The 142,855-nt window shown below is 52.1% G+C and overlaps 2 protein-coding genes across 2 annotated transcripts; both read right to left on the bottom strand.

Annotated features, from left to right (window-relative positions):
- Positions 1-15,671: 15,671 nt before the first annotated feature.
- Zbp1 (Z-DNA binding protein 1) lies at positions 15,672-23,496 on the bottom strand (the record flags this gene model as incomplete). Its single annotated transcript, XM_032902455.1, has 6 exons — positions 15,672-15,847; positions 16,889-17,102; positions 18,288-18,496; positions 19,814-19,981; positions 21,938-22,129; positions 23,088-23,496. Coding segments are annotated over 6 exons (1,368 nt in total), but the record flags the coding sequence as incomplete, so codon positions are not given.
- A 9,727-nt stretch (positions 23,497-33,223) lies between these two features.
- Pmepa1 (prostate transmembrane protein, androgen induced 1) lies at positions 33,224-80,489 on the bottom strand. The gene is made up of 4 exons (XM_032904708.1): positions 80,230-80,489; positions 40,813-40,970; positions 35,042-35,092; positions 33,224-34,795 (listed from the first exon to the last, which is right to left on the bottom strand). The coding sequence occupies exons 1-4, from the start codon at positions 80,405-80,407 to the stop codon at positions 34,274-34,276; spliced, it is 909 nt and encodes a 302-aa protein (XP_032760599.1). The 5' UTR covers positions 80,408-80,489; the 3' UTR covers positions 33,224-34,273.
- Between the last annotated feature and the right edge of the window lie 62,366 nt (positions 80,490-142,855).

Genomic DNA, 142,855 nt, shown 5'->3' with positions numbered 1-142,855 from the left:
GAAAGGGAGATCAGTCTGGGTTTCTGCTGCACAGTCAGGGAAGAGGCAGGACATTGGCTCAGAGGAGAGGAGAAGATCTTTAGTCATCCTACCTGCTTCCCTGGCGGGACTGGTAGGATTTAAAACATTTAAATTATATTTTAGCTTTTTTGTCCTGGGAGGCAGACATGTGGAGGTCAGAGGACAGTCTGTGGGTTCTGGGGGTCAAGCGCAGGCTGACAAGCTCCTTTACTTGTGACGCCATCTTGTCTACCCCAATCGAGATGGTTAAAATTACATCCAGGTGCTTTTAAAAACAAGCCAGAGTTCTGCTCGGTGGGAAGAACTTTGGAATTAAGACGCAGAAGAAGTATTTTTTTTGCCAGTGCTTCTGCCTGACTGTTGTTGTTGTTGTTGTTGTTGTTGATGATGATGATGATGATGATGATACTGTGGTGGTGGTGATGATGGTGATGATGGTGGTGGTGGTGATGATGGTGGCGGTGATGATGATGGTGATGGTGGTGGTGATGGTGGTGGTGATGGTGATGATGGTGGTGATGATGATGGTGGTGGTGATAGTGATGATGGTGGTGATAGTGATGATGGTGGTGATGATGATGATGTTGTTTGGGAAAAAGCTTTTCTCTTTGTGTGGCTTGACAGCTCTCAGGTGCTACACAGAGTCCTTCTAACCACAGAGTTCTGCCCTACAGGGAGCACAGTGACTACGCTCCACAGTCCCACAGAAGGCAATGCATCTTCTAAACTAACTCAGAATCATTAACTCTAGTAGGCCCTGGGTGAGAATCAGTAGCTATGACCAGTCTGGGACCCACCACACGTAGGACATTTTCTTTGAAACCATCAAGCACAGGAGAAACCTGAGGCTGAAAGTGGATAAAATGGAGTGGGGACTCCTGGCCTGGACTCAGGGAGGTGATTCTATGCTCTATCCTGCCCATGACTTCTACCTCTCCACTCTCCTACCCAGCCCTGTAGCTGACACAGCAGGGGCCTCCTCTCCCCTACACTGCCATTCCCAGGGGACTCCTCCAACCCTTGTTTGGAGGACCCAGCTCCCTGCTTCCAATTCCTTTGTGTCAGGGACAATACCTAGAAACACTTTCTACCCCAGGCCCCAGGTGGTCACACCTACAGGGCCTCAGGTCTGAGAATCACACTTTCCTTCATCTCCTCCATTAAGATTTCTTCATCTTTCTCAGCCTAGTAACAACCTTCTTTTCTATGCCTTCTTCTCACTTCAGCTCCATTCCCTGGAGACTCACTCAGCCCTTTCATTGTCTCCAAGCAATGCATTGCCTGACTGGCAGGAGCCCCTCTTTCTACCACATCTCCAACTCCCTGGGGACCCACTTCTACTTGTGAACACGATCCACTTAGCGTTTCCTGAGGCCCCTCTTGGCCTTTTCTCCTAGTCCACCTCTATTGCTCTCTGTACCCACCAGCCAGCAGAAGCACTCCCTACAGAGCAACCCACAACCATCACAGTTTCCTAAGATCCAGAGAACATGACTGAAACCAAGGAACAGAACACCCACCCAACAGAGACCAGACCAGACATCAACATCTAAAATGACCTCCGTTGTCCCAAGTTCATAAAAACACAATAACAGCCAGGACAGTATGTTTCCTGTAGAGCCCAGCAACCCTACTACAGTAGGCCCTGAGTAATACAGCTGAAGCACAGGACAAACACTTCAAAATAGCTATTAGGAGATGGTTGAGGACATTAAAGAGGGTAAGAATACGTCCCTTAATGAAGTCTGTGAAAGAACAAACTGTGGAATGAAATTTTGAAAACAGTTCAACACACAGAAATAAAAGAGGAATCATTAAAGAAAGCCAAGGTGAAACTGGAAATGAAAACCTTAGGAAGTCAAACAAAAAGCCTCACCAGTCGAGTACAAGACAGGGAAGAAAGGATCTCAGATGTTCAAGACAAGGTAGAATAAATGAATACCTCAGTCAAAGAAAATGTTAAACAGACAGACAAACAAGCAAGCAAGCAAACAAAAATCTCCAAAAACAAAAAAATAAAAAAACAAAAACAAGACAAAACAACGACAACAACAACAACAACAACAAAACCATCCAGGACACTATGAAAAGACTAATCTATGAATAATAGGAATAGAGGAATGAGAAGGAACTCAGGTAAAGGCATAGAAAATTTCAACAAAATCATAGAAGAAAATTTCTTTAACATAAAGAAAAAGGCACCTGTCAAGGTACAGGAAGCACATGGAACACCAAATAGACTCAACCAGAAGAAAAATTCCCCATGGCATGTAATAAAACACTGATCATACTGAACAAAGAATATTGAAAGCTGCAAAGAAAAAAAAGACCAAATGGCATATAAAGGCAGATCCATTAGAATAACACCTAATTTCTGATGGAGACTCTAATCCAGAAGGGTCTGGATAGATATTCTATGAACTCTAAGAGATCACAGATGCCAGCCCAGCCTACAGTTTGAATCATAGCACATGATTTTCAAACCTGTCTTCCACCAAACTTGAAAACCTTTTAAAAGAAATGTATATATATGTATATATATATATACATATATATATATATTTCATAACTTACCAAAGTTAAATCAAGGTCAGATAAATCCCTTAAACAGACCCATAACCCAAGTGAAATAGAAACAGTAATTAAAAGTGTACCAACCAACCAACAAACAAACCAACCACCCTCCCTCTAAAAAAAGCCCAGAGCCAGATGGATTTCAGCACAGAATTCAAGAAAGAATTATTGCCAATACTCTTCAAATTATTTTGCAAAATATAAACAGAAGGGATATTGCCCAGTTTGTTTCACGAGGCATAGTTACCCTGATTCCTAAATCGCACAAAGACCCACCAAAGAAAGAAAATTACAGATTAATTTCCCTTTCAACAATGGATGCAAAAGTTTACAACAAAATACTTGAGTCCAAGAACTCATAAAAAAGATTATCCTCCATGATCAAGTAGGCTTCATCCCAAAGATGCAAGCATGGTTCATGGTTCAATATGCATTAAACAATAAATGTAATCTACCACATAAACACACTGAAAGACAAAAGCTACGTGATCATCTCATTAGATGCAGAACAAACTTTTGACAAAATCCAACACCCTTTTCTGATAATAAGTACCGGAGAGTTTAGAGATACAAGGAGCATACCTCAATATAATAAAGGTGATTTAAAGCAAGCTTATAGCCAGCATCATCTTAAATGGAGAGAAACTCCAAGCAATTCCGCTAAAATCAGAAACAAGTCAAAGTTGTCCACTCTCTCAATATCTAGTCAATATCGTCCTTGATTCTTAGCTATAGCAGTAAGAAAACTGAAGGATATCAGTTAGGAAAGGGAGACGTCTAAGTATCTTCATTTGCAGATGATATGACTTTATACATAAATGACCATGAGAACCCTACTAGGAAACTTCTACATCTGAAAACACTCTCAGCAAAATAGCAGAATGCAAGGTGAACCCACCAAAATGAGCAGCCTTCCTCTATACAAACGACAAATGGACAGAGAAAGAAATCAGGGAAACAACGCCTTTCACAATAGCCTCAAAAAAAGGAAAATCTTAGGATAACTCTAACCAAGGAAGTGAAAGGCTTGTGTAATGAAAACTTCAAGACATTGAAGAAAGAAATTGGAGAAGACATCAGAAGATGGAAAGATCTCCCATGCTCATGGATCAGTAGGATTAACAATGACAAGTGGCCATCCTACCAAAAGCACTCTACAGAATCAATGTAATCCTCATCAAAATCCCAAGTTCTTCTCAGAACTGGAAAGGACAACAGTCAGCTTCCATGTGGAAACACAGAAAATCCAGCATAGCTAAAGCAATCCCCAATAACCAAAGGAGTGATAGAAGTGTTACCACCTCCGACCTCAGATTAGACTACAGAGCTATAGTAATAAAACCTACATGGCGTTGGCATAAAAACACAGACCCGCTGATCAACCAAACTGAACTGAAGACCCAGACAGACAAAGTCCACACACCTATGGACATCTGGCTTTTGACAAAGGAGCGAAAAATGCATACTGGAAAAAGGACAGCTTGTTAAACAAACAGTGTGGGTGAGGTGGATGGCTGCATGTAGCAAAACACAAAGAGATCCGTATTCATTGCCCTGCAGAGAAAACTCAACTCTAAATGGATCAAAGACCTCAACGCAAAACAAGACTCACTGAGCCTGGTGGAAGAGAAAGCGGAGAATCGCCTTGAACGCATTGGCACAGGAGACTTTCTGAACAGAACACTGAAGTATCGGACACTAAGATCAACAATTAATAAATTAATCATGAAACTATAAAGTCTCTGTATTGCAAGGGACACCATCATTTGGACAAAGTGGCGGCTTACAGATTGGGAAAAGATTTGTTAACAACTCCATATATGATAGGGGGTTAATATCTGAACAATATAAAGACCTCGAGAAACTAGATATCAAACAACGACAACAACAAAAACAACAACAACAGAAGCAACAAATCCAATTAAAAATGGAGCATGGATAGAAATAGAATGCTCAGTAGAGGAAACTCAAATGGCTGAGAAACACTTAAAGAAATGCTCAGCACCCTTAGCTGTCAGGGAAACACAAATCAAAACAGGTCAGATTCCATCTTGTACCAGATCAAAACCGCAAGTGACAGCTCGTGCTGGGGAGGATGTGGAGCAGGGGGACCACTCCTCCATGCCTGGTGGGAGTGCAATCTTGTACAACCACTGTGGAAATCATTATGGCACTTCTCAGAAAGATGGGAATTGATCTTCCTCAAGACCCAGCTATACTTCTCTTGGGCATATACCCAAAGAGGCCTCCATTCTACCAAAAAGCCCTCGTTCAGCTATGTTCAGTGTTGCTCTATTTGTAATAACCAGGCGTTGGAAGCAACCTAGATGTCTCTCAACAGAAGACTGGATAAAGAAAATGTGGTTCATTCACACTATGGAGTACTACTTATCTGTTTAAAAAAATGACACCATGAAATTTGCAGCCAAATGGATGGAACTAGAAAAAAAATCACCCTGAATGAGGTATTTACTGGTATGTGGGTATTCATCATTAAATAAATGATAAGCAAATGGCCTCCATAGGGGGTGGCACTATTAGGAGGTATGTTCTCGTTGGAGTAGGTGTGCCCTTGTTGGAGGAAGTGTGTCACCGGGGATTGACTTTGAGGTTTCAGAAGCTCAAGTCAGTCCTAGTGGCTCACTCTCTTTTCCTACTGCCTGACCCAGATGAAGAACTCTTAGCTCCATGCAGCATGAAGCTCCATGAAGAACTCTCCAGCACCATGTCTGCCTGCACTCTGCCGTGCTTCCTGCCATGGTGATAGTGGACTAAACCTCTGAACTGTAAGCCAATTTCCCAGTTAGACATTTTCCTTTATCAGAGTTGTGTGGTCGTAAGTGTCTCTTCACAGCAAGAGAAATCCTAAGACACCAATCTCCAGTTTATAAGCTCAGAGAGGTTACTGTAGAGGAAGGAACTGTGAGAGACGCATGGATCTACCTGGGAGGGAGAAATAGAATAGATTTTATGGGTGGACTGGGGCAGGAAGTGGAGGATCAAGTGGGGATGGGGAGGGGAGATGGGTTGAGGGAGGGGATGTGAGGAGGGACAGCTAGAGTTGAGGGGTATTTGAGGGGTGGTATGGAAACCTAGTGCAGTGGAAACTTTCTAAAGTATGTGAGGGAATCCTAATACAGTCTTCAAATAACGAGGGGGAGAGAGAGTCCCAAATGGCCATCTCTTGTCACTAAACAAAACTTCTAGCACCAGAACTGGGTTACATCCAATAGAGTTGTTGGCCAATAGATTACTCTTCACAAACTGACAAGGCCCCGTGACTAAGACAACACCCACACATTGAACACAGAGGGGTCAAGTTGGTGTCTACATACGTTTTTACCCCCATGCTCTAGCGTCTTTGGTATGGGAAAGTACTCTGCAGGTTACCGAAAGAGAGCCATAAACACCAACCCAGTCCCCAACCCTCTGTTTTACAATCTAACCTGCCCGTGTGTTATGCTAGCGCAATGGTAGTACAAAGCTTGTGGGAGTGACCAATGTCTGATTCGACTTTCTACTCTGCTTGGGTGACCAGGAGTTAGAGCCTAGACAGTTCAAAGAACTGGGGTAAAACCAAATACTAGTGGTATAAAAATAGTAACAATAAAAGGACTCCTAATGATACTCATAGATCCGATGTCTTACTCAGCTATCACCAGAGAAGCTTCCTCCTGCAGAGAAGGGAACAAATACAGTTAGGAAATCTGGAGAGAGTGAGAGACCTTGGGACACACAGAGCTTAATGGGATGTCTCCATCAAACCCCTCCTCGCAGAGCTCAGGGAACCTTGTGAAAGAGGAGGTTGGATGTGTAAGGGCCAGAGGGGACAGAGGGCACCAGGAGAGCAAGGCCCTCTGAGTCAATGGGGCAAGCCTCATGTGAGCTGACAGAGACTGAAGTATAAGCCCAGGGCAGGCAGGGGTCTTCACCAGGGCTTCTGCATTTATACCATGGCTTTCGGGTTAGTATATTCATGGGACTCCTGTGTGTGTAAACGAGTGGGTCTCTGATTTTTGTGCCTTCTCTTGGGGCCAATTTTTCTTCTGTTTGTTTGTTTGTTTTTGTTTTTGTTTTGTTTTGTTTTTTGCCTTGATCAACTTTGCTGCGATGGTTTTGTTTCATCTTATTTTATTTTATTATAAAAAATAAACAAACACATTGTACTGGCTGGTTTTGCGTGTCAACTTGAGACAAGCTGGAGTTATTACAGAGAAAGGAGCCTCCCTTGAGGAAATGCCTCCATGAGATTCAGCTGGAAGGCATTTTCTCAACTAGTGATCAAAGCGGGAGGGCCCAGCCCATTGTGGGTGGTGCCATCCCTAGGCTGGTGGTCCTGGGAGAGCAAGCTGAGCAACAGTGAGCAGCACCCTCCATGGCCTCTGCATCAGCTCCTGCCCTGTGTGAGCTCCAGTCCTGACTTCCTTTGGTGATGAACAGCAATGTGGAAGTGTAAGCTGAATAAACCCTTTCCTCCCCAACTTGTTTCTTGGTCATGATGTTTTGCGCAGGAATAGAAACCTTGGCTAAGACAAACATGTACAAAAACAAAAACAAAAATACCATAAAAAACCCCCACCAAAACAAAGCAACCCACAAAGCTTAAACTATTGGCTTCCATTTTCCTGCTTGAAAAATGGAGAAAGCTTCTGTCCTAGCTTGCTTTCCGTGGCTGTGATAAGGGCCACGACCTAAAACAACCTAAGGAGGGGAGGGCTGGTCCGTCATCCAGAGAAGTTGGGTAAGAACTTAAGACAGGAATCTGGAGGCAGGAAGTGAAGCAGAGGTCACAGATGAACGCCTCTTACTGCCTTGCTCCCTATGGCTTGCTCAGCCTGCTTTCCTATACATCCCGAGGCTGCCCACGTCAGTCACCAGGTAAGAGAATGCCCCACTGGCTTTCCTACAGTCCAGCCTGAGGGAGGCAGTTCCTCACTTGATGCTCCCTCTTCCCAGGTGGCTCTCGTTTATACCAAGCTGACAAACAGAGCAGCACGTCTGTCTCCCCACGTTCCCCGTCACCTCAGCAACCACCTTTCTGATTCCCCACACAGCACCTGCCTTCCCACGTGGCGCCTTCCTTCTGCCCCAGACTCTCCCCAGGACAGGAACAGAGCGGAACAGCCCTCATAAAGCATCTGGATCTCACCTCCAGTCCCGTCTCCAGCCCGTCTGCAGGGGCACGGAGCAGGGAAGCCCGTGGCACCATGTGTCTGCAGAGCCATACTATACCATTTGAATTCCAGAACTTTCTTGCGCATGACCATTTTTGTGTGTCTGAAGTCTTTCCTAAATGACGATTTATTTTAGTTTATGTGTATGGGTTTGCTTGCATGTATGTCTGTGTGTCGTGTGCATGCCGGGTGCCTGCAGAGGTCAGAAGAAGGCATAGGATCCCCTGGAACTGGGGTTATGGGTGGTTCTTAGGAGACCTGTGGGTGCTGTGTAGTAGATTCTAGTTTTCATAGGAGCAACAAGTGCTCTTGATCACCAAGCCACCTCTCCAGCCTAACTCTTCCTCATCTCTGGTTTTGTGGTTCACCCAACCCGGGGCTGAGTTGCCCCGAAGAGCTGAAGAGCAGAGAGACTTGCTAAGTAGAACACTGTTGGAAAATGTCCCTCCAAAGGTTCTGATTGGTCAAGCATGGGTCACATGCTGATCTTTGAACCAATCAGAGGGTAGAGTTTTTCCCTCTAGAAATATGAGCATCCCAATTGGAGAAATAAAATAACTTTTAAAGTATAATTCACAAGTTTCCAACTTTCCACATTGTGTTTAAGAGACCTAGAACCCTAAGTTCCTAGAAACTTCACACACACACACACACACACACACACACACACACACACACACTCACACACCCATCTCTACCCTCACCCATTGGTATCCATGTTGCAAGTAAAACTTTACCATCTGATCTATTTCTCTACCATGACAAAGTACCCTAAAAGCAATTTAGGGGGAAAGAGGATTTGTAGGATGTCATACAGGTGAAGGCAGGTACAAGATAGAACGAGGCCTGTCATTGGATGAGAAGGAAGGATGGGCGGGAGAAAAGTTTTAGAGAGGAGGAGACTGGGGTGAGAGGGAGAGGCAGCTGAGAGAACATGGAGGCTGATGTTAAGATTCCTGTCTGCATATTTACAGGTTGTCATGACTGTTATCAAGGGATGGATGTGTACAGGGCTTTGGATGTGTATGTGGGCAATTATATCTTATCAATTGGGTCAGAGGTTATTGTGTTGTGTGTTCTTTCATGTGGCGATTTAAGTTCAAGAGAGCATGTGGCGGCTGGAGATACTAGGTTGCCATGGAATTGGGATGTATAGTTCTGGCATGGTGACCTGCCTTGGGAACTAGATGGGTAGAGAGATTGCTGCCAGGCTCAGAGAGAAGCCATCGGCAGTGTGATATGGGATGGAACAGAGTGGGTGAGACGCTTTGCTGACTGAGATGAAGATATCTATCAGATATCTTGGGGCATTGAGGTGCTGGACCTAGTGGGGTAAAAGACAGCAATATATATAATATTTTATATTTTATAAATTATATATTATATTAAAATTATATATTATATTATATATATATAATTTTACAGCAACAAGGATTTATTCACCTCACCATTCCAGATTATAATCCATCATTGTGGGAAAGTCAAGGCAGGGACTGGAAGCAATTTGTGATGTCACATCCAAAGCCACAGGCAGAGAGAAGTGAAAGCATGTTGGCCTGCTTGCTTGTGCTCAGTTAGATTTCTCTACTCTCACACAGTTCAACTTGCCGTGCTTAGGGAATGGTGCTGCCCACAGTGGGCTGGGATTTCTATTAACTCAATCAAGACAGTCCCCTACAGACATACTCCCAGGTCAACCTGACCTAGGCAAATCTCACTAAGACTCTCTTCCCTGGTGAATCTAGGCTTTATGGAGATGACAGTTCAAGTATCCAGGGTACTGTCTGACAAACCTTTTGTGAGCCATTGCTTCCAGCCCTTATGTCACACTGAAAATGTTTCCTCTTCTGCACTGTGACAGGCAGGCTTCCATCCTTCCCCTCTGGGCATTCTGTGCCATGCTGACTGCCTGTTTCAGGGTGTTAACCTCCCCAAAGGGTGCTGACACAAGAGCTCAGAAGCCACTGCACCTCCCTCATTCCTCTTTCCAAAATCTTAACTTTGCCTCTGCCCTTCATATTTCGAGTTTTTCTAAAAACTCCTTTTTAGAGAGATACTCTAAGGGGAGTAGGGTTTTCTGCAATTTTTGGGCCACGTACCCCAACTCCCACTGTGCACACAGCCCAGTGCAAAACTTTAGTTAAACATCAGAGTTACACCCCTAGCATGCACAAGTGCCAGTGTGGAAAGCAAACCCTCCCCCAAATGTCCGGTCTGTCATCACAACCCCAGAGTTCTGCAGAAGATACATAAGATGAAGCTCTGGTGTGGGACAAGAAGTGCGAGAGACTGAGGGAGGGCCCTGTCACAGGAAGCTGTTCTCTGAGCTACTGTCTCTGGCACCTGTTGTCTCAATGTAAGGCTGCTGACCCTCCCCTCAGAGCAGCTATCCTGAAGCCTGGGCCAGCAGGGAGGCCTCAGCTGAGCCTGAATCTGCTTTCAAGCCTGCTCAGAGCGCCTCACATCCCCACTGCTTTCAAGTAAAGATGTTTCCCCTTGCTTTAGGAAGAACGACAGTATCAACCAACCAGACACCTCAGAGCTCCCAGGACTAAACCACCAACCAAAGAATACACATGGAGGGACTGACGGCTCCAGTTGCATATGTAGCAGAGGATGGCATTGTCAGGCATCAATGGGAGGAGAGGCCCTTGATCCTGTGAAGGCTCGATGCCCCAGTGTAGGGGAATGCTAGGGCAGGGAGGTGGGAGGGAAATATTGGGTGAGTGGGGGAATATCCCCATAGAAGCAGGGGGAGGGGGCATAGGATAGGGGACTTCCATGGGGGAAACCGGGAAAGGGGATAACATTTGAAATGTAAATAAAGAAAATATCCAATAAAAGAAAAAATAAAACTAAAAAGAAAGAAAGGAAGGAAGGAGGGAAGGAAGGAAGAAACGTTTTCCTTATTCTGTGGGCTTCTAGAAACATCCACAGCTGTACGGAGAATGGGTCCTGGTTTCTGTCAGTCTAAAATTGCTTTCCTCTTTCCTGGGACACACTCCACAAGGAAATCTCACCTCTCACTACCATTAGGGAGTGAATTTGGCGTCACAGGAATCATGATTGGTTCAAGAATCAGCATGTGACCTGTTCTCAACCAATCAGAATTCGCCGTGGGACATTTTCCTGGTATTTTTCTATTTGAAGTCTCTGCTAACAGGTGCGACTCTGCCGTAGGTGGCTGGCAGTCACACGGAAGGCGAGCTGTTGATAAAGAAGGCCTGGGTGCCTGGATACAGCCATTCTTGAAGCCCGGCATCCTATGCCTGCTGGGATACCTAATTGTACCCATTTCCCCAAAGCAACAGGATCCGGGATGAACTCCCTGTTCCCTTCCCTACCTCAGCTTCCCGTGTTAGCTGTTTCCACCCAAAGCACAGGCGAAAGGCCCCTTCAGTGCCCAGGCTGAGTGGATGGCACACCCCCAACCAAAGGCCAAATTCTCTCCTCACCCTGAGGGAGGGGCAGGTGGGCTGAGGATCGCTGACTCAATCACTTCTTGCTTTTAATGGCGCCTCGTTAATTTCCTCTCCTGAGAGATGGCTTCGCCCTTCACCTCCAGCCTCCATTAGCCGCGCAGCACTTTATCAGCGCATTTATGAGAAATTAATTGCAGAGGGGGAACGGCGCCGGGCAGCAAGGCCTCTGCTTGGGCAAGCTCAGGAGCTCAGTTTGTTCCCCATAGCCACTGGGCTGGCTTCACTGTGGACCTCAGGCCGGCTCTGAGATCTGCCTCTGGCTTTCAGCTGGGTGGAGAAGGAAGATGGGACCAGTCACCTGCACTTAGCTTTCGCTGACAATGGAATGCCCCAAGGCAACATGCTTCCCAGACTGTCTGTGACCACAGTGACCAAGAAGACTCTGCCGTGGTACAGGATCCCGGTCCACAGCAAGCCCCACGGCCCAGTGTCCAGGGAACACATTTGCGGGTAAGCTGGCTTATGGCTAAGACTTGTACAAACAACCTCTGGCCTTGACTCCTTCGCCCACCGACTTTCTATCTCCGTTTCCTTTGCTCTTGACTTTCTTTCATCCCCAAGTGCCCCCTCATCTCTGTTGCCTTCCTTAGAGTCCGATCAGGTCTCAGACTTCCTCACCTGACCTCGGAGACCAGAACTTAGAGTCCTCAGCTCCCCAGCGCTGCTCTGAGGCTCAGAGGCTGCGGGCCAATTATCCATTGCAACCATCCCCTCTGAGGTGTGCCATTGACATCCAGCTCTTGGTTGCCATGTTTCCCTCTCTAGCCCCAGGGCCCAATGCAGCCTGCAAAGTCCCCAGAGGCCCCAGGGGATTGAGAGTGAGAAAACCAGGCTTCGGGCCATGGTTTCTCCACCCAAGTGTCTCCTGAGCCTCTTGTCTGCGTAGCAACTCTTTCCTGAATGCTTCAGAGATCTGCCCATACCCCCTTGGCCCATCCCTGCCCTCCACCTTCCCACAGCCTTGGCTTCTCTGACAGTTTCTGTGACAGCTTCTCTCTGGCTCTGGGGGTAGCCTTTTAACACTAGTGGCCAATCAAGGAAGTGTCTTATTGCTCCGGCCCACGACTAGTTAGGGAGTGGCTTTCAGCTGGGTGGAGAAGGAGATCAGAGCTGTCATATGCACTGACAGTCATACTGGGGCCAAGGGCCATCTTCACTAGTACGGGAGGGAGAAGCAGAATGAAGGGAGGCGGGGGTTGGGTCAGCCAGAGCCCCTGGATGCATATATTCCTGAAGCAGGACTTAAGCCTGGAACAATCTACAGCTCGTCCCTTGTGCAGGCACACACATTCCAGCTTTCTGTCATCAACAAGCAAGCCAGTCTGCTCATCTGTAGAGGTGAGTGGCAGGCCTGGCTGGAGGAGAGTAGACAAGGATGGAGAGAGAGCCTGCAGGGTGGGTGGGGCCAGAGAGAGTACGCAGGGTGGGTGGGGCCAGAAAGTGAACGTACTGGGTGGGTGGGACCGGAAAGTGAACGTACTGGGTGGGTGGGACCGGAAGAGAGCGTGCAGGGTGGGTGGGGCCAGAAAGTGAACGTACTGGGTGGGTGGGGCCGGAAGAGAGCGTGCAGGGTGGGTGGGGCCAGAGAGAGTGTGATGGGTAGGTGGTGCCGGAAGAGAGCAGTGTTGATGGAAACAGAATAGTGCACGGAATGGATGAAGGTGGCCAGAGGTTTCAAAGGCCTTTCTGAGCTCAGACGTTTGGGGAACAGAAGGTTCTGGGTGCGTGGGAGAGAAGAGAGGAGCTGCACTGGCTGTCCCAGCTCCAGCGCTAAGGGAACCACTGAGTTTTTTGACGAGTGCAGGACTAGTCTCTGGTTCAGGGGTAGCTGGAATCACCAGACACCACATCCCAGCACTCCCTGCAGGAACAGGCTATCCCACTGGAGTGCTGTATGGATGCCTAAGATCCTTCTTAGGTATGGCTAAGGCTGGGGAGCCTTAGGATGGCTGGGCTGAGGACACCAAGAGTCCCTCTGAGACCCTGTGCTGAGTGAGCTGCACCAACACACACACCAAGACAGACGGACCCGGGGATATAGCTTCTAGGTACAGCAGCCTGTACCTCACAGGAGAGGTAGAGCAAAGGGGGAGAAAGCACGCGGCACTGGGAAGCTGCACATGACATGTACACACTAAGCGTCACTTGGTTCCACTCGGGAATCAGCTGCCTTCCTGGCTAGCTGATTCTTCCTTTTTTTTTTTTTTTTTTTTTTTTTTTTGCCTCCATTTCAAAGCTCCATTACCCTTCCCCCAGCACTCAGAACCCCAAGGTTTTGGAAAACGTTAGCTATCTGGCATACGGTAAATGATTCCTGTCTGTTGACTGGCCAAGGCTGGTTGATTGACACATGGGCCAGCGAATCACTGCTACAGGGCCAAGGATTGAGGCGAGCCTTGCCTGTTTAGGCTGCTGTGATCAAGCACCCTGAGCTGGGTGGGTTATGATGGTAAGAAAGTTGTTCGCGGCGTGTGGATCCTGGAGGACTAAGGTCACCATGGCAGGTTCAGGGTCTAGTGAGGCACTCTCCTTAAAACGATGTCTCATAGCCTCCTAGTGGAAGGCCGAGGAGACTAACGAGGCCCTCAGCTTTGTGTAGGGCATCAACTGGGTGCAGTAGGCTGCCCTGGTCATGGGGCTTGGGAGGCAAGAGCCTTTACTTCTGAGCCGTCTCGCCCGCCCCTGGTTTAATTCTTTAAATCCGTTATCTGAGTGGCTTGATGCTCTTTAGTTTCAGAGGCACATCTTTGTACAAAAGTACAGCACATTCATTCGGCCGTGAACCCCCGCGACTGTGATACCCCCACAGCCATGAACCACTTTGGCCATGATCCCCCTTCCGCCGTGAACCCCATGGCTGTGATCCCTTCTCACCCATGACCCCTCCTCGGCCTTGCCCACCTCAACTGTGACCCCCCCCTTGGCTGTGACCCCAATTGGCTGTGATTCCCCCCTTGGCCATGATCCCCCTCAGCAGTGACACCTCCCCTTTGGACTTTACCCCCCTGGGCTGTGACCCCGCCTCTCTCTCCCTCCATCCTCCTGTTGGTCCCTTCATTCCCTGGCTGGTGTCGCGTGTACTTTCATGCCACATCTGTGTATGATTCTAGGAATCTATCATAAAGTCCAGGAGCCACAAAAGAGAGGAACACATGACCCTTGTCTTTCTAAGATGGCTTTCATTCACTGAACGTGGTGGTCTCTGGTCTCATCCTCTTCCAGCCAATGACAACCTCAGTATTTTTTATGGCTGTGTGCTACTCCACATTCGCCCATCTTTTACTGCGGGACAGCAAGGTTGGTTCCATCTCTTAACTGCTGGGAACAGGACCACCGTCTGCATGGATATGCAGACATCTCTGTGTTGACTTTTCCCTTCCGGTGAGCACCCAGGAGTGGTAGAACTGGCTCATATGGTTGATTGATCGATGTATTGATTGATTCATTGATCTTGAGGCAGGAAAGGTTGGTTTGGCTCATGGTGGCAGAGAGGTCAGCCTATGGTCTCGTGGCTCCATTGCTTTCTGGCCTGTGGTAGGGCAGAAGGGCATGACAGGAAGAAGAGATGACTGAGAGACTTGAAGGGGCATGACCCAGGCTGGAACTGGGGCTGCATTGGTAGAGCCTGTGAGGCATGCATACATGAAGCACTTCATGGGTAGAGCCTTGTGAGGCATACATGAAGCACTGCATGGGTAGAGCCTTGTGAGGCATGCATGCATGAAGCACTGCATGGGTAGAGCTTGTGAGGCATGCATACATGAAGCACTTCATGGGTAGAGCCTTGTGAGGCATACATGAAGCACGTCATGGGTAGAGCCTTGTGAGGCATGCATGCATGAAGCACTGCATGGGTAGAGCCTGTGAGGCATGCATACATGAAACACTGCATGGGTAGAGACTTGTGAGGCATGCATGCATGAAGCCCTACTTTGGTAGAGCCTGTAAGGCATGCATGAAGCCTGCATGGGTAGAGCCTGTGAGGCATGCATGAAGTCCTGCATACACGGAGTTTCCTCCTTAGCATCTCATAAACTGGACTTGGTGGTCCATGCCTATGATCCTAGCACTCAGGAATTGGAGGCCAGGAGATCAGAAATTCAAGGTCACCCTTGGTGACATGGTGGATCAAAGCCGGTCTGGACTGAATGCACTGACTGTCTTCATTGACTCATTTTCTTTGCCCTCCCAATGTCTCCACCCCAGCCCAATAACCTCATGAGACAGCGAGCAAATCCCTCTAGAGACTGTGTGGATGACTTTGCAGCCAGGACAGGACCAAGTTGTCAATACAGTGTGAGAATATCACGTCTGGGACACACACACACACACCCCTAGTCCAGGCCCTGTGTGCAGCCACAAACAGCCCCACAGGCCTCTCCACCTGTGCCTGTGCCCTCGCCACCTCCCTCCTCTCACCTCAGTCCTGCGTCTGACAGCTTTCTGCGGCCTGGACTTCATCCTCTCTAAGCACAGATTCTGTGGTCTGGGGGCTGCCGTCTCCCAGAGCCATAGCCGTCAGCTCAGAGGTGAGCAGGGTGGAGTCGCTGGGTGTGTTGGAGCAGCTTCTGGGTGGCGTGGCTTCAGAACTTGCACCTAGGGGATGGGGAGAAGAGGAGGGGAGAAGAGGAAGCATCCTTCAGATTCTCGAGAAGTATTTATCTGGCAACCACTGTGATGGGTTTCTGCTTGCCCGTGTGTTCCCATAGGACAGTTTGGAGCACAAATATGACAGTTTGTTCCCAAACTGCCAAAATCCCCCGCCCCACACACATAGATTCATTCATTCATTCATTCATTCATTCATTCATTCACGAGTCTGTGTGTGTCTCTCTGCCTGTCTGTGTGTCTCTGAAGTCAGAGGACAATGGGTGGGCTCTCTCCTTCCACCATGTGGGCCGTGGGGAGTGCAACTCAGGTCCTCAGACTTGGCAGCAAGTGCGTGCACCCACGGAGCCATCTTGCTGGCCCAGGAAGACTTAAATACTACACTGCACACATGCCTTCAGGCTCTGAAAGACCAGGCAGGCACCCACTACGGTTTTAGGCTCCTGGGTCCCTCCCATTTCCCAGACTCCCGCCCCGTGCTGCTCCACCTCTCCCCTCAGGGTCTTGGCGCCTGCCATTTTGTCACTCGGAACCCTTCCGCAGGACTTGTTGGCTCCTTATCTCCCACAGAGCTTCCTTGATGGCAAGGCTCACAATTTCCTATCTGGGAGCAACCATGATGGCTCCTTAAAGGGTTCCCTTATCTGGGCCTGGTGACTGTGACCCGCGACACCCCACCCATGGCCCGTTCTCACTGTGTGAGTCATACAGCACTTCACCGGATACCAGGACTTCCAGACATCCTGGTCCCTCCTTGTTAATCTAACCATCCATGGGTAGGACTGTGTAGGATTCTCTTACTCCAGATCCAAAAGGTCTCTGCTTCAGTCCTGCTCAAAATGCTCTGTGGCCCTTTATTACCTCAGCGCCTGCACCTACATCCTCCCGTAGCCTGAGCTACACGCTGGCTTTTGGTCCACTCGCTGAGCTCCAGACCCTGTGTCCTCGCACCAGGCCGTTGCCTTGACCCTTGAGGGCAGATGAAGGAATGAGGTCGGGCCACACACAGCCACCTGTGCCCAGGCTCACCTGTGTCTTCTTTCAGTTCTTGGCTGTCTGCAGACTCCTTGGCTCCACCCTTTGACCTACGGTGGATGGTCATCTTGTTGTTGTTGCCGACGGTCGCGTCCTCTAGCAAGCAGGATTCGATGTGGACTATCTGGGTTGTGCCTCCCTCAGGGTGAGGGCCTGGCTCAGGTGTTTGCATGTTGAATGCAGTTTCTGGGTCCGCAGTGGTGGTTGACTCTTCGAGTAAACCAAAGAGAGAAGCCAGGAGAAGCGAGCAATTTGCAGAGGGACTTGGCGTGTACACCCATCCTCACGGCTCAGTCTCACCAGTAACCTTGCAGATCTGGCCCATAGCCTCTGCTTAGCCACTCTACCTCCATGTCCTGGCATACGTCCCCACTGGACTGGAAACCACCCCCACCCCCACCCTCCACCCTGAGCCCAGCAAAACCACTCTGGACTCAGCATCATCTTCTGAACCTCAGGAGCCTTCCATCTTCTCTGTGGCCAGTTCCCAGGTGACAGATGAAGGGCATGCTGTCCTACTATGGTCCGTAACATTTCATGCTGTCCTACTGTGTTCCGTACCATTTCATGTTCTCCTACTGTGATCCATACTATTTCATGTTCTCCTACTGTGTTCTGTACCATTTCATGCTATCCTACTGTGTTCCATTACCATTTCATGCTGTCCTACTGTGTTCCATACCATTTCATGCTGTCCTACTGTGTTCCATACCATTTCATGCTGTCCTACTGTGGTCCATACCATTTCATGCTGTCCTACTGTGGTTCATACCTTTTCTCTCCCAGCCCCAGCTTCACCTCAGCATCCCTCTGAACCCTGATGTCTCTTCTTCACTTTCACACTCAAAAAGTCAGGAATGTCCTTGCCCGGCTTCCCTCCCTCCCCCTACATGTAGGTTCCCTTCACTCTAAGAAACAGTCACAGAAGGCCACCACAGAGTCCTGTTTGCTGGTCCCACTGCTGTGCCCTGTCTCCCTGACCAATTTCTCTCTGAAGGCACTTCTCCCTGGCTCTGTTTGTCCCCCAAGACCTCATCATCTAAGAATCCACAGTTGCTGGCAGGGTCCTCGAGTCACTGTACCACCAGGACACTGTTATTACCATCGACTACCTGTTTCCTTCTTTGTTTCCCTAGACCACCATCCAGGCCTCTGCTCGCCCCTGTGATCTGGCTTCCTCCCACTCAGCCTCCATATGTAGGCGCTGACTGGGGTTTGCTGCATGTGGGTGCTGGGAGACTGGGGACCCCGAGTGCCAGATCTAAAAGCTCGGTACTATTCAGCGATACCCCTCCAATGGGTCAGGGCAGAAATGAGTTTTCCATCATTGTTCTCTTCTGGAGAAGACTCTGGCTTCCGGTCCTTTCTAGATATGTGGGGCGACAGAGGCCACCATACCTGGGGGGTTGCCATTAAAGCTGGAAGCAGGGTGTTCCACTGGATCCCTCTCGAGGTTCATCTCGTTGCCGTGGCCGAGCTGCACACTTCGGAGCATGGACTTGCTCAGGTGGATGAGTTGAGCTCCGTGGGTACAAGGGGGCGTGTCCTGAGCAGCAGCATCCTCTAGCACGGGTAGAGGGGTGTGGTGAGGAGTCCCGGGACCTGGGCGGGGCAGAGAATCAAGGGTTCTCTAGAAACTCCAGATCGCTCTGTTCTCAGGCTCGGGCACCAGAGGCAGCTGGAGTCAGGCAGTCTGTATTCTCAGCGGGGGCTCAGGGTACTATTAGAGCACCTGCCTGCTGGGTCTCCTCAACCTTTGTCTCCCATGGAAAGGAAGGCCGCCGAGGCGGGACAAGTCCTCCACAGCCTTGAGAAGGGTCCTGGCTGTGTTTATTTCTCAGGTGTTTTAAGTCTCGCTTTTATGATTTTTCAAATTCAAGGAAATGCAGAAACTTTGCGAACACACCTGAGTCTGAGAAATGGCGATGCATTTAACATCCCTAAGTAAAATAGGCAGACAGGAGGGCCATCAGAGCTAGGGGAGTCACGCTGGGGAAACGAGCCTACTGTGAGGCAGATCTCTCCTGATAGCATGGGGGAATCTCGGTTGGGGCTGATACCCTAGTGCGTGGGTGGCAGGGCCAGAGTGTGAGGTGGCCCCACACCCTCTGAGCCATATGCTTATTCTGAGGAAACACTCGCTAGACAGTACCAACATGCGTCAAAACCAAATGCTGAGGCTGGGGGTTGGCTGGGAATGCTAAGAACACTGCCCAGCAAGTGTAGGACCTGGGTTTGGATCCCAGCACCCATGTAAAAGGCCAGGCCAGACTGCAAGCACTTGCACCCCAAGAGCTGGGGGACACTGAGACAGAATCTCTGGGACTTACTGTCTGCAATTCTTGCTCCAGGTTCAGTGAGAGACCCTGGATGAATGGGGTATGACAGAACAGGACACCTGACGTCATCCTCTGGTTCTGAATGGGCTTCAGTAAACACAACACACACACACACACACACACACACACACACACACAAACACACACACTTAGGTAGATAGGTAGACAGACAGACAGACAGACAGACAGAAGAAATAGGTAAATAGGAAGCCACTGAATATAAGATGACCCCAATTTTTTGTGGCATAATTTGAGAGACAGAAATGTGCTCAGAGCAGAGAATTGCAGTAACCCTCTCACCATGTCCTGCTGAGAGAGGGGTGGGGGAGGTGAATTATTTTCTTTCAAAAAAGTTTGATATCCTTGAGAAGGAGCAAAATTACAGGGAGTACAGGTGAGGTGTGGACCACAGGTCTCTCTGAGGAAGGCTGTGTCTAAGGAGTGCTTAGACCTTCCTCTTCCCACCCCACCCCCGACACCCCACCCCCCCAGCTGAGGACTGAACCCAGGGCCTTACACTTGCTAGGCAAGCGCTCTACCACTGAGCTAAATCCCCAACCCCTCAGGACCCTGCTCTTACCTGGGTCACCACAGATTGTCTGTCTTGACATAACATTCCCATGGCCAATCTGGATGGCTTTTGAGTTGGCAATAGAGATGTGGCTGTTGGGTCCTTGTTGGCAGATCATGTTGATCGGATTTTGCTGGTAAATAACCGCAGGGGACTCTTGTCCGACTCGGGAACAAGCTATGGAAAAATATCCCATTGAGTTCTTTGTCTCAGCGACAGAGGAGGTCTCTTATCAACAGCACTGAACTTCCATGGGTGTCTGCTGCCACAGGAGCCCAGACCCCCTCCTGGGGGCCTGAGAAAGAGGGCGTAAGGTAAGATCCAGGAGCTGCCTGGCCACAGCGTCCTTCCTCCTGCTTGATGGACACAGTGGTAGATTGACTGGAGCCTCTCCTGACATCCCTGCGGCAGGCGATTTACCTGTGTGTCCCTGCCTCAGTGACTCACCGGGAGAATGGTGGAGACTCCTGCTCTCTCCCTACCCTGTCCCTGCTGCCAGAGCCCTGCAGGGCCCATAGTCCTGAGACCCAGGCCCCTTTCACTTCAGCAATGGCTAGAAAATGCCCCGTATGGTTGGTTTTTCAATTTGGGTTTTGTGGGGAGTTTGGTAGTTTAGGATGATAGCTTTGAACTTGAAGTTCTTCTCCTTCTGCTTCCTAAATGCTGGGATAATGTCTGCCTTCTTTGAGTGATGAAAACCCCCATGTTGGACAAAGTGTTCTCAAAGAGTCATTACTAATTCAGGCTGACCCCTGTGTCCAGGCTGAGCAATTCCAGTGTGTCTCTCCCTCCAGACTTTCTGCATCTCAGCCCTCAGAAGCCTTCCAGAATCCTCTCAGTTGAACGCCCCCAGGCTCCTCTCTCCTCACCGATGGCTAGAAGAAACCTCTTATGCAGAAATGTAAATTTTATTTGCCAGATATAATTGTCTCGGAGGCTTGCTGCGGAATAAGCTCACCCATTCTAGTTCTTCTTGAACTCTGGCTGGCTGGTTCAACTCAAAACTCCTCTCCAAGCTGACTGATTCAGTCTGGCTTCTCTCACTGAATTCACTGCTTTGCCTCAAACAACTGGCAATTTGTTCTAATCTTCGGGTTCTTTCTCATTCTCTGGCTTCAGCCGCCTCTGCTGACCTCCCCTGAACTGCGTGAACTCAGGAATGAAGTCAGCTCTACTGTACTGAGCTCGCCACACTGACTCCCAACAGAATCAACCCCAACTCACAGACGACATCCTCTCTCCCTGTGCTGCTCTTAAATAACTTTTCTCCCGAGTGCTGGGCATGTTCTATCTCTGGCTCATCCGGTCAAATCTTTCTCTGACTCATCACTTGGTCTGCCCCTCAATTGGGCAGCACTTTCAGACACAGCTGTGTCCTTCTACCAACTAGCCTCACCTACAGTGTTTGGGATTAAAGGTGTGTACTAAGGGTGTGTCTGCATTCCGGCTGAATCACACAGACCTAGAAGGTCTTTGGATGGGATCCCCTGTCAGGACAGCCATGTTTCTGGGTTAAAATCCCTCTTCGAGTTAGGTTCCACTGACTTCATTAAAGATTTGGATGGCTCACTCTTCTGCCAAAGGCTGGAGACCTTACGGGCACTATGAATGAGGCGGGCAGGCTCATACCAGTCAAGACCAGCCACTGGATGACCCTCCTCGCTTAATCCTGGCAGCAACCCTCCCTCCCAGAACACCTCCCTAAAGAGTATCGGTAAAATCGGACCCGAAGGCTGGAGGCCTTGCCCAGTGGTTAGAGCATCATCTGCTCTTCTAGAGGATCCAGGCCTCAGTACCTACATGGTGGCTCACAGCTATATCTGTAACTCAGATTCCAGCCAGGTTGATTCCCTCTTCTAACCTCTGCAGGCAGTGCACGCATGTGATGCGTGTACACGCAGGCAATACACTCGCACAGATAAAATAAGATACACAAATATAAAAGAAAATCTGCAACAACAACAACAACAAAAAATCTGTCCCTAGACCATCCAATCCTTATCCTTGATTTTTTTCTTCAACCTGACCCTCAGTGACCTAATCCTGACCCTTGACCTTCCTGACCTGAAACTTGACCTTCCCAACCTGACCCTTGACCCCCGACCTCCCCAAACCGACTTTGACCTCTCATACCTCGCTCTTGGCCTTCCTGGCTTGAGCGGTAGATGGTCCACATCTGTGTGTCAGACACGGTCAGAAGGTGCTTATTCCTCATGGAATACAGGATTGGGTTCACTTCTTTGGCCGTCGTCATTCCCAGAGCCTTGGCGATATGCAGGGCCCTCTGGGGCCCTTTAGTCTCCAGGAATCTTAATATCCTTTCTTCTGCAAAGCAGGAGGCAGGCGCTTCGTGGGAAGAGGGCCCTGGGCTTGCATCTACCCCCACCTACTGCCTGTGGCCTGGGATACTCGTGAAGCCCAGGGACATGGCAAGGGTCTGTCAGAAGCACATATTGGGTCATCTTGGGGACAGTGGTCCTCTGGAGACCAAGCAGATGAGGCTCTCACCCTAGAGGCTGGAGCAGACTGGAGCAGGGGTGTCAGAGCCCACATCTCACCGTTTAGAACCTCTCTCTCTCTTCTAACAGTGAGTCTGGCCTCTGACACTCCCATGGAGCTTCAGGGTTCTGGGGAGGCCTCTGGCATGCACTGAGATGCAGGCCAGGACTCTCTGGAGCTGCACCCACATCTCATTAGGGTCTTGGGACTGGAAGAAGGATGTGTCAATTGGAGACGGGAGATGCCCTGCTCCATTAAAAACAGAATAGTCTCTCCGGAGAGCTGGGGGACAGCACATTAGGCTGGGTCCCAGGGCTTCCGATCTGCTTGGGTCATGGATGCTGTCTGTTGAAGGTTGAGGCTGCTTCCTTTCCTGTCTCTGTCTGAGGGTTGAATGAAGGCAAGATGGCTCTGGTGTATGTGTGGGGGGCGGGGGGCAGCGTCAGCACTTGGAACTGTGGGTCCTTTCTTCTCCGTGGCTCTCAACGTCACCCGAAGGCTCTGAGTGAATCCTTACTTACCGTCAGCCCTCACTCTCGCTGTGACTATTGCCTGGGTTGTGTCTTTGACCCTGCTGTTGTCTACTGCACGCCTTCTATGGCTAAGCCCTAGGCTCAACATTAGCTCCATTGGCCGGGAGAAATCCAGAGACAGAGAGGGGATGGCCGAGCTCAGATTTGAAGCCAAGCCTGAATCTGGGCTTGCCTATGACAAGATGGCTCTTAAGGGGTGTATGTGGTGGTGGTGGGGGAGGGGCTTCTGCTCTGCCGACATGACAGATTACCAAGGCTAGGCTGGGCAGCGGAGTCCTCGGGGATCTCGGGAGCCCCATCTCCGGAAGCCCCATCTCCACCTAAGGACCACGTCGCTGGCGCCGGCGAGGACACTCGGCCCTCTTTCTTCAGGCGGTAAAGGACTTGGTTGAGGGTTTTCTTGGGCACTTGTAACTTCTTCAACAGCTGGTCGATCTGCACAGGACCACCAGCATCACTCAACACCTGCAGGATCTTCTGCTCCAGGTTGTCTCGGGGAGGAACACAGAGAAGAACTGAGTCAAGCCTAGTCCCCGGGGACTCCCTGTATCCAAGCTTCAGGGGCAGGAGGGATCTCCGGAGAGACCCTAGAGCAGAGAAGGCACCCGTGACCTGGGCCAAGCAGACAGTAAGCGAGGATACCAGTCGGAGGCGAGGGTGTCAGTCAGGTGGATCCTGGCTCCACAGATAGATGTCTGGAGTGGTAAAGTCATATGCAGCCTGCCCTGTGTACTATGTGGAAGTCAAGCAGGTAGGAACCCTCAGCCCTCAGATGATGGAACAAGAGGGAGAGGTGTGAAACCAAGTCTGGCCCTGAAGTCCCTCCGTGGTGTCTTGATGTCTCTCCCAGCCCGGCCAGGGACTCCCTTTCTCTCCAGCCTGGCACCCACACCTATGGTGTAGGTGTTCCCAGGTCAGGAGTCCAGCAGATAAGAGAAATGGGTCTCTCCTCCCATGCCTGATAGAGCAGGAGCCCCGGAAAACCCAGCTCAGTTCTTTTACCCGGGCCCTAAGGCCATCTTCCAGATGACCACCAACTCCAGAAGGCTTGCTCCCAGATCCCTCCACCGGGAGCTTCGATGGGCCTCTGCTAGCCAACCAGCCTCCTCTGTGCCTGACCCCGAGGGTCCCCCAACTCCCACCTCATGCTCCTTTCAACATGTTCGTCTGCTTGTCCGTGTGTCTACCTTTAACTTTCTTTCTTTCCTCTCCTGACAAAGTCTTACCATATAGCTCAGGCTAGCTTGAAATTTACAGCAATCCTCCTGCTTCAGCCCTAGATCCATCCCCCACTGCAGTGCTGGAATTAGAGGACCTAGCATCTCTATTCCTGGCTTGGCCTTGCCTTGCCTTGAGAAACCTTTGCTGGGGAGTGTGGCCTTCCCTCCCCTCCCCTCCCCCACTGACCCCTAAAGACACACAGGAGAGGCAAAGCCTTCCCCAAAGGGTGGACTTGAAGGACTGGTTGCAGGGTCTGAAAGTGGGACGTTAGGAAGCAGAAGACTGGAGTTGGTAAGGCTGGACAGGTTAGTAGTGTTAGGAAACCACAGGAGTCAGGCGAGCCTTAGTTCCTGGTCTTCTTTGCCCAGCTCTGAAACTGCCACCTGGCCTGGCCCCTCCCTGATAGCTTTTGAGCAGCAACTTCTAGTATGTTTTGAGGTCTGAAATAAGAAAGGATGACCCAGAAGGACCTAGACAAGCAGTAAATTAAATCCTGTCCACAGCATCGCAGCCTCACACAGCCCTGCACCCCGTAGCCTCCCATAGTCCAGAAGCCCCTAGATGGAGTACATGATTGCAGCAAGGATTTGACTAGGGCAGGAGAAAAGCTTGACTACAAAATCAAAGTCACATCTTCCTATCAAAGCAAAGTCCTCTCTCGAGATGACAGTTCAGAGCCCGAGGCCTGTCACAGGCCTTGGTGACCTCATCTATGAGGTAAGATGACATGAAGGATCTGGGGCACAGGATCCCTGAAGCAAGCTGACTTCCCTGTGGTGACCTCAGAGTCCTGCTGCCGTCTGGGCTAAGGAAACAGCCAGGAGCCGTAGAAACTTCACCCAGGACCCAAAGGTGGTGAAGGAAGAGTTTAACTTACCTCCTGTGCTCAGGTCCACAGAAGCCTCTGCCATGCTCGAAGCAGCCTTGGGGCACTTTTAGGGGTGGGGGTGGCAGATCCCAGCACTGTGGCCAGGCCTGGGGCTCTGTGTCCACAAGAAAGAATGCTTGTTTGGACTTGCAGACACCAGCTGTTACCACCCCGGAAACTAATACCCATCTGGCTGCACCCCTTCCCCGCCCTCTGGCTTTCTGAAGAAACAGAAAATGAAACTTTGGTGTGATTCTCGAATGAAAGAATGTCAAAATCAGGGTGGATGAGGAAGCTGGAGTTGGACAGACTGTGTGACAGAGAAGAGCGGGGTCTTGGCCTCTGGGGTGGGACTGCCCACGGGAAGAGTGAGACCTGAAGAGGACTCTGAAAGCCCTGTGAGGAGGAAGATGGTGATCTAGGAAAAGGCACCCACTATGCCTCTCCTGCCTGGTCTAGTACTGTCTACCCACATATGTTTTAGAAGAAGAGACTCCTTTCACTTTCATAAATTCTCAGTGGCCCGAGAACAGTTCAGACACCTCTCTGTCCATATTACGGGAGAGGGGAATGGAGGCTCACAGAGATGGTCTTGTGTTCACTGCTCAGCCCATAATAATCCCTGAATCTGGGTCCCAGCTACAGGGTGGGGGGACCTGTCTGGTGTGCAGGTCCCTGGTGCACAGGGCGGGACAGGAACAGTCAATGGAGACCAGAAGGAGGTGATTGTCTGCAAAGCAAGCAGCTGGCAGCAGGTCCCCAGTCAGCTTCACCTTTCGGAGCCTGAAAAGGTCACCAGGCAGGCCACCATCAGGCCAGATCCGCACAGCTTGGGAAAACTTTAACATTTTCAAGTGCTTTTTATGACTTCCAGGGAGGAAAAACAGTGCCTGCAGAACCAGCCAAGGAAAACAGAAACTGCACTGCCTGTGGCCACCCAAAATAAATAAGGTGGCTTTTAAACAAGCTCTCAACCTGGCCTGTTGGAGGACATTGCCCCAGTTCCCTAGAGATGTCATTTGGAGACTGACCAGTAGGTGGTGCCTGCTCACCAACCGCCTGTTGCCCAGGGGGTCTTGCTTGATCCCTGGCCAAGGTGGCTCCAGACTTTACGGGGCTTCAGGACATGCCCGCTCTCCTCCATTCTTTCTTCAGCATCCTTTACTGGTCTTCCCTTCTGTTCCTTACATTAGCAGACCTGGAAGGAGTCAGAGCCTCCTAGGTCAGCGGTTCTCAACTGTCCTAACTCTGCAATCTTTTAATACAGTTCCTCACGCGGTGGTGATTCCCCAGCCATAGGAATTACCTTCGTCAACACTTCCTGACCGGGATTTGGCTACTGTTATGTACCTGTAACGTAATGTAAAGATCCGTGCTTTCCAAGGGTCTTAGGCGACCCCTCTGAAAATGTCCCTCAACCCGCAGAGTACTCTATACATAATATATAAATCTTAAGACTATGAAAAATGTATTTATTGATTGATTTTAGGTATGTGAGGGCTCTATCTGCATATACCCTGCAGGCCAGAAGAGGGCATCAGATCCCATTACAGATGGTTGTGAGCCACCATGTGGTTGCTGGGAATTGAACTCAGGGCCTCTGGAAGAGGATTCAGTGCTCTTAACCACTGAACTATCTCTCCAGCCCCAATAAATAAATCATAATTTTTTTCAAAAAATTTTTTCTTAAAAAAAGAAAAAAGAAAAGAAAAGATTCCAAGCTAATTTTCAACATTGGGCCTACCGTCAGCGCCTGTGGCCATACACTAGACGGTGCAGATGTGCCTTTTTGTTGTTGTTATTGTTGTTGCTCTTGCTTGCAAATGGTTGGCAGGTACCCCAGACTTGGTGCCGTCAGTCACCCAGGTTCTTTTTATCCTGTCGCTCTGCCATTTATATCCTGTTTGTGGGTTTGCCTTGAGTTTTAGAAAGGTTGCTGGAATTCTACTTATCATGAGTGCACTCAGAGGAAGGAGGAGTAAGGAGGTGGGCATGGAGATGGGGATGGGGATGAGGGAAGGGGTGGGTAGCTTCAGCTGTCAGCTAAGTATTGCCCAGAGTTGATCGGTTGTGGACATACCATGAGAGAATATCGTGATTGCTGACTGATTCGAGAGAACACGGACCACTGTGGGCAGCACCATTCCTAGGCTCGTTGTCCTGGGTCCCATATATCAGGAAGCTGGGTGAGCATGGGCGGGTAAACAGCATTCCTCCAAGGTCTCTGATTCAGCTTCTAAGGTCACTTCTCTCCGGGATGGGGCTGTGAAGTATAAGCTGAATAACTCTCTCTCTCTCTCTCTCTCTCTCTCTCTCTCTCTCTCTCTCTCTCTCTCTCTGTGTGTGTGTGTGTGTGTGTGTGTGTGTGTGTGTGGTTTCCCTGAATTACAGCAGCAGAACTAAGTGAACACAGTAGATATCCCCCTTTGAAGAACACATCTCGCAGGCAGCCCATACTTTCCACTAGTATCCTATCAGACAGAGCTTAGTCTTAGGGTTCTGTCCCCCATGGAATGCTGGGGAAGGAGGTCTGTATACCCGACCACTGTGTACCCAGACAAAATTGGGGTTGCATCACTTCAGTTCAGTGATATCTACCACAGTAGAGGGGCTGGAGAGATGGCTCTGCGGTTAAGAGCACTGACTGCTCTTCCAGAGGTCCTGAGTTCAATTCCCAGCAACCACATGGTGGTTCACAACCATCTGTAATGGGATCTGATGCCCTCTTCTGGTGTGTCTGAAGACAGCTACAGTGTACTTATATACAATAAATAACTTTTTTTTAAAAAAAAGGATACTGGCAGAGACCAAGGTGTCCTTACCAATTCAAAGCTCTCCCTCACAGAGAGAGCAAGGACGTGACTCTTTGTGTCTGGGTTTGAGACCATCTCCTGCCCACCCAGCACCTCCTGGCCCTTTCTCTAGCAGATCCTGGGTGGGGTCTGATGAAGCCGTTTCCACAGCCTTGCATCCTGAGAGCCTCTGACAGTGTTCAAGGCTAATGGGGGTAGGGGGTGGGGAAGGAAGGAAGGAAGGAAGGAAGGAGCTTTCTCTTCTAGGGTAGGGAGGGCCTGGAGATGTATGATGGCGTGCCAAGCCGGTCCCTTTTTATCCTGGAGAACACACTCCGTGTTTTTCTGAAAACTATTAGAATTCTCCGCCCAAGGCAGGGGATAATTACAAGTTACCCATCTCCAGTCTTCAGGTTTCGTGATCTCTCTTTAAAAAGAGATATATTTTTACCACACATTGTGTTGGCAAAACCCCATCCCCTTCCCTTCCCTTCCCATAGCCAGGACTGTGATTGAAGACTCGGGGCGAGGAGGGAGGCCGAGAGCTAGCTTTGGTCAGAGGTGGTTGGCGACAGTGAGGGCGTCCGTGGTCCCCACCTAGAGCAAAGAGGAAAGATCGTTTATGGCAGGTGTGTTGGGGGACAAGCTTTTCTGAAGTCCTATGGAGGTGTGGGTCCTGTGAGGCAGAGCGGTCAGTGGGCCTCGACGTCCTCCTTTGTCCACTGAGCACGTTTGGACATCTCCCCTTGTTGGCCCTGGGCCTTGAACAAGGCCCTACTCTTTACAGATCTCAGCTTCCTGTTGACACTGGCTGCATCAGAGGTCCCTTCAGAGAGCTGAGCGTGTGGCACAGGCCTCTTGTCTCTTTGCCTCTGTCCCTAGCTGTCCCTCTGTGTAACGAAGCCATCTTATTTTTCTACCTGGTCACCCACCGAAGAGTTTAGACACCTGGTTTGCCAGTGGTGTTGTGAGACCAGTCCAGGGCAGGAAGCCTAGGTACCCACCCAGGCCCTCCGAGAAACGATTTCTCAGAAAGTCATACACGGGCTAGAGAAGGCTTCCTTTTGAGTTGGGAAAGGTGGCCTATCTTGACCACAGGGGTAGCTATCAGCAGGAAGTGGGCCAGGGGACAGGGAAGGCTACCATTGGTCAGTCAATGTCCAGGAGAGGTTTTCCCCTTCCTCCCCCTCCCCCCCAAACTGTTTCAGAATTATTCTTCTGCCTTTCCCACAATCACACAACTGTCCTGGGGGATCAATTCACGCCTCATGTGAATTTTATAATTGCAACTCTTCCAGTTTTTCTTAATTTATATTTTTGTTTTGTTTTGTTTTGAGCTGTTTCCTAGGATGGCCTCAGATTTGCATCGAATCCCAGCATTCTGGGATTACAGGCGTGCACAGCTGGACTTCACTCTGTGTGTGTGTGTGTGTGTGTGTGTGTGTGTGAATGGAATGTCTGGTGTCTTCCTTTATAATTCTCCACCTTATTTTTGAGTCATGGGCCACCGGGCTCATAGATTTGGCCCCAGCAAGCCTCAGGATCCCCAGGCTCTGTCAACCCCAGCTCAGGAGATCTGGAGCTGCAGATAAGAGAAGCCATACCTAGCTTTTCTGTGGGTGTTAGGGATATGAACGTGAGTCCTTATGTTTGTGTGACAGACGCTTTACCACCGAATCACCTCCCTAGGCCCAGATAGACTTTAAAAAGAAAAGAAATACACTCAAAGTTGACCATGGCCACACTCGGGAATGCTTCGTGGGTGAGAGAGAATCAATGCCTCACTATGGACTCTCCCCAACTACAGCAGAGGCTCATGAAATTTTCATGACAGCTGAATGGCGTGATTAATGAATTTGACAGGACGCTTGGGTTCCCGGATGGTTAATGAAACATCTACCGCGGTGTTTTGTTTTTCTGTTTTTCCTCTTCTCCATAGTTGGAGGCTCAAACACTTCCTTTTCCTTCGCACCGTCAGACCCTCACCTGCCTGTGCTGTGGCCACTCGATCTGAAGTTGGGCCTCTAGGAGGCGCACGGCCAGCACACAGTCAGCCCGCGGCTGGGCTAGCTTCTTCCTTAGTGCTTGTGCCTCTCTCTGTGAATGACCCAGAGGCTCAGGGAGCACCTGGTTCTGAGGAACCTCAGAGCCAGTGTGGTAATAAGAGCAGCTGACGTGTGTGGGGACACAGATGAATTGTGGGAGTGACCCTGGAGAAGAGATGGCCCAGGAACCAGATGTGCACATGTATGCAGGTGGCCCCCCCAGTACTCCTCACAAGTGGTGGGGGAGCAAGCTCTTTAGGCTCCTCCTGAGTTCTCTGAAATGCTGGGGTTCCACCACCAGGAATCTTGTATTGAAGGCGGGCAGCCAAGTGCCCCTGGTCGAGCTGGCAGCAGTCCCCAAAGAACCGAGACATCCCATACCGTTAGGTAACCCCAACCGAAGGCCAAGTGGCAGCCACCCCTGGGCCATCTACCCCGTATTGACTGGAAGTTTTAAAAACCTTGAAGATGACTCTGTGTGAAGTAAATGGTGTCTGTACTGGGTACTGTGTGTGGGTGGTGGGTGATTAAAACCACCTACGTGCCCCACCCCCAGCTTCCGAGAGCCTCATGTTGAAGTCTAGCACCTAGGAGTAGGGCACCCATGTACTGCTAGGACTTTTGGGCACTGAGGACCAAGAGGGCTTGGTACAGGGTACTCCTGGGTGTAACTTACCCTACGGGCCTCACTGGTGTCAACCTGAGGTTGGTCTTCACCTTCAAACAGCTTGCTCTCCTCTCCTCTGGGGTCAGGGGGCAACATCAAACCTCCTGCACACAGCCCGTGTGTTGACTGAAGGCCGTCTGAACGTGTCTGACCTTAGCTCACCTGAGCTTTCCTCAGGAAGTGGGGCAAGTCGTTATTGTTTGGGCAACTCCTTTAACCCCACCCTTCCTTTATTACAGCCACTTGCGGAAGCAAGGGTTCCTTCTGACACCCCCATCCCCCAGCACCAAGTGACCTCAAATAGGGGCCGAACAAACTGTCTAAGGGTCCCCAGCAGCTACTGAAGCATCTGTCGTTACTCCGTCGCAGAGGCTGGGAGTGGGCAGGAAAGAAGAGCTACACAGCCAAAAACAAGGGAAGAAGATCCACTCTCCAAAGAGCTGTAAAATTTATTGTGTATTGCGGCTTTTCAGAACGTCAACATTGGCACTGAGGATAACAGATACACAGAGACCAGCTTCAGTCTCCCGCCGTGGTGCGCTCCAGGCATGGAGAGATCCCACTTGTCAGCCAGGAAGAGAAGGTGTGGGGCGGGGACACAGCTGCAAAGAAGGGCATCCCAGAACCAAGCAGCAGTGCAGTCAGACAGACAGACGGAAGGTGTGCTGGGGGAAGGGTGGCTGGTGACATAGGAGGTGTGGCCCACTAGACTGTGGTGTGGTAGCATTTCTGGCTCTCAAGTCCAGAGCACAGATGAGAGCATTTTTCACATCATTACAATATTCTGTGGTTCTGGAGGCTGAGGGACATGGGAGTCAGCCATGCAGGTCGCCAACAATGACCAAGAACAGAGAAAAATGAACAGAGAAGGCCTGACCCTATCTAATGTGGGTATGGGGTCACGTCTTAACTCTTTGCTAACATAACAGACTTCTATAAAGAAGGTTCTTTTGCAGCAGGCAGTCATGCAGACCCTAGCTCTACAAAGCCGTCTCATAGCCCCAGACTCTGCAAAGCCTTTCTGCTTTTACACAGCCTGGAGCTGACCTCTCTGGAGCAAGCACTGGAGATGGCAGTGTGGGCCAAGGGAGCCAAGAATTGTCACTTTCTCAGAACCTCATGGAGCAGCAGACCACCCTCCCCCTCCCTCCACGCCTACCAGGGGGTCTGTCCCAGTCCCTCTCCAACAGCCACTTTCAAGGACTGTCCTAACTGGCCATGGGAAGAGATAAAGTGTGGCCCAGCATCTGGAGTTTGGCCAGAGTTGAGGGTCCCACAGCCAGCAGCCTGCAGGGGCACTGTTGGTTTGCTCAGGACACGAGATACCATGCCTTTGACAAGCCCCTCCCTTCAAGGTCCTATAGCCCACATCCAAGGGATCTCACTTTTCAGTCCAGGGTTGTTACCCAAGAGGGTAGGTGTGCCCCTAAGCCAAATGAATCCAGCAAACTCCTGCATCAACCCATACGCAGAAGCAAGGACAGCCAGTTCGGCCCCAGAGGACAGTGGGCACATTCAGCCTGGCTTTTGGCTGAAGCCGCATTACACACATGAGGTTTCTTGTCTAGATTCCCCACCTGGATTGCAGCCGCATGCAGTCCTCCATACGAAGGCTGCAGGGACAGCTGGGGGCCTCTGCAAGCAGGACACATGCACGGTGGGGAAGGGAAATGGTGTGCACAGTTAAACTCCAGCAGTAGCCCTTGACGGACTGGCCCCATGAGTGTGACACTGCACGGGAGTGCCCCCACCCTGAGCCCAGAGGGAGATCTCTTCCTCAGTAAGGCAACGATATTATGTGTACAGGGGAAAACACGGGACATCTCGGTGACAACAAACTGATATCCCAACGTGATATTTCCCAAGATTCCTCTTTGAGAGAGGATCCAAGGTCGGGCCAACGACTCCTTGAGAATGTTCTGTCAGGACAGATCTGCAGGGCTCAGGGTCCAGCAGGGCACCAGGGTAACCTATACTTTAAAAACCGTATGTGCATACACAGGCATGGCGGCCTGAACTCCAAAAGATTTTCAAGTAATAAAAAAAGTGCTGTATACAGGTTATCACTTCTTCTCCCGTTAGCTTTCTGCAGAAAATGGGAACACCCCGCAGATGGGGAGAGGTGGCAGGGTCACTCCAAGAATTCCAGCAGATTCACCGAGGGACGGATGCCTCTGCTCCTGCCGAACCCTAGGAGATCTCACTACACACGCACACCTCTTTTCTCTCATTCACAGAAGACACAACGGCAAGCCCTCTAGGGGCCCCAGCATAGCCCACATACTAATTAAATCCTGGTCAATGAGACCCCAACCCTGAAAACGTGATGAGGCAGTCAAACGACCACATCAAAAACAACTCTTTCTGGGTCAGAGGGGATGGGTCCAGGGAGAGAAGTTATGCCAGAGGCTGAGGGATGATGGGCTGGTGTTGGTGGCAGTCTGTTCTACCCTTTTGGGCTTCCTGGGGGGAACAGCTGGCCTTGTCCCTTTCAATCTTGGGTTGACTGTTAATTGGCTTCTTGAACTGAAAAATCAATATTGAGAAGAAATACATGGTCTGAGGTCAAGCAGCCATCGCCCCCGGCCTTTCCTACGTGCCAGTGTGGAACTGCGTCCATCCAAGGACGCTGGGGTCCAACCTGCTTCTGCAGGACGGGAGCCTCTGTACCCACCCCGCCCTGCACCAATTTTGGGGAGTTGCTTTGGCTTTAGGGATACACCTTGCCCCCAACACTGAACCTTTAGAGTTTCTGTGTTTTAAAAGAGGAAGGAAGAGAAAAAAAAAAGTAAGATTCCTTCAGTAACAGTTTATTTTCATATTGGGAAAGGAACTGGGTGCCTCCGTGGGGAGGGGGCGGGGGCCGGCGGTCCTGTCTCAGCTGTAACCCAGAGGGACGACGACATGGGTCCCCTTCGGCAGGGAATGTGTAACTGTTCACAGCCTGTCTGGACAGAAGCATCCATTGGCTTGCAGGAGCGTGGCCCTGGGGAGCCTGGCTTTCCTGCACAGTGGGGGGGGTCCTCTGAGCCCCGGGGTGGGGTGGGGGGGAGTGGGGGGACACCCCCCCCGCCCCGCTGCTCTGTTCAGACTGAAACTCAACATTTCTCCAAGTCTCAACACACTCTCTAGACGTTTCCATCAAACAAGCACTGATATATTATATTAAAAAATAGTGCAAAATATCAACATTTATATAAATAGCTCTAAACCCCTGCTTTGTAGGGTCTTTTTTTCTTTACAAGGTAATACACACTTTCAGAGTTGGCACTCAAAAAATTGCCATTTTTTTTTCTCTTCTAGTTCAGAAAACAACTTTTTTTTTTTTTGAATAGGCCTCTTCTAATACAAAAATACTCCTGCTCTCCCACATACAGTCTCTTATTTTATATATATTTATATATATATATAATATTGCAGATCTTAAACAAAGGTTTTGTGCAAATATGTCTTTAAAGTTAAGTAAAACCTTCATAAACAAAAGGAGTTAAGCATTCACGCACAGAGCTCAACTAAGAACAACGAAGAAAAGACTGGTGGAGCATTTTCTCTTTTGCCTCCAAGACACGGCTCAACAAAGAAACATGGTATCTTTTTCATTTTCTTTCTTTCTTTCATTTTTTTTTTTTTTCTTTCTTTCTTTCTTTTTTTTTTTTTGCAAGCTTTCTGAGCTTCTGCATTCAGACCACACAGAACATGTAAATATTTATACACAGACCGGAGAACTAGCACACGCCTTACAGCCTGTGTGTCCCCTGCCTTCCTCTCTTCTCTCTTAAGAAGTGCGGAGTGTTTTTTTTTTTTTTTTTTGCGGTTTTGCCTAGAGGTGCCCGGGCCCCCACTCCTAGAGGGGGTGACCTTTCTGTTTCTCCTTCTCCTTGTTCTCCAGTGGGGCAATGTGAGGGTGATGGAGCCGGGTCCCCTCTAGCAGGGAGGACTGCCCATTACTTTGCTGGTGCTGGAAGGAGGAGCCGGGGTAGTGACCAATGACCTCACTGTAGGTGGGAGGAGGCCCCTCCATGCGCCCGCCGCTGCTATAGCAGGTAGCGCTGATGCCGGAGTTACTGCTGGGGGGACAGGGGCCCCCCAGCATGCTGCTGTCTATGAGGTCACTGTCGAAGATGGTCCGGTTCGGGGGCGCGCGCACAGACTCTCGGTTCAGCTCCAGCTGTTGCTCCGGGTCCCGTAACTGGAGGGTGCAGGGGCCCTGGTAGGGTGGGGGCTCCTCCCCATCAGACAGCGAGATGGTGGGTGGCAGGGCAATTTCGTGCTGCAGGTAGGGGTAGGTGGGCTGGAAACGGCTCCGCTGGACGAAGGGGGGCACAGCGAGGCGGTCAGTGGGCCGAGGTGGGGCATAGACCTGTGGCTGGAGCGGGTAGAGTAGGGAGAGAGACAGATTTGAGATTTGATGCCCCGGGTTCAGAGTTGTGTGGGCTTGGGAGGGGTTGCCCCAGGTGAATCCCCGGAAGCCCTTAGAAACAGGCCTGGCTGCAGATGGCACTGTCGGGGTGGGGCGTGGGGGGCGGTGAGGGAGCTCCTGGAGTCAGGGAATGCCTGGACAAGGCCAGTCCATTGAGAACAGAGGAAGGGCAAGGCTTGGTCTTCGTCTTACCTCCGGCATTCCGCCTGACACCGTGCTCTCCGAGGGCCAGAGGCATCCTTCCTACAGGAGGGAAAGGGATACAGGGTCAGCAACAGACAGGAGTGACGTCTTGGGCGCATACACTTCTCATCCTCTAATCTAACCCCATCTGTGTGGTCCAAGGCAAGGCCACACCGGCGCTGTTGGCTCCTCCCACAGCTCCTTTCTAAGGCACGAATCTGATCTGTGGGGCGCGCCCTCTCAAAGCCTGCAGGCAGCTTACCTGGGCATTGAGCAGATCTCTACTTGGCTTATAGGAAGCCCAGTGTGGCTTGTCTGACTGCCTGCCTCCTGTCTCTACCAGGACTGCTTGCCCACAACGTGGGTGTTGACTGCGCCCACGGTGCTTAACTCTGACCTCACAGGTTCAGCATCTGAACATGTAGACACATACACTTGGCTAGAGAAGTTAGTGAATTGGATGTTGAATGTCACAATCCAGCGGACCCTCAGGGGTATCAGAAAGTGACAGGCGCTACACACCTCCCCGTACAGAAACCGGTTCTGACATGCCTCAATATGCTAAGCCTATGCCACGGGCCTTTGGACTGGCTACTCCACGGTGGGGCCAGGTCTCTGTTGACATTCAGTGCACAGGTCCCTACAGACTCTATAATTTAGAGCCTCTCACATTTTTATTATTAATAAACAGATATGGAATCACTTGCGGGATAGCAGTCACTCACGAGGCTCGTATCCTCAGCAGTGGGGGGGGTGTCCCAGGAAGGGAGCAAACCCTCCCAGGAAAGAGGGTGTCCTTGCTAGGGCCAGTATCTCTGAGCTGTCCTGAATGGTTCTAGTATAACTCCCGGCCTGCGGAAAAGCCGCAGGCTTTAATTTTGGCTTTATTGAGATGTACCTACAGGAGTAACTCTCAAACATTCAGAGCCTACAATGTGGTCAAGCATCGACATCCTATCACCACAATCCAGGTGAAGAAACATCTTTCCGCCGCTCTAAACTATACTGGGCTGCCATTTCTGCGAGTTCTGAGAAGTTCCTCCCAGAGCTGCAGAGGGCCGCAGTTCACCCAGTGGCCACTAGGCGGTTCTAGGGCTTGCACGCGCAGAAGAGTATCTTTCTCTAACAGTGAATAGCCCTGGCTGCCCTGAAATCATAGAAGCCAGACGCACAGGTGTCTCCTGGTGTCCCACCGAATAGAGCCTCCCTCTCTCAGGTCTCCCCTAATACGCAACCACCCAGTCTACCTTGCTTGAGCACCTCTGTCTGCTGGATGAAGAAGACAGAGCTGCTCTCCAGCCCTGCCTTGCAGACATACCAGGTTTACACACCTAGGAGATGTGGCTTCTGCTGGAGGAGCCACAAGGAGGCTCCAACAGGTCTCATATGCTACACCCACCCCCAGGGTCCTGGCTCTGCTCTGGCTTGCCCGTTCCCACAGGGCCCGCTCCTTCCTACCCACATTCTCTCCTGTATCTGCTTCTTTCAACGCCAGCCCCATCTACCCACTGCCAGCTCAGCAAACCTCAGAGCCCCCAATCTTCCCTCAGTGATGAACTGTGACCTGGAAGTGTAAGCCTAAATAACCCCTTCTTCACCCAAGCTGCCTTAGGTCATGAGGTTTTATCAGAGCCACAGACAAGCAACTTAAAACACCAGCCCTTTTTTTTCCCTACACCCAGCCTCGTCTCTGCTCACAATCCCCTGTCTGCACCGCTCTCTTTCCCTGCAAAGCTGCGGTTGTGCCAGGAGGGACTACCATATCCCCAGTGCCTACGATCTAGCACGTGCTTAAGTTAACAGCAATCGGTTATCACTTAACCGTCTCTTAGCATTCCCTAACCCTGGGGCCGAGGGCAGCCGCCGAGGGGAGGTGAAAGGCAGGGTTCGATCCTGGAGTCGACGGTGCCAGCCCCAGTCAGCAGTGAGGACAGCCCCTCCCCCTCCCTTTCTAGAAGTGTTACTTGCTCTACGATGGCTTTGGGGCTCATCCCTCCACACTGTCTGGGGGAGGGGTGGTGGTGCTGGCTCCTGTTATGCGATCATTTCTCAGTTAGGATACCTGAGTTCACCCAGACTTCTTCACAGTCTCTCCCTCTGCACCTCCCCAAAGCAGGAGTCTGCCGGCCATTTCTACAAAGGGTCCGAATGAAAGTCTCTGTGTGCATGAACTCTCAAAGAATAACTAAAGACATTTATACCGGAGGGGAAAGAAACCAATTCCAAATGGTCTCTGCTTTGTTAAATCCTAATGGCTCACAAACACTAACAGGCGTGGCTGTGTGCCGATAAAACTTTATTTACAAACCTAGGCATATAGCCCTTGGGCTAGGCCAGCTTGTTGAGGCCTGACGATGCCCTCCTGGCTGCAACTCCAGACGGAGAGCTGCTGCCTGCTTGGAAAGTCCCTTTGGTCTGCTTCCAGATGTGGCTCTGACTGTCCCCTCAACTCCACAGTGACAATTGTTCCCTTCCTGTGGACAGGTGGTCACCATCGGATTCTACAAAGCAAACCTCTGGCAGGTGGAGACCTGAGACCCGCCCTGCCCCAGGCTGAGAAAGGTCTGACTGACTCCCTCTGAAGCTGCGTATAAATCCACACCTGGGCTTCTGCCCTGGCTGACCCCTGCATCTGGTTTTACTACAGTTTTGTCTTTGGCCCCAGAACAAGGATTCGTGGCAGGCAGCGCTCCCACGGGGAGCAGGAGACCTAGGCCAAGGGTTGACCAGAGTATATAGCATGGATCTATCTCAGACCCTAGCTGAGCTCCTGAGGTGACCTCATTGAAGAACCACACATCCCGGGGGCGATACAGGGTGTGTGGAGGTAGGAACCAATTGTCTCAATGAACACTTGAAGTTGGTGGACGCTGCGGGTTTGTGGGTCATCCCTGCACCTGACCCTCATGCTCATCACCCTTCGTACTGTTTACCACGTGGAAAAAGCATCTCACGGAGAGATCGAGAGATGGGGCAGTGGGGATGGGGGGTGGGGAGGACTTGGCCTCTGTGAGACAGTAAGGGGAGGGTGAAGCTGAGACCTGGGTTTAACCAGGCAGGCCCACCTGCTCCTCCTGTTCCAGGCCTGGGGAGAGGTGATCTTCCCGTAAGGGGGGTGTGAGGGGATGGATCTGTGGCCCTACTCACACAAGTAGGAGGGGAGCCTCCACCCCAGTTGCCAGAGATATCCAAGGGGCAAGGCGCTGGGTAGGCAGGAGAGCCTAGTGGGACATACGGAGCCCAGGCAGACAACAGCTGTATCTAGGTCTCTCTGGGAGGTCACAAGGCCTGGAGACACCTCAGATGCACTATGTCGGAAAGACAGGGAGTCCCAGGGGAACTGTCACCTGTTCCAGGCCTCCCCTGGGTGCCCTGTTTATCCAGCCAGGTGGCCCTGGGGAGACAGTGAAGGAGACGCTCTCTTTGAGGCCCGGCGTCTGGGGAGGAGGGCCAGGTGCTTGTCTGAACTACAGCAGCTGAGCTAGGGTGTCCATGCAGCCTGGGCTGCTCTCTCTGCCATCTGTACCCAGAGCCTCCCTTTTCGCACCCTGTACTCTTGGCTAACCACACCCCACAATGGGCTGAGGGATCTTCACAGGGCACCTCCGTGAAAGCCTGTTTAGCCTTAGGCAAGCACCCCACCCACCTCTCTGAGTCCTCCTTTCTCCTCTGAGAGGGAGTGAGCCCTGTGCGTGTGTCACTCACTCGTGGCTGGTGCTGTGTGAAGATCACTCGCCAGGCAGCTGGCAGTGTCTATCGCTAGGTAACAGACACAACAAAGGAACCAGGTGAGCCAGGGCATGGCAGGCAGGATTCCTATACAGCAGGTGGCGGCTTTGCCCTGGGGCTGTGCCCTGAGCCTCGGTTAGGAGTCCTGCGTCTCTGTCACAGCTCTTGCCCCGATGAACTGGTGACGCACTGAAACTGCTCTTGACGCAAACAGAGATGCCCAAACCTGCCAGGAACAGCCCTGCTTCTCGGGCGATGGCCAGTCCTGTCTTGGCTTAGCCCTCAGACTCTAGGTGCCTCTGCCAGCCTGGGGCACTCCCCCTCCCCAAACGGGGGCACCGTGCCCAGCATGGCTCAGCTCATACCATCCTCCCTGCACCTGCTGGGCCATCCTGGAGACGGGGCTGCGTATATGCTAGCTTCCTCCTGTCTTAGGTTTCCTATCTGGCACTGTGAGTCTCCCTTCACCCCACGGTTGCTGACTGTGAACGCCTGAGGGCCGGTCAGAGCTTCTCAAAGGAGCCTGACGTCACAGTCAGGAGGGGCAAGTCCCACCCGCAGGAGATGACTACCCAGGCACTGGCTCTGGAGTCCAGAGAGGACGCTATTGGTAGCCCCTGATGCTAAGGCATCAAAACTCATGCTTATAATGTCAGCTAGGAATCCTCTCTGGTACAGTGAGTGTCCCTCAGTAACAGAGGGCAGCTTTAGGATTCCCAGCTTTGCTCGGTATGTGTGAGTGAGTGTGTGTGTGTGAGCGCGCGTGTGTGAACGGGCATAACTCTTGCTTGCATAGAGACCAAGCAGTCCTCTGGGTACATTAAGTTACTCTAGGTGACTGACTGCCCTTGGTAGGATGTAAATGAGCTAGGACTAGTTACACAGTCTCACTCGGGTTAACAAGGGAACCGGCACACATGGGAATGCTTGCCGCTTGGGCTCTGAGGATGACTGAGCCCCAGGACACGGAACCCTGATCCCAAGGCTGGCTATGTTTCGGTCCTCCCTCCCTCCTAAGAGTGTCAGGTGTCCAGTTCTAAGGCTCAGAAATGTTCGCCTGCACTTCTCATGCACAGCTTCCCCCAAAGCTGGGAGCCCCCTGCGTGGGGGCCCCTGCCTGAGTATGACTTTCTGCCACCCACAGTCCTAGGATTGGTCCTGCCGACAGTCTCTTGTGCCAGGGGAGCTTGGGCACAGAGAGAGTGCTCAGCAGAGAGCTGGCGGGTGAGGCGTCACATGGATGAGGCGGCCTTCCAGTCAAAGATGGCTGGTTCACTGTGTCAAGCCTGGATTGCCCAGGAGGCGCCCAGTGCTGGCTCACCACACCTGAGGAACCAGATGAGGCCCAGGCTGTGGGAGAGGCTTCGGTGTCTGGTTGCTTCCCTGGCCTCCCAGGACACTTGGACTACACGGGCCCAAGTGGTGTGTTGGCGAGAGGTTGGGACCGCCACCTCCTTCCATGTAGGTCACAGCCCTAAGACCGGGGGCATCTTTCCCACACTTCTGTCCTGGTGGGCACCCAGTCAAGCAGCAGCTGCCTTCTCTTCACTCTGTCTCATCTGGCTTCTCTACGGCCTCCGGAGACCTGACCTGCCACCCTAAAGCTGTGCCTACTCTGCCCACAGCTATGGAGACCACGCCAGGTCCCACCCAGCCCCGCCTCACACAGTGGGGCTCCTCTTGGGAGCCCGCAGAATCATACCTGACACTTCCTGATCCCTCTGGGAAGGCACTGGGAACCATTTCTGGGGAGCAGCGCCGGGCGCACAGGCTCAGGCACATCCCCTCACTTCTCCCTCAGAGGGGCAAACCCATAGCTTCCCTCCAAACCTTCGCGCGCTCCTGGGCCTCCTGCTCCTCCGAGCACACGGAGCCTTATCCGCCTCCAGTTCCTGCTCCTCTGACTAGAGGAAGCGGCAGGCTTCTGGGCCCTTCCTCATCCCCATTCCCATGAGCGCCCCGATGGGGGGTGGTGACGTGAGCGGTCTGTCAGAGTGTTCTGCGCACACGTCTGCGCAGCAGCTGGAATCCTAGGCCGCGGACCCGCTTACCGAGGACAGTCCTCCGTCGTCTCTCCTCCGGGCCTGGCTGTGTCGGCTGATGAAGGAGCGGGCTGACAGCTTGTAGTGGCTCAGCAGGCACGTGATCATCACCACCATCACCATCATCACGACCACGATGACCACGATCTGCACGAACTCCAGCTCCGCTGTGGGGCAGAGGGGCGCATGCGTGAGACTTTCGGGTCAGCAGCCAAAGGCTCCCATCTACATAAGGCTGAGGACTCGGGCACAGGGGAGAACACAGCTCAGAGACTCTGTCCGGAACACCGCACGGTCCCAACCATGGACGTTCATGAAGATTCGGTCTGACCCTCAGAGATGCTGGGCCTGGCCTGGCTCTCAGAAAGGGACTTGTTTTTGAATCCCTATGACTAGGGTCCTTTTACTTCTGGGGCCTGGAGAGGGACAGTGGGAAGAAGAGGGGCTCCTGTGGGGCTGGAGTGGGACGTGGACACACCGCAGAGGCAACACATGAGTACGCATATGTAAGACCACAGCCCAGTTCAGGGCTCTCCAATGCCCTGATACTCGCACATCCCAGCAAGCAATATGTCAACCTTCCCACCTGCGAAACAACAGCCCACTGCTCCCACATACCCCAACCCTCCCACACACACCAGCCATACCCAACCCTCCCCCCTACACCAGCCACTCCCAACCCTCCCCCCACACCAGCCATTTCCAACCCTCCCCCCTTCACCAGCCATTCCCAACCCTCCCACACACACCAGCCATATCCAACCCTCCCCTGCCACCAATATCCCACCCTGCCTGTATATTCCCCAAAAGACTATCTCAATACTCCTACATAGTCCAGTTCCCCACCAGCACCCCAACCCTTCCACACACCCCAAAAACAGCCCAGTATTTCAGCTCTCAACCCTTCTTCATCTGCCAAATAGCCATGTTCCTATGTCAACACTCTCACACACTAATGCCGAAAACCTCCTGAACACCCTGAAGCAACAGTCCAACACCCCAAAATAATAGTCCTGTACCCCAATATTCTTCTTTACATCAACTTTCCAACGCTCTTACGGGCTCTAAAACAACAGCGTAAGGTCTATAATCCTGTACGCCCCAACATGGCCACAACGGGCTCAACACTCTTAAATCTCAGATGCTCCACAGTCTCGACACTCCTCAAAACAGCTCACCACCCCTACACACCTCAGCACCCCCACATGCAGCCCCCCAAAATACCTCAATACTCTGACACCCAAAAAGATAGCAAAAACTGGGCCAAACTTGCTACACACACACACCTCAGACACCCCAGAAAACACAAGGTCTCTCTCTCTCTCTCTCTCTCTCTCTCTCTCTCTCTCTCTCTCTCTCTCTCTCTCACACACACACACACACACACACCATTAGCCACACAGATAACATTTAAGAACACATACCACACAAGCACACAAATGGGCTCCTTCTAGTGAAGGCCTTAGACGCGTTCCTGGTGCTGCCCTGGTTGGGATTCTCGTTTATTTCAGAGGCCCCATCCCTGGGCCCCTTCCACACCCCTCCCCGTTTTCCGACTTAGTTTATTTCCCCTCTAGAAGGAGGAAAAGCCCTCCGGTGCTGGGAAGGGGAAAGGCTATTTTGATACTGCTTAAGCGGGTGCTTTTGCTGACTCCGGTGGGCCGAGGCTTAGCAGCTGGCTGCAGCTGGTGCCAGTAGAGCCCCCCAGCAACAGGCAGGGTGCCAGGAGTCTTGCAGGGCACTGGATTCAGCAGAGGGACAGCAGGCAACCTGAAGGCCCTGCCTGAGGCGGAGGCACAGGGATGAGCCTCCCCAGTCATGGAGGGAAGACCTTGAGGGAGAATTCTCTGCTGTACAAGAGGGAAGGGACCCAGAGGCCACCAAGTTCAGTTGCAAGGTGGCTGACTCAGCTCTGTGTTTACCAGAGAGAGGAACCGAGGAGAGGTTGGAAGCCAACACAGGCCCAAACCTCAAACCCAAGCAGGATTAGCTCTCTCCTGCCACCACTATGGTTTCCTTGTTGCTCTGGGCAGGGTAACACATCCAAGATGGGCACTTTACTGTGTGTGGATGGGTAGCAGCTCATAGAGTTTTCCCAGCCATCTCTGTCTCGGGCTACTCCTCAGCTCCAGCCAGTCTCTGGAACCCCACAGGTCTATCCCACCACTGGACCACTGCATGTGCTATGACTGACTACACTTAGGCAGGGCCCACTATGTTACTGGACACCTTAGCACCCAGGACGCTTCTCCCACAACAGAGTGACCCCTGCGAGTCCGGTAAAGCTTAGATTGACCCTTCTCCTGACGTAAGTGTTTTCTCAAGCCCCTCAAGATGAAACACAGAACCACAAGGAAGTATCACAAAGTCCAAGTGCCCAAGCCCGGGTTTACACTTGGAGCTTCTGAGTCAGGCTCACCTCCTTCACCCTGGAGGAGTCAAGTGGGGGTGTTGAACTGCGAGGACTCTGTTGAGATTCACACACGACTCAAAGAGGGGCCCCTTCTTTTAGACACTCAGGCACCCTTCTGCACAGAGCCTGCATGGGGCCATGGTGAAGTCCAAGACTGGGTCGCTGCAGCTAGGCTCCTGTCTCCCCAGGAGAGGCTGGTCCAAGGCTGGATGGTTTGACCTGAATGTGCTGGGCACTCAGGTCTGGCTGTCGGGACCCAGGATAAAGCCGTGCATTCAAGGGACACAGGGACTGCTTTGTACAACGCCCCCACTTCTCCAAAGGGCCAGCAACTCCTCCACCCCAACTCTGTGAGCTCCTCACCCTGGCCTGAGACACCCCTCTGGCTTTCTCTGGGGCTTTGGCCCACGTCAGGCCTGAAAGCAATGGGGAGATGCAGGCGGCCTTTGTTCCTGTCCTCTGGTGGCCCGAGGGACTGGATGGGCTGCCACACTCCTCCTAGGGTGGTCTGGGGCCATGGGAAGACTGGGGAGACAGGAGCTGAGGCAGCAGGGCTGGCAGAAGGCGACAGGACTTGGGGACAATGGGCCCTGCAGGGTGTGGGGTTGACAAGTCTGGGTTCCTGTGTCCAGAGAGTAGAATTGCTCCTCCAAAGTGAGGGAGGACTCCTCACACACAAATTTAGCCACTGGGTTCCACGGCTTATCAATTTTTGTGAGACACAGACCCAGACAATTCCTGTACCTCTGAGGCAGACACACAGACACACCCGGAGTGAGGACAGCTTCCTCAGGATTTCACACAGGCCAGGTACAGCCGGGCAGACAAGCGAAGCCACGCCAAGGTGCCCACGCCATGTTGCCTGCAGCAGAGCTGAGAAGGCACACTCTGGATTAGGGAGAAAATACAGGCTAAAAGCGAAGTGAAAACCAGCCTCACTCATAGCTCCTGTCTGCCGGCCCAGTACTTGGGAGGGTGAGGCAGGAGGGCTGAGGCTAGACCAAGAGCAGCATGATCTACACAGTGAGTTCCAGGCCAGTCAGCTCCATAGAGTGAGACCTGTAAGAAAAGGAAGCCGATGACAACCTAATGCAGTTACCAAACGATTAGCCAGGAGTGGTGAGAAGGGAGCCATGCTGTGGCAATGTGGGACACCTCCACGGCTGGGTCCTGAGAGATGGTGGCCTTGTCTACGTGAGAACCTGTCTCAAAAGCAAAATGAGGCGGGCATAGTGGCACACACCTTAAATCCAGGCAAAGGCCAGAACCTGGCTCTGTGACAAGAAGGCCACAGACACTTTCAGTTCCAGCCATTAAGGAGAAGGTGACCTCCTTCCGCCTGTGTCTTTGGCACCTGCTCTGGAGAAGGAAAAGAGTTGGATGTGCTGCTCTGCCCCAGACTTCCAGTTCAGAGTGCAGCACAGTGAGTGGGGTCAGGAGAGCTGGGCAGATCCACCCGGCTCCGGCTGGCCTTGGTGGGGGTTTTCCTAGACCAGATGATCTCCCCTAAGTCTGCCCCTGGGGCTGCCTCCAGGGAAGGCAGCAGCCTCCTTCCGTTAACTAGCAGCCTGCACCAGGCCCTGTCTGGCCCCTGGGCCGCACACGGAGGAATTAGGAATTGGCGGTGTCTGAAATTTATGAAAATCTAATCTCGTTAGGCTTGCCTGGTGGAGACCCGGCAGGCGGCCTCATTGTCATTCCGAGGAGCCCCAGTCGAGGGGGTTCCGGCCACTCCATCAACAACCCTCCCCCACTGCCTCTTGGATTTGAATATGAACTGGCTCCCCCATGCCCTTGAAGTAGAATTAGACTAGACGTCAAAGGAATAACTTTGTCACTTCGCCGGTGCCGTTTCAAACATCCCTGAAGGCGCGTTTGTTTCTTAACCTAAGAACTTTCATCTTGTTTTATTGCTCCTCCCCCACCCCCCGGAAGGATCGGCGAGCAGGTTCTGGTTTTCAGGACAGACTACCAGGCTTTCGGAAAGCTGCCAGGTTCTGCCAGGTACCTAGCTCTGGCCAGGTGACCTTGGATGGCCACTCCCTTGTACCTCCAGTCACTGCTACCTTGAGAGCAAATAAGGGACGTGTCTCCTGAGGGTTAGGAAGGGCCTTTCTGTCCTGGATAGCCTTGTTTGTTTGTTTTTTCCTTCTAAGACAGTATCATTACGTAGCTTAGGCTGTCCTGGAACTCACTAACTATATAGACCAGGCAGGCCTCCAGACTCAGAAGTCCACCAGCCTCTGCTTCCCAAGTGCTGGGGCTAAAGGCCAGATACCTCAACACCAAGCTGGTTTTGCTTTGTGACAGGTTTTTACGCAGCCAAGGCTGGTCTAGAACTTGATATATAGCCAAGGACTGTTCTGAATGTCCGATAGCTTGCCTCTACCTCCCACGGAGATTACAGACACCAAGCTAGGCATATACCCCAAGGTCCTGGGTTCTAACCCGAGCCTGTCACTATGCAGGGGTAAATAGACCCTCAATGAATGATATGCACGCTGCTCTTTGATATCCACCTCTCCTCTCCATTACTCCCAACACGAACTCTTGGGCTCTCGCCTCCGATGCCTATTTCTGTCCCCATCAGACAGATTCTGGTTCTAGGAATGTTCTTTTGACAGTCACATACATGCTTGTTCCCATCTGGAACTTTCTGGTCTTTGCCTCAACATCAGCACCTCAGAGAGGATTCCAGAGACAAGGTGTCCTCTCTGGGCCTCCACATTCTGTGGAACAATGAGGGTGAGGAGGTTCCGAGACCATTCCTTCGCCATCATGTTTCACATGGGTGGTCGGGACCTATCTGGCCTCCCCATATCTCAGTACTGTTCCATCTATCTGTCTATCCACCCACCCACTCACCCACCAATCCATCCATCCATCCATCTACCCACCCATCCATCCACTCATTCACCCACCTACCCATCCATCCATCCATCCATCCATCCATTCATTCACCCACCCACCCATCCATCCACCCTTCCATCCATCCACCCTTACCCACCTACTTACACATTCATCCATGTTTACATCTACTATCCGACCATCCATCTATCCAGTTTCTCATCCATCCTCCATTTTCCTTTCCCTCGCTAGAATAATGACTGACACTTGGGGCCCTCAGAAGCTCTATTCTCAGATCATGACACCTACACATCCTCGCACCTCCTGGGGTCCTGGATGGAGCAAACCAGACCCAGTTCTCTCCTCAAGCTCCTGGAATGACTGGGGAAGCTCTGGGCTAACCTTTCCCTGGGCAGGAATCTTAACACAGGGTCTCTTCAGCCAGGACCTGTCCAGAGGGAGTGGACAGCCCAGGCTCCACAGGGGCCTGCCCACTGAAGGAGGGAGAGCCAGGCACGTAGGAGTCACAGAATGGAGGCCTGGTTTTGCATGCTTCTCTCCTGGCTTCAGACCTTGAGTTGGCATGCAAAGGGCGGTCAGGTAGAGGTGGGCTGGCTTCTCCCTCAGCAGCAGAGGGTACAGTCCAGGTCCCCACTGAGGAACACAGACCCGGATCCCCACCTCCGTGCTAAGCTGCCGGGGCTGTGTTGTAGGAGGTGACCACACAGGAGGCCAGCATTGAGCCTACCTCATGTACATGCTGAGCAGGCAGGACTGTGAAATGAGGAGGCCCTGGGAAGGTGACAGGCCTGTCTAATCACTTGAGAGCTTCGTGATTAAACGCTGCTTCAATAAGGGAGGGCAAAGCTGCACCTTTTATCTTTCTCGCTATTACCAAATGGAAAGAGCTAATGGGCTTTTTTTCTATTGTCACCGGCATCGAACGTCTTTAAACACCCGCTGTCAGCACAGTGTCAATCCTGTTCGTGAGTTATTGGCAGGGCAGAGAATTCACGGTGAGAGAGCGCGATTCCACCCACGTGACTGGGGCTGTACCCAAAAGATGTCTAAAATAAGTCAGACGGACCTGGTTTATTGAGCAGAGGCGGTGGGGTGGCCCAGGAGGGGAGCCTGTCTGAGGGTGGCAGTGTGGATGGATGGCCACTGCTGCGGAAGGGTGCTCTGGCAGGGACTGCTAAAATCGAGCATCCTGGTAAACTTTCAACCCTGCAAGTCTCCTCCAGAGCGGGAGGTGACAGAATTAACATTAGCACCCACTGCTGATAGTATCCATGGGTTTGAGGGGGGCCACACTGCATGGGGTATTTCTAGATGTCACCTAATGTCACCCAACACACTCGGCATACATTATTACAGGATCCCATGCAGTAGTCAAAAGATGATCCCTGTCTGAGGATCTCTCAGCCTCAGGGGTGAGAGGTGTCTGGGCTCATGGTCCCTACTGTGGGGGGGGGGAGCTGCTCTGCACAGTTAGGGGTGCTCAGTGACACTCCTGGATTTGTCTCACCACCTCCCTGGTGACATCTACATGTGGTTCTAGATGTGTGCAGACGTGCCCTGGGCGTGAAGTCAACTCCAGCTGGGAGCTGATGGTTCACAGGTCTGTCAAGGGAAGGAGGCAGTCAGTCGTGGTCGGACAAGGAAAAAGGGTCACACGACAGACACCCATTTTACAGTGGGAAGAAAATGTAATTAAGAACGTTGGCTTCTGAAATAACGGGACTGTATTTTTATTTTTGTGTTACTCTGTTGTTTGCATTAGTGTATGCATGTGTATACACAGACAAGTGTGTGTTGGTACGTGCATGCATGCGTGCATGAATGTTCACACCTACAGGAGTGCGGGGGAAGCTTGGAATCTAGAGGTGCTGGGTCCCCCTGGAGCTAGAGTTACTGAGAGAGTGACCTGACACAGGCGCTGGGAATCGATCTTGGGGCCTCTCAAAGACCAGAACACTATGTTAACCACTAAACCATTTTCAAGCGTCACACATCGTGCTAAAGGTGGGCTCTGGCAACTGAATTCAGGCTCTCCTACTTTACTTTGCCCGCTGAACCATCCCTTAAAGCCCACCGTTGGCCCTTTTACGAGAAAGCATTTGTAATTTATTTTACCTTTTGGAGACAGGGTCTTGATATATGAGATCAGGCTGGCCTCAAACTTACAGAGATCCGCCTGCCTCCCCAGGGCTGGGATTCGAGGCCCGTGCCACCATGCCGACTATGCTCACCATTGTAACTTAAGAAATCCTAAGGACATGCTCTAAAGGTCCCTTGTACCAGTCTGTTTATGGATGTGAGCTTCTGAGTGTTGGCTAACAACGTGGCTCATGATGCCCTCCCCACTCTGTCTCGGGAGACCCCTGCCTGTGTCCTCTGGAAACCAGCATGTATCTTCCTCAGTTGCTGATCTTCAAGGGCCTGGCATTTCCCGGCAGGAGTCGGGGGCTTCGGCGCCCAGGAGAAGGGAAGTGAACCAGAGCTCTGTTTCCAAGGCTTTGGGATGAGAGGCTCAGCTCTAAAGCTGGAGCACAATGCAGTGGGCATTGAGCCCCTTCTTAATGGCTCCTCATTCAGTCCTAGGGGCCTCACGGAGACCTGCCGCGTGCTGAGGAGCCAAGGGTCAGCAGGGAGGAGGAGTCTCGTGCTCGCCGGGGGGGTTCGGAGGGGGTCAGGGGGGAAGGTGGCCCTGCCTTTCAGGACCAAGGAGGGAGGGGTGGCTGTTCTTAGTCTTGCCTGGGACAGAGTGTTGTGGTTAGAGAGGATGGTGAGGGGCTGTACCCCAACTCCAAATCTCTCCCAGTGGCCACGTGCAAGTGCACGCCTGATATTGCAGGGCGAGGGCTCCTTCGCCGTACCTCGGTTTCCACTTGGGAAAAGCAGAGATCTCCGTGCACCTTCTCCACGGGGCTGCAGTGCTGACAGAGTCAGCCACTGTGGAAAGCGCAATCTGACAGCGCCATCGTTACAAATGCTGCTGCTCTTGCAGGGACCCAAGTTCAGCTCCCGGTTCCTGCTTTAGACGGCTCACAATTAACTATAATTCCAGCTACAGGGGAACCTGACACCCTCTTTTGACCTCCTAGGGTACTTACATACACACACACACACACACACACACACACACACACACACACACACAGAGAGAGAGAGAGAGAGAGAGAGAGAGAGAGAGAGAGAGAGAGAGAGAGAGAGAGAAACCTTTTCAGTGCAAGGAATGGAGCCCTACATGTTGCTGTGGTGATGACGTCAGCTGCTCTCAATGAGGGCCACTGGGAAGGCAGGCCTGACACACCTGCCCGGCATCCCCCCCACCCCCCATTTTCACCTGTGGCCTCCTGATGGCTTCCCACCAGTCCTGCAGCCTAGGCTACCCTCTTCCTGCTGACCTTTCTGTAGCTGCTACCTCCGTGTTTTGCTCTCCTGGCACTCCTGGCGTCTTTAAACTCCTCCGTGAAGGGCTTACTTTTTCGAACACCACCCGTTCCATCTGCCAGGACTTCTAAGGAAACGGTTCAGTCGGGAGTGACAGCCACTTGGCCGGTCTGGTGGCCTCTGGTAGTGGTGCCAGTCTGTCAGCATGTAATCTGGTCCGGCAGGCACCCTCAATTGGCATGAACCTGGCAAGCCAGAAACAGGCTACCTAACAGGACTTCTCACCACTGTGGTACAAAAGCAGACCACTGAGAAGAGACTCTCAGAGTCCCCCGACCTGGGCAGTCTCTCCTCAGTGTTGGGGGCTGTGATGGGGCTCAAACAGCGAGCATAGCAGGAGTCTATCCACACATGGTCAGTTAAGCAGCAAGGACCTGCCACTTCAGAGCACTGCAGGTGCTCACAGGCTACGCCTGGCTCCTACCTCCAAGCTGTGTGGCCGAGGGACTGCCTCAGCTTCAAGAGCTTGCTTTTCGAGGTATAAACACTTTGCACCCTTGACCCCTTCTGAAGAGAAAACTTTACTAAATTTTATTTATTTAGTGGGTGTAGCACGGTGCACAGGGATTGAATTCGGTTCGAGTCGGGCTGGGTAGACAGTGCCTTTCACCTGCTGAGCCAACTCCCCAAACTTGGCGACTCCCTTTATGCATGAGAAAATGTTGCTTAAGGAACTCCAGGCATACAGGTACATAAAACAGTACACAGATATATGTATTGATAGCATGTCACAAAGAAAATTTATTTGAAAGTAATTCTTTGGCATAAGTGTAGTTTTACTGTTTATCAAGTCTGAAGGCAATCTGCATACTAATCAGATGGGCGTGCCTATTTATTTCATGTAAGGAATTAAACCCTGGATGAATATCTGGTCCCGGAGGAGGAACAACCTCCGTGTTTTCTAGGGTAGGCTGATACTTTGATGTTGTAATAGCCAACAGGACGAGGCATATTTGCATAAGTACTTACTACAAAATGGTAGGCTGCCCATTTATGAAATTATTGAAATTTCTCTTTTAATCCCAAGCCAGAATTATTTAGAGGTTTTTTTCTTTTTCCTTTTTAGAACAAGCTGGGGGCTGGAGAGTGGGTTCACGGCTGAGAGAGGGCATTGCTGATCTCAGAGGACTTGGGTTCAGTCCCCAGCATCGGTATCAGGTGACTCAAGACTGTCTACAAGTCCAGACGCGCTCTTCTGGTCTCTATACACAGTGCATGCAAACAGAACAATGTATTCCCACAGACCAAACGCTCACACACAAAAGAAAGGTAAGCATTTTACAGTGTAACGCAGTCTGACCCAAAGACACACTAATTTGATATGTGCTGAGGAATGAAGAGTAAGAAAATACTACAAGTCCATAATCAAACTTCCCTGCTCCAATCAGAGCAGGAGACAGCGTGTTCCGTAAAACACTGCAACCCATGACACACAGTAGTCTCAGATCTGAGCCGAGGCGTTTTTTTTTCAGGCCGCAACCGTCCACTGGTTGACGCATGCGTGACATCGCGCCCAGTGCGTAAGTGCGCATGCTCTGTGTTCTGAGTCAAGGCAGCAGTGAGGCTGAGGAAGGCGGTGCACCGCATCCCGAGATCCATAACAACTCGACTGTTCCCAGTTAAGTTTCTGGTTTTGGTGCATTCAGAAACCTGTTCCTGTTGCCAGATTTTTCGCAACCCCCAAATCCAGTTATGCCGCACCATATGGGGTGACGACCCACAGTTTACAAAGCTGGGGCTTCCCCACCTCCGGACCCCACGACCAAATGGTGCTACCCTCCTTCAGTAGGCGTGAGAACCCCACACACAAAACCCCCCCGCAAAACGGACTGCATGCTGCCTGGCTCACAAGAAACCTACAAGATACCGCTTATTGCTGGAAAAGGAGACTATATATCACGCAACCCAGTGTGCACTGGTGCCCACCCCCCACCCTGCAGCGAGCGACTGTATTTGGAGATGGAGCTCCTCGTGTTCCTAAGGGTGGGGGCCTTGATTCAATAGGCTTATCGTCTTCACAGGGATACCTCTCCTCACCTGTGCACACCACAGAACGGTGAGGATGTGACCACAGGACAAGCCGGAAAGCAGTTCCCGTCTAGACACGACAAGCCAGTGCCCCAGTTTTAAGCGGCTCTATTCCCAATACCTCGGGAAGATACTTGTCTGTTGCCTGAGTCACAAGTCCCTGGGAGATTGTTCTAGTGGCCCGAGGTGACTAGTGCAGACAAAAAAGCTGGCATTGGCTGAGCAGGGGGTGTAGGAGCCTCTGCACTGGAAAACAGAGTGACACAAGCCAGTGGCACCTCTTGGGAACAGGAGACGGCAACGACCTGCTTCAATCTGCATGCAGGGATGCAGAGAACTCTCTCACTTGGATGACTTATGCCTGTTGACAGGTCCGTCCTCAGGACCCTGGCTGTGCCACTCTCACCTGAGTACCACTGACGTATCTAGACCCTAGAGCACCGTGACTCCCAGTTTCAGCCCCGCCCCCCAGCATCTCAGCTGGCCTCACTTCGGTTAGACTCATGTGGATATACAATCAGTGATCTAGAATCTTCCTACAGCTATTGACAACACCTAGTCTAACAGACAGGAGCAAGGGTCACTGTCACTTCAGGATTGTCCCCGTGTCGAGACTTAGAGGGGCATTCTAATTTGTCCTGGGTCACACAGTTTAATGGATAGGGATGAATGTTCCTTCCGCAGGGGCCACAGGGGCCTAAGGACGCAGCCCTACACTCTATCGGTGGGTGAGGCAAGGCATACTGGCGACTGCAGGCAGCGGGCACCATGGTCACTCCCAGGACAGCCTCTCCCCCGTCTTTCCCATCCTTGGTCTCTAAATGCAGCAGCAGCAAGAGGGCAGCAGCCCCTGTCTTACTGCACGAAAAGGCCAGGTCCTGGTGACACATGTCCTCAGGATGACCTGCTGACCCAGGCTGCACCTCTCCCATCCCCTTATGGGACTCAGAACCTGAGGAAGAACCTGGGCACAGGATAGCCCTTTCTGGCTGACACTTTGCTAAGGAGGGTCCCCTGGGAAAAGTGTTGGCTATATATTGCTAGCCATCTAGGGGGCCTGGTGCCACCTACAGGAAGAGGTGTGGCTAGGCTGGTGGCCTCAGAGACTCAAGAGCCAGAGCCAGAGCCAGAGAGAACATGGGAGGGTTTCCAGAGCCTGTAGGTCCCTCCCTCCCAGAGGCTGCTCAGGTCTGTCCAGTTAGGTCCATCTGGAGTGTAAACCCATGGGTCTCTCCCCCGTCTCCAACTGTCTATGTCTCTTCCTGTTCCTTTAACTCACCTTGCAGAGCCAACCCCAGGAAGAAAGTGCAGCCTCCCAGCTACCGGCAACCCAGCCTCCTACAGTGGTCTCTTTTGGCCCCAGGGGTTGCTTCCTTTCCAGGGAACTCCCTAAGTAAAAAGTCTCCATCCCAGGTAGGGCAAGACTGATTAGGGTCTCCCAGGAAAGTGGGGAAGCTACAGAGAAGCTTTTGTTCGGAGTTCTGAGATGGTGTGTGTGTGTGTGTGTGTGTGTGTGTGTGTGTGTGTGTGTGTGTGTGTGTGTGGTGAGCAGTGCCGGCAGGTGGCCCGGCTCTAGGTTGGAAAGCACAGGTACCTCCCACTCCAGGGATTGGGGCAGCCATTCTGCCCCTATCCTAGGAGGCTCACACAGAGCCATTGTATTGACCTCCTGTGGTTGCTAGGATTCCTGCTGTGTCACAGCCAACCATCCTAACACCAGCTGATAAACAGTAGGTGCACAATAAGCGGAGGCCAGCATTAGACAACAAAGCCAGCAGCTTGACTGACCCAGAGGGGACATGTGTGCTGGTGATGTCCACCACGTGTTTATTAAGACCTGCAGTGGCGGGGCACAGGACGGGAGAATTCAGTTTATAGGACCATGGCTGGCATGGAGAGCAAGGAAGGAAACAGTGACAGAAAGCAAGAACTGGAACCTTTCGTCTTAGGATAGACCCACTGGGGCTCAGCCATGGCTACATACAGAGGCTGAGGTGATCCTTCACGAACTGGGGATCCAGCAGTGCTGTGGTCCAGTCACAAGGAGACTGCACCCTATGCCCCAGTCGAAGGGAGAGGAGGTGGAGATCTCAAGAGCAAAATATTTATCTACTCCCCTTTGTCACTTCCTTTCTCTGTTGTGCCTCCTCCCCCTCCCTCACTGTTCTGACCCCAGCACTGCAAGGATTTTTAATAACCAAGGGATTGGTGATTCCTCGTCATACATCAGACTCTAGAAGACCTCCCTCCCCCTCCTCGTCACTACACTTCACAGACCCTTGACGGTTCACATCTTCCAGCTCTGCTGGTCTGGCTGTTACCCCCACCCCAGGACCTTTGAAGGTGGTTCTGTCTGCTAAGAGCACCCTTGTGGGCTCTCTCATCCCAGCTACACCTCTCTGAGTCAGTGGGAGGTCTGTTTTGCTTAGGAAGGACTTCACAATGTCTGTTCTGGAGTTTCTCTGTACCTGACCTTCCTGCTTCCTGGTAGAAATGGCAGCTGACTCTCTCAGCTTGCTGGAGGACCGCCAAATAGCCAAAGAGTAGGCACTGCTGTGGGAGCTCACCAGGAGATTCTCCAGCCTGGTTACTGGTGTTTGCTTATCACCTGCTGGGAGTTACATGGGAGGGGCCCTGTCTGTCTCAGTACACAGTGCCTGTGGCTCTGAGGTCCCACAGAGCACCTCTTGACATTTGAAGGGTTCCATCTCCAAGACCCAGAAGGGCACGGATGGGTGAGGGTGCAGTAGGGGAGTTCATGAGAAGCTAAGGGTCTTGCGAAGGCTGAAACTCACTCTCTTGGGCACTGATCCCCCAAAACAGTGACTTCCATTCACCCCAAAACTTGGGCCCAGTATTCACAGAAGCTTCATCGACAGCCAAAACCCGGGCACAGGCTAAGTACCCTTCAACAGGGAGGGGTCCGCTGAGCACCCTACATTACACTCTGGAATATTACTCAGCAATTAAAAGGGATCAGCTGCAGCTGTGCCTGGCAACCTGGATCCATCCTCAGGGAATTACTCGGAGTGAAGAAAAGAAGCAATCTCGGAGAGCTACACACCGCATGATCCCATTTATATAACATCCTTGAAATGACAGAATTATAGGGACAGAGAGCAGATTAGACGTTGTCAGGAGAGGAGGCGGCGTATGTGGCTATAAAGGGAAGGACGCAGAGTCTCTGGGATGGGACCGTTGTGGGGCTCAATTGTGGCGGTTACGCAAACCTACACGAGATTAAAGGGCACAGGACGGGCGGGCACTCGCACGCTGCGAAGGACAGCTGCTCAGCGGAGAGCTGGAATGGTGGCCCTCTGGCCTTAGTGTTATAGCCACAGAGGATGCTGGGAGGTGGGTGCTATGGCCCCCAAACTGCCATCTCAAATGAAGATTTTAGGGTTTTCCCCACTAAGTGAATGGTCCAGGAAGGCACCATCCCTTTATGTCACTAGGACCGCCCTGCAGAGGGTAACCCCGGCAACTATCCCTGGGGCACAACCCAGCCAACCCCCAGGATGGCAATGTGCTACAGGAGAACAAATGGCCAACGGAGGCCCCTTCTTTCCACCCCAGCCTCTCCTCTCAGTCCCAGCCTCTCCCTCTCCCATTACCTCCCCCATCTCCAGCCTCTTCCTCCTCTGAACCCCAGCTGCCTCCTTTCTTCTTCCCATCCTCCCCCTCTCTTTCCATCCCCGCCTCCCCCAGCTCCCTCCCAGCCCCTGCCATCTGGCTGCTGCCGGCAACCACACAACCACACGGAACCAGCCCTTGGCTGCCACCCTTCAACTTGGAAGTCTGGCTCCAGGGTTTGAAGATTTAATTCTAAACACAACATTTAAAATTCAGAAACGAAGAGAGGGAATTCCAAGCCACCTGAGGGTGGTGGCTCCTGTTGTCTCCACTGTGAGCTAAGAACCTTCATCCTCATTCCTAAAGGTGAACAAGAGCCTGAGGGCGGAGAAGAGGGTGGGATTCTCTAAGCCAAGGTATCCTGGATGCAACCAAGCCCTTAGCATGTCAAAGCTCAGCACCAAAGTATCAGCCATGTAAAGTACTTCATGATGTGCCAATGTCCGAGCCCCGTAAGCTGCAACAGTTACACTTGTAGCAACACGTGCAATGTGGCTCTATAAACTATCAGTGTAACTCCTGCACCAGCAAATCTCCGGAAGTGTAACCCCTGCACCAGCAAATCTCTGGAAGTGAAAGTGACTGGGACAGCCCTTGCAGCCCCCCCAGGGACAGGTCCCCCACCAGCTTCCAAGGTATCTCTCAGCGCAGGCTCCAAGAGTGAGCACTGGGGAGAAAGGCGCCTGCACCAGGGGTGATCAGCTCTCTGAGCTGGTGAAAGGTGAGGGCACATGGGTTAGAGAACAAACTCAAGACTGGAAGTGCAAATGTCCTGAGGTAGGAGCACTGGCCTCATTCACAGGAAAGTGAGCAGTTCTCCTGCACACGGGACAAGGAGACAGCAACTTAGGGGCCGGGCAGGTGGCATTTAGTGCTTCCTGGAAGGGAGTGGTGATCCAGTGTACAGTCAAGGTACAGGCAGGACCGACAGTGGCGCTGGGAATGATTTCAGGTAGGACTCTGCAAGGTGGTGAGCTTGAATCTAGCTTACAGATAGATCAACATGGCCAGAAGTCCCACGTCCAAAGCCAAACTCACTCTGCTCAAGTGACTGCTGTGGCCTGGATGGGCACCAGGTTCCCCTTCCTAAAGCAGACTTTAGGCAGCTCCGAAGTCCTTCAGTGACCCCAGGTGGAAACACATCTCCTCTATGCCTGGAGGTCAGAGGAATCAAGAGAGGCCAGAGAAAGGAAGTCAAGAGCTTAGTGAGCAGCGCCGGTGCCTGGATAAGATACGGTCTCACTGGTTCTCACACCAGAACCTTGCTCATACCAGGGAACCCAGGAGGGGTTCCACACATCAGTACAAGACACTGCATCCACCAGAGAGCTGTAGGCAGCTCCTCTTTATGACCTGTGCTAGACAGGCAGGGACCAGATGGGCAGGCATTAAACACCTGCACACGGGGACTGCCTCAGACGAACGCAGAGCTCTTGTGCTTTTAAGACACTCCCTGAGCGTTTTATAAGGGAAGGTCCTCTCTAGGCCGACACTGGCTGAGTCTTAGACACAAAGCAAGAATATCAAGAGACTTCCTTTTGGCTTCTTGATCTTGGGAAGCTCACTCTAGCTGCTACCCCCACGCTGTGAAACGGACCTCACGTGGCTGATCACATGACCTCCAACGTTAGGGCCTTTGAGCCTTTGCCTTCCTTCTGCCTCCAGGTCTGAGCTGCTTAGGGACAAGGCTCCTTGACCGCTGGCCCATCTCCAGCCCTTCGGCAGCATACAGCAGCTCATTTATTTGACAAGCAAACGTACAACGGCCCAGTCTCCCAACGCCACCCTCTTTCCTTTCCCTGGCACTCAGACACGCATGGCCAGGTATGTTCAAGCTGAGGCAGGGGCTCCTGCATTACAAAGTGATTCTTGGCATGGAGTCCGAATGGTCAGAGGCAGGAGGCCAGCTCAGTCATCAGACGACCTTGGGACCTCAGTCAGGCTACCCAGGCCGTTCTCACAGGAAGTTCCTTTCCCAACTTCATCACAATGTCTCTGTGGACTGGGGCCAATCAGACCTGCACCCTTCTGGATGTTGGGGGGGGGGAATGGTGTTTGCTGTGTTGTTTGCCCCAAGATGAGCTTCCAGTTGACACCACGCAACCCAGAAAACTAAAGGATTGATTGATAGCTGTGTCCCATGTTCATTTTCTGAAGCAGCCTCCACCACACCCCTCCCCACATCCAGAGTCCAGGTCCCCACATCGGCAGAAAGCAACCCATCTTGGAGGAAGGCAAGTTCAATGGAGCTATAAATACTTCCAAAGCTGCCAGGGAGTTGGGCTTTCTGCATGAGCAGGCCCCGCTGGAAAGGGAGGCGGCTCGCCAGATTTGTTCCGAATTATGAAAATAGATGTTGTCTCCCCGCCACATCTGTTTTGCCTGACACATGGGCAGCGATTCGCCTCCTAAATACGGCAGTGCCCAGAGCCAGCTCGGCTCCTCAACTACAGAGAAGAAAACAGGGAAGGAAGAGGGGGGAAGCCCAGTCATCCCAGACTTTGCTCAACTCCTCTCTTGGGAGTCTGTGCTGTGAGTGGCCTTCAGCTCTCCTTGAGCAACGTGAGACTGAAGTTAAGGCGGGAAGGGGCCCCTTGCCACTTAAAAAGGGGTCACTAGACATGATTGTTATTAAAAAGTACATCACCACCACCATCCTGATGGGTCTCTCCCAGCTCCAGCCGAGGGGTTGGGGCGGGGGCGGAGGGGGGGGAGATTTGCCAGGACAGGCAACGTTGGCTCGGTGACGGGTCCCTGTCATCCGCTCCACTAATGACTGCAGGACAGACCTAATTATGGCCCAGTTGTGGCTGTCAGTGGCGGACCCAGCACTTGAGAGTGGCTCAGATCTTAAGGCACGTGCCCATGGGGGTTTTGGGCGGCAGGCACAGAAGTTAGGGCACACCTGCCTCCTAGACACGCAGGTGCTGTCCGTCCGCCCTGCGTTGCACCTTAAAAGTCTCTTACCCTCGAACACCAACCACCTTTCAGAGTTTTCGATTTAAGGAAAAGCTCTCAGAGACATCTCAGCTTAATTACAGCAAACCCATCCTCTGCTGCCCAGGAGTCTGCTGACCTTTCGGCTAGGGGAGTGAGGGAGGAGAGAGGATGAGCAGGGAGAGGGGAAGGGCCTCGGCCTGGGAGCACACTGGTGTGGCAAGAAGGCTGGAGCCGTGCACCCCAAGTCACAGTCACAGCTGGAGACTCCGGCTGCAAGGAGGGTGGAGTTTATGTCTCACTACGGTGAGTGAGAGTCTGGCTGGAGCTGGCCGGGACAGGGTAGGCGTCTATTCTCAGCCACCACTCTGGAAGAGGCCTGCAGGGTCTGCTACAACCCCAGCTCTGGGACTAGACAGAAGGCTGGGCCTCAGCTCCGCTGGTTTTCCAAGTCCAGGGACTGTGGCTGCCTCGGAGGGAGGGGAAGGGCTGGCAGCCTTCCTCGTCACAGAGTTGGGGAGAGGTCAGTAGAGGAGACAGACTCTGGCTGTCTTGGCATCGAGGGACTTGACTGGTGCCTCAGTTCCTGTGGGAATGGGTGGCTGGGGGACCCAGGCCTCTCCACCAAAGCACTCACCTCCTTTTTAATCCCTGGCAACAATGACCCAGTAGCTACAGCAACAAGGCTAATTAATGACTTTATTTGGCAAAACAAAGCCCCAGACCCAAGTTAGTGGTCCCAATATTTACTTCCTTAAGGAGCCATTTTTTGGTATCTGTGCAAGGAAGAAAAGGGAGGGAGGAAGGGAAGGAGGGAGGGAGAACAGAAGGCAAAAAAAAAAATTGGCAAAACGAGTTACAGAAGGGAGTGTGTGCCCTGCTCACACTCGGAAAGGAGAACGCTGAGAATGACCTAGCGTGCACCCCCACTCGCCCCTGGTATAAAATTAGCACAGTCAAGTAAATGTGTTATAAACACAAGGACCCTGCCAGGAGGCAAAGTGCTTTAATTTAAGGGGGTAAGGAGAGAACATTCCGGGGAGGGGCAGGCGGTCCACCGGGAAGCGTGGCGTCTGCAACCTTCCCACTTAGCACAGGCGGAGGGAAAAGCCGTTTCCCCCGAGAACACGCATCTGCGGGACGTCTAGACAGTCATAAAGAGGACACTTACACAAGAAAGACGCTGTACAGCTCGGTCCCTTGGCCTTTGCCAGGGCCGTTGCACTCGTTGCTAACTGCCCAAGCAGGCGGAAAAAAAGAAACAAGAAAGGCTGGTGTGGGCTGGTGGAGGCAGGGCCCACGGTGCTTTATGAGCCAGTGTTTTGAAATCCTACTTGAAATAAGCCGGTAAGTGAACCCAACCAGGTCTCTCTCCCCTCACACAGACCAAATATTCCGCTGGCGTGCAGTCTAGACACACAACAAAAGACTTTTTACAGCTTGCAGAGACGCGCTGACAAAGTAGCCATTTACAGACCCCGGTTGCTTTCTCTGGCTACAATTTGTCAGATGGACTTAAAAGAAAATGCTAAGTTATGGGTCTGGTTTGGGTCTGCTGGTGGGCAGGGAGGGGGAGGGTGCTGGAGAGAGATAGAGGGGGAAAAAAATCACCTTACTGGGCTGTTTCTGGAGTCCTGGCAAGGCTCTGACTAATCCATCTGTGTTAATGTTGGAGGTGGTGGTGTTCACCTAGAAATGGCTACTAGGCAAGGGGTTCCATTAGAACGCACAGTAGGGCGCATATCTGACTTGGGGGAGGGGAGTGAGAAGGAACTTTGCACCTTCCACTTTGTAGATGGGGTCCTTGTTCTACCGTCTACAGAATCACTAGAACAAGGGTGGTCCTCAGTTCCCAAGAAAGTGGTGGCTTCTGTGTGCCCCCAGGGCAAACTCAGGGGGACCCTATGTTCCTGCACTCTCATACTAGGTTCAAAAGGAGCTGAAACCACACCCTGGAGGAACTGGGCTCCAACACTGTGTACCACCACCTGCTGTGTTATCAACCTGGTATCCACCAGGGACAGGGTCCCCAAATGGGGTCCTCTAATCTCTTCCCCTTGGGGTTATGGTACCTGAGTAAGGCTAGTGCTGGAAGGTGACTGAAGGAGGTCATTCCCTCCCCTGCCGCCTCTTCTACCTCCATTGCCACGTGCCAGCCACATGATAGTCTACAGGAAGTGGCCTAGGGGCCTTGTCTGTCTCCCCTTTTCTCCTCCCTCACTCCTGGATATTGGCATGCAGACATGGGGGCAGATACACAGATCAAAGCCCCATTCTGCCACTTGTAGGCTGCTGTCCAAGCCAGTCACCCCCAAGCCTCAGTTTCCCCAACTGTAAGGCTCAGTTTTAACCATTGCTAGACCACAGTCACAACTATTGCCTTCATATGGGCAGTCCCACAGGAAGCAACCCGTTGACCTCCTTCTGTAACTAAGTGCACAGCCCTCTGTACCTGGCCGGGATCATATGTAACGTAGGTGACATGAAGTACTGGGGGAGGAGTACATGGCGACCAGGGCAACTCAGTGTGATGGTGGCCAAGGTGCTGGGCACAGTGAGTGCTTCTAGAACTTCCCAGCCTCAGGTACAGGATTCCTCAGGAGAAGTTGATTACACTAAGCCACCGGTGAGGGAGGCCATGCTAGTCCTAGGGACCCTCAGGGAATCCGTAATCGCTTCTGGAGAGCCATGGCCTGGGTGTTCTAGAACTGAGCCTCGAGTGCTTTTCTAGGTTCTGTTAAGGTTTCCACACTCTCGTTTTTAATGGCTTTTCCTCTGCACGTTCCTTCTGCAATGACAGCCACAGCTCTTCTGTCTGGGAAAGAACTCGCGGTTATCTAGACAGATCCTCGGGTCCCCAGTGCATCCGCCAGGGAAGGGCACAGACCGGGCTCTGCCTGGGACACCATGTTCTTTTTGTTCAGGGACTGGGCGGGAGCAACTTCCTTCTTATCCAGGCTGGACTTGCCCCAGGCCCTCCAGAGATGGAGAAACCAGCTACCGCAGCCTGTCGATTAGCAATTGGTCCCTAAAGCCAGAGGAAAAGGGACGTTATCTAGGGTGCCCCAGGCAGGATAAGAAAGAACTCACATTTTGCACCTAGGGGTCCCCAATACATACACCCCGAGTCCCCCCCCCAAACCTCCTCCTTGTCTAGCTACCAGAGTAGACAAAACTAATCGATTACCACACCTTTCTCAAACAGCCCAGCCCTGGCTTCAGAAGCTTCCCCTCCCAATGCCCTGGAAAGCTCTTGGCCAATCAGGCAAATAAAACCTGTCTGACAGGGTTGTCCTCCAACACAGGGTCTCTGGCCCTGGGGGGGGGGCGGGTTATGAGTAATTATTCAGGGGAGATAGGCTTACGAATCACTTTGGAGGCAAGTGAAGTAGTGGGTTCCAGGAGCCACGCACAAGCCCAGCAAGAAGGGCTTTGTCTGCGCTCTCCCTCCACTTTGCACTCGGTCCGGAGACTAACCTCTTACCTCATACCTACCCAGGCCCTGGGTCTCATCCATGAACACTAGGCATGTCACCCTGGGTGGCCAGGTCTGTCTGCCTCTACCTTCACCATAACCTCAGACTTTCCTTTTAACCAGCCCAGCCTTCTATCACCAATCTCGGAGCTGGCTGGATGACTAACCCCCCTCTGCCTTTTGCTATCCCAACAGCAGCTGTTGAAGACTGTGCCAACTGGCCTGCTACCCACCTCTGCTCTGAACTCCATAAAATTCCCCAGTAACTAAGGCACCCCAAGGCCTCCTGAGACGCTGCAGGGCCGGGTCTTGGGAGTTCCAGAAGGCCAGGCAAATCCCACCTTATCAAGATAATTGGCTCCTGGGACACTGGCTTAGTTGGTGACAAGCTCCTGTGACTCTCCAGCCCTTGGGGACTTCTGAGCACAGAGAACTTCAAAAGGACAGGTGACCCGAGAAGACAGGTGACTGGGGACATCACACAGCAGGTAGCCACAGATCAGCTGAGCACCATCAGCCTCTAGCGGCCCTCCTGTCCAGGTGGCCCCTTCACTTTGGGAGCTGCTGTAAGGGCGGCTGGCCATGGGGCTGTGGCCTCAGAACCTGTTTGAGTTCAGTCGTGCCCCAGGGTCTACCACGGAGGGCCGGCTGCTAACACCCTTCACACGCTGCTCCTACTTTTGACAAAGAAGTCCGCAGGCATTGACCAAATGCTGTCCGCGTTCCTAGCCAGGTGACTGAAACTCAAAGCAATGAGGCCGCCGCCCACCGCTGAAGGACTAGAGCTGGGCGGGGTGGGGTGGGGTGCTACCTCTCCCTGAGCAGCTGCGGCTCTCACGTGGTACATGCTAGGCCCCCTTGTCACCAATGGGCACAGTGGCTCAGCACAGCTGAGGTTCCTGTCTCACTGGGGACTTTTCCTACTTGCTCTTCTCTTGCCAAGACCTCAGACATCCTGGCCTCCCGACTGGGCAGAGCAGGCACAGAGTGCCTGGAGTTCCTCTGGCACAGCCCTGGCCCGACACTGCCTCGGGGCCTTTGTCTTCACTGGCAGCCAGCCCCAGACTTATTGGCACAGGCTGTGGGGTTTTATTTAGCCAGTGTCAGCTAAGCAGGCCTGGGCACACAAACCCAGTGGATGTCAGCTGGACTGGGCTACTACATGGGGCGTCTCTGTGGGGGTGGGGGGCAGCCTAGGTTTCAGTGGTGGTCTGGTCCCGTGCTGGGTTACCTCCCTGGCTCGCTACCCACCTCCTTCCTGTGTCGGCCTACTTGGGCTCTCCCCAAAATTCTGACCCTTCAGAACCCAGGGGATTACTCCCCTGAGTGACATGTCTAGACTGGCAGTCTCGATGTGTGACTAAGCTTTGTGTGGTGGGGACGGGGCCTGATCTCCCCAAGGAGAAATGTTGGTTAGGGAACTTGACATTATAGAAGGTGATCGGACCACTTCTGGGATATACCACACATGGTCGGTCTGTCCCTTCTTGGGGACAGCCCTAACTCAGCCCAGGGATTCAGACCTGGGTCTCTGAACTTGGAAGCCTGGGATCTGCCTGCCACTGGTCAGTCCTTAGGACAGTACCCACGCTCTCACAAATGACCACTCTTATTCCAGTCAGATAAGTGCAGCCAGGCCAGGGTGACCAACCAGGCCAGGGGACTTCCTGAACTTGAACAGAAGACTTGAGTTAGGGTAGGGACCATATGCTGTGAAACCTCTCTGGCTTCTACTGACCCTCCCTGGTCACTTAAACCCCACAAGCAGCTCCTTCATCCCCAGTGGCTATTCAAGGCGTAGGCCATTTCCCCATGGTCACCCATGTGACTGGTCACTCACTTCCCTGGCAGCTCATATGGAAGCTCATTTCCCTGTGGCTAACCACTCCACAGTGGCTCAGGTGGCTGTCTGCTCCCAATGACACCCAGGTGACAGACAGCCTGTCTCCCCGTGGCCACCTAGTCCTCTCACGGTTATCCACTCCCCATTACAACTCCAGGACAGTGCACACCCTACGGTGGGTCCTTCCTTCATTCTCACAGCCACTCCCAGGGCCCCCAATCTCCACAGCCTGCCCTCCTCCAGCCCTTAGGCAGCCACATCTGAGAATATTTCGTGCAGAACGGGGCCCCGGCGACAGGGGCACTTTGCCTTTTGTCCTTATCGTTGTTCAGATTCTTGGGGTTTGGAGTTAAATAAGGAGCTCTCTGTTGCCTGTTCAGTTGTAAGAATCAGCCTATTGTTGCTGCGGACGGAGAGGTACACTAGCCAGCTCTGTCTGGAGCCTGTCCTTTGAACGGTCACTTGGACGCACTCTGCCCATGCCCACAGCTTTTGGTTCTTTTTCCCAATCCCGCGTAAGTGACTTTACGACACACACATCAGGAGAGAGAGGGAGAGGTTGGAGGCAGGTCAGTGTGGGAAGCACACACTTAGATCCAGGGCACCCAAATTCTATTCCCTGTGTGACCCAACTCTGTGAGTGCAATCACCAACAGAACCTTCAGATCTGTCCTATCTGCATGGACACCAGGGCCCCCCTCCCCCGAGCACCAGGTATGATATGCACGCCTGGGGAGTCTTTGGCTCCGAGGAGACTCAGAGGAGTGGGGAGGATCTGGCTTTGAGGCTCCTTAGCTGGTGAGACATCAACAGACTCTGTGGAGTGAAGCCCTGCGGCTCCTCCTAGAAACCTATGACCTAAGAGCTGTTAGAGGTGAAGACATCAGAGTCCTTCCCGCCCATCTCACGGCCACATCTGAGCTAAGAACCACTGTGCTCCCCCAACAGTGGCACATCCCCAACGTCTAGACTCCAGCTTACGACACTCTCGGGCAGTGGGGCGTCTACAGAGAGGCACGCCTAGAACCCTGGCTTTCCCTGGAGGACTCTGAAGCTGAGGCACAAACTCACTGGTCTCTTTGTTGGCTTGACTGTCACACTGTGTGCACTTATTATAGAAACCTGAGGTCTGGCACACAGTAGGTGTTCAAATAAGTGTAAAACATAATTCAAGCATGAAGTGGTACAGGAAAAGAGGGGAGGCCATAAATAAAGTCACAGGACCCCCTCCTCAGCAAGGGAGTAAAGTCTCCATCTCTTCAGGCCTTTCTCTGCAGGTCCAGAGAGCCTTTTACACAGCAGGGGCTAAGGTGGGCTCCCACGGCAAGGCCAGGGCCAAGCTCTGATGGGCTAGCTGCCTGCAGCCTCCTAGACGTCCTTCCCGTGCTGATATAAGCTCCTCCCACTGCGGACTCAAGCTCCTCCCACTGCGGACTCAAGCTCCTCCCCCTGCTGACACAAGCGCCTCCCCCTGGAGCAGGGTGGGATCGAAGCTTTTACTCCAAGGTGGTCTTTACCCTTTGTGCGAGACTGAACAGGTGTCTCCTCGCTACTCACACTTCAACCCCCCAGGGTGGAGAAAAAGACCTGCCCACCACGTGCAGACAGGGCCAGCCACATCACCTCCCGCTTTGCATTTGGTCCTCTTGGAGCTTAATGCCATGGAGGCACAGAGACACATGGAGGCAGCCCACCGCTTGGGTGCCAGCATTACCTCCCCACCACACAGTAAAGAAGTAAAGATGGAAAGTTCTAGAAGGGAGTTGGTCTGGAGCCTGAGTCCCTCCATCCAGCCCTGTTGAAGTTCTCTTGTCCAGAAAGAAGTCGAAAACCCTGCGTCCTCTCCAAGGTTTCCTGAGCCACCATCTCTATCCAGACCAATACTGGCTGCTAAGGTCAATTCAACCTGGGACTGTCTATTGACTATGCACATAGCTACTTCTGCAAAGATGAGAGGGGGCTGGGGCTAACGTCGGGGACGTGAGCACCCCACAAGGGTCACTGTCCACAGTGGTAGGAGGGAACCCCCCGCAATGCGGAGAACTATGAGAAATCTCTGGAATCATCTCTCCTGAATACTTGGTGATCTGCTGTGTCTCGGGAAACCGAGGGGCCGAACGCTGCTGCCACTGGACTTCAAAGCTTCTAGTGTTCATCACAGTCTCCCAAGATCGCCTCACCAGACAAAAGTCAAAGCACAAAGCAGGGCCGAAATCCCCAGACAAGCCCTGAGCCACACACCCAGGATGCCCAGACAGGGCTTGGGAGTAGGCCAGAGGCTCTTAGCATCTACTCCGGCCCAGGGCCAGGATCTGCCTACCCAGAGTCGGCTCCACGCCGGCCGGATCCAGGCTTGCTGGCATTCCAGTCAGCCAGACCCAGTGCTCCTGTGGGCTGCAATAAAAATTCCTAGACAGGTAGTCAGGTCGGAGGCCAGAGCAGGATGAGCAGGAAGGTGGGAAGGGCCGGAACTCCCTTCTGGACCCACAGGGGCTGGGGTGTCTGTTGCCTGCCTGGGTGCTCAGCTGGTTCTGGACTGGAGTTCAGAGGCCGGGCTGGGGAAGAGTCTACACAGCTTGAGTCAAGGCTGCTTGAAGCTGTCATGTTGCCCTCTCAGAGAAGGGAGGTGGAGATGAGGTTGGAGGAGCCAGGTTCAAAGTAAGGTCAGGAGTCCAGGGCCATACAGACCTCTGTCCACTTCTTCCTAACGGGCCTCCCGCTCCAGGAGGCCAGCCAGCAAATCACACTTGTGGGCCACAAAGCCATTCAGACCCTAGCACAATGAACAAGAAGATTTTTTTCCCCTACTCCAGAGAGGAATGTTTGGGACCTTACACAACCCGATTCTGGGGGCTGTTATGGCGAGCCTACATGTTAGGGTGAGGTTTGAGTTCTGCTGTGGCACCCTGAGATTAAAGTGACCCCAGCACCTATAGGAGGAGCCTTCGCTGCCCCTCTGTGGGAAGCCATGCACCATCCGCGTCTGCATGGGTCTCTAGGTCCTTGTCTTAGGTAGGGCCTTGGCCATTTCCCTCCTCCATTGCACTCAGACACAAATCACAACCATCCCCTGGAATCTGACCTGGTGAGCGTGACTCTAACGGCTGGGTGACATTAGAAGGCGGAATAGCAATGTTTCCTTTTTAAGGGGTGATCTTACAGGGAGCCCTCATTGTTCAAGTGCAATGTTTTAAGACAGGATTTATCTATGTAGCTCCGGCTGGCCTTGAATCACAGAGGTCTGCCTGCCTCTGCTTCCCACATGCTGGGCTTAATGTGGGGCTTGGCATCCAGGACATGGCTTCCAGAAGTTACTCACGGCCTTCCCCGCTTTTGCCATTTCCAACTACGCTATGAAAGGGATTAAAATTGCTTAACATTTCCCAACTGGAAAAAAAACCAATTCAAGTGTACTTGGTTGTTTTTTTACTGTTGTTGTTTTTGTTTTGAGACCGGGTCTCATATAGCCCAAGCCAGCCTCAAACTCCCCCTGTAGTAGAGGATGACCTTGAACTCCTGATCATTAGGGTATGAGGTGCACACCACTGCACCACACCCAGATTATGCAGGGCTGGGGACGAAAGCCAGGGCTTCACAAACTGTGCCAGGCAAGCACTTACCCCTGAGCCGTCTCCCTGAGCCTCAGTCTCCCCATCTATAAAATGGGCTCAGGGGGCACTGCCAGAGTAGAATGTAACATCATGCCTTATATACAGCGGGCACTGAGCACATCAAGGAAGCAAGTGGCATGCTGTCTACACAGCCCGATGGATGGGGGCCGGGAGGTGGAAGGGGGGAGACAAAGGACTAACATGTCACATGTCCATTTCACAGATGATGGGTTGAAGTCTGAGAGGCACGCGTCTGAAGCCACGTGGACTCTGAGGCCACTGCTACTGTCATTTCCTCCTCAGAGAACAGTGAAGTAGAGAGGAGGAAACCTCAGTCTGTCAGCCCCAGGCACTCCTGAGTTCTTTGGACTATCCACTTGGACAGCCATGCAGCAGCCCAACCCCCACAAGACAGGCAGCTCCATCCTGCGGTCTAGGCTGTCTGGGAGCACAGCAGCCTCTGAGTTCACCACCTCTGAGTAACCGCTTCCTCAAGACATGACTCACATCTGTCTGGGGTCACCCACACCCTCATTCCCCGCGGAGGCACGCAGGCCCAGGTGAGGCGGGTACAGGCAGAGGCACTCCGGCCTGCCCACAGCGGCTTTTGGAACCATGGAGTCCCAGAACTGCCAAACCTACCATGACTACAGGCCCTGTCCTGTGAATCCTCTGGGCTGAGACCGAGCCTGAGGCCTTGGCCTGAGACACCACGGGCTCAGAAGCAGGTTGCAAAATGTCTCTCACCTGGAATTCTAAGCAGTCCATTCCCTTGCGGCCCAGCCTGGCCCAGCCCTTCTTCTGAAGTGGCTGCTCCTTGGGTCGCCCACATTCCAATACAGGGGTCTCAAAGTCACGAGGCCGTGTCTAAGAGCTGACAAGCCAAGGGCAGTGCGTAGGACCACGGAACCCACAGGAACCCACAGCACAACAGCCTCTGGGGACACGTGTGTGTGTTGTGGGGGGCCGTGGGGGGCTGACAGACACAAAATCCGGAGAACTGGGTGACTTGGGGTGAATGTCACAGCAGAGGCTCAGGCTGCAATCCTTGTTGCTGTCCCCCTACCCCCTCCCCACTGTGAAGGAGTTTAGTGTGCAGAGAGCCTTTCAAGTCCTCGACAAAGAAAGAAACTAAGCAAAAGGGAGAGGATATTGGGGGGAGGGGGTTAAAGCCTGGATTCAGGTCCTGTTCCTGCCATTGCTCCAGAGCTTTTAGGACCTGCCTGCCAGCACCCTGCCTGCTGCTCCTTGGTTCCCTCTTGGCTTTGTCCTAGCACCCGTGGGTCACAGTGACCCCTTTTCCTTTGGTTGCAACCCAATACTGGACGGTTCCTGTTCTCTCCTGCTCCGAGCCATGGGGATCACTGCCCGCTGGCCCGGTGGGTGACCCTTCCAAGAAGGGATGGGTGTGGCAGAGGGGCAGGCTTCTCAGCCAGCCAAAAGGGACACGCATAGACCCAAAAGTCTGAGAGGGCAAAGGGAAAGAGTGAGGCCTCCAATCAGGCACACCCCTGACACCATGACAGGTGGCTCTGACGCTTGGCTCTGCCTGGGCAAGCAAAACCCATGCTTCGGGAACCCTCAGCCCAGGTTCAAATCTGCCTTGCAACTGTGTGCTGAGTGGATCTTTGGCAAGTGACTTGGCCCCGCCTCCTCGTGTGCACAGAGGTTGCCAGGAGGATTAACGAGGTGGGGCGTGCCAAACGCTGTGAGCGGCTGCCACTGCAAGGGTTTAAAAAGCCACCACTCGCTGTGGGGGAGTTGCCTAGAACAACCTCCCAGCAGACAGAGCCCGTGTGACATGTCAGGTTTGTTCCTTGAATCCTGACAACGTCTCCCAGGGTCCCCCCTTTCTTGCTCTCATTTCTGAAGCATCTCTGACTCTAGAGAAAAACAAGGGGCAAGATAAAAACAGAAACTTCTATCAGTTGACCTGGGGTTCAGGGTGCTGGTTTTATAGAAAGACAAAGTGTTATCAGGGGAATGTTTCACCTCATGCTTTAGTCCATGTCACCTTGGAACGGGTCTCTACAACATACTGGGGGTCAGGAAGACCCCAGAGCTGAGGGTGGCACAGTTCAGGGACTCAGCAAAGGACAGCCTGTGTCTTGTTAAGCAGCCCAGGAGACCCTACATTGACAAGGAGAAGCCAGTCAGAGGGCCTGGTGACTTCTAGTGGGAGTAATCCCCCTCCCCGCCAGGACTCTGCACCACCCTGGAGCACCACGTCTCAGTGCTCCAACCCACTCCGAGCACACCAGGAACACCACTTGAGTAAGGATCTGAGCCCAGCAAGAGGGTGCTGCAATTGATTAGCAATGTCTGCCACGAGCAGCAAGTGGAGTACTTGATCGAATGGCAGGCATCAGACAGCCCCAATCTATACTTTTGAAAGTCACAAGGTAGGTCAATAAAGTTTACCAGCAAGTCTTCAAGTGAACTTTCTTGTGCTCCAGCAGGCCAGTGACTGGACAGACACTGCTTAACATGCTCCATGCCCGGCCAAGGAGCTGGAGACCTGATAGTACTCAAGCCAGGAGTATATACTGCAGAGTGGGCAACCCGGCAGGAAGCCATGCTGGCGAGGGATCATAAGAGGAGGTCAGCCAGGAGGAAAATCACACAGGAAGAGAAAAACTCAGGTTATTATCAGCCCTCAGATCTGAACTTACATGTGGGGCCTCGATTCAAGGCCATCGGAGGAAGCCAGCTCTGTAATTACACCTCCGGGCCACGTGGCAAGCAGCTCTAATTGCCTCCAAGATGGCACCAAAGCGACCATTTTAATCTAGAGGCCCAAAGCAACTAGTAAAATTAGGTAACAATAACACAGCATGCAACAGTCATAGGCCAGACAGCAGTGCAAAGACCCCAGCACAGGGACGCCTAGTCCTTATCGCCAGAGAGACGGGGCAGGCCCAGTAGACTTCTTTCATAGAAGCCACACAGAGCTCCAGACCCACACTCTGGCATAGTCTGTGGGTCTCCATCATCCTAGCTAAGGCAACTGCCACATCCAAGTCCGGGTTGTGGTACACCCCTCTTCTCCTACTTCCACCCCATAGATTAGAGAAATAGCTCCTTCCGATGGCCGTGACCCCGGGGCCCGCTGAGCTCACCCCTCCCATCCCCCATCCTCCCCCGCCCCCCTGAATCACTGGTGGCTCACCACGGCTGCGTTCCCGAGTGACTGAACGATAAGGAGGCGGCACAGACACCAATAAATGAATCACGCCTTCCGCAAGACCAAACCTTTGGCTTTTGCAGAAACCACTTACAAAGTAGAAAGGAAAAGAACAAAGAAATCACTCCGGCTGTTTGCGCAAAGTTGATTCATGGGTTCGCAGAATTATTACCCGGCTAAATTGTTTGTGGAGAGGCAATTAGAGCCATGACCAGACGAAGCTCACCAGCCGGGGAACTGGGGACTTGAAAAATGGGAGAGGGGCTGGGGGTGGGGGGATGTGCACGTTCCTGGAGGAAGGAGGGTTCCAGGTCTGAGGAGCCTCTTCCTCTGTCACTGACTGCCTTAAAGTCTGTGGGTGAGCAGGTACCGGGCGAGCAGAGGAAGTCAGAACTTCCATACAGAGTCCAGACACAGAGGCAGAACTCAGCCCTTTGGTTGGAAGACACAGCGACCAAACCCACAGGAGATGGTTTAGAGCAAAGTCTTGTATCTGAAGTGGACCCCGTTCATTGGAAAGGGGGGCTCTCCAACAAGTCACCCCATGGGCTGGGGCTGGAATCTCATCAGGAGGCTTCTGCCGTCTGTTTATTCACAGTCTCCGGTAAGGGGGAGCCGCATTCAGGAGAATTCGTTGTATCCTCCACCTGTGTGCTCCCAGGCAGAGTCCCACTTGGCATCGGTGCCTACACCCCCACACCGTTCCCTGCACGCTGTCTCCCCTGGAGAGCTTCGCGGATAACTTCTCCAGTCACTGCAGCACAGGAGCTCGGAGGCTCTCAGAACAGCGGGACCTACAGCAAGGCGGGTTGAGCTTATCAAAGATCCTCCAGTTTGAGACTGTCGGGAGCCAGATCCCTTAGGGACCACTCTGTTCCGTGGGACACTGTTCGGTGGGACACTGTTTGGTGGGACACTCACTGTTCGGTGGGACACTGTTTGGTGGGACACTCACTGTTCGGTGGGACACTCACTGTTCGGTGGGACACTGTTTGGTGGGACACTCACTGTTCGGTGGGACACTGGTGGGACACACACTGTTCGGTGGGACACTGTTTGCTTGGTGGGACACCGCTTATATGGTGGTGCTCTGAGGGACCTGAAACCAGTGGTGCCCAGTGCCTCTCTTGGAATCTAGTCTTGGTGGGTACTAGGTGACCAGGTAGCCACGACCACTGCGACTGGAAGATCTCTCAGGGGAAGGACAGACGGTTTTACCTTTATTTTCTTAAAAATGGATTTGGCTTCTGACTGCCCTTCTTCTGCCTAGGACAGCCTGGAAGCTGGCTTCACCTGCCCAATGCTTATGGCAACCAGGGCAGATGGAAGGCTAGAGCCCAGTGGGAAACACCACCTCTTGGGGGAACCCACACCCACGTTTAAACAGAGGACACACGCACGTGTTTGTATATAGACATTCTTTTTTCATGATTATTTACAGACATGGAGCTAAGTCATTACGAGGGCCAGTCGCGTGGCTCAGCAGGTAAAGGTGATATTTGCCACCAAGCCTGGACGTCTTGAGTTCCATCCCCTCCGGCCACAGCGGATAAGGGTAACAGACTTCCTCAGGTTGTCCTCGGATTCCCACACAGGCACCCTGACGGTCGCACTCATGCATACCAAAGATAACACTGCTTTAAGATGTGTACAGAGTCGAACCTGGACACACACACACACACACACACACACACACACCCCATCTCTGGTTCCCATCACTTCGCCTGCACGCTCTCAGAGCCAGATCCCTCAGGGACCGACAGAGCTCTTGCGGCCATGGCTAATGAAACGCTGTTGGTAGCAGCAAAGGTGACAGATGCCACAGGCACACAGACCCTAGACGGTCCCTCTGAGAACACTGTCCCCTGGCAGCCATGGGAAACCTGGTGACCAGCACAAACCCACTCTCCCACCGGCTGTCTGTTACCCACATCTGTCATAGCACCGATTGATCGATTGATCGTGGGTCCTGTGGGCTCAGCAGGGTCACACATCCTACTGTCGCCCCGAAGATGTGTGTTAGGGACAGGCAAAATATATGGCAGTTTCTCCAAACCCCAGCCACGTGACTCTCCGGATTTGGGCTGTGCCAGTCCATCCCGGAGGGAGCCCGGTGCTATCAAAGAGGAAGAAGGGAGGTAGACATTGGACAGAAGAACTAGAAGATTCTCTCGTTCTTGTCTCTGTGAGAAACAAGTTCCTATGAGAAAGCTGAACCCTGGGCTTGGGGATTTAGCTCAGTGGTAAAGCGCTTGCCTAGCAAGCGCAAGGCCCTGGGTTCGGTCCTCAGCTCGGGGGGTGGGGGAGTATGGGGGAGCAAGCTGAACCCGACAGGGCTACCATCTCAGCTACTCAAAGACTAAGGCACGAAGACTACAAGTTCCAATCAGGTCTAGGCTACAAGGCCACCCTAGACAGATCAGTGAGACCCTGTTGGGCTCGAGGATGTAGCTCAGTGGTAGTGTCCATGATCACCGCTTAACTCCTTGAGTAACTCACAGAGTATCAAACTTTCTTCAAACTCACAGGGCTCTGCCTGCCTTTGCCTCCAGAGTGCTGAGGCTGAGGTGTGAGCTGCCAGGCCGACTGACTCCTCCCATATTACCTCAGGAGGTCAGCGGCTTGCTCTCCCAGTCCTTTCCTCAGGGTCTCCATGCAGGAGACAGTACTGTATTTTTGCTGTTCTGACACCTTTAGTAGAGACAACGGCGGGTTAACCCCAGGTTGGGAGTCATCTGGGCTGCGGAAGGAAGGCACGGGCGCAGATTTCAGCTCCTACACCTTGACTCAGCTTTGAAATCTCTTGAGGCAGGTGGGTAGGAGGACAGGGGCACAGCTTCCTGCCCCAAAGACTGGGAGCTTCAGAGCATTAGAAATAACTTGTACCAGGAGAGCTTAATCAGCTGCCTTCACAACCCCACAAGGTGGGTGTCTCGTCTCCCTCCTCCTTTGTGGAGGGGTAAGCGGAGATGCAGGAAGGATCACTGCTGGCCTCAAAACAGAAGGTCTTCAAAGCCACGTCCTGACCTGCCTGGAGTATTCAAACAAGCAAGAATGAATGCCTCAGCTCCTAGACACTCTGCGGGTCAACACGGACTCTCTCATCAGTAGGATTCGGTGACAGACTTCTGGGTGAGAGCAGTGGTGTGGACCCCAGCCCCTGCCACTCTGAACTCCCTCCCACCCTGCCTGCTTCCCTGGTTAGCCAGTGCCTAGGAGGTGCCCCACTAGGCCCGGGGAGGACATTACAAGGAACAGACGCAGACTCCAGACTCAGCCTCTTTGACACTGGTGACTAAAGGCAAAAAAACCCAGATAACCAAGTGACTGCACAAACACCTGACTTCCAGGGCAGGTGTGAAGGTTCAAAGACACAGGACCGGAAGCCCAGTTGGGGCCCTTCCAATCTCAGCCCCAGGAATGGGCTCTCGCTGGGCTCTTCAGAGGAACATTCAGCGGTTCTTGGAGCGCTCCCAGCTGTCACATCACCTGAATGACAGACACGAGAGCGAGGCAGGAGCGTGGGACAAATGCTATCAAGTGCTAGAAGGCGTCCTGCGTCCTGTGATGTCCCCAATAATGTCTGGATTTGGTCCCTCTGGGGACATCTGTCAGTCCTGTGTCAAATCCAGCCGTAACACGTGCTGTGCTGGTGTCCCAGAGAGACGACTCCACACACAGCCTAAGGGGCAAACACATTTCCAGGGAATGTCCGGGCCTGGCTAAGTGGAATGGCCTGGCCCTGGCAGCTTACTGTTAGCAGCTCATGGGCTAAGCACACTTACCAACAAATCCTCCATAGGAGTTTGCTATCTGAGGGCTAGCGAGGCCCTGAAATGGTAAATCCTGCAAAGAACACTGGGTACGATGTGGGAGGGAGGCACCTAAGTGTGAGTGAGCATGGGATCCTGGCTGTGTGACTTCAGACAAGCGACTTCCCCTCTCAGATCCCATTTTCCTATCTGCACATTGGCAGTAACAGTTGCTTCTCTCACTGGGTTGTTTTTAAGACCGAGGGGGGGAGGGAACGCATCAGTAGTACCTGGTGCACAAAAACCTCTTCCGGATCCAACCGGCAAAAGGAAAAGAAGGAACCATCTACCAGTCTCTCAGGAACAGGGCAGGGAAGCCATTTCTGCAGCTCCTAGAAAGCTGACGCCCCAAACTTTTGCAGGTTCCATCGTGCTGGAAACCATGCTATGAGCAAAAAAGTCACCCTCCTGGGCATCATCCCCAGCCTGGTGACAGCAGCTTCTGCCAGTGACCGACAAGGCCCTGGTGAGACCACCCCACCCCCACCCACGGTGTCAAGGTTTGGCTTTGTAGTGTCACAGGATGAGAGCATGAGGCTTCAAGATGGGTCACAGCCCACTCTGGGAAGTAGGCCGGGCAGAACCAGAACAGAGGCGCTAGCCTTCCGGTCCAGAGCACCAGTGGGGCACCGAAGACTGGGCCTTTGTACTGGAAGCTAAGTAGGAAATCTCTTATCTGCCCCTGGGATGCCAGTCCCAGAACTGCACCCAGTGGGGTATCTGGACATCACTGGGAGGTGTTTACTTCCTGACTCAACTTAGTGCCTCCTGCCTGTGCCCCAGCATCTGTACCCCAAAGCTTCTGGGATTAAAAGACCCTGCTGGCAAGCCCTAAGACACTGGGCCTCCTGTGCCGGGATTTCCATCTGCGGTGGATCGGCAAAGAGAAGGATTATGACACCAATGTTCAATTACCCGCACTCAAGGTCAGCATCCCAGGTGGGCCTGTGGTTCAGTGGTGGGGGTCCCTGCCTCGATTGTGAGGTAGTGGGTTCCACCCTCAGCCCAGAAAAATCCAACCTATTAACCAGTCTATGAGTTTTCACACCACTTCACCACCCAGGTGATTGAAAGGTCTGGCCCACACGGACATGCACATGTGCGCCTCACGGTGGGCTTGAGTGGACGCAGGTAGGCTTCCTATGGATTATTTATGCACTTATTTTGTACTGCCGGAGACGGAACCCACGCTCTCCCATAGCAGCCCAGAGGGACATGCCTCCCAGCTCCCTGACTCCCCAAGGGCAATACAGGGTGACCGTGATGGCTGTCAACAGTGCTACCCTGCTCTCTGATAGCCCGTCCCCCCGGGGGGCAGCATGGTACCTCCTTCAGGGTTCCCTAGGACTCACAGAGAGCAGACTCACAGCTCCACGCGTGTGGAGGCCGCACCTGTGTAATGCTAGGACCTCGGACAGCCAGCTGGGGTCTGGCTCTGACAAACTCCTGCCCTCAGCTTGGGCACCTTCAAAGAAGGGGGTGCTGGGGGTGGGGTGGGGTGGGAGAGGGGATCAGACTCTCAAATTCTACTGTAAGACTCCTAGGCCTGCCTGTGGACGGATGGTGACACCCCAGAAAAGAGACGGCCACACCACACAGCGCTCTGCTTTGACTTTCCCACCAGCAGCTGCCTCCAGGACACTTCCTTCCTTTTAAACAACTGGTTGCCTGGCCACCCACCTAAGCCAAGGCTCTGGGTTTGCCAACCTCAGCCCCTCCCTCCCCTGAAGCCCCTGATTTTGGGGCTTGTCACCGCAGTTGACACCACCTTGCTCTCCTCTTTACAAAGACAGAAGGAAAAATAAAAAACCTCCAGCTTCCAGGAGGCTGGGACCCACCCTCCGCAATCTCCCCATCAGAGGGAAGGCAGCAAGGGACGAGATCTCATGCCCTCCCACGAGTGTGAGATCATCCCCAAGTGTTCAAACAAACAGTTATTTTGCACCTTGACAAACATTAAAATGGCCAGTCTGGCCCAAGACCACAGACAGTCACAACACGCGGCTCTCTTGCTGCCTAATGACCTAAAAACCCAGACAGCAGGAAACCTGTGGGTTAAAAGCCCCAGTGCAGAAGAAAGCTATCTAACATACACCATTCACTCCGGACCTAGAAAACACCCATCTGGGGCTGGAGAGACGGCTCAGTGGTTAAGAGCACTGACTGCTCTTCCAGAGGTCCTGAGTTCAATTCCCAGCAACCACATGGTGGCTCACAAACATCTGTAATGAGATCTGATGTCCTCTTCTGGTGTGTCTGAAGGCAGCTACAATGTATTTACATATAATAAATAAATAAACCTTAAAAAAAAAAAGAAACAAAGAAACACCCATCTGCCCTGAAGCCAGAGTCTTCACCCAGGCTGAGACCATCTCTAGAAGGTGCGTCTTTCCTCCCCCTGTGGTACAGAGTGGGCGCTCGGTAAAAGCGGAGCACGGCTGATTCTGAAGGTCTCTCTCTAGCAGGCGTCTCCGCTGAAGCAATCAGTGCTTCCCAGTAGGGCACTTGCAGAAGACCTGAGACAGTCTGTGTGTCACAACTAGGAGAAAGGTAATGACCTCTGGTGGGTAGAGGCCACCTGCATGGCCAGCCTTCTCCCTCCCAACAAGAGAGCTCTCTGACCCAGTCTGGAGACCAAGCCACCCTGGATTCAAGCAGTATTAAACACAAACCGTGTGTGTCAGACGAACCAAGGGAGGGAAAACTGGATGTCCTGCGAGTGGCTAAGGGTCCAGAACTGTGTGTGGGTGGGGGTGGGTGCATGTGGGTACATAAGCGTATGCCTGTGGAGGCCCAAAGGACAACCTTGACTGTCAGTCCCGGGTGCTGTCTACCTGACTTTAAAATGTTTTTTTTTATTTATTTAGAGCGTGAGTGTGTCTGTGTGCACGTGTGTGTGTGTGTGTGTGTGTGTGTGTGTGTGTGTGTGTGTGTACATATAACTTCGGGGAGTTGGTTCTCCTTCCATCTTGTGGGTCCTGAGGCTTGAACTCAGATCGTCAGTCTTGGCACCAATCGCCTTTACCTGCTGAGCCATTTTGCAGACCCCTACTTTATTTGTTTTTGAGACAGCCTGTCTCAGTGGCCTGGGCTATCAGGCTAGAATGGCTGACCAGCAAATCCTCAGTCCCCACCTCCGAAGCGCTGGGATTCAAAGTGCGTAGACATGCAGGTGGGTTCTGGAAACACTGAGCCCTGGCATGGTTTGAGGTGGGGCTGGAGAAGGAGTCGGTGGCTCTAGGACCCTGGCAGACAGTGGTGTTAACAAACCGAGTTGCTTCTGTAACTCCTACCACCAAGGGCCACCCTCTAGGGCCCTGGTTAAACAAAAACCAACTGGCCCCAAACAGTCCCTTTTGAAAGTACCCTCAGCATGCATCTGCCTGCTGTGTAAGCCACAGGTAAAACAGGAGGAGAGAGAGGGAGCCAGGATTCAACTCTGAGATATAATAGATTGGGAAAGAGGGGTGGGGGGGAAATACCAAGAAAAATGTGTTCGTGAGGCAAGTGGTGGGTTCCTCAGAACAGCTGTGTGAGCCATGGGCCGTGGACTCAGGTTGATTCCCATGGAACTCTCTTAGGTGTTAAGTTTAAGCAGGGCCAGCTCTGACACCCAAGTTCCAAATCAAGGAACAGCACATGTGGTCCAAGAGAAACAACTCCGCTAAGCTTCCGACCTCCTTTTCCCTCGTGTCTACCTGAAGCACAAGAGCTCCAAGCTCGCTCAGCTCCTCCAGGATCTGAAACATGGGACATCTGAGGAGTACACAGGGGTGGTGGTGGAGCAGTGGGCCACAGGGAAACCGCCAGCACTGGGGCAGATGCTGGAGTAGAGATGGAATCAGAAAGACCGTACTTAGCCAAGGAGGCTTTAAAGTCCCTTCTAGAAGAGTGTCTTGAAGAGAAGCCCCAGGGAGAGTGCCCTGGCAGATACTAACTTGCCTTCCATTAGGTAAAACAGCCTCGGGTCTTTCTTCCCACCCCTTTCCTACATTTTGAAACAAAGAAATTCCAGGAAACACCAACCTAAGGCGTCCTCCACCCAGACTTTCAGGGAACACTGGCAATAAACTGTTACATTATTAAAGCAGAGAGCCCCTCCCTGTTTCACTCTCTCTTTTAGTAAGTAGACTGTGCATGTGTGTGTGTGTGTGTGTGTGTGTGTGTGTGTGTGTGTGTGTACACGTGAGCACACAAGTATTTCCAGGCAGTAACCCTAAGCAAGCCTCTTATTCCAATGTTGATGGGAAAGAACACCCGATTCCAAGAGCTTCAAGCCATTTTGGTCTCAACCAAGACATCATTAGGGCCAATTACCAGTCTGTTCTCTCCTTCACCCTGCGGTTCCAGGGACGGGAACTCAGGTTGTCGGGCTCAGCAGCGTCTGGCTGTCACTAGAGTTGATTCAATGAAGGGGCAAAATTAAGAATGAAGTCTTTTGTTGTTTTTCAAAGTCGAGAAAGCAGAGGAAAGACAAGACCAGAATGTGCCACTGTGCCTAGTCTTCATCATCTGAAGTGGTTCTCTCACTTCCATGGGATGTTCCCTAAAGCATTTTAGGAGGGAGACAAGAGGAACTCACAGAGCTGGGTCAGCCTCTTCCTAGACACCCGGAGACAACTAACATCCTGATAGATCCCACGAACCCCTCTAGATCGCAAAGGGGAAGCCATAGGCTTTGGTGCCAAAGAAAGAGCACAAACACCGGCTCCTGGGAGGTTCTCTTGACATCTCCTGGCTTGGGGCAGCAAGGCAGCTAGGGAGAAGTGTGAATGACTCAGTGAGACCAAGGCTTTCAATTCTAGACTGGGAGACAGTGAGTCAAAGCCGGCATGAGGACCCCACCACCGAAACCTACTTCCCCTGCTCAGGTGGGGCCGGTCATGGGTTATTTTTAACCCCTTATGCTCTACTGTACATACCAGGGTTTTGGGGTGGGGGTGCAAACTGTGGCAGCTGCCTGCGGAAACCAGCCTATGAGTCACCTAGCGAATGCCCAGTTCTGTGGCAGTTGCCCCTGGGCTCCGCTAGAGGAACGCTGTCTGGGTTCGGGGGAGGCCGTGTGCCCTTTTGCCTGAAGTGCTTTAGGGTAGGATGAAGAAACTAAACAGAAAGGCAAAAGGTGCCCCCTCCTCCCAAAAAAGTGGGTTAGGGGGAGGGTGCAGATTGGAGGCAGATGGCAGGGAATGAGGTTTCAATTCTCCACCCAGCCCAACAGCCACCTGGGTGGGCCACAGAAGGAAGTAGATGCTCCCTGAGCTCAACTTCTGGAGGTGCAGGACGCTGGCCACAGCCTGAGCTTCAAGCTGGGCACTCACCACCCTGGGTCCACCACCTCCAAGGAGGTCGCAACACAAACAGTTCCAAAACTTTGACTCATTTGTAACCACCGTCCCAGCCAGAGTGAGCCAAGCAGTCCAGACAGAGGCTATTTATAGGAGTCCGGGACAGACATTCACAATGACACACACTGGGGATCCGCGGTGGGCTAGTCGCGCCAGCGTTGAGCCCTGGATTCAGACACCTGAACACAACGGTCCTTAAATCTGGCTGGATTCAGTCCACAGCCTCAACCCCCGCCACGCGCACACACTAAATCAGACACACTGCGATGCAGGGACACTCGGACATACACTCGACCGGCACAGACCGCGACTCTGAACCAGACACCTAGAGACGCGCCGAGACTCAGACAGACGGACCAGCGCACTCTGTATACGCACGGAAACCTGGGACGCATCGCCATGGCCACTCCAGACACACGCCAGGAGCCCCAGACACCTCCCGGGCCAGACAGTGTCTCCTCCGCCTGCTCCCCCGCCCAAAGTTGATAAAGAGCCTAATTGCTCCATCGCCCCGGTCCCTAGGGAAAACGGAATGGAAACTTCCCCGACCCGGCCCGCCTGGCCCTCCCGAGAGGCGCGATGTCCCCGCCGAGCCCCGGGTCCGAGTCGGGCCGGGCAGGGGGCGCGCGCGGCGGGGACCGTGCCAGGCTCGCAGCGCCGCGGGACAAAGCCGGGCCGGCCGCCAGCTGCCGCGAGCCTCCGGGAGGGCGCGCCCCGGGCGCGGCGAGCGCAGCCGGGGAGCCTGGGCGAGGGCAGGCGCGCGGCCCCGAGTCCCCACGCGATCACCATGTCCCGGGCCGGGGATCCCACGGGCTGTCCTGAGGGGAACAGGGCTCACTCACTGATCTCCATGCTGGGGAACAAAGAGCGCTGGCAGTTGCACGCGCAGGAGACATTGGGCTGCCCTGGCGGCGGCGGCGGCGGTGCCGTTGACCCCATCAAGCGGTCACGGGCGGCGCGGGGCGCGAGGCGCGGGGCGCGGGGCGGCTCCGGCCGGCGCGCGGGGCTCGGGCCCCGCATACAGCGAGCAGCGCGGCGCGGGCTCGGGGCGCCGCCGAGGTCCCCAGGGCGAGCTGGGTCCCCCGGCCGCCGAGCAGGGAGCCCCGGGGCGGCGGGCCGTGGCCGCGGGCGGCGTGCGGGGGCACGGGCGGCGGCCGGGGCGCGGGGGCCGCCGGGCTCAGCCTGCGCGCCGGCCGATCCGCAGCTGAGCGCCGCCGCCTGCTCCTCATTCAAGTCCAAGGAGATCGGGTTGCGCCGCGCGCCCGCGGTCGGAGGCAGGCAGACGGTCTGACGTCAGCGCTAGACGGGGCTGCCGGTTCCCACCGCGCGGGGGCCGCGGAGGGGGCGCGCGCTGCGCCAATCCCCGCCGACGGCCCCCGCACCCTCCTCGGCCCGGGGGGCGGGCCCGTCGCGCGCGGGGCGGGCTCTTAAAGGGCCCGAGCCTCGCGTCCGCGTAGAACGGTCGCCGGGGCTGCGTAAACTCCGCGCCCTCGGGAGTCCGCAGACCAAGTCCGAGGGGCCCTGGTGCCTGAGGCGGCCACAACCCAGGGCAATAATCAAGCCGAAAAGTTAAAGTGTTCTCCTCTCCAACTCCCGCCCCTGGGGCCCTCCGCCTAGGCTTTTGGGGGCTCCCGAAGACTGTGAGGCTTTAGGGTCGCCTTGGAAGAGTTCCATGCATGGAAATCAGAGCATGGAGAGCCGGGAGTAAAGACCTACCCATGGCAGTATTTCTCAGAAGACTGAGAATAGTCTGAGACAGACAGACAGACAGACAGACAGACAGACACACACACACACACACACACACACACACACACACACACACACACACACACACCGCTCCCCCGTGCGCGCCTCTTACTGTGCCTTTTGAATGGACGGGATTTCAGTAGTCATGCCCCGAGAAGCGCCCCCTGCTCCTTGCCTTGTAAATTAGTACCCAGGACTGGGAGTGTGTGTGTGTGTGTGTGTGCGTGTGTGTGTGTGTGTGTGTGTGTGTGTGTGTGTGTGTGTGTGTTGTCACTATTATGGGACATCTAAGCAGTTACTTACCCTCACCCCCTAACTGCCGCCCCAAAGGCCACCGACTGGGCTGTGTGGCTCAGAGTGTAAAAGGGGGTCATGGGAGTGTGCTTTTTGTTCATTAAGTTTTAATTAATTACTGGAGAGCTATGGGAACCCGTGCTCTGGCTTCAAAGATATTAAACTGTTACATAAGAGGCCTCACATCCCTAATGCAAAGCCAGCCTCAAATGTCAAGTGTGTCTCTTTGACCCATTCGTAAACTTCTAGTCCTGTGGTGTGCCTACTGTGTGCTAGAAACACACCAGATAGTAATGTCTTTCATAGCAAGTTGGGGAGACAAAATATTATTTGGCTTCATTTCACAGTCAGGGAAAGCGTTCCCTAAGCACGGGCTGAGGGCTCAGGAAGGTGGAACCTAAGTTCTGCCCAGCCTCGGGGAGTACCTATCCCTGCCCACACATGATCCTGCTTTAAGTCTCTTCAGGCCTATCCCTTGTCTTTAGAGAGGGGGGAAGCTTTTACGAGTTATTGTTACTTTGTTTTTAATAGACTGGAAGGAGAAAGTGAAGCTGAGAGAATAGTTTGCAGAGGAGCCCAGGAAGTAGGTCCCTCTGCCCAACCTTCCGGGACTTCCCTGGAGGAGTCATTCTGGAGCCCAGGGTCCTCCCAGAGGGAGATTCCGAGATGCTCTGGTCCATTCGTTTGAAATAGCAGCTCAATCTTGCTTTTTGTCTCTGATATTTATTTTTGGTATAAGTATGAATGCTTTGCCTTGATCTATGTCTGTGCACTGTGGGCAGAAAGCCGTTGATGGACCGGAGTTACAGATGGTTGTGAGCCACCCTGAGGGTTCTAGAAACTGAACACAGGTCCTCGGGAAGAAAGTAAAGTACCCTTAAAGGCTGAGCCATTGCACATGGTATAAGCTCAGTCTTAAAGCCACGACAGGACACGGCCATGTCTTCACCATGAGAGGCTGCCCCTATTCCAGCACCAGCATTTTCCCCAGCAAGTCTTTGGCCTGGGAAGGTCTGGCTGAGATTTGACGCCTGTAAAACCAAAGGAGAAACTCTAACTAATCTTGCTGGGAAGGGTGCTAAGGAGGTGGACTGCACGTGGGTGGTCAGCCCAGGCCTACTCACCTCAGATGCTGGAACTGAGTAACCTCCATGTTGCACAAAGAATCAAACTGAAAGAAACTCCCAAGGCAATTTTTTTCCCCAAAATGGTTGGGTCTTGAGCCAAACTAGGGCAGGGAATTCATCTGTTCTTATTCTAACCCAGGTGCTAACTGTGTCTTTTCCCCATGGGCCAGGGCCCAACCTCCCAGTCTTTCAAGACTGGCTAGTTTTAAAAGAATCTGGGCAAAGGAAAGGAAGTGGGTTCAGCTGCACCCGGGCTGGGCTGTACGGTTCTGGGAAGGGGGTTGGAGGGATGCTTTGCGAAAACAAAAGGTGGGGGAGATTTACAAAAATACTTTACAAGTTGGAGGGATTTAAAGATTTGAATTCCTTTGCATAAAAGTTTCTACAAGGTGCGTGTGGTTTTGGTTGGGAGGTGGCGGGTTGTGGAATATTGGCCCCTAGCAGGCTACCTTTTATAGAAAAATATTAAAAGAGCATTTTTTTTTCCATGGGGCCAATGGAGATCGCTATGGCTACGCCCTCCTTCCAGCAATTCATTCCATCAAGCTCTGTGAGAGCCGGGGACCTTGGCAAAGGAATCCAATGGTGTAGATCTTGTCTTGCAGAGGTCTTGCAGGAGATCTGGCTTGTCCACCCATGGGAAATATCTCGACCACTGGTTTTCTTGGAAATAATAAGGCAGCTTTTAATTTAGTTTGTGTGTGTGTGTGTGTGTGTGTACACATGTATGTACGCATGTATGTACGTGTGTTTCAGACTCGGGACAAGAGGCTGAGGTGCCTGTTTAACATTGCAAAATTCTCCTATCATCCCTCAGTCCCTACTGGGTATGGCGGGCATACCCCTGCCTTCTACCCTGAACTCTCCAACCCCTCCCCCAGAGGCTCTTCCGTATACAATGCACATACATTTTAGTTACCTGCTCTACCCTCCTTTTGTATCTTGGGCCTCTTGGCTGCTCCTTTTGGTTGCCCCTCCCCTCTCCCCAATAGTTCAAGGTCATGACCATTCTGGATTCTCCCTGATATGTCTGCCTCTGGCTATTTTTCTCCCACAGATCTATAATAAACGGTCTCCTACCTAGGAACATCTTGTTCTTTCTTTTCCTTTTTGTTTGCTTATTTTTCATTCAGGTCACATGCGCGTGAGGGTAGGTCAGAAGAAGACTTGCAAGAGTTGATTCTCCTTCTGTATGGGTCCCAGCATTAAACTGAGGTCCTCAGGCCTGATTGACAGCCAGTTCCTTAGGGCGGAGCCATCCCACAGGCCTTTGATGTATAATGCTAAGTATGAGTGGGGTTCCCGGGGAGGCCAGCAGGGGGCGTCAGATCTTCCGCAGTTGGAGTTGTCGGTGGTTCTAAGATGTTTCACGTGGGTGCTGGAAACCAAGCTCAGGTCCCCTGGAAGAGCAGTTCCTGCCCCTAACTACAGAACCATCTCTCCAGCCCATGAGGTAGCTTTTACACAGCGGAGGAGGTTAAACAGTAGCAATAAATTCAGTGAGTTGGAAAACAATCGACCTTCCCTTCGCCCTGATCTCCCATTGACCTGTCTGGGGTGACAACTACGACCACCGTTTACTGGGTGCTACAGTGTGACCTTACTGTGTTGACCCATCACAGTAAAAAAATGAGATGGGATTCCTTCTTGGAGTCTGGGCCTACCTGCAAGGCATACGGTTTAGTGCACGAGGCTGTGTGGTCTCAGTCGAATGTCTTCGCCTCAGTGTGGTTCGTCTGCAAAATGGGACCGCTGAGGGCAAGGTCATAACAGGGCCTCAAGGAGTTCAGAGCAGTTGAGCGTGTGTATGTGGGGGGAAGGAAGGGGAATCTTGCTCATTGGATTCTTGGGAGGGAGGGAGGAGTCTGTTATCATTAACGTCCATTTTGCAGCCCAACAGACTGATGGCTTGTCCGTGGACAGGCCCTTCTTGGCTAAGGCAGGTAGGAGAGGGAAGAGCTCTGGAAGGAACATGGGCTGCGCCATTAGCACTCACGGTGGCTTTCGGGTGACGGGGCTGCCGAGAGAATCGAGGACACATTATTAAATCTGAATTTCAGGTATCCCTTGTGCAGTACCAGTATCTCACTCCCGGTATTTGGGGCACACCTATACTAACTATGTCTTAGTTAAAGTTTAAAATTACCTGTGTGGCTGGTATTTGCCCGCCCTGGTACCTCTGCATGTGCTGAGAACTTGGCTGTGAGGTCAGAGCCACTGCCGGGATGGGCGCATTCTGTCCAGAGGGAGTGGGGCAGTGTCAAGATGGTGTTAAGTGAGGGTGGGAGAGGCCCTCTGCCAGGGGTGGTGTGCTCCTCGCCACCAGGGGACACAAATCGGAGAAAGCGCTGCCTCCCTCCTTCTCTTTGTCAGGTACCTGGTGTTGACACCTCTCTGTGCAGTACCCGAACCACATTCATAGCCTTTCTTTTCCCTTTTTCCTTTTTTTAAAAAAATGGGTCTGTGTTGCCCTGGATGGCCTGGAACGTGCAATCCTTCTGCCTCAGCCTCCCAAGTAACTATGCCATCAGGCCTGGCTAGTTCATTTGTTCGACAACAAAGTGCCCTCCCAGGCTATGCTGGGCTCCGTGTGGCCCACTGGGATCACAGATGTGGCAGCTGGGCTGGAGCCCAAGGGGTACAGACGTGGAGAGGTCCCCTTGCTCCAGAGGCCAGGTGGGAGCCAGGCGTACATATTCTCGGAGGTGAGGCAGGCCAGACCGTGCATGTATGAACACATACGTATCTGCTGATAACTCAGAGACAGATGCAAATGGGAGCTCAGACGGCAGAAGGGCTGTGGCCAGGAAGTCGGGGCAGACAGCCTTTCTGGGAAGGCAAGCCAGGTGCAAGTGACACAGAGGCAGGGAATGCCAGGGTTAAAGAGCTGTGGGTGGTATTGGAGCTAAGGGCACTCTTGGTCTCAGGAAGTCTGGACTTGGGGATCTATTTCCCAATCCAGCTACGGTCACGGGATTATGAAATGGTTTTGTGTCCCCAGGCAACTGCCGGGACAGGCCTTTCAGGGACTCCAGACAGCATGGCCCTGTGCCCTACCCCTGAGCTGGATCTGCTCCAGAGGAACATGCAGAGAGAAAAGGGCTTGTCCCAGCCGGCCATGAGGGGCTTTGCTTTCTTCTCAGCCAGCGTGAAACCAGCTTCAGGGGAGGCTCCTTCTCCGAGCTCTGAGCTCTACACACTCACAGGACCCCAGGTTCACCCCAAAGGTCTGGGATCAGCTCCCTGCTCCTCCCGCCATGTTGTCTCAAACTCTTGTGGTCGTTAATAATTTTTGAGCAAGGGCCCTCAGAAATCCTGCGGCCAGCCTTGTGCAGATGCCAGGCCCACACTGGCTGCCAGATGAGGGTGAGCAGTAGTCAGCATGGGTTTTGGCTGGGGCCGATGGAGGCTGGCAACGTCTTCACGGTGCCCACTGGCTGCCAGAGGCTGGGCTCTCTGTAAAGTCATGCATCGGTCAACAAAGGACTTGCTGTGAGAGGACTCACTGGGGCCAGTCCTCCCCCCTCACCTCTGGCCACCACCCCCTTCATGGGGACCAAGCTGCCTTTGGAGAAGCAGTCCCAGGCAGCCCTAGGTGGTTGGGTGACTCACCATCCCAGCTCTTCTGGCTTATAACCTTTGAAAGTCCTTCCAACTGAGGCATTTCCCCCAGGTCATTCCCAGCATGCCTTGAGCCCTGCTTAGTCTCTCTGGACTTAATCCAGGGCTGTTTTACTTAAGGTTTATCGGGGCTTGCCTGCCTCCCTCCTCACATTTTTCCTCGTAATCCCATGAATATGCCTGGGGTCCCACCGGGAGCTAGTTCTTACGGCACTGTGCCCCACAAAACCTGGACTCTACACTATTCTTGTTCTGCTTTGACAGTGGAGGGATACTGGGGTTTGAGGTATGTATGAGCGGGTTTGTGAAGAGACGTAAAGGCAGGACACATGGGTCTGAAACCACAGTGGGACAGGGTGGACTCAGTAATGGTGGCCTCTTCTGCATCCCCGCCCCGACCCGACCCTTCAACCTCGGTGGTGCTGGACATCTCAGGCCAGCCACTCCCTTGGACCCCAAGATCTCCATTCAGTTTTCTTCATGGTTCCCCTTTTACACAAGCTTATCTAGGAGCCGTAGTGGCTGGGTCTACAGAAAGGCCAGAGCATCCGGGGAGGGGAGAGACAGACACTTCTGGATGCCCTGTGAGTGACCTGGCCCAGTGACCTCACCTAGCCCAACCTGGGTGAATTTCACAAGGAGGGTGAAGAAGAGTAGCCCTGCAGAAGCAGCCTATGCGTGCTTGTGAGGTCCTGACTGCTGGCCATCCCAGGAAGACAGGCTCATTTAGCTTCCTCCCTCTGGATCCCCTTGGCTTTGACTGAGCTCTGTGGACCAGTAGAGGCTCTGTGGTTCTCTGAGGAGGAGTCTGAGGACAGCCGGTCACATAAGCATGTGGACCACACTGGAGACAACTTCAGTCCTTGCTAATGATTCTTTTTTCCCCTGTTTACTCATCTCCATGTTCTAGTTACTGTGTACCCAGTACCTAGAAGCCTGTTCGAGTACTTGCCTGGTTATTAGAAAGAGCCATAGAGTGTCTATGTGCATGTGTGTGTACGTGTACATGTGTGATGAGCTTGTGCATACATGTTGCTCTCATGTGTGTACGTGTGCATGTATAGTAAGCTTGTGAATACATGTTGCTCTCATGTGCAGGTATGTGCATGTGTGGTGAGCTTGTAGACACATGTTACTCTCATGTGCAGGTATGTGCATGTGTAGTGAGCTTGTAGACACGTGTTGCTTTCATGAGTATACATGCGCATGTGTGGTGAGCTTGTGGACACATGTTGCTCTCATGTGCATGTGTGTGTACCTGTGCATGTGTGGAAAGTTTGTGCATTCATGTTGCTCTCATGTGTGTACATGTGCATGTGTAGTAAGCTTGTGAATACATGTTGCTCTCATGTGCAGGTATGTGCATGTGTGGTGAGCTTGTGAATACATGTTGCTCTCAGGTGTGTACCTATGCATGTGTGGTGAGTTTGTGCATACATGTCGCTTTCATGCGTGTATGTGTGCATGTGTGGTGAGCTTGTAGACACATGTTGCTCTCATGTGCATGTGTGTGCACATGTGGTGAGCTTGTGAATACATGTCGCTCTAGGTGTGCATCTGCAGATTCATGCAGTGTGTTCCCTGTGTGTCTAGAGTGTGGAGTTTTCTTGCTTGTGTATTACACACTAGTTGCAAATACGGGGACTTAGCTGTAGGACGAATGTCACCATGGCTGAAGGTCCCAACAGTAAGCCAAAGAGGCTGGGCCCAACAGCCATGATGGCCATGCCCAAGACAGTGCCATCTGTCTGTCCTCGTCCTTCCCAGCTTCCCCACTCTAGAGGAGAGCTGATTCCATGAGAAGATGGGCTTTGGAGCGGCAGCAGGAGACAGAAAGGAGAGAGGAGGAGAAGGAAACCTTTCAGACAGTCCTGTCATCTCGTGAGTAAACCTTGGCCCAGAAAGGACACCGTAGCTTTGTCAAGGTGTATCTGAAAACCAGAGCTGAGCCCAGGCTCCCTCTCTAGACCCAAACCCTCAGGCTCCCTGTTGGTTTTCAGTAGCCTAGTGTCTGCACCGTTATACCTCAGGTTGAGCCTCAGACCACCTAACAAAAAGTCCAGATGTTCAACCCGCGTCTAAAACTCTCCCCAAAGGAACTACCTTCAAGTTGACTTCATGGGGCAGAAGTACTTGCAAAAACTACAGTGTCTGTTGCCAAGAATAATACATGTTACTGGTTAATACCGTAAAGCGGTTCTCACCTATGTGAATGGCCTCCCTCTCTTCCTTGTCCCCCTTACCTCTCTCCCTCCCCCTCGCTGCCTCCCACCCTTATTTTGTTTGAGGCAGGGTCTCCAGATTGATTTCAAAGTTTTAATCCTGCCTCAGTCTCACCTATGCATGCAGGGCGCCAGGGCCTCGCTGGGGCCGGGCATCCGTGGATGGGTGTTGAAGAAAGTTGGCAGAAAGTGCTCAAGTATGCAAAGGCATCCAGCTACAAGCCGTGAGGTGAGGCTCTGCGTCAGGCTTAGGGGTCGGGGCACAGTACAGTGACTGGAGCTATCTCTCAGTCTCTGCCTCTGCAGAGCTCGCCCTTTGAGAGGTTCACACTTTCATGGGCTCCTTTCCCAGACGTAGATTCTGACTTTCCAGAATTGTGAGGTTACATAAGGATCTGTTACTACGACTAACAGTGTGGCCTTATTTGGAGATCTCGGGCCTCAGTTTCCTCTTTCAACATGAGCTCTGAAACGTGTCACTTACTGACAGGGCCACCGTTAGGACCCAGTGGGGACTGACATAGGATGGCCAGGCCTGCCTAGGAGACGCTTTGGAGGAAAGTCTCTCCAAGGCTCATAGCCCCTTCCCTACAAGACACACTTCCCTCTCCCTTTCAAAGCATCTTTCCTGTATGTGTTATGAGCTTTGTTCTGTGTCTTTAGCCCCAGCTGGCTGTCCCTGCCTGTCCTTAGTGTCTGTCCCAGGAATAGCAGCTTAGATGTTCCCAGTGCCTCCCGAATTCCAGAGGAATCTGGCACCACAGAACCCCAACAACTCCTTCCTCCCCAGAGCATGCTGCCAGGTCAACACGCCAGCCACGGCAGCTGCAGCAGGAGCTTCCTGTGAAGGGACACTGCCCTCAGTCATCGCAGGGTTTGGGAAAGAATATCGGGCTCTCCTGTCACAAAGAAATAGAAGCAGGAAGCTTCTGCTCTGTCCTCTGCTGCCCACGCTGCTCCTCGAAGGGCCTAGCACAAGGCAGGGCTCAGTGAAGCAACGGAAGGAAGCTCTGTGGACAGGCCTGCCCCAACACGCCGGCAATCCGAGTTCTCCGCAGAAGGAGGCAGGAGAATTTTCACAGGTCTGACGTAAGCTAGGGTAGAAAGTTCTAGGCCAATGGGGGACACCACATGAATTCCTGTTTTGAACCACTCCTCTCCTCCAGAAAAGCGACGTAGACAAGGCCCTGACAAAAGCTTTCTATCTACCTCAAAAGACAAGAATGTTGGTTCTATTCACATGTAGAAGAAAAACGTCAAGATAAAGGGTGTGGGGCTGGCAGTAGTTGAATAGCTGAGTAAGGAAAACCAGAGATAAAGTCCTGGCTGGGTGTGGTGACGCACACCTGTCACCCAGTGCTCCATGGCTGGAGGGAGCAGGGGGCTCAACAGTTCAGGGTCAGCCTTCACTACACGGCAAGTTCCAGGCCAGCCTGGTCTATCCAAGACCCTGTCTTAAGCAAAACAAAACAAATTTTGAAAGAAAAAAAATTTGACTAATGAGCATTAAGCCTCTCAAATGTTGCCTGTGTTCTGCTTTCTACAACAATTTAAAAGGTTAATTTAAAAGGTGGTAAAGGGTAGGCCCCCTCTCTAACCCAGGCCCTCTAGAGGCAGAGGCAGGAGGAGCTCTGTGAGTTAGGCCCAGCCTAGTCCGAAAAACAAGCTCCAGGCCAGCCTGGGCTACACAGTAACGTCCTGTCAAATAAATACGTGGGAGAGTGTTGGCCGACCATGTACAAAGGCCCCGTTCCAGCCTGAGCTACATAGCAAGTTCCAGGCGGGCCAAGGGTGGAAAGAGGGTCATCACCACCACCATCATCATCGCCCACCGCCACCACCACTGCCGCCGCCGCCACCACCACCACCAACTGTCTTTATAAATATTAGTAAGTAAACAAACGTGGGAGAGAGTTTGCAGCTCAAAGCCCTGGATTCAACCCTCAGTAATGCATACAATCGGCACATGGTATATAACTGTAATTCTAATCCTGGGAGGGCAGAAGGAGGTGACGGAGAATTCCAGGACACCACCAACAAAAACTTAACTATGCTAAAGCAAGACTCTTCTTCCCGTGGCTCCTTTAACAAACGTGAAGACACTTTTAAAAAACTAGGGTGCTAGACACTGATGACATCACAGGCAGCCCGGACCAATCCCAAGTTCGGATTCTGAGAGATGCCAGTTCGATTGGACATAATTGCCGGTAGTCTGGACCAATGGAGGAAGAGAGCCAGGAGTGATGGCGGAGGCAGCCCAAGGCAGTTCGGGGCTTTGTTACTTCTTGTGGATGCCACCTCCCCCAGCAAGACTTAGGATCCCAGCCAGGCGACTCAGCCTGGCTGAGCCTGTTTCTATCAGCAAGGACCCAGGAACGGCTTTTGACCCTCACCGAGCCCCTTCTTCTGTGTAGTTCCAGGAGCCTTGAACTTGTGACCCTCCTGAGTGCCAGTATGACGAGCTTGTGCCGCGACATTGCTTTACATTTTTAGGGCATCAGGAAAAGTCCTAATGAGGCAGCCTGAGCTACTACGACACACGAGAAAGCAGCTGCTTGGAACTGCCAGGTTCTGCTGGGCCGTGATGGTCAGGGGAATGCGAGCGGACTGGCTGCCGCTGGGCAGCTTCCCTCAGATTCAGACCTTCCACAGACTGTGCCGGGCTACGCTATGCTGGACACATGACCGACACACAGTCTGTCCTCACCAGGGGAGTGTTAGTTGGCAGTCACCAGCTGGTGGCTGGGGACAATCTGCACACGTACTTTGCATGTTGCCTGCATGACTTAAAAAAAAATTTTTCCCCCATGCTGGGTATGGTGGTTGCACAACTTTAATCCTAGAATTTAGGAGGCAGGGGCAGGTGGATCTCTGTGAGTTTGAGGCCAGCCTGGTCTACATACTGAATTTCCAGGCTAACCAGGGCTACTTTTTCCAATAAGCTGCCACTGCCCGACTTTTCCTATTATGTCTACCCATCTCCACGCCTCCATCTTGAGTGCCTCTGTGCCTTAGTGTGTGTCTGTCCCTTCTTGTACCTAGGGGAAAAAAAGCCTGCAGGAGGTACAGACACCTCTGCAGGGGCACGCTGGGACTGCGTTCAGTTTGTCGCCTTGTCCTGTCTGGACCTGCAATCCCAGAATGTCTGCTGGTCCTGCGGTCACATGGGCGGCAGCTTGAACATGTAGGAGCCATAACGGGCTACAGAAACCCTGCGTCTGTGCATTGGGGTGACACTCTGCTGAACCTTGATTTCTCCTCTGCTAAGTAAGCGTTTTCGGTTTTTTCTGGAGGCAGCCGGTTTTGAACAGGGAAGCAGACGCTCAAAACCAATGTTTTCCTAACATGGAGTGAGCTCGGCCTGCTTCATAGCTTCTGCAAACTTTGAACTCCCAGAGGCACGAATGGGTCATTCTTCCAAAGAGCAGTCTAAAAACCGAGGGCTTGGCTCAGCATTACAGGTGTGGAGCTCTCTGTCAACTAAAAACAATCTGGGCTCTCTCTAGACACCACGGGAAGAGCACTCACCTGGCATACACAAGGCCCTGGGTTCCTCCTCAGAACAATATCAACCGGACATGGTGGGCTCACACCGCTTATCCCAGGAGAATCAGGAGTATGAGGCCGTTCCCCAATACACAGTGAGTGTGATGTCAGTCTGGAGGACAGGAGACCCTGTCTAGAAAGGAAGGAAGCACAAGGAAGGACTTCAAGCTGGTGACAGCAATGACCAGAGTCCTGCTGAGGGCAGAGCCCTGTGTGGCAGAGTCCGCACTGCCCCACGCTTGGGCAAAATCTTTAAGAAAAATAGATTGCATGGGGCTAGGGTGAGGGCTGTCTCTCTGGGCTCAGAGAGACCCCCCAGAGCACCATGTTTGATTCCTGTGACTGTAGTTTGGCAGGAACCCTGGTTCGCAGGAGCACCCCCTAGTGCCATCTATGTCTGTAGTTGTTCCCCACAAACACAGTGACTTTAGAGTGTGTGGTGCAGTGCCACCTGAATCCAGGACATGTCCTCTTGAGATTTCTAGAAAGTTCTGGTGACTCCTGATGTTGAGAATCTGGAATCCATAGTGGTTGGGATTCCGAGTTCTTCCCTGTGGGTGAATTCACGGACAGTTCCCTGAAGGCATAATTTTTTTTTTCCCAACCTACTTTTAATAAGGGTTTAACCGCTCCTCTAGCCCATCCCTGAGCAGAGGTCGTGGAAGAGAAAAGTTACTAGGATGTGGGGGAAGTGGACCTGTTCAGTGATAGTTCTTTGGGGATGAGCTCGATCTTCTTGGGCAGCAGTTCAGTTCCGTAGCAAACGCCAAATATGAACCAGCAGCTGCAGTCCAGTCCTCTAGGCAGACAGACATCAGGCAAGAACCAGCAGCTGTAGTTCAATCCCGAAGAAACCACCAGACCCGTCAACTGACCTGAAGTGACGCCAAGGAAGCATCAAGCTGCCTCAGGGGCCTCACGAGCAGTCCTTAGGCAAGCGTCTCTCAGTGGCAGCATCACCACAAGTTGAGCTCAACAACGCTATGTAAGGAGAACCGGCCTGTGTCTTTAGTGAAGAATAGGGAGGTGGAGCAAACCAAACCAAGGCTCAGTGCTCGTCTCCCACTGTCTGTGGGCTCATGTTTAGACTCCTCCATCAAGTGTCCTCTCACGCGTCTGCTATCTCCAAACATCCTCTCACCTGGGTGTGCTTCAGGAAAACGTTCTTTCATGTGCCTGTCCCCAGCAAGACCTCATTAGACACTGACTTTCCAGAGACTTGAAGTTCCCACTTCAGTTCCCTGTGTGTTCTCTTGGGTTCACCCGCCATCAGTGAGGGTCCTGTTGCTGCACTGGTATGTGTGGCCTCTTCACTGTCAGGCCTCTGCTGGGCTTCAGTGAATACTTTTGGTTTTACAATATCCAGGCTCCGGGTCCCCGGTTTGGGAGAGGAACAGCCATGAACTAATAGTGAAGCTTATGTCCTCAGATCAGAAGGGACTTCTCAGTGTGCGTGGACACACACTAACACCCATATACACAAACACACAGACACTCATATACACACACAAACACAGATATGACCTTCATCCTTCTGAGAACAGAACAGGAAACAAAGCTAAAACTGCCCGCTCCTGACTCAGTAGAAACCCTGCCTCTCTTTCTCCTTACCCTAAACATGACCAAGCAGCTAGCATTCCATACCTCTTGACCATAAATGAGGAGGTCACATTTCCCCTGCTGAGCAACAAATCAGGGGTTACTGACATCTGGGAGGCAGACGGGCCTCCTTTCAACAAAACACCTCCAGGTGACCCAGAGAGAGCCCTTAAGGTTAAAATGATGTCCCCTTCCCATGCCTGGGGCTCAAGGTGCCAGCACCCAGTCATTACCTGGACAACCTGATCTCTTCTTCTTCTTTTTTCTTTTTTCTTTTTTTTCGGAGCTGGGGACCGAACCCAGGGCCTTGCGCTTGCTAGGCAAGTGCTCTACCACTGAGCTAAATCCCCAACCCCAACCTGATCTCTTCTTGTCTTCCCTCTTAAGTAATGAGAATTCTGCATGGCCTTGAGTGTGGCCTGCTTCCTCTCCAAGACCTGCACTTCCGTTCTGAAGTAAGTGCCTGGAACGTTCTCATTCAAGTAGCCTTTCTAGAGTCACCAGCTTGGAACCCCTTCGTCTTCCTTTTTCCATGGGGGTACAAGAAGAGGGTTGTTGTTCCCCCTTGTTCAGGGTTTTCCTTCACCCGACTTGCCCCTTATGGAGACAAGAACCTGTCTGGTTCACTTGTAACCCCAACTTCCAGCCCAGGGCAGAGAAAGCCCAGTGGAGGTTTTGTGGGGGTCGCTCCAATGAGAGCAGCCAGCCGCCCCAGAGGGCATTTCCATGTGCGGTCATCTCCCAGAGAGGAGACCTTCACACCCCACATTTACAACACCATTTGCCTCAGCTCCTTTTGGTGAGGTCCCAGGTTCAAAAAGTGACCAGGGCAGCCTGTGTGGGGAGATGAGAGACAGCTGTCTGACCCAGGTCGGCAGGGCTTGCAAGTGTCTCTGTGGTAGGAAACACCCTCTGTCTTTAGAGGACGCAAGTCTGGGCTGGTAGCACGGGCCTGTGGTTGCAGCTGCAATGGCAGTGAGGCAGGAGAATCAAAAGTTCAAGGCCCATGTGGGCCATTTAATGAGATCCTGTCTCAAATAAAATTTAAAGAAAAATAAATAAATAAAAGGTAGGCCGGGGGGCAGTGTAGGGGAGGTGGGTAGCTGGGTGTCTGAGCACTTACCTGGGATACTCATTGCCCTGTTCCTCCCTCGGTCCCACAAAAGTTATAAAAGGAAGGCACCACTGTCACCGGGCAGCCAACAGCAAGGCTTTCGTGGTCCATTGTGGACAGTGTTTCCCCAGCATTGCAGGGACAGGCAGACAGACCTCCCTTCGCGGCATGAGGCATGCTGAGCTCTTTCTAGGAAGTTCTATGTGTAGCAGCAACATTGTGTCATTACACACATGCATTACACACATTACACAGCCATGCAACCTCTCTCCATGTTCATGGCCAAGGACATCTAAGGCTCCTGACACCATTCAGTTCACAAGCTTGGGAAGGAAACAGTGGCTCCCACGTAGACTGACACCCGGGTGCACCACGCGTCTGCCTGTGTCAGCAGCAATACAAAGGCATCAGAGACCCAGCCTCTGTACCTACTGTGTACCGTGTGCTGTCCTAATACCTTCCCCTGCACGTCCATCTAGACCTCCCCAGGTCCCTGTGGCTCTGACGACTGTCCCTGGGGGAGTGAACTCAGGATTTGAACTCAAGCAGCTGGTTGAAAACACGGAGGGAGCTGGGGAGACATTCCAGTGGCGGAGTCACGGAATAAGCACCGGGAAAAGGGATACATACACGAATATGTACACACAGTGGATGTGGACGCCCTGATCCGTTAGTAGAGAATGTAGCTTTGGAACCAGGGCACAGCAGCATGCAGTGATGGTGGCTGTGGTGTTTCAATTGGGCACGGGTCCCTGTAGACTGCAGAGTTTCAATGCTTGGCCGTAGGGAGTGGCACTATTGGGAGGTGTGGCCTTGTTGGGGGAAGTGAGTCACTGTAGGGGCGGGCTTCAAGATCTCCTAATATGCTCAAACTCGGCCCTGTGTGACTCAGTCTCCTCCGGCTGCCTGAGGTTCAAGATGTAGAACTCTCAGCTCCTTCTCCGGTCCCACGAGCTGCCCTGTCAGCCCCCCCACCCCGTCCTTCCTGGTCGCAGCAGCAGCACCCCACCCCCACCCCTGCTACTCAAAGTCACCCAAGGCAGTATGCCAACAGAAAGGCAATGCCTGCAACAGAAACTCAGGTAGAGAATGAGGCGCAGACGTGGGAAGGGTGGCCAATTGTCCCAGAACGTTCTTCCCTGCACTCTTAGCTGACGGGTCTTACCAAGACAAGGACGCATTAGATTTGTCCCTGAGCTCTGTTTTCTGTCTTTAGATTTAGAGAAGTTATCTTCAGTGTGTGTGATAATTGCTTCTCTTTAAAAAGATATTCATGTGTGTGCGCAGGGGTGTGCCTGAGTGTGTGTGTGTGTGTGTGTGTTGTGAACCACCTGCCATGGGTTCATGGGTGCTGGGAACCTTTTTTTTTTTTTTTTTTCTTTTCAAGATGGAGTCTTATTATTACGGAGCATTGGCTGTCCCGGAACACACAGAGATCCACCTGCCTCTGCCTCCCAAGTGCTGGGATCAAAGATGTGGTCCCCACAGCCAGCTTGCGGTAGCCCGCAAAGCGATTGATTGTTAGTTACAAATATGTAACAAAAGCAACTCACCGAGGAAGGCTGTGCTTGGCTGGTGGTTAGAGGGGGCGCTCAGTTCTGGTTGCAGGAGCTTGGGGCACCCACAGTCAGGGGAGAGAATGTGGGGCTCAGCTCACATTTTCTTTTTTTCTATTGTCCCGGACCCAGCCAATGAGGTTCTGGTGTCTCCGTTTAGGACGGATTCTCCCATCTCAGCTAACCCATCTGGAAATTCTCTCACAGACATGTCCTGATTTTTGTCTCTGGTGTGCTGGCTAGTTTTTATGTCAACTTGACACAAACTAGAGTCGTTTGAGAAGGGGCAATCTCACTGGAGAAAACACCCCCATGAGACTGGCCAGTGGAGAGCCTGTGTCTGTGGGGAGCCTGTGTCATGTTTGTGTGGAGCCCGTGTCTATGGGGAGCCCATGTCTGTGGGGAGACCATGTCATCCCCACCCCAACATTAGCTTCTAGGTGGTGGAGAGGAACATTGTGATAAAGACACTTCAGCACACAGAACTTAAAACGGTTTTATTCTCTGGCCCTTTAAAGAAAGCTTGCCGGTTCTCAGGCTCGACCCATAGGTCACATGTGGTTACTCACAGGAGTCACCACACATGGTGTCCAGGGGCTGGTAGCAGAAAGTCTTACTTGGTTGATTAAGGGTGCAGCCTGCCCCTGGGATGTCAAGGGCTTCCAGAAGACTCTAGTGGGCATCTGGGGAGTTAGACACTGCTTCGGAAGCTGCTGGAAGCTACGGCTCTTTGCCGTGGGTGCTGTAAGAGTGCATGTAGGGCACTGGTGTCACATTGAACCCTGACTGATGCCTGGGCTGTGGGGTTGCTGGAGGAACAGACACAGGTGTAGTGGGAAGGTGGGCAGGTGCACAGGTGATCAAGCACACAGGTGGGCAGGTGCACAGGTGGGCAGGCTCACAGGTGGGCAGGCTCACAGGTGGGCAGGCTCACAGGTGGGCAGGCTCACAGATGGGCAGGTACACAGGTGGGCAGGCTCACAGGTGGGCAGGCTCACAGGTGAGCAGGTGCACAGATGGGCAGGTTCACAGGTGGACAGACACACACAGGTGGGCAGGCTCACAGGTGGGCAGGCACACAGGCGGGCAGCCACACAGGTGGATAGACATACACAGGTGGGCAGCCACACAGGTGGGCAGCCACACAGGTGGGCAGGCACAGTTGTCTCAGGCCTCACATCTCCTCAGCACACACACAGCCAGCATGAACACTTTGCCTCCATGTGGGCTGCAGCTGCTATGTGCTGACCACCCAGGCCTGCAGCTACTCTGCACTGATCATGGGCCTGCTTGCTGACCATGGTTAAAGTGGCTCCTGTGTCCAGTCCTGGAGGCTTGCTCTGTGCTCACCTCCAGGGTCCTTTCTGGGTGACTTTCCCCTTTTGCTAAGCACAGAAGGCCACCTTCTGAGACCCAAGGTGGCTAAGTAACCTGCTCCCTGCCACCGGCCACCTCAGACAGGGATCCTCAACCTGGATTTTGACAGCCCCAGGCTGGACCATGCATTCATGACCCCAGGGCTCCTTGCATCTGCACTTGGTGCCCAGAGAAGAGACTGGTCTGCTTTGCAGATGACAAATGCTTCAGCAGTGGCCACAGCAACGTCCTGTGGCTTCTTTCACACAAATCTTTTATTTTTGGCCCAAGACAGCTAACGTGTGGCCAATATCTCCAAGGAAACCTGGACGCTCAGAGCAAGCTGTACCCAATCTCCATGCTAAAACCATCCATCCCACAGCTAATTCTGGCCTTGCTGGTATTTATTTCATTGTTTTTAGACCCCGAGTGTCATTTCACACACTTTTGTGACAAATGTTACCGCCAGACACACATGTGCAGACCTGAAATCGTGTGCCTGTTTCTGCATATGTGGTGTGAGCTATGCGTGATTTATATGCATGTGAGTGTTATATGCATGCGCTTTTGGATACAGACATATAAGTTATGTCCCTGACTATATGCGGTGCATATGTTGTGCTTATCTCTGTGTGCTTATATGTGGTTATGTAATGTGCTGTGTGTTTTCATGTTGTATACTGTGTGTCTGTATATAGTAGCATGATTTTTGTAGGTATATGCTTTTGTATTTTATGTGTTGCATGTGTATACGTTGTTGACATTGTATATGTATGGTATGTATGTGAGTTTTGCATACACTGAGTAGTATGTCATATGTGTGGTATACAGGCATTTATTGTATGTATATGTTGTGTATCGTTGGCACTGTGCATGTATGTGTGTGCTATCTTGTGTGGTTTTGGATTGTTTTTTGTTCCATGTGTGCTACCTGTTGTGTGGAATAGATTGTGTGGGCTATGTTTGTGTGCATTTTTTGTATATGTGTGTTACATGTGTTACATGTCTGTTACATTTATGTGCTGTGTATGTTGTGCCTCTGAATGTGTCTCCCTGTTTCCATGTTTTATATGTGATATGTTTTGCACTGGGTATGTTGTGCCTGTATTTGTGTGTTTCTGCATTGGGCGTGTATGAGCTTTTAGACTTGTATTATGTTTATGTGTTGTGTATGTGTGCTTGTCATGACATATGAGTGCAGGACAAAGGGCAACCTATGGGAGTCATTTCTCTCTCCATCATGAAGGGTCTGGGAATCCAACTCTGGGTGTCAGGCTTGGAGGCACGTGCCTCGACCGTCTGAGCTATCTGTGTGTGAGCTCTTCGTATGTCGTGTGTATTGCTGTGGTCTGCGTGTGTTACAGTATGCCTGCATGGGATCTCTATGTTGTCCAGGTGTCTGTTCCATCACAGCCTGGGTGTTGTATATTATCTCATGGTGTTTGCATGTGCGGTATATCAGTGTGGTGTATGTATATGGCATATGTCTGTCATGTGTATTCTGCATGACATCACTGAACATTTCATATACTTTACCCCTCTGGGAGCTCCTATTGTGACTAACAAGTGAGACACCACAGCTCCCAGTTGCCTGACCGTTGGTCTCCATCTCTTCCTCTGGTTTTTCCTCCTTGCCTCATCTCCTTTCCCTTCTTCAACTCTTTTCTCTTTCTTTCTTTCTTCCCTTTCTTTTTTTCTCCCTTTTTTATTTATTTTATTTTTCTGAGACACTGTATTATGTGTCTCAGGCTGGCCTGGAACTTGCTGTGTAAGCAAAGATGACCTTGAATTCCTGATCCTCCTGCCTCTACCTCCCAAGACTAGGAATATTCACGTTCACTGCTGCAGTCTGTGAGATGACAGTGAACCTTGTGCTCTTGATACTGGGGACAAGCCTCCTCTCGGGTGAGCACTCTCCTGAGTGTCAAAGCCTGGTGTCTCCTATCCCTTCTCAGTTTGACAACCAAAGTGTCTTCCTACTGCACCCCTTGTCGTCTGGGATTAGAGCTGTGCGATAAAACACAAGAGCCCTCGTTACATCTGCATTTCAGGTGCTTTTTAGTGTTGATTAGAACAGCGCCAGTATATCCCACTCCCGTCTTACAAAGGCAAGGAGTTATTTGTCTGGAGTTCAGGTTTAACTGAGTACCCTGTATTTTTATTTGTTGGTATAAACTGGGCGCAAAGGGCTGCATGTGGCTGCTGGATAGGTTGGAGCCTGAATTCTTAACCGCAACATCATGACAGTGACTAAGTCACCCCCTCTTTCCCTACCCCTAGGTCCACAGATCTGGGGTCTCCTCGACACCTCCTTCTTTTCCCCTTGCTCCCACTCTGCTGCCTGTCTATATACCCTGGGTTCCACCTCTGTCTTAAGCAGCATTCCCGGGGCCCTGTTCACCTCTATGCTGTAGTTTGGTAAGTTCTGGTCTAGGTACACCACATGGACTCAACATCGCAAAATGTCTCCACACACAGATGTAACCTCCGGAAGGTTCCTCACGTCCTGACAGCCCTGCTCTCCCCTTACCTGACTCTCCCAGCAAGCACTGGTTTGCTCTTGTGACACTGTAGCTATAACTGACTTTATTCCCTAGAGTTCAGCAAAGTGGGTTTGTTCAGTACACACGGCTTGGGGTTTCTCTCTTCTCCATGATTGTTCTAAGCTTTGCTCGTGCTGGCGTGCACATAGTTGCTTTTATTTCAAAATAGCCTCCGGTTGCGAGGTTATACCACAGCCAGCTGCCATGCAGTTATCTGAGTCTAACATTCCTACGGGACAGTGTGCAGCACCCACGCAAGCAGGTGAGTGGGTTCCCTTCACGTGAACACCTGAGATAACTAATGCCCAGAGAAAGGGACACCAGGAGAGACTGGAAGATGGCTCAACAGGTAACAGTGCTTTGGGTGCAAGCACAAGGACCTGGATAAGGATCTGCAGCACCCACATTAGGAACTGGGACCATCCACGGGAGCCTGTAACACCGGTCGGTGTTGGGTGGAAGGTGGAAACACAGTCCCTGGTGCTCACTGGCCACCAGCCTAGCGCCAGCTTCCGTGGGAGACCCCGTCTCAAGGGGGAACGTGGGGAGCGGGGAAAGAGGATACTTGATGTCCTCCGCCTCTGCATGCACATGCATTGGTGTGCGTCCCCCATGTGTACACACATGTACACACGCATACACACGCACACAATTACAAAAAAAGAATTGGACCAGCAAGACGGGACAAGTGGGTAAAGGTATTGGCTGCTAAGTTTGCAGAGCTGAGTTAGGTCTCATGATGGAAATCCTCTGACTTGACTGTCATACAATGTGGTATATATACACGTAAGAACACGAACGCACGCACCCACGCACACACGTACCCACGCTCGTACCATGCACCCACGCACGCACGCACGCACGTACGCGCGCACACATGCACCCACGCACACCCGTACCCACGCTCGTACGCATGCACCCACGCACGCACGAACGCACTCGCGCACACATGCACCCACGCACACACGTACCCACGCTCGTACGCACGCACCCACGCACTCACGTACGAACGCACGCAGGCACGCAATACAGATATTTTAAAAGACAGAACCAACGGGCACAGCACCCTGCCATACCTCTGTCCCTTCTAGTCCCCACCTCCTGTTCCAAAGCACCTGTCATTTCACCTGCATACATCACACGGTTTTAGAATTGCTCTGAAGTCCAGACGTGAACCAACCTCATCAGCTTGGTCACCCAAGGCCACTCAACCCAGGGAGGAGCAGAGCCCAGCTGCCACCCTCGGATGTCAGAGTCCAGCCTCCCCACTCACTCACGTCCTCACCAAATGTCAGCTGGGTGAGCCGTGACAGACTGAGGAAGATGTGGCTCTGAGAAGTCATGGTCCTTGGGCTGCGAGATGTGAACACACAGACTGTGGTGACGCAGAACGAACACCTGTAAGGAGAACCAGCTTCTTACCACAGACGGGTGTCAGGAACAAGGGTAGCCCAGTATCCACGGAAACACCCCACAGCTCAGGAATGAAACCCAGGGCGCATGGGGTCTGGTCTGCCTGTATCACTTGTGGGCTGAGGGACTCTGAAAACACCCTGTCCATTTTATGGTCCAGAGTCAGGGCCAGTATGCACTGGCCTGAGTTGACTCACACACCCACTCCTGATGCAGTCACTCGCTGTGGGGAGGGAGTGTTCTGATTGGCCAAGCATAAGTCACACACCCCACCTCAAGGACTGAGCGTACTGGCGGTGGCTGGAGTCCCTGAGAAAAACGGGCACAGCAGACATGGTGCCAGTGCCTTTGTTGGTAGATGGATGACTCCCCTAAACTGCTCTGCACCCCAAATCCGCATTTGCACCTCAAACCCACCATCCCAGCTCTGCCTGGCAGAGTCTGTTTGGAAGTTCCACAGCGTCTCCCAACCAGCACTGTTCTTGTCCTCTCCGCGTAGGGAATCGCCGTGTCGTGTGGCCTCACGGTGCCCTGGCTGACCTGGAAACTCGCAGAGATCTGCGAGCCTCTGGAGTGTTGGGATTGAAGGCACGCACCACCACACTCTGCATATTTTCTGGTTCTTAAGCCTTGTAGAATCGCGGGTTGGGCCATAGGTGAAGCAGAGACCTATCATTCCCCTTGGTACCACCCCACCCAGCAAGTGTCCAGGCATAGCCTGTGGGTTTGAGTCCTCAGTGTTTGTGTGGCTTTGGGGTCTTGCTGAAAGGCTCTTGCCCATAGGGATCTATGGTCACTGGATCACTGGCCAGTCAACGGCGATGTTCCGTGTCTTCTTTAAGTGGACATCGTCCAGTAGTACCCATTCTACTAAACCTTGGGATCCAGCAAGTTCTAAGAACCACACGAATGGGACTGTCTGGTATATTGCTGCCCTTCCCCTGAATAAGAAGGCATCCGTTTAACCATCAGTGTCTGCTCATCTCCCAGGCTGGACATGTGCAGTTCCCATGATGCCCCGAGAGAAGCGGAAGGATGCGCCAGCCTCCTTCTCCTTCCCTTTCTTTTTCTGTCCTTCCTGCCTTCTGTTCTGTTCTTTCCTTCTCTCCCTCCCTGTCCTCTGCGGGGTCCTACGCCTGCGATGTGTAACTGTATCTTACTCACCCAGACCTGGAGCTGCAGGCCTCCAGCAGCTATGTGGCTGTGTGTGGCTGGCTTATTCCCAGAGGACAGAAGAGGGTTGGGTGGGAAGTGGCTTCAGCCCTCTGCTGGGAAACGAAGATCCAACGTGCAGGGAATCATCCACACAAAGGTACAGATATGGCACACTTTCCCAAAGTGGCCTACACAATTATCTTTAGGGTCCCTGGAAGTACTCACGAGACCGTGTGGGTAGAGATATCCTATATTCAGCTTTCTAATCTCTTGGGCATCTTTATCAAGAGGACTAGTGGTGGGGTTATTAAATACCAGACACCAAGTTACATTTGACTTTCAGTTAGGCAATGAGTAATGCATTTGCATAACTATGTGCCAAATATCATATAGGAAATGTTTACATTGAGAACAGCTCTTTGTTCACTAAAACCAATAACTAACCGGACATCACCTATTCTGATTGGCTGGCTCTAGTAGCCCTACCCAAATTAGATAAATCTTTAAGTATAATTTTGTATAAGCTATCTCCTGCTGTATAACAAATTACCATGAATGCTGCAACTTATAGAACATGCTCTCCTGGTCTTAGAGCTCTTGAAGTGCGGGGTCAGGGTCAGGGGCCAAGATGATGAAGGTCCTTCTGCCTACCAGGTAGAGCAAGATGGTACCGGGACTGTGGGATTCCCTGATACCGAACTGTAGGATAGAAAAGAATCAGTCTCCAGCTTCCCTGGGTTCTTGGTAAGATGTTGTCTCTGTGGCTGTTGGTTCATCCAAGGCCACCGAGGGAAGGGTTGTGCTGGGAACGTGTGCAGCAGACGACCTCACAGACCGGCAGTGTAGACTCATCTCTAACATTGCCGTATTCGGCTGCTGAGTAGCAAGCCCAGGTCACTTGACCACGGTGGAGAGGAGTCTGACCAGCAGGAGACAGGGCCTTGGTGTCTGTCCTGCCCAGAGCTGTGCCCCGTCTCCTCAGCTTTGTCACTTGGGACAGAAGCATTGTTCTCCTTTTCCTCTCAGCAGAGCCTGAAGCAGTTGCACACCCCGTACAGCTGCTGAGAGAGCTTGGGCTTCTAGCTGTGCTCCCTCTCTAACTCAGACCCTGTCTGTCCCGCCTCCTCCTCCACCCTTTCTCTGCCACCATGTTACCGTCAGGAACTTCTGAGTCACAGGGTCTTGCCAGTGGAATGCTAGGCTTCAGGGGCCACTCTGCTTTAGACCCTTCAACATCTGTGTTTATTGTCAACCTGACTGTGTTTGGAGCTACCTAGGAGACACAGCTCTGGGGGCGTCTGCAAGGAAGTTTCCAGAGATGCTTCACTGATGAGGGTGGACTTTCACCCTGGATGTGGGTAGCACTGTACAGGGTTGTGGGGTTCTGGGCTGAATACAAAGTGAGATTTCAAAGTGAGTGGAACACCAGCATTTCCTGCACTCTACCTCCCAGTCTGTCCAGATAGAGGAGCACCAAGCTTCATCTTTCTGAGGCTGTGAATCCTGCCACACCTTTCTCACCATGGAGGACTGTGTGCTCAAACCCATTAACCAAAACAAAACCCTTCCCTTAAGCGGGTTTCTGTCAGATACTCGGACACTCTGATGAGAAAAGTAACCAATACAGAAACTTGCTACCAGGAGTGGGGCTGTTTCAGCAATTAACCTGATCAACTGGTTTACGGGTCTTTGGGACTGGCTTATAGGAGGAATGTGGAAAAGTTTGGAGATTCAGACAGAGATGCCATTAAATATCATCATGGCTGTTCTGGTGGGAGCCTGGAAGATGGGAATGCCAAGAGAAATGTGGGCAGAGGAGAGGGTACTTGGGAGGTTTTGGGCCAGGGCAGACAACATGAACGCAGAATCCGGGATGAGGGCCACTCACTTCTGTCTGGTGAAGAGCACAGCTGCCTTCCAATACATCCTGAAGATCTGGTTGAAGCTAAGGTCAGAAGTAGTGAGCTAGATTGTATGACAGAGGGAACATAAGGACAGCATTGCATTCGGGCTGCGGCATGGCTGCAGGTCACTGTTTATCAAGACTTACATTGACAATTTGAAGCAGAGAGATTCGAAGAATGTGCAGTTTGGTAAGGAGGTAGGCATGAATGATATTAAAATCTTCGCAGGGCAGACCGACGGGGTGCGGATGAGGTAGTGACAATTGTTTAAAAAAGAAATAAAGGGGCTGGAGAGATGGCTCAGTGGTTAAGAGCACTGACTGCTCTTCCTAAGGTCCTGAGTTCAAATCCCAGCAACCACATGGTGGCTTGCAACCATCTGTAATGGGATCTGATGCCCTCTTCCGGTGTTTCTGAAGACAGCTACAGTGTACTTATATACAATAAATAAATAAATCTTAAAAAAAAAGAAATAAAGCAGATACCATGTACTCTGCATGAAGATAGACATTGTACTATTCTCCCCATAGAAGGTCTCCACTTGAACAGAGAGAGCCAGAAATGAGAATAATACCATAGAGACTCTCTGCTCCAGAATGGCATGTAGGGAGGTGTTTCCCTTGTTCTGGTGGCAAAGATATTCGGAGAGTATCATAGTCACAGTTGTGATCCAAGGGGACAAAGCTATATCTCAGACAGAAAGCAGAGTCTTGCACCTCTCACAGGCATTGGTTTCACAGGCACACAAAAATCCAAGGGTCATGGAAACCTGCACCAAGGTTCTGGAAAGTGTCTGGGAGCAGGACACATATGGAGTCCCCACAGGGGGTCCTAAGAGGTCACTGTGCGAGATGGTAAAGGTGAAGTTCAGGTGACAGTGGAGACCCTACGATGTCAGAGATGCCAGGATCACGTGCTATCCATGGAGAAAAAGCTGCAAGCATGGAGGAGAGGTGGTGGGCGAGGGAGAGTAGGTGTGCTGCAGGTGACTGCACCGAGGTAGGGAGAGTCCTGGGCAAGCTTGCTGGTGCCCAGACGCTGCCTCTGCAGTCCTCAGGACACTGGCACAGAGCGGCAGGGTTTGGTGCTTGCTCTGCTGGGTTTTGTTTTGTTCTGCTCTCTCCTTGCTCTGCCCCCATTCCTCTCTCGCGCGATGGAAATGCTCATTCTATTTCGCCGTGTACTAGAAGGAGGTAACCTACTTTTCCGTTTTACAAGGGCTCACAGTTAAGAGGATGCCTCGGGTCTTTTAAGACACTTTGAACTTTGGTGTAGTGTGCGTGTAGCTGCAGCCCATCTGCCACCAAAGCCAGAAGAAGCCCTGAGCTCGCACCGTTTAGCTACACCACCCTGAGTACCCAGACCACAGAAGCCATGTGAACAATGACTGCTGGTTGAACTGGCTGTTTGGGGAGGTAATACCTGCGTCCTAGAGTTCATCCTTGAAGAGAATGGCTTTAACGGAAGACAGTGGCTGTCCTGCCCCGGCAGTCTAAGAATGGCCTGCTGGACTTGCAGAGAATGTGCGCTTCTGTGGATGGGCAAGAACCACCAGCCTGAGCCTCCTCCTCGGGCCTTGCTTGGCACATTCGGCCCCACAGTCAGGCCTACGCCTCCCACCCGCCCATCTGCTCCCTCTCTGCCCACTCTTCGCCCCCAGTCACCCTCTTTAGATGGGGGAGCATCTCACAGCTCCTCCACTGCCCCCACAACTCTGGCCATCAGTTGCTTAAGCGCAGAACAGCAGAGGTCAGGGGCCTTGCCCGCACCCCGTGGCTCTAGGGAGCCATGATTTGTCCTAAGTACGGAAAGTGAATTGCACATTTCTGAAAATGAAAATATCTAAGTTGGTGGGTTTTTTTTAAAATCCCCACCCGCCCCCAAATATAAAAGCAGTACATGCGCGTGGCAAAAAATAGACAAAACAGAAAATTATAAGGAGAAAGAGAGTGGAAAGAATCCAGAATCTCACTGCCCAGCGATGCTACTTTTAACATTCTGCTGTATTTTTTTTTTTAAACCCAGGCTCATTTCTCTGCAGCTTTGCACACACGGGTATCTCTCTCTGTGTGTTTAAATATATATTGAAGCGAAAATAGAACCATACTACGAATGCTGGTTAGCGGATTGCTTTTTCCCCCACTTAACTATCACAGCTTTCCACGCCAGCGAACACAGGTAGATAGTCATCTTTCAGGGCTGGGGCATGCGCATTTGGCAGCAGGGGTTCTTGGGGTACTTGGCTGTCTGAGTCAGGGCCCAACTCCCTCTAGGTGGGATTGCTGCTTCGAAGGACATGCTCAGATCACGTGAACCGGGAAGCTAAGGATTCTAATTGAGGTTCTAGCGCCCAGGTCATGGAGTGGGTCTGCTCGGGTCTTAACAACCATCTTGTCTAAGGCAGGTTTCTCCTGTGGTCTCCGAGCTTCAGTTCTAGTTTGTCCAGTGCTTGGGTTGGGTTGGGGGAACGGAACAGAGCTCAGATTCTCAAAACCTATGTAAATACAGGGTGAGTGTGGTGTAATTCCAGTCTTGGAAGGTGAAGATAGGGGATCCTCCGAGCAGGCTGGCCAGTAAGATTAGCCACGTCAGCAAGCTTTGGGGAGAGACTGTGCGTCAGTGAATAAGGCTGAAGATCGATTAAGTAAAGCTCCTAACATCAAACTCGGGCTTCCACATATGCTCGCGCCATGCCACGCCCCACACCTCCACATGCACGTACCTAGTCCCGTGCAAACATGAACACACACACACACACACACACACACACACACACACACACACACACACCATCCCACGTACACACATGAAAATGGAAAAATAAACTAAATGGGTGGGTTGATTGAGTTGCACCGAAGAGTCCACAGATGGGAATGATTTTAGGATTCCGCAGGCTGAAGCCGGTCAACCTCTCGAAGAATCGGAGGTCGCAACAGGCTTTCCTGCTCGGAAGGTGTTTCGGAGACTTTGGTACCTGCCAAGAGATGGATCGTCACAGTAGCGTAATGGGGGCCAACGTGTCAGCACTCATCAGAGAGTTATTTGGGACTTGGTACGGCTACTTGATTCTTATTCATACGCTTCTTGCATGAGCCTAGGCCTCAAGGCCTGTGTTCAGATGAGGGGCAGGTAACCCACCTCTGGCGTTGAGGGAACTGTGAGCTACGCCTAGCATCGAGGCTGTTCAGTTCGGTCTCCACCACAGTGGGAGAAAAGACCCGTGGAGCCAGAGTGATGTAGGGTCAAATCCTGACTCCTCTTCTTCAAAGGCTGTGGTGAAGGAGTCAAGTGAGCGTTCAGGGACATGGAACAAACAATATATAAGCAAAGAGGAAGCGATGCGGCCATGGATCATGGTCTTGTCGGGATAGTCTGGCGGAGCAGAGGGGAGGGGCCTCGCTTTTTGTTGGTCGGTCTGGGAGGATCTCCCTGAGGCCAAGGCTCTCAGCTGAGACCAAAGCCTCCTACAGAAAGTGTCTCTTAGGGAGTTGACTAAAAGGAGGCATACACTCTGTCACGGACAAAGGCCAGGCAGGGGGTGAGGCCTTGGTGAAGCAGCCACAGATGGAGGAAATACACCATCTTGGCATCCTCATGTCACCTCAGGAGGAGCTGAGGCACAGTGCTCTGTCCATGGGCCTGGGTAGCACAGAGCAGGGCTTCCAGTGGAGGCCTTCGTGGTTGTCTGCGTCCTTCACGGGGATGTGAGCCACACTTCTCAGCTTTCTGGATATGTAAAAGGAGACAGAATCCTGATTTATATGTGAAATGTCCTGATATTTCAATTTTGGCAACCAGTTTAAAGGAAGTTAAAATAAATCAAGTGTGGAGAGCCAGTTCTGTGGGCCAGATGCAGCCCTGGTCTATGATTTTGGGGAGTTCAGTGGGGCCTCTCTGTTCCTCCACCCCTGTGGGAATACAGCCAGATGGTTGTAGTTAATTAAGGCAGGGTACTGGAGACAACTTGGATCCCTCCTTATTCTACCGTGAAGCATGGGCTCTGAGTTGGTTACTTTGCTATTGCTGTGACAAAAGACACTAACAAGAACATCCCAAGGAAATGCAGGTTTAATCCGGCTCACAGTTCCAGGGTACAGCCTATCATGGTGGGGAAGTTGAGGCAGTTGGAGCCTGAAGCGACAACACATCCAGAGTCAGGAAGCAGAGAGCAATGGACATATGCTGATACCCAATTCCCTTTCTTTAATTAACAGTCCAGGATCCCAGCTAGGGAATGGCACCGCCCACAGTGGGCAGGTCTTCCCAGTTCAATTAAACACAATAATCTCCAGCAGGTGCAGATGTCTCCCAAGGGATTCTAGGCTCTGTGAAGCTGACAGTTAACACTAACTCTATAGCTTGTTTCCTTACTACATACCACATCTCGAGGGGACCTTGAGAAGACCACATTTCTGGAATGGCCTCTGCTCTTGTCCAAGCAGATGGGATTTCTTCCTGTCCCCCTCATCTTCTGTGCTGGGACATCTACCTTCACACCACCATCCACAACCCACGGCGACATCGCTGCCCTACCATTACCCAGCATGCAAGTGGGAGGACCACATCTACCTGGCACAAGTCCAGACACCAGGACCAGTGTTCTGGAAACCCATTTGAAAACTCAGGCTCGGAAAACAACTTGAAGGTCCACCACCAGGTTGTAGGGATGCTAAATGCCAGTATGAGGTAATGGTGGACACTAGAATCTGTCTACAAGAGGAGGAGGAATAGAACTGCCCCTGTTTGCTGAGACTCTCAGTTCTGTATTCTAATGAGTTTTCTCAACATACTGATATTTCACAGTGCAAAATCTCGGGCTGGCTGCTAGCGCAACTCTAATGGCGGTAAGGTGATTAGGCGCGACAGACAACAGCGTGCTCATGGAAGGTGTTAAGAACCTCTAAGTGCCTTAACATTCCCACCCATTGCAGACTCTTCCTAGTTAGGCTGCTTTGCCCAAGAAAAGAAAGCAGAATCGATTAGAAGGTGGATGGAGTGTTCTAGAACATACAAAGAGCAGTTTGGGCCGATTGCAAGGCCAGGAAAAGTGCGCATGCTCCCTGCAGAGTCCCCTTCTCAGAGATAGAACACTAGGTAGAGGCTGAGGTGGGGAGGGGAGGAGCTGTGAGGAAGGGGAGGGGCTGTGGGAAGTGGGCGGAGTCTGAACTCCAGCCCTGCAGACTCCTCTGGGGATGCTGATGACTAACGATCTCTCTGCACAGGCCTAGAAACGGTGCAAAGTTTCACTGTGGTACCCCCTGGAGCTGCCTCCTGTCCTTATCCACGCTCTGTGCCCTCAGTGTCCTTGTTTATAAAATGGCCCGAGACACATTTGCATTCAAAAATTTCCAGTGGCCGTGTTTAAAAAAGTAACGCAGGTGGAACTGATTAAAAATAATTTTTTTTAAAATTATGCTTTAATAGATAAAAGCAAAACAACAGACAAAGGCAGTGCTAGGCACAAGGAACTTACTTTTGACTTGTTGGTCAGAGTAGCCCAAAAAATATCCCCCCACCCCCGCAATCGTATAGGCTACCTTTGTTGCCCCTGGCGGCCTCCCTGTGGTAGAAGGTAAGCCCCTGTTGCGGAAGACACGATGCATTTCAGATCCAGCACTCAGATGAAGATGGATGTGGCGTTGGTATCTTACTAAAAACTCATCGGACGGGCGGGAATCACGCACGGTACTGGAGCCTAAGGCAGCTGCCTGTGGGTTAGTTAGGGCGTGGATCTTAGAGAGCCTGCCACCGACATGCTACTAAACCAGCATACTTCCCTAACCACATTCTAAAGCTTACACATATGCGTAACTCTCAGCCCTGATCAAAGAAACTCCTCTTTGCAACAGAGACCATTCCAGAGGGCCATGTCTGGTCGAAAGGCGTAGCTCAGTTGATTGTTATAAGACTGGCCCCAATGGATCCGACTGCAGCACAGCGCCCGTACTTAAGGCTCAGGGAAAGAGATATTGGAAGAGTCAGAGGACCGGGAAGTCTGCTGTAGACTGCGTCTCACAGAAGAGAATCTCTACAAGCAGTAAATTTAAAAAAATAAAATAAAGTTATGCTTCAGAACTGGGTGAGGTAGCACACATCTACAATTCTACAATCCCAGCACTAGGGAAGCAGAGGCAGGAAGTTAGCAATTTCGAGGCCAGCCTGAGTTATTTACTGGGACGTTGTCTCTATTAAAACAAAGCAATACAAACAAAACGAAATTAAAAAAAAAAAAAACCCCAAGGGTTATATTTAACTTAGTCTATATTTCAACACGCAGTCAATATCTTACAGGGCCTGGGAGACGGTTCAGCGGCTAAGCGTTCGAACATGCGGCACTTATGTAAGAAGCTGGGTGTGGCTGAGGGTGCCCATGACTCCAGCGCTGCTGGAAGACCAGCCGATCCAGTCAATTCGCTCAGTGAGGTTCTCCGAGTGAGGTCATCCTCCTGGGGGCTAGGCTCTGGGTGGACAAGGAAGCCTGAGTTCCCCCCACAGAAAAACCAGCAGGCTGGTCTGTGAAGGATGTGGGCTCGAGGCCTGCTTGTCCTCATGTGTTTGGAATGTGAGGTGGGAAGCACGTGGGCCGGACCGCTCTTTGATGAAATCACCAAAAGAAGACAGAAGGGCGCGCGCTTCCCTTCCCACCCTGCTCTTGAAGCCCCACAGGGATCGCAGCAGACAGACCAGGGTCACACGGCATGCTGTGTGGGACCAGTTAGGGTCCCGACCTGATTCCTCTGCCCACCTAGGTCATACCCCAACCCGTCAGCTGCATTTTACGCACACTGTCACAGCCACTGTCCTCTGACGTATTCCTCACAAATCTTTGCTTTACGACAATTTTAAAACATTTTTGTGTAGCACTAGAAGACGTTTTAGGAGTGCTGGGCTTGGAGCCAGTTATAGAGTGCTTGCCTAGGAGACACACGCGAGGGCCTGGGTTCCACCCGCAAAACCCCCAGAGTCATTACAAAACATGGCCGAAAGCGACACACGCGAGGACTGTAATGATGCAGATATGTCGTGTGGAAGGGAGATCTCTGCTTATTTCACGGATATATTAACTCTTCAAGGTTTCCTTTCTGTGGTTGACATCACTTCCTCTGCACCTTGCCCATCTCCCCCAACCCGCTCGTGATCATTCCAAAGCAAATCCCGGACGTAGCATGGCTCTATACACAGGTATTTCTGTGATGTCGGTGATGCAAAATTCGAACTCTGCATCACTAAGTGAAGCTGCCCACGGGAAAATGAGACACAGAGAACGGCGTGGGGCGGTGCTGGCCAGGCTCGGACTCAGGACTCCCGGAGGATTCTGGGAGTGATAAGAAAGCTGATACCCAGAGCTGCTCTCTGGGCAGTAGGGGAGAGCGAGAGGAGGAACTTTTTGTCTGTGGGGTGTGCAGTGGTTTGGTGTGTCCCACGGGGCTCACGCCAGCCTGCCAATGTGTGGGCAAAGGCGCTGAGGAGTGGGGCTTTGTATAGAATGGATAACAGAGGCTTTTTTGATTGAGATCTGGGCCGTGTGTGCGTTCAACACAGCTATCTCACGACAGAAACACTGAGGCTCCTGTAACCGTCTGGCCCACGAGGTTCGGCGTCTCAGCCATTCCAGCCTGGTTGAGGAGTCAGGAGGATTCTTGAAGAGCTGCTTGACTTCAGTCTGAATCCTGAAGAAACTGAATTTAGTATTGGCTGCGGCGACAGGATCGATGGACTTGCTAGCAAAGAGTTGTGGGCCAAAACGCGAAGTTTCAGTCTTCCGTGTCCTCTTCTGTGGGCTGCCACCGGAAGGTGTGATCCAGACTGGGATTTGTCTTCCTGCTTCAAATAATCTGATTTTTAAAATCCCCCCACCACAGGGATGCTTAACACCTTGGGGTGGGGGACGACACCACATTCCAGATGTGGTCAAGTCGACAACCAAGATTACCCATCACAGGCTTAGAGGCCAGCCTATTGGTGGTCCAGAAGCGGCTGTACCTCAGCCCGAGTAGGAACTTGAGCCTAGGCTTCAGTTTCTTCACAGTAGAGTAAGAACACAGGGCACACTTTGAGACTGAGACAAAATATTCACAGGAAAGTACCACGCACGGTGCTTGGCAGGGTGAACTTGCGGAAAAACATAGCCTCAAGATTAGTATTGCTTTCGAAGTGCTGCATGCATGTGTACACATATGTGTGCACGTTTGAAGAGGGCTTCTTGTAACCCAGACTGGCCTCAAACTTGATGTGTAGCAGAGGATTACCTTAAAATTCTGATCCTCCTCCCTCAACCTCCAGAGTGCTGGGGTTACAGGCATGTGTCACCTCTCCCAAATCTCCACGAGACTGATATTTGACCCAATTTTGGTTCTGGAGACAGGGTCTCATACAGTCTAAAAGCTGGCCTCAAAGCTGGCCATAAGTAACCCAGGCTGGCCTCGAACTTAGCTATGTAGCTGAGCCTCTAACCTTGGGCCTCTAATCTCTTGCCTCCGCCTCCCGCCTGCTGGGGTTACAGGCTTGCCTACTGCGCCTGCGCAGTGTGGTGTTGCGGGGGGGAAAAAACAAAAAAACAAACAAACAAACAAAAAAAAAACAAAAAAACAAAAAAAAAAAATAGGGCTTCCTGAGACTGGACAAGCACTTCATATCCCCAGTCCTGTAATGTTATCAGCAGCGAAGAGTACTTTCAATTACTCCTAGCGTCCCTGAACCGTGCTCGCTCTTTCTTTTCCCTCTGCACATCCTAGTGGGGTGGGATCTCCTGGTGTCCGAGCTCCAACCCATTTTTAGAAGCCTTTAGGCTTCTGAGTTCTGGGAACTTTGAGCTACATCTGGGGCTGTCAGGCACCCCTGAGCCCCGCCCACAACCCCATGACTCACCTCTGTTGTCTGGGGAAACCAATCAGCCCAGGAGACAGTCCCGACTCCGCCGGGATCCCCAGCTGCTGCCCCTGGCATGAACAGTGCCACCCGCCACCCCATCCCTGCCAGACACTTGGGCAGGCTGCCAGACCTGACTGCCAGTCCCTCCCGGATGGCAGCAGACAGCCCCCCGCCCCCGTGTGTGTGTGTGTGTGTGTGTGTGTGTGCTTGCGTGTATGTGTGTGTGTGTGTGTGTGTGTGTGTGTGTGTGTGTGTGTGTGTGTACTTTTGCATGCAGCTTATTCTCCCTTCTCGGGGCTGGGTTGTTTTGCTCTGGGCTTCAAATTCATTTTTAGATTCCAGCCTCCTCCCTCCCCTCCATCTCCTGATTCTATTCTTAGAAAGGGAATGGGGCTCTGCAGTGAAGTAGACAGAAGTTTGCCCACGTGCTCCGGCCGCCTGAGATAGACTTAATTAAAAAAGAGACGTTGAGCGGCAGGTTCATTGGCCGGAAACGCAGCTGGCTGCGGAGGCTGCCGCTGCCCGGGGTGCCCACTACGAGAGCCAGCTCAGCGGGTGGACGCAGGCTCTGGTCGCCCCACCCCTCAAGGCCCACGCGGGATGCTCCTGGACTCGGCAGCCCGCCTGATGGGTTATTGGTTAAATATGAATTCTCTAAGCATGTTGGCTGCTGAAAGATTTTTTTTAATTAGATAAATAAATTTTAAAGGTTCTGGGAGCAGGGCTTCCTCCAGAAACCAGAGTCAGTGAAATAAACCTTGTGTCTGCTCAAAGGAAGCTGACCTTCCTCAAGGCCAGTCTAGGAGCTCTCGGGAGGAGAGGCAGGGAGAGGAGAGAAGGAAGGAGGGGCAGGGAGCAAGAGGAAGGAGAAGGGGGGGGTTGAGAGCCTGGGGGTCCCAGAGTGAGTGGTTATCTGGAAAGAAAGGCAGCTAGTAAGAGGACCAGGACCTGACAGAGGAACCAGACCAGTAGGTTAAAAATCCTAGCTCCATTCATTCCAGCTGTGTGACCTTAGGCAAGGGGCATGACATCTCTGAGCTCCTTTCTTTCTTATGTATAAAGTAATACCTTCCATCTTTTAGTTCACACAAAGTGCACAAGACAGGAAATATTAATTAATGTAAATTCATTGTGATAATAAAAGTCACGGATGCCCACTACGGAGAAAAGAGGAAACCGAGAGGCAAGGACTTAGTGTGTGGAAGGATGGGCCTGGCAGAGAGAGGCCAGCCAGCTGCATTGTGGGCTTTTGGTGGCCATAGAGCTTCTGCCTGGACACTTGGGCACTCCGGGGTCACCATGCCAAAAGAAACAGGAGCTGGAGTTGTATCTGGGCAGGCATTTGGGCACCCAGACCCAGCTGGGTCCTGTCCATGTGACCCGGCCCAGGAGCCAGGTATGCGATTGAATAACTTTCTGGAAGATTCTTGCCCGGTGTCGGGTTTCTGACCCGTAGAACTGTTACGGAATGAAATCGCTGTTGGATATTAGTACCCAGCAATAAATAGTGGAGGAAACAGGTGTGATGGTCAGCGCTACGTTGCTGTGACGAAACACTTGAGATAAATACTTTAAAAGCAGGAAAGGTTTGTGCGGTTTGTAGTTTCAGAGAACCCAGTCTTGGGTGCTCGGTTTCATTGGTTTGTCTCTGGGATGTCATGGCGCACCTCAGAAGTGGGAGTGTGAGCAGCCAAAGTCCTGAAAGCTAGGCCCCCTGGTGACGTCACTTCCTGTTAGGTCCCGCCTAACGAAAGGGCCCAGCGTGCCGGTCCCAGCGGCCCCACAGGCTGGGGGCCATGCTATAGAGATGAGCCTAGGCAGGTCTGTATCCTCACAGAGCTGATAACCTCCTTTTCATTCTCAGGATAGCCGTTCAGTCTTAGAGTGCAACTAGCATAGTAAAGGAAGAATTTCAAGTTCACGGTTCAATAGCATTCAGCCGCTCCACTTGGTTACATCCATGGTTACATTCCGAGAAACCATCACATTCCAGGACATTACATTTCCAGGACTCTCCAGCTGCTTCCAAAACCGCTGGTCTGCTTTAGACGCTTGCCTGTGTGGAACAGTGAACCAACGTCTTCATGCTCACCAGTCTTTACCGTTCATTTTCAAAAGAACTCTAGGCTGGGTCTTCTGGCGCACGCCTGTAAGCCCAGCACTCAGGAGCCAGGGGTGAGAGGATCCTGAGGTCTTGCTGGGTAGCTAACCCACCCTTCCTGGCAAGCTCCAGGCCAGTGAGAGACAAGGTGACCTTTATTCTACTCTATAAGCTTAGCTCTCGCCCCTCAGCAAGGACACTTCTCTTTGCAACATACAGACACCATTCCGGAAGCCGACAGCCAATCAAAATGCAGAGCTGTGGAGCGCAGTCCCAACTGATACATCTACAATAGAACTCCCTCATGGAAGCGTCGAGGAGAACTGCAGTAAAGAGGGTGGGAAGATCGTAAGAGCCCGAGTAACAGGGAGTTTGTTAGCACCAGCATGAGAGCCTGTCTCCTGGGAGTGCTGGATGCTAAACCCTTGAGGTTTCACCAACACGGCTGTCTTAGCATGACCTGAATAAGGACAGCACCACTAGACATGTTCATGTGAGTTGGGGAAAGCCCAGGGGCCCTCAGCTACTCAGAAAGGACAACTAAGACGACTAAGGAATGATTCGAGGGAGAGAAACAGGCTTCCCCTACGGAGGGGCACACCAACGGGCTCCCAAATACCAAATAGTCAGCTCTGAAAACATGCATACAAGTAACAGTATATGGACTGAGCAGGTTGTATGTATGCATTTAGAAAACACACACACACGTACACACACACTCACACTATCACCCACACATGCACACATACACACTCAAATGCGTACACACACACTAAGACATACTATGATACACATGCATACATATATACACAATACTAATATACATACATACACATTCCTACACATATACACAAACACACATATAGACACATGTTCACACACATACTCAAATGTACACACGTACACATTAACATACATACATACACACGCTCAAACATACAATGCACACTCATACATACACACATGCACACACACACACGTAGCAACAATTAGAGATAAAAACGCTTTGAATTTGAGAGAGAGCAAGGACGAAGGGGGAGGACCTGTAGGAGGAATTGGAGGGAGAAAAGGGACAGGAGAAGTGAAATAATTAATTCTGTTATAACCTCAAAAATTATTTTTTAAAAGGCCATCCAAGGTGAACAACGCCTGAGGTTTTCCTCTGCCCCAACACACACACACACACACACACACACACACACACACACACACACACACACACACACACACACTTCTGGCTTGCCTGAGGGTTCTGTTTAGAGTTTCTCTTCTGACCTCATGACCGAGGGTCTTCTCTCAGGCTTACTGTCTGTCTATACTGACCCTGGTGGTGTGTGTGTGTGTGTGTGTGTGTGTGCCCCCAAAGGCTCCTGCCTTTGAACACTTGGTCTCTAGCTAGTGGCTGGTGGAAGGTTGAGGAACCTCTGGGTCCGCAGCCTAGCTAGAGCGGCTCACCACAGGCAGGCCTTAAAGGCAATGCTGCTTGCTGGTTCACATTCCAGTTCTCTGGTGTTCAGATGCATCACCGTGACTGCCCCACAGGGTCCCAGACCCTCAGGTGGAGCATCTCCAGCGTCTTCCCCACCACACAAACATTGTCCCACCTGAGCTGCATTTTGTAGGTGTTTCGAAAGGGTGACAGAAAAGTTACTGAGACCAGATACAACCACGACAGAAAGAGAACTTCAAGTAGAAACAGCTTGAGGGAAAGGGACTTACTTTGTTTATTTTGTCTCAGGGTTCAGGAGTGTCAAGTGTCCTCCTGTAACCTGCTCTGGACTGGGGCTAAATGTCTTGATTGGAGGGTGCTATAAAGCCAGCCTGTTCACCTCAGAGAGAGAGAGAGAGAGAGAGAGAGAGAGAGAGAGAGAGAGAGAGAGACAGAGAGAGAGAGAGAGAGAGAGAGAGACAGAGAGAGACAGAGAGAGAGGCAGAGAGACAGAGACACACAGACAGAGGCACACAGACAGAGACAGGGTCACAGAGAGACACAGAGACAGAGACCAAGAGACAGAGACAGCAGAGACAGAGACATAGAGAGATACAGAGACAGAGAAACAGAAACAGAGAGACAGAGAGAGATACAAAGAAACACAAAGAGAAAGCACTCACCAGGGAGAGGCTGTTGATACCAACAAAGATCCAGCCCCAGGCCTCCTTCCCTGTAATAAGGTTTCAGCATTGCCCAACAATGCTGTCAGATTACAGATCCACCAGCAAATCTAGCCATGGATAAACTAGAACCCTTCTAGTCTAATCGTATCCTCAAGTCCTGACAGCTGGCCACCAATTAGCATTTGGGGGCATCCCAGATAGAGACCCTAGTAGAACCTGGGGTTCCTGCAGGGTCTGATATGGTTCACCCAGCCCTCCATCTTCTGGAAGGCTCTTCACTGGTGTCTGGCTCCTGGGCTGGGCTAACCTGCAGACTCTCCTGAGGAGGCCTGCACAGAAGCGTCCAGCAATCCCAGTCTCCTCACGGTACAGCTACCTCCGAATTATGTGGCTCAGCTGAGGGTAGAACAGAGGTTGATCAGGCCTTCCCTCGGTGACGAGCACAGAACAGGACTAAGCTGGAGGCAGTATGTGGCCGTCTCGGCTGTGGAGGGAGAAGAGGGGTTTGGGGGAAGGCAGCTGTCAGTGACTGACACGACTCACCTTTACCAGAGGCTCCTTGGGAGTAGAGGAGCCTCAGGTGTGTGGGCAGCGGTGTCTTCTCTCTGGCATGCTCTGATCTAGATCTTGCTGAACTAGAGCAAAACCAACAACTGAGTTGGTGTGGTCGTGTGTGTGTGTGGTCGTGTGTGTGTGTGTGTGTGTGTTGTGTGTGTGTGTGTGTGTGGTGTGTTCACACGTGCATGTGTGTGTGTGCACACGCATGCATGCGTGTGTTCATGCATACCTGGGTAACCATCTTGCAGACTTGGTGTGTACCCTTCCAGGCAGTGCAATGCCCACCCAGGAGAAGCACAGTTCCACTGACATCGTGGCCAGGGAGGCTTCTGCTCCAGCGTCTCCTGCTGTCAGTACATCTAGGTTCTTAGCCCCTACAGCTTAGAGTGGTGATGTGAGATCCCTTCCTCTTTCTCTCCCTTCCTCCCTCTCTCCTTTTCTCCCTCTCTTTCCCTCTCTGCCTCCTGCCCTCTCATCTTTCTTCTTGCCTCATCTTTCTCTTCTTCCTCCTCTCTTTCTCTTATTGACTCACAGCCCTGGCTCTCCGCTGGGGTGATTCTGGCCCTGAGACAGCTTCTCTTCTGTGACTATGGCGGTGCTCTGGCTACAGCTTCAGAGCAGGGCGCTGGCCATCCTCCACGACCAGGATGCCCTTCCAAGACGCCCATCTACACCAGCAGAGCTGCGTGAGGAGCTGCTTTGGTGATGGTGGTGGTGGTGGTGGTGGTGGTGGTGGTGGTGGTGGTGGTGGTTTTGTTTTGTTTGCTGCTGTTCTTTGCCACCTGCAGTTTGCCATCCTCGTCATAGCCTATGGTGTCTCCAAAAGTCCCGTGTCTTGGGGCAGGAGTCATAGAAGGCACATTCTGCTTAGCCATTTCCCCAGCACTAGCGCAAATCTCACCTCCACATCGTCCTTGGTGCTTGGCATCCTCACGGTACACAACAAAACCTTGTAAACCGGAGAAGTCTAGACCTAGTACAATACACGAGGATTCAGAGCGAGTTCAAGGCCAGCCTGGGTGACTTAGTAAGACTCAGACTCGGAATAAAAACTTCGAATAAAAGGAGGCTGGTAGTTCTGTGGTGGAGGAAGTGGGGTCACCCAGGAGGTCCGTGTGCTTGCAGCCAAGCCCAATGACCCGAGTTCAATCCCCGTAGAAGGGAGGAACCAGGACACTGTCCTCTGACTTCTTTGTGTGTGCTACTCACCGGCACACCCGCTCCCCTACAGAATGAGTGGGAGAAAGAAAGAAAAAGGGGCAGGCAGGAAAGAAGGAAGAGGGACACCTGGCTCTTTGAATCTCTGTTCCTCAGTAGCACCTAGAGTTCCCTCCAGGTCCAGGTGCTTCCTCAGCTCCAATATCGCAAGGAGAATCAAGGTGACGGCTGAGAATGGTGCCCAGGTCTTGGTTCCAGGTGTGGGTGGTGTCCCATCTTTTCTTGGAGGGAGGGAAGGAGAGGCAGGTCTGCTTGGCGGGCACTTGTAGCTGAGGTTGACAGTGTGTAGGGGATGGAAACACAACGGCAAGCAGGACAGACTGGGTCCTGCTCTTAAAGAGTGAGCGGACATGAGAAACAGGGGCCCATGTCTGTTATTTCGGCACACCGGTAGCAGGCACAGGGGAATCAGACGTTCAAGATCAGCCTCAGCTACAGCTGTAGAGAGTTCAAGGCCAACTTGGGGATATTCAGACTCCATCACAGCAGCAAGCAGATAGGAGATACAGGGTGTGGGTGCTGGTGTGCCCCTGTGACCCCCAACACTTGGGATGTTGTAGTTGATCCAATTTAAGCTTATCCCCATTAGCTTACAAATAAATAAGACTCAGACTATGGTTATTGTATTTGGCTTTGACAATTACTGGGAGTCACCCCTAATCTATTTTTCTAACTGCTAGCCTGGCTACTTCCCCAGTGGTGTACCCCAAATGCTGGCTGTGTCTTCTGACCACGTGCTCATGGTCCATCTCCCCTCATGGCGGCTTCCTCCTCTCTCTGTGTCCTTTTTTCTCTCCCCCTCCTCTGCAACCCCAACTAGGTAACTCAACCCTCCCCACCCCAAACCTCAAATCCCTCCAGTAATTGGCTGTAACCATTCCCATTTGACCAATAGTTTTCAATTTAAGGAGGTGGAGGCCAGTGGATCAAGAACCCTAGATTACTCTAGGCTGCATGAGATCTTGTCTCAAAAAACCAAAAAAAAGTAGAACTGTGATCTGTGAGCTGGACTTGAGCTCCTGATCACTTCACACCTGAGGGTAGAAGTGGGGGTGTGTGTGCATGTGTGTATATGTGTGTGTGTATGTGTATGTCTGTGTGTATACATGTGTGTATACATGTGTGTATACATGTGTATATGTCTGTGTGTATACATGTGTATATGTCTGTGTGTATGTCTGTGTGTATACATGTGTATATGTCTGTGTGTATACTTGTGTGTATGTATGTATACATGTGTGTATGTAGGTCTGTATATGTCTGTGAATACATGTGCCTATGTATATGTGTTTGTGTATGTATGTTTGTATGTATGTATATGTTTGTATGTTTGTATGTATGTATATGTATATGTGTGTATGTGTATGCTTGTGTTTATGTATATGTGTGTATGTTTGTGTGTGTATATGTACATGTGTGTATGTTTATGTATGCGTGTTTTTATATGTGTGCCTGTGTTTGTGTATATGTATGTATATGTGGGCATGTTTGAGTGTGTATATGTGTGTGTGTATGTTTGTGTATATATGTGTGTGTGTTTGTGTGTATGTATGTTTGAGTGTGTATATATATGTGTGCGCATGTTTGTGTGTATGTATATATGTTGTGTGTTTACATGTGTGCATGCTTGTGTATATGCATATGTGTGTATATGTGTGAATGTTTGTGTGTGTGTATATGCGTGTGTGCATGTATATGTGTGCATATTTGTGTGTGGGTAAGTGTGTTAGAACAGGAGAGTGATGTTCCTGGGAGGTGAGGGATGATGGTGAGACCTGCTGGGGTGGTCATGAAGGGACTAGAGGAGATCCATGGAGCCGGTGCACAGCTCTGCAGTGGAAGAAGGATGGTACGTTCTAGAAGGTAAGGAAAAGTCATGGGGGCCGGAACACAGTTGGGAGGGATAGCTGAGAAGATTGAAGTAGAAGGTGGCTGGTGGGATCTGAAGCCAAATCCAGGCTTCCTGTGGGGTCTGACTTTCGGGTAAGCACCAGACACTGCTTTGAAGTCACATGTCAGTTTTGCCTGGGATGCGCTGAGCTCATGGGTAACTGAAAGATGACTGCTTGTTTATTGAGATTCCAATTTCCCCAGGCGGCTGGATTGGAGCTGGTAAAATGTGTGAGACCTCACTCACCTGGCTAAAGATGCAGTGGAGACAGCCCGGCAGGCCCTGAGGTTGTGTAGCTGTTCCCAGGAGGCAGCCAGCTCCGGGCAGTCAAGGTGCTGAGGCTGGGTTAGGGTGGGTCAGGAGCACCTGCTGTCCCCCCCTCAGGGCCACAGATGTCAGTGACTAGGCCCTTTGATTTGGGTGCCTTGGACATGCCTCTCCCTACCCTCATGTGAGAGCTGCCGGGCCAGACAGGCTTCTGACCCTGGGTTTGTTCTTGTGGTTCAAAAGCGAGTCATCTCTGGGCCGAGAGTTTCTGGATGGGAATGGTGGCTCCTTCTCAGGCTCCAGGGTTTAAGGTCAGCTGTCTGCAGAAAGGCTCTGGGACCAGAGGGCTCTGTGTGAGAATCCTGCCTGGCTCCTTCGGGGAAACCATTTTACCTTTAGGGCACAATTTCCTTGCCAGTAAAATGGGACTGCAGCCAGCACATCTGGAGGGGGCTGTATGTTGGGGTTGAGGGGGAGTGCAGTGTGCCTGAGAACTAATGGAGACTTTACAATGCCCTGGGAGGTAGCAGGGGTTAATCAGTGTCACCTGCTCCTTCCCTCCTTCCCCGTCTCCAGAAGACTCAAAAGGCAGGGAGAACAGGATGAACCCACACACACCCTGCAGGATCTCAGAGTGGTTTGTGTATGGGCTCTGTGTGGGGAGAGCCTGGGTCCCAGTCCCAGTTCTACTAGGACAGAGCCTAAGAGCAGACATTAGTGTGTGGTACCAATTGGGTATGGCAGTGAGCCACGAAACTTGATGTCTAGACTGTGAAATCCGAGCTCCAAGTGATTTCCACACAGCTGGACGTCAGAGGTCACTAGAGTTGCTCCCAACCATTCAGAAATGTGGACTCCAGTCTAGGCACATGGGCTGGACAAAGACGGATGGCAGGCATGTGTCAGGCGGGTGGCAGGTAGTTCAGCTTGAAGCTGTGGTTCATTCCCACTCGCTTTCGGTGAAGACGCTTCCTTGCTGCTTGCTGCCATGCTGGCCCATTCTTGCAAACACTCCTGCCCCATCTTGCCTGGCCTTGAGGGCTCCACCCAGGCCCTGGGAGCTTGGACTGCCTTCCACTGATTCCCAGAGAGGACTGAACATTTGCCCAGTTGCCTTTGCTGGGTCTGTATCCACGTAAGACGGGAGATGAGGATCCAGGCCTTGACTACTGGAGTGCTTGCTCTTCATGTCTTCACTGTAGTAGATGTCACACAAGTGGGACCCTGACTCTGAACCCTGTCCTCAGGCATCCAGCTGATCTTACCAGGAACATACAGGATAGCTTAGGGCCTTTGGGAGATGAATTGAAATGTGGCGGAGTAGGGCGTATACGTGTGCGTGTATGTGCATGTGCGTGTATGTACGTGTGTATGTGTGAGAGTGTGTGTGTGTGAGAGAGAGTGTGTGTGTGTGAGAGAGATTGTGTGTGTGAGAGTGTGTATGTGCATGTGTGTGTAGTGTGTGTGTGCATGTGCGTGTATATGTGTAGTGTGTGTGTGCGTGTGTGTGTAGTATGTAGTGTGTGTGTGTGTGAGAGTGTGTGTGAGTATGTGTGTGAGTGTGTGTGTGTGAGGGTGTGTGTGTGTGAGAGCGTGTGTGTGTGTGTATGGGTGTGAGTGTGTGTATGTGAGCGGGGGTGGGGGGGGGTGAGTAGGTGATAGTGTGGTGTGTGGGAGGGAGGGGGTAGAGTATGTGTGTGAGAGAGTGTGTGTGTGTGTGTGTGTGTGTGTGTGTGTGTGTGTGTGTGTGTGTGTGTGTGTGTGTGTGTGTGTGTACAGGTTAAATGATCAGGGGTGCAGGAGACTCCTTGTTCTCTTTGGTTCTAGCTTTTGTGGAGAAGAGGGACAACTTCCAGGTGCCTGGGGACACTGTCAGGCCGCACCGTTGTCCTTCCTGGTCTATGGCCCCATCTTGGGTTATTCCCCACCATAGACAACCTTCTGACACATGTCCTCTTTTCTTCTCTCATGTATGCTCAGCATGCTCCCACCCCAGGGCCTTTACACTTCCTGCTTGGTCTTCCTGGAAGACCGGCTCCTCTCTTCTCAGAGAGGGCCCCTGGGCCTGGCTGGGCACGGGAGAATGGATGGGTTATGAGGTAGTGCACTTGGAATTTCCCCCAGAGGCCGCCATACTCCCCACATGTCCACACACATTCATGTTTCCCGAGAACATGCGAGGGCCTTCCTGGCTTCCCATCCCTCCTTATCAGTACATTTATCATTTCTCCTTTGGATAAAGGCCATTGTGGTGGTTTGAATATGCTTGGCCCAAGGAGTGGCACTATTAGGAGGTGTGGCCTTGCTGCCGTAGGTGTGCCACTGTGGGTGTGGCATTTTATAAAAAAGAAGAAGAAGCCAGGGATATGTTTGGTGGAGACATGGTATGATGTGGGGGAAGAGGGGTGCCTCTGTGGGTCCACGCTGAGGCATCCCTTCCCCTTGAGGTACCAGCCATGCGGTATAGAATCGTCTCTTTAGGGCATGGGAAGGAAGTTGGGGGTTGGGAGAGAGAGAGAGAGAGAGAGAGAGAGAGAGAGAGAGAGGAGAGGAGAGGAGAGGAGAGGGATAGAGGCTGGCTGTGAGTATGTGGGGAGAGAGACGGGGGAGACGGTAAGGGGCAGAGAGGGAAGAAGGGAAAAGAGGAAGAGAAGAAAAAGAGAGAGAGAGAGGAGGGGGGCAAGCAGCCCCTTTTAAATTGAGTTAGGACCACCTGGCTGTTGCCCCAAGAAACTGTGGGGCAGAGCCTAGACTGAATGCCAACAGTGGGAGTTGGCAATGATACTCTCCTCCTTACCACATGGGAGCCAGTCTTCTACTGGCTTCAGATGAAGATGTGGAACTCTGAGCTCCTCCAGCACCATGCCTGCCTGGATGCTGCCCTGCTCCTGCCTTGATGATAATGGACTGAACCTCTGAACCTGTAAGCCGGCCCCAATTAAATGTTGTCCTTATAAGAGCTGCCTTGGTCATGGTGTCTGTTCACAGCTGTAAAACCCTAGCTAAGACAGCCACCGTGACAGGTAGGAGGCTGGCTATCATGTTGGCTCTAACCTGTATTTCCCTGGGAACTGGAGGTGCTGTGAGCATTCTACCCTGGTTGTTGGCCATGCTTGCCTCTCCTTGGACCCAGAAGTGGACCCATGCCTGTCACCTTCCAGGCTGAGGCCGAGAGGAAAGGACAGTTTCTCCAGTCAATGATATTGGGAATAATGAATGTCTACGTGCAGAAGAGTGAAAGTTACCAACTCAGAATGGCTCAGAGACCCAACATAAAGAAACTACTAGAAGAAAACACACACCCTAGGCCGAGTAGCCCAGGATGACTCCAACTTGCAGTCCTCCTGCGTCAGCCTCCCAAATGCGGTGATTACAGGTCTGCACCACCATGATGATCCTGTACCTATCTTTGTTTTCTCCCTCCTGGTTCTGGCTGCATCAGGAGCCAACAGCTATTGGTTCTGTGGAGAAGCCAAGTCAACATCTCCTCTGGAGTTGGAGTTCCTGGAGATTTGGCATAACGGCACCTTCTATTTTCTCCTGTGTTACAAGACTGCTAGACCTAATTAAACAATCCTTAGAGCACCTCCTCCTCCTCCCATTTGAATACAAATGAACCCCCACCACCACAGACATTAGCATTCAGGTCAGTGACTCTGAAGGAAAGCAAAGGCCAAAGTGACTTCAAAGTCAGTTGGGAGCTGCTCATCTGCAGGGTCACTTTCAATGAGTTCCCTCAGAGCAGCTCCAGGGGTTTGCAAAGGCCTAGTGGGACAGTGGCAGCCACTAGGTTTGCCTCAGAGGGTGGTGAGAGACTCTGTGGGTGCAGCTTAGCTGTTTCTCTCTTGGCTTATCCAGTTAGATCTGTATGGAATCACTCCACCAGCACACCTACCGTCCAGGAGCCTTTTCCTTTTGGTGTCATGTCAGGGTTGTAGTTTCTTCAAATTAAGCCCTTACTCCTGTAGGTTGATTTTTTTGTCACAGGGTACTGGATGAGGTTAAAAAAATGAACTAACCCAGTTCTCAGGAGGCAGAGGCAGGGGGATCCCTGTGAGTTGGAGGCTAGCTTGGTCTACATAGTGAGTTCCGGGACAGCCAGAGCTACACAGTGAGACCCTAAAAATAACTAGTCCAACGGGTAACAATCATTAATTGAATATTTTGAAACAGTGAGTGAAGGAATTTCAGGTTTTCAACCCGCCCTCCTCCCCCATCAAATATGATAAATGCTGAGGGGATCCTGAGCTGACTTCAAAACAAGCAAATAAAAAGCTATACCAGTGCTCGTATGAATTAAAGACCCACTTTAAAAATCTAACCTTTGATTGCGGTATGAGGTTATGTGTTACCACACTTCCCTCACCCATTCCATTCGATGTATGTAGGTAACAGGCTCTGTGTTTCTGGGCTCATGAGTGCCTCACTCCGCCATGACCGAGGAGTGGGGACGCTGCAGCTCTTGTCTTCTGATGGTACTTCCCCTCAGCCCAAATCCTGAAGCTGAGCTGCAGGCCGGACTCCCAAGGGAGAGCCCCTGAGCTCTGAGAGCTCCACTTCCCTTCCCCCTTCAGTGCAGGAGGAAGTAGCAGGCTAAACCAGTCAATCATCTTTCTCCAGGCCACTCCTGGGTCAAGGACAGGCTAGGATGTTGACCCCACTTAAAAAATTTAATTATGTTGGCCATTGTGGCACATGACTTTAATCCCACCACTCAGTAGGCAGAGGCCTACTCTGTGAGTTCGAGACCAGCCTGTGCTCTTTAAGAAATTTTCTGTCTGCCTGCCTGCCTGCCTGCCTGCCTGCCTGCCTGCCTGCCTGCCTGCCTGCCTGCCTGCCTGCCTGCCTATCTATCTATCTATCTATCTATCTATCTATCTATCTATCTATCTATCATATCATCCATCCATCCATCCATCCATCCATCCATCCATCCATCCATCCATCCATCCATCCATCTATCTATCTATCTATCTATCTATCTATCTATCTATCTATCTATCTATCTATCTATCTATCTATCTATCTATCCATCTATCTATCCATCTTTCTATATTTATCTATCATCCATCTATGTATCTATGTATCTATGTATCTATCTATGTATCTATCTATCTATCTTTCCATCCTTCTATATTTATCTATTATCTATGTATGTATGTATGTATCTATCTATCTATCTATCTATGTATGTATCTATGTATCTATGTATCTATCTATCTATCTATCTTTCCATCCTTCTATATTTATCTATTATCTATGTATGTATGTATGTATGTATGTATGTATCTATCTATCTTTCCATCCTTCTATATTTATGTAGTATGTATGTATGTATGTATGTATGTATGTATGTATCTATCTATCTATCTATCTATCAATCATCCGGGCTACCCTGAATTCACTGTGTGGCTGAGGATGACTTTGAACTCTTGATCTTCCTGCCTCCACATCCCTAGTACTGGAATCATAGCTCTGTACCCTCACGCCTGGTTTAGGCAGCACTGGGCACAACCAAGGGTGTCATGCAATCGAGGCGAGCAGTTCACCAGCTGAGCCACACCCCTGACCTATTTATTTTGTTTTTGAGCCTAGAATCTAACAGCTTCTTTACACTGCACTTACCCTCAGGCCGCTGAGCTTCTTGAAATCTGGGATGTCCCTTCCTACCCAGGACATCAACTTTGGATAATGGTGAGACAGGATCTTACATGAGAGCCAGTCTGTCCTCAAACTTGACAACCTCCTGCCTCAGCCTCTCAGGTGCTGGGACCACAGGCCTGGGCCATTATACAGGAGGCTGACTTTTTGAAGCAACCAAAAGCAGTTGTGCTGTTACAGACCCTGCACGGGGGCTGTCTTGTCCTTTGTCCTCTGTTTTGATGCCTGGGTCAGCTCCTATCTAGGAAACACCCCTTGAGGGCCCAGATAACACCATCGTCCTTACTGGGTGACCCCTCCCACTACACACACCATGTGTTCTGCTCTGGGAGGTGGAAAATCTTCAAAAGCTGTTTCCTGAAAAGTTTTTGGGAACCTCCCCATCATCTCCACAACAAGAAAACCATTAGATTTTCCTGCAGCTCCTCTCAGGGACAAGCAAGTGGTAATTTGTCAACAGGCATGGCTCCACTGAGGACTGCAGGAGGCATGGCTGCAGCTCAGCTTTCCTCAGGGCCCCTGCGGCTCTCTGTCAGCTGCGGCTCTCTCTCCTGGTGGTAGGCCGGTAGCTGCCAGAACATTCCTGTTTCCTGTTGCTGCATCTTGGTGTGAGTGAACAGGAAGGTGCCTCTTGGGCTGGGAAATAGCTCCGTGGGTAAAGCCCTTGTGCAAGCCTGAGGAAGGCATGTGAATGGCCAGCATCCACAGGAAAGCCAGAGGGACATGGCAACCCACTTGAAGACAGAGGTGGGACACCTGGGCCGGGACTAGCTGAGTCTGTAAGCTCCCGCCGCTTCGGGGAGAGGCCCTGACTTTGTCAGTAAAGAGGATAGCAACTGGACAAGACATGCAGCACCAACCTTAGGTCTCTACATGTGCACACATGCATCTTGCTCCCCCACATACATATACACACACATACACATACACATACACATACACATACACATACACATACACATACACATACACATACACATACACATACACATACAAAGAAGAAGAGGAGAAAGAGGAGGAGGAGGGGGAGGAGGAGAAGGAGGAGAAGAGGAGGGGGGGGGAGAGGGAAAGAGGAGGAGGGGGAGGAGGAGAGGGGGAAGAAGAAGAGGAGGAGGAAGGAAGGGAAGAAGAGGAGGAGGAGGAGGAAAGAGGAGGAGGGGAGGAGGAGAGGGGGGGAAGAAAAAGAAGAAGAAGGGAGGAGGAGAGAGAGAAGGAGGAGGGAGGAGGAGAAAGAGAGAAAGGGAGGGAGAAGAGGGAGAGGGGAAGAGAGAAAGGAGGAAGGAGGAGGAGGAGGAGAGGAGAAGGAGGAGGAAGCCATGGAGAGTATTAACATTTTTCTTTTTTTTTTTTTTCTTTTTTTTGGAGCTGGGGACCGAACCCAGGGCCTTGCGCTTGCTAGGCAAGCGCTCTACCACTGAGCTAAATCCCCAACTCCATATTAACATTTTTCTTATCCCAGCTAAAATTTCCGAGACACTCACTGTTCCGTGTGGGGTGATGGGCGTGTTCCTGAACCAGTCATCATCTCCGGACAGATCTGATGCCCTGATTTGCTACAGCAAGGTCGAGGTCAGATGTTGGGTCAGCTCCTAGAAAGAGCTCTGGGACACTGTTCCCAGAGGGCAGAAGAGGGATGCTGGCCAGACCCGGAGACTGCAAGGGGTCCTGGCTCGGGTGAGGGGCATCTATGTGCTTGGCCAGCAAGACAGACGAGCAGGACCCCAGGTGATTCTTGGTGAGTCCCACTAGGTCATGTGCAACTCTCAGCAGAAAACCTGACTTAATGAGCACTGAGCTCCAAACCTGTTCAATATGCTAGACGGTGCCCGGGAGGAGAGCGCAGGCCTGATGTGCCAAAGGGGCGTTAGAAAGAAACGAGAGTCTGGAGCTGTCCGAGCTCTGTTCTGTGTTTGATCTGCCCGCACGCCACGCCGTCTACGGCTCAGGGAGCCACTCTGCAGCGGGCACCCAGTCACTCTTGACCACTCTGCAGCCCTGAGATTGGGGATGAGGGTGTGTCTTTCCCTTCCTGGCCTCACAGTCTCCTCTCAGTTCCTTGGGGGTACATCTAAAGGTGCTGACATGTGCCTGTCCCTCGCTGGGGGCTATCAGAGCCAGACCCTGTTGTGGGTTTGCCTGCAGCCCCATGGGTGTTATGCTGGATCCCAGGGCACAGACCCTGTCAGACCTGTGGGCCTCAGTTTTATTCTCCCCATTAGGCCTGACCTCTCTCAGTGACACCAGTCAGGTGCCAGAAGGGGATAGGCCCCGCCCCTCCTGGGTCTGATAGTGTCCAACCCCAGGCACTTCACAAAAGCCAGTTAGAATGTCAGCCTCAGATCTGGAAGAGGCACAGACCCAGAGGTGCCCTCACCACGCCATCTTCCTGCCTAAGTTGCTTTGGACTTGTCATGGGACCCAGGACAGGGTCTTCAGAGTCCCCCACCCCAGACTATCTCCTCCACCCCAGACTATGGCCCTGCCCCACATCCTTATTTTTTCTTTTTTCTTTTTTTTTTTTTTTCTTTTTTCGGAGCTGGGGACCGAACCCAGGGCCTTACGGATGCTAGGCAAGCACTCTACCACTGAACTAAATTCCCAACCCCGCCCCACATCCTTATTATGCTTGCTCCTGGGGGTGAACTATTCCTGGCTATGTCTGAACTTACTCCTGTCATTAAATTTTGGGGTCTAGAACATGCAGCCTGAGGTCTTATGAATTGGTGGCTTCCTATGACTTGGAGCCATGACATTGACTAGTATGCAGAGTAGTCCCGTGTGTGTGTGTGTGTGTGTGTGTGTGCGTGTGTGTGTGTGTATGTGCAGGTATGTATGTATGTGTGTGTATAGGTGTGTGTGTAGGTGTGTGTGTAGGTGTATGTATGTGTGTGTATATGTGTGTGCATGTGTATATGTGTGTATGTGTACATATGTGTATGTGTACATGTGTGCATATGAATATGTGTACACATGTGTATTCAAATATGTTACATGTGTGTATGTGTACATGTGTGCATGTGTGTATGTGTGTGTATGTATGTATATGTGTGCATGTGTGTATGTGTGTATATGTGTGTATGTGTGCATGTGTGTATATGTGTGTATGTGCATGTGTGTATATGTGTGTGTGTGTGTGTGTGCGTGTGGGTGTGTGTGTGCGTGTGTGTGTGTGTGTGTGTGTGTGTGTGTGTCTTGTTTCAAAGCATCTCTCAGCATGGGCCAGGTGTCCTGTGAAAGCATCTGAGTCTGCCCCCAGATGACCCTCCTGTGGTCTCCCCGCCACCCATCCCCGCCCGCAAAGTAACACCACAGAAAGAGAGAGAGAGACACACACACACACACACAGATAGAGACACAGAGACACAGTGACAGAGATAGAGAGACAGAGACACAGACTAGTCTGCACCTGGTTGCCTCGGTTCTCCCAGCAGTGCTTGTGAATGAAGACGCTTGCTTGATTGTAATTTTAGAATACGTTAATAAACGGCAAAAGATGAAAGCTTCTATTTTCTACAGTTTCATTGTGCATGTGTGTGTTTTAGCACAGGCAAGCCCTGCCTGTGTTAAATCTCTATACCAAAAACAATAAACAAGAACGGTGTGAACTGTGAGCCTTTTGCACTGTGTCCTCCCACCCCCAACTTGGTGTGAACTGTGAGCTCTTTGCCTTGTGTGCCCCCAACATGGTGTGAACTGTGAGTCCCAAGCCTCGTGTCTCCAGTGGAAACTTTCCACACAGCTGCACTTTGGTGTGACAGTTAAGACAGGGCATCAACAGCACCTTCACATATTCCTTGGCTTCTTTAGGAGTCCTTGGACTAATTATGGGCGTGGCTTCTAGTCACGTGACCGCCTTGCAGGCTTCTTTCCCTACCACCCCAGCCGAGACACTGAGGATCTGGGACACCACCGGAAGCCAAGTCCTCTACAGGTGGTAAAGCCACACAGCGGCTCCTACCAGTCAGGTGGATTACCTTAGCTGGATTTCTATCGCTGTGGTAAATACATGACCAAAAGCAGGTAGGGGAGGAAAGGTTTAGTTCAGCTTCCAGCTCTCAGGTCACTACTGAGGGAAGTCAGGCAGGAGCTCAAGGGAGGAGCAGAGAGCAGAGATCTTTGAGGAATGACGCTCACTGACTTGCTCCTCATGTCATGCTCAGCCCCCTTTCTTATATAACCCAGGACCACCAGCCCCACCCAGGGTGGCATTGCCCTCCCACATCAATCTCTGACTAAGAAAATGTACCACAGGCTGACCTTGGGGCCAGTCCTATGGAGGCATATCCCTAATACTGATTCTGTCTTCTCAGATAATCTAACTTGTGCTGAGCTACAGAAGTGCTACCCAGCACACTGACCCCTGGACCATGTGCGTGGCCATTCTCCGGCACCAGACTCTGCTGTCCACTGCCTACCTGGACCTGGGGTAGAGCTGGGAGCACAGGCCACTGGGATTTAGAGTAGGTGGGGGTACAGATGGCTCAGTGTCCTGCCCCAGAGACCCCTAGCCCAGCACAGCCTCACAGGTTTGTGCTGCATGTCTGAGACCCATGCCCTAACTGAGAAATAAACAAGACACAAGCTTGGAGCTGTGGCCAGAATGTGACCTGAGGGGTCCCATGCACTGTAATCCACTAAAGGGCCCTGGTGTGACCCCAGTGGCCAGGTGCAAGGTTGTGACCTGAGGAGCCCTGACCTGGTGCTGGTGGCCACGGCTATTGGGTAAGCATTTGCCTCACAGCCAGATTCCGTTCTGTCCCACCGCATTTCAGCTTAGCTCTTACCCCTACACAGAGGCTCTGGAAGATCTGTAGCCCCACTGTGTGTCTCCAACCCCAACTTATTCCCCTGCCTCAGCTCAATGTCTTTCCAATTGCTTCTGGTCTCCCAGACCCTAGAAAGGACAGCACACAGACACTTCCCCTGTGACAGCAGGAACAGCAGGGGACTTCCCAGAGATGTTTGCCCTTGCTCTTGGATACTTGTTAATGAGACTGGGGTACAGAGAAAGGAGGAGACCTGCTTCCATGCGCGGTTAAAAGGTGGCAATTTCATGATTAATCCACAGGGTCTGTCGCCAGCCCATTCCCTCTGGTTTTGACTTCAGACGCCAGCCAGGCCTCCCCTTCAAAGCCTCTGCTGTTGCGTGTCATTTGACCCTCACCTGGACAGGACCACTTTCTCCTACACCCCCCATTTCCTTCAGGGGTGCCTGCCTCATTTGGCACCCAGGGCTCTGATGACTTCTGTGGATCCACAATGTTTCCAAAACATCCCTTTCTTTTCCTACCCCTGGGGAGAAGACTGGAATTTGGGATATTCATCTTGCCCGGTGAGCAAAAGCTTAAATGAAATCCGCTTTATCTGCCGGAAGCTGTCAGCTGATAAAAAGGGCAGGGAATTAACGGGAGGGTAAGCCAGGAGCTCCAGACAGCAGCGCCTAGCTTTCTACTCAGTTCCTGCAGAAGCCGCCGCCGCCGGGGGACTTCAGCGTCTGACCCCCAAAACCTGTCTAGACGGTTCAGACATTTGGTAAACAAATGAATTGCTGCATAGGCAGCTGGAGCAGCGCAGGGGGTGTCTGCCACCTCGGGGCGACTGCAGGAAGATTCACACTCGGCTGGAAATGCTCTCCCGAGGGAGGACAACAAACACAGCAGCTTCCCTACTCCGGGAAAGTTCTTTTCTGGGCCAGAACCTCACGAAGGAGCCTCTACCCCACCCCCCACCCCCGGGAAGCGCACTCTTGATTTCTGAAGAAGGCTTTCCGATTTCCACAGCCATATGGGAGGTGCGCGTTCTCCAGAGTGTGTCTGTCAGCCCCACGGTGATAGGAACAGCTGTCGGCTGTCTTTCTAGGGCATGCCCTGTCCTTTATGTTCCAATGAACTCAGAACCCTGGTCCAGTGAGGTGGAGGCTGGAGATAAAGGCGGAGGCGGGCGCAGACGCTACTGTGTGCTACTTAGCTTTGGGGCTCCATGGTCCCACATCCGGAGATGCCCCTTTGCAATGGGTGGGAAGTAGGTTGCGAGGTGCTGAGAAAAAGCCTCCTGCTTTTAATGCATGTGGAATTCAAGGCCACATTTCCATGGGAGCATGTCTGAGGCCCTGCAGCTGCTATCTGGGAAACCCCAGGAGGGTTTCTTACCTGGAGCTTGTCCTACCTGAGACCACACAGAGCTCACCCTGGGAAGCAATGCAAAGGAATCTTGCATGCTCTGAGCTCTGTATTCAAATCCTTCGGATAATAACAGTGGGGGGTGGGGTAGGAGAGGTAAGTGTCTCCTGCAAAGGGCCTGACTGTACTCCCCACCCCCATTCCCGTGGGGAAGGAAAAGGGACTGTAGAGGGCAGGCCTCCTGGACCCTGTGCAGCTGGTCAAGGGATGCAGGGAGGAGCGTGGTGATGTGTCCCTAGCCTGCTTCCCCTCACAGCATTTGCCTTTTCAGGAGGCTGACTGACAGCCAGGTCACGGCCGCACCCACGGGTGCTGGGACAGTGGATGTCATGGGGCCACCACAGGGGCTAGAGGCGTTCTGACCAGGATGAGAAGGGCAGCTGCAAGCTATCACTTACAAAAGGATATCCCAGCAGCTCTCCCCAGCCCTCAGGACACTGGGTTTGCTGGCCTCTGCCTTCCTTCTCGCCCCACCTGCTCATGGCAGCGGGGAAGTGGAAAGAGAAGGGAGCTGGCTGCCCTGCTGGCCTCTTTCTCCTGGCGGCCAGAGAGCAGTCCCGTGAGTGGAGTGACCTTGGTCCAGACACCTCTGCCAGCTGGCAGGAAGACAAGTAGGCTGTCTGGCTGCAGAGCCTCCGGTGCGGTAAGGAGGCAGGAGCTGAGCCACAGAGGAAGGAAACCGGAGGCTGAGTGAAGTCGTCGGGACTGAGATTCAGGAACAATTTTTTTATTGTTCTGTCCTGCAGGCAGCTTGGGAAAGTGCCCCAGTCTCTGCACAAGTGGGTCTCCAGTCTCAATTCACCGCTAAATAACACTTTCCATGCTTCTGACTCTGGAAGGATGTGACAGTCTCCATCACAGTCAGGGTGCAGGCCTGTGTGTGTGTGTGTGTGTGTGTGTGTGTGTGTGTGTGTGTGTGTGTGTGTGTGTGTGTGTGTGTGTGTGCAGGTTGTGTGTGTATATACAGCCTGTGTGTATATGTGTGTATGTGCAGGCTGTGTGTGTGTGTGTGTGTGTGTGTGTGTGTGTGTGTGGTGTGTATGTGCAGGCTCTGTGTATATGTTTTGTGTGTAGGCTGTATGTATGTGCATGTGTGTGTATACAACAGAAGTGGTGTTGACACATCCAGATGAGACTGGAACAGGGCTTCAGGCTGAGCAGGGACCATAGGCGCTCTACCCACCCCATGCATGAATACTCCTCACTCCAAAGTTCCCAATCTACTGTCCCTTAACCTAACGTCCTCAGCCCAGAGTCTGGGAAGTTTGACAATTCCACACCTACCTTGGGCAAAGAGCAATTGAACGAGCTGAACGAACCAGAGACCACGCACTTCAGAATTTTCCTTCAGAACATACTGTCTGCCCTAGGCTAGTCTCAAACACTGGACAATCCTCCTGTCTCAGCCTCCCAAGTGCTCAGATTACAGATTTACACCACTAGGCCTGGATTTCTGAGTCGATTTTGAAGTAGTTTTATTAAAAACTGCCCAGGATGGTGGGCCAGGTCCATACCCAGGATTCCCAAAAAATAGCTGTGAATTCTGGGTTTTTAAAGGCAAAACCCCTCAAGACTACACATTTCCTACCTTCGCCCAATCTGTGGCAAGCATACATCCTGGTGCACTTCCTGCCTACATACCTCCCACTTCTGGGTGATCAAGTACCTCCTGGGCTGTTGGGGCAGCCACCCTCATTTACAGAAGTGAAAACACACGTTTTACGTGAGCAAGAGCATTCCAGAATTTCAGGAAGTCACTTGGCTTTGGGCAATGGGGCTTAGAGGCCAGAGCTATTTTTGTTTTCTAGATCTCTTAAGCACAGTGATTTCAATTTAAAACATGACTTTAGCTGGGCTTGTGGTTTCAGAGGGTCAGGGTCCATGGTGGTGAAGCAAAGGCATCTGAGAGCTCACATAACTAAATGCAAGACAGACAGAGAGAGACAGAGACAGAGAGACAGAGACAGAGACACAGAGAGAGACAGAGACAGAGAGATGGAGAGAGACAGAGAGTCAGAGACAGAGACACAGAGAGAGACAGAGACAGAGAGACAGAGAGAGACAGAGAGTCAGAGATAGAGACACAGAGAGAGACAGAGGGACAGAGAGACAGAGAGACAGAATTTCACTGTTGTTGTTTTGGGACAAGGTTTCATGTAGCCCAGGCTGGCTTCAAACTTGCTATATAGCTGAGGATGACCTTGAACTCATGCCCCTGCCCCCTCTGCCTCCCTAATGCTGGGATTACGGGTGTGCAGCACCACTCGGTTTGAGTGATTTACTTGGACAATGTTAAACTAGGATAGTAAGCGGCCCAGACAGAGTTCTCTGTGTGTTGGCCCTCAGGAGCCAGGAGAGGGCCCAGAGATACCACATCAAAAGCACAGGACTCTGTCAGCTCTGAGTATCAAGTTTTCCTGAGGTGTCCTCAGCGGTGTTTCCTACCCCAGGAATGGCTTTTTACTCATGCAGCAGGCTCTGTCAGGATGCTCAGAAAGAGTTGTTTTTCTCCTTTGTGCCTGGAAGCCAGTTCAGACCTGAGACCCAGCCAAAAGCGTGACATCAGAGAGGCAAACGACCCCAGAGAAGCCTGGAAGGCTGTTGCTGTGGTTGGATTTATGAACACATCACTGAAAGACAAGCCTCCCCTCTAGCCAACTTGTAGCTGGGGCCAGGGAGGCCATTACGCTCTCTGCCCTGTGGTTGAACTCCCTAGGAATTCCTGACACGAGAATTTGCGCCCCACCTCAGGCTCAGACCTCTGGACTGCTTCCTCCTGCCCAGCCACCCCTGCGGCCTGGGCTGTGGCTGATAGGCAGGTGAGGTTGAGCGCTTACCTGGGAGAAACAGTATTGTAACAGACAAGGAAGCCAGAGTGGACTTCAGGGGTCTCTCGAGTGCACATTCAGGCTTCCAAGTGCAGACTGACCCCAGGATTCACTCAGCCCCATTAAGACAGCTGAGATCCTCAGACCTTTGGGGCAGATGTCTGATTGATGGAGAGGCCTGTGGGATACTTGGGGGTAGAAATCTTCCTTATCCATTTTATCAGGAAGGTTGTGCTGCGGTTCTGGCCTTACTACTGCAACTCCTCCAAGAGGCTTTGTTAGTAAGGCTTCATGGAGACCTGCTGTCCCTGGGAAATTCAAGACCTGTGGCAGGGTTGGGTGGGATCTTCCCCCTCCCATCCACATCCAGTGTTGACCTCTACCTCAGCAGGTGCCCTGTCACAGAGTGACACCTCTAACTGCTTGTTACCACCACAGCTCAAGTCAGCAGGAGGAAAGTGTGCTCTTACAGGTCCTTGAGACCTCGGCTGGGATGGAAACTTGCTGGCTCCCATGGGCCTGCCTTGGCTCTGGGCTGAACCCCTATAGAATCAGTCACGGGAGCTGGGCCCATCGGGGTGCCTGGCATTGGTTAGGCTCACTCCCAAAGAGGGCACTGTCGTGGTCAGCTAGGATGGCTGGTGTCGGCAGATTGAAATCAGGGTTCCCGGGGAGCTTCAGGGTTCTGAGAAGCCATGAGCGTCTCTGCTGTCTGGTTCTTAACATGTCCCACATCTACATGAGAAACACATACCTATCTATTAAAACACGTGTAACGCAGGCTGGGTGGGGTGTCCAGCTTTTAATCTCGGGAGGCAGAAACAGACGAATCTCTGTGGTTCTGAGGCCCAGGTTGATCCACACAGGAAATTCCAGGGTAACCAGGCTTACACAGTGAGATCCTGTCTCAGAGCAAAAATCTCAAAACGTGTGTAACTTATTATGGTTCATTGCCGCGCTGTGTCATGACTACTGGGGCAGTGACACTGCCAGACAGGGTCAGGGCTCTGTTGGGACAGTGGACAAAGGAGACAGACCTACCCAGGCTCTCACATAGCCTGCAAGAACACTTGAATGCAGACAAGCCTCCTGCTACGTGCTGGGCAGGGTGTGATCAGAGGGCCCAGGAAGTGGCTGCCATCCACCCACCTCCCAGTGAAGCCAATGCATTCTTCCACCTGACATCCTGGATGTTGGGGAGGAGGGAGGAGGGTGTGCTGTCACCCCAGGAGGCGCTCTTTCGCCCCTCCCCCAGCCTTTGCGAATGCCTCTGGTTCTTCTGCAGAGCTCCCAATTCAGTCCCAGTCTTTTGGTTCTGGCCGAGTCATCCAGACCTCAGTTCCCAGGCCCTTCTACATCTTCCCTCACCACAGGCTGCTGCTTCCAGAAGGCGTCTCTGGTGTCTTGTCCACTCCTGGCTTGTAGGACTAAGCACGCAGTAGGCACTCCATTAGTGTCTGAGGAAGAGGCCTGGATGAAGGGTTGTGACGGACAACAAAACCCAGAAAGACAGAACTCTACTGAAGCAGGACATCGGGTGGAAGTGAGCAGACTCAGGCCTCCGGGAGGAAGGGCAGGTCAGGCTGTGATAGAACTGAGTGTCTCAGCTGGAGTGGACCGTGCTTCCTCAACCATGGCCACACAATGCCTGGGCTACTGCCAGCTGAGTCTCCTGCTCAGGTGGCCAGGCCGCCTCCCAGATCCTGCAGAACTGTTTTTGTTAGGTGCAAAGGGTCATAGGAACGTCATTGTTTTACTGGGATTGTTGAATCTCCCAGGGTCACGGAATAAGACTCTACAATTTATGACTTAACTAACTCCAGAGGCCAGACGTCTGAAGCCAGATGTTGGGAGGGCACTGCCCTCTGGAGGTTCTAAAGGAGTGTCCTTGAGGGCCTGCAGGTGACTGGGCAGGTCCAGACTCAAGGCCCTTGCCTCCTGTCTCTGCCTTTACATGACATCCCCATGATGTGTGTCTCTTCCCCCAGCTTCCCTGAGCACTGGCTCCTCCTTAAGGACACCTGCTGTACTGCACGAGGGTGTTCCACCCTAGGTCAACCACCTTGTAAGGCAGCCTCTCCTAAAGTAACACTTAAAACGCTTTGGTTTGAGGACACGATATGGTCTGACACAGCATCTGTTCGGTCACTGCCTCCCTCTCTCCCTCCTCCCTCTCTACTTCTCTACCTCTCCCCTCTACCCCCTCTCTTTCTTTCTCGGACCTTGTGAGCTCAGTATATCATAACCATTTCCTGGATAGGGAAACTGAGGCCCATAGAATTGCCAGGGGAGAGCTACCGATGTAACCCTTTATCCTTAGAGCCCAGGACACTATAGCAGACAGGAGAGACAAGCCACAGTGCCTCCCTGACAAGGACAATTGCACTCTAAGCCTTGAAGAATAGAAGACAGAATTCTAACCAGCCTCGGTAGAACAGAGCGCGGCAGTTTAGTATGTTGGGCCGCCGGGCGCCTTGTCTAGACAGGGCGAGCATTCAGATAGAACTGGATTTCCAGGCTGCAGCCGGCACAGCAGCCCCTGGCGCGGCTCCCAGCTCGGGGGATTCATTTACTTTGCGTTCGTGAGCAGACGCCGCAGAGGTCCCAGTTGTGGGCATATCACCACGTCGCAGGGAGCCCCAGAGGCACTGGCTGGTGCGCTGCCTTTTCCCAGACAATTTAGCTGCTTACAAGTCAATAAAAACAAGGTTGCTTGGGATGGGGGCTTCATCTTCTTCCAGCCGCACCGCTGTCAGAACGCGTGACTGCGCAACTGGGACCATTAAACTCCTAATTAGCTTTCAGAGTCGGCGGGCTGGGAGTGGAGAGGGAGCAAGGGACGGGTCCTGGCTGGCATCTCACCGAGTGTCTTGTTTTATTTCTCTCTCGACTGGAAGTGGAGAAGGTTCGGCTGTCACTTATGGGTCAGTGAAGGAGACTGCAGCTTCACCCATCCCTGACTGTTTTTAAGCTGTGTGCCCTGTAGCCAGTTCCTCGCCTCTTTGCGCCTCAGGTTGGCTGCGGAGGGGGGTGGGGGCATTAGAGAAGTGTCAGATTATTTTAGAAGGCCATCGCCTTTTACCGTGTAGAGGGAGCTACAGGGCAACCCCATCAGGTGCTGCCTGCTTTATTTTTTGAGGAACAGTCTCTCACTGGGACCTGGGGCTTGTCTTTTTTGATTAAGCTTGCTGGTCAGTGAAATTCAGGGACCCGCCTGCCTGCCCGTTTTAGGGTTTCTGTTGCTGGGACAAAACGCTATGACCAGAAAGCAGGTTAGGGAGGAAAGGGTTTATTCGGTTGGCATTTCTGTTCATCATGGTGCAGATGCCATGGAGGGATGGTGCTAACTGGCTTATTCCCCCTGGCTTACTCAGCTTGGGAACCCAAGACCACCAGCCCAGGAGGGAACCATCCACAAAGGGCTGGGCACTACCCATTGATCAATGATTAAGAAAATGCCTTACAGCTGTGTCTTATGGAGACATTTTCTCAATTGAGGCTCCATCGTCCCTGAGGACTCAAGCTTGTGTCAAGGTGACAAAAACCCAACAAGAACACCCTCCAGCACTGGGGCTCCAAGCACGAGCTCTACTGCCCAGATTAAATGTATTTTTAAAAGTGATTTGAGGTTATAATATAGTTAGATCATTTCTCCTTTTTCTTTACTCCCTCCAAACCTCCGATGTACCCCCCGCCCCCAAAGCTCTCTCTCAAATTCATGGCATCTTTTTCTTTAACCGTCGTTAGTTTATTTAAACGTCGTTACATACCTGAATACAAATACACAGTTACAACCCGCCCGGTTTCTATGATGTCCTTGTATGTGTGTGTTCAGGGTTGATCCGTTGGCGTTGAATTACCAATCGCTGTGCTTCTCCCTGGGGAAGTCTATTTCCTCTGCTCTCCGTACTCCTTGGCTGCCTGAGTTCTTTGTCTAGGGTTGATGTCTCCTGCTCCTTATCCTCACGGTCTGGTCCATGTTATAGGTTTATCGCTACTGTTCTTTTTCAGCTCAGGTTAGGCAGTCACGGCGGTGGGACTGTAGGTGTAGACTCTGGCATTTCTAGGAGACAGAATCTCGCAGCAGCAAACTTTCTGTTCCTTTGGCTCTTAAATCTTTCTACTCTCTTCTGCAGTGTTCCCAGAGCCTTGAGTGCAGGAGCCGTGCGGTTGACGTCTTTACTGCGACTGGGCTCCACAGCTCTGCCTCTTGACCAGTCATGGTTTTCTGTAGTCTTCTTGATGAGGGCGAGGGCATCACTTATCTGTGGGTATAAGGGCAGTTATATAGAGTGTAGTTGGGGATTCTGCTGGTAAAAACGGTGCCTGCAGGTTCTCCGGGATCCAAGACTTCCCCACCCCTGGAGAGTTGACTAGGTTTCCGGTAACCAGGCATGATTTGCTTTTTGTTGAATGGGTCAGATTAGTGACTTAAGTCCAATTAGAAAGATGTTGGTTACCACCAAGATATGCGTGCCACCACGGCACCCTTTAAGGTTGTGTGGTTCAGAAGTGTCCTATCTAGGTAAGGTGTTGTATCTCCTTCTGTATCCTGGCCTAGGCCAAGGTGACTAGGAGCATCCCATGGCCCTAGAACTGTGAGTTCAGGGAAAGAGACAGACTTGAACAGAGCTGGGAAGTGGGGGGAGAGAGGGAGAAGGGGAGAGGGAGAGAGAGAGAGAGAGAGAGAGAGAGAGAGAGAGAGAGAGAGAGAGAGAGAGGAGAGGGAGGAGAGAGGAGAGAGGGGAAAGGGAGAGAGGGAGGGAGGAGGAGGAGAGAGAGAGAAGAGACTGGGGGGTGGGGTTGGGGAGGGACAGAAAAGGAGGAGAGAAGGAAAGAGAGAATAGCTTGTTGGCATTAGAGTTCAACCCCTGTCCAATAGCCATTGTTCAGGGGAGGGGGCAAGAGAACCCTGACTTGAGGCCTGCCACAGTACCCTGGTAAGAACTAGTGAGGAGGGAACTCTGTCATCCCGTCATCAGAGGGGAAGCCTGTGGGTTATGGTGTGTCCCCCCCCCCCGGGCCCAAGCAAGTCAGACTGGCAAGGTGCCGCTATAGGACTTGCGGCTGAAGGCGGTGGCTCCCCGTGGACTCCACAGAAGGAGGGAACTTGCCAGCATCTCAGCTTTGCCTTGTATCAGCATGGCTCTGCCTCTCCTATTCCCAGCCAAACACGTTGGAAAGAGTGGAGGCATCAGCCCATACAGCCTCTGAGCTGCTTGTGCACAGCAAGGGGAGCGTGCGCTGCCAGCTCTCCTCAGGCTCGAGCTGCTCCACTGGCTTCCGGATGGGCCTGGAAACCTGCTCCCCCAGTGTGGGCTTTGCAGAGTCTGAACAACAGTGTTCCACGGGAGGGGCTGCTTTGGAAGAGTGTGAATACCCACCCGGCGGGGGGCGGCTGGCAGGAAATGACACCCGTGGAGGGTGGTGAGCTCAGGAGTTTCCCTGCTGGAGCCACATAACCATGGTTTCTGGGAGCTGCATCTGAGGCTGCACACACTGATGTCCTTGGCTCAGGTAGGACAGGCTCCAGCCCTACAAAGACAGGACTGCTGGTGGCAGGGACAGCCAACATGGCCTGCAGAGGGTCTGTTCCCTCATTTGTAAATGTCTCTTGATCCATCTTGGGCTGGAGCCTGTCTCTAGCCCTGGATGCGACTACCGACAAAGTTGAAGACATATTTTCTTGCGAAGCTCATCTCGTGAAGAGTTTCACGTTATAAAATGCCAAGCCTGACGAGCCGCTGGGGATGGGGTTGTACATGGCGCCGGCGGCTTTGAGTGGGACAAGAGGATCCACGTTGGCCATTTGAAGCTCAGGGAAGGGCCAGATGGCACAGGGCCTGGGGATACAACTCGATTGTCTTTGTCATAAGCCAAAGAGAGACGCGTGTGAGTCCCAGCTAGTGCACACAGTGTCAGCCCCTCGTCAGTCATTTGGGAAGTTGCCACTGGCAGGCACCGGTGGGAACATACAGGAAAGACCGAATGCTTGGCAAGGCTGTGAGGCTGCTCTCTGCAGGGCAGCCATGTCTGCAGAAGACCGTGAGATGTTTCCTGGGGAAGCATGGCTATGGTGGGGACCCAGGCTTACTGCAGACCAGTGGGCCCAGGAGCTTGGGGGACCTTGTCTACATGCAAAGCTCACCTGTGTACCTTCGGCTCTATGACTCTGGGTTGGTGGCTTAGCTTCTCTGTGCTTCAGTGTCCTGGTCTGTGATATGAACCCCAGTGAGTGCACAGCCAGAGCCACGGATCTTGAGGAAGATCTCCAACCCCGGAGCATGTCCTCTGTAGCAAATAAGGTTTCTGTGAGCGACCCCTCCCCCGGCATAGTTCCTCCACACACTGTGGAACGGTGCCATGTTGGTTAGGAAGGCTTCCTTGCAAGCCGAGTGAGTGCCGACCCAAAAGGGCCTCCAAAAGAAGGGGTTCATTTCTCCCTCATGGTGAGAAATCCAGCAAGCAGGCTGGGTTCTTCTGGAGGGATAAACCCTGGCTCTCTTAGTCTTTCCTGCGTAGTCCCAGGATGAATGGGCACCATGTGCATATAGCACCTCAGAATCCACGAGAAGGCTTT

This window comes from Rattus rattus, chromosome 5 (assembly GCF_011064425.1).
Source record: "Rattus rattus isolate New Zealand chromosome 5, Rrattus_CSIRO_v1, whole genome shotgun sequence".
NCBI classification, from domain to species: domain Eukaryota; kingdom Metazoa; phylum Chordata; class Mammalia; order Rodentia; family Muridae; genus Rattus; species Rattus rattus.
Note: the sequence above shows the minus strand (reverse complement) of the source record. Positions and strands in the feature narration are given on the sequence as shown.

Excerpts from the sequence above, each read along its gene's own strand:
- Pmepa1 (XM_032904708.1), bottom strand. The coding sequence starts at position 80,407 with ATGCGGGGCCCGAGCCCCGCGCGCCGGCCGGAGCCGCCCCGCGCCCCG. Across the intron at positions 40,971-80,229 it reads GTTCCCCAGCATGGAGATCA|CGGAGCTGGAGTTCGTGCAG; the intron begins GTGAGTGAGCCC and ends TCTGCCCCACAG. Across the intron at positions 34,796-35,041 it reads TGTCAGGCGGAATGCCGGAG|CCACAGGTCTATGCCCCACC; the intron begins GTAAGACGAAGA and ends TACCCGCTCCAG.